Source organism: Sardina pilchardus, chromosome 13, assembly GCF_963854185.1.
Source record: "Sardina pilchardus chromosome 13, fSarPil1.1, whole genome shotgun sequence".
In the NCBI taxonomy this organism is placed as follows: Eukaryota; Metazoa; Chordata; class Actinopteri; order Clupeiformes; family Clupeidae; genus Sardina; species Sardina pilchardus.
Window position 1 is genome coordinate 12,033,306 of NC_085006.1, and position 143,044 is coordinate 12,176,349.

A 143,044-nucleotide genomic window follows, 5' to 3' on the forward strand; every position below is an offset into this window, starting at 1 on the left:
GAAAATGTAGGTTCACTGGCAAATCTAGCCTAGCCTACTGCTACATGTGTGGGCCAATGTTTGTGCTGTTACAGGTTTTATTAGGCATTACCTACATCTACCATGATTGCAATTACAAATATTTATGAACATGACATGTGCTGCATGTGTATTTGTATGTTTGATTTTATTACCAATGTCAACTTGATTCTAACTTAAACAAAATGTCAGTAGAAGTAAATAAATGTTAAGATTTGGAATGCATCTGTTGTCTTGTGATGGTATTGACAAACAGATGACTGGAGAGAGTAGGCCCCACTGTATTTACCTATCCATATCAGCAGGATCCAATACCATAGGCAGGCTAGGGCCCATTAGTTGGCTGCGCAGTGCCATCTAGTGGGCCAGGAAATGTTTTCAAATTGAACTGCTCTTCTTACAGTACAATATCTAATCTTAACAAAAATGATATGTTTTAGATAGTTATGGTTATGGTCATAGAATTTAACAACACAATAGTTCAATTTAAACAGTAAACAACTTTTTAATAAAAAAAAAAGTTGTTAAACCTGCATTAAGCAAATTAGTAATAGCAAATTATCATGATGATTATTACTGTTCTCTTCATAAGAAGGTACTTTGTATTATTATTTTATTATTGTTGAGTTAAATGGTCATAAAAAATAGCATTTGGCTCTGCTGCTCTGATTGCTGCAGCTGCTTGCCAAATCTGGGCAATAATAAAGAAGAGTCTTGGGCCTGACTGTAATGTTTACCAAGAGTCTTGGGCCTGACTGTAATGTTTACCAAGTTGGTTTAAAACCTAGAATACAGAAACACCAATATATGAAGTGTGTGTGTGTGTGTGGGGGGGGGGGGGGGGGGGGGGGGGGGCTCATTGTCAAAACGGCTTGAATGCATGAAGGACAATGATACAAGTATGAATAGATGGGCTTTAAGGCAGAAACGGTTGAGAACCCCCTCCTTGGGATATTTTGGAGACGCTCACAGATGGCGACAGATAGAACCAATCCTGACCATAGCTTGGTATCAGAAGCCAGGAGTTCACATCTTTAGGGCGATTCAAGTTAACAGAGCTGACCGTGAGAAATTAGGCGTTAAAGTTCAGGTTGAGTTATTGATTCTTCAGTTCTGCCTTAGACATGTGGAAAACTGCTTCAGAGAAAGGGAGGCTTGTTGATGGTCATCTTGAAGTTCACCTATTTCAGTTGATCCCACCACCTGGATCTTTGTGATGTATGTATGTATGTATGTATGTATGTATGTATGTATGTATGTACAGTATGTGCCTACATATAATAAGAATAAGTGATAACTTTTGTCTAATTAAAACACTTTCTTGTGTTTTCAAGATTTCTGAAAATGTGTTTTGTACCAAAATATGGTGGTTTTGAACTTTCCCCCCATGTCAAAGTTCTGTTAATGCTACTCAATAATACACATACAACTGTCAAACATGATCATGTTTTTTGAGGTACACAGACATAGGTCAGACATAATTTATGTTGGTAATCTCAAGCTCTCCCCCTGATTGTGAAATACATCTGGCAGCATGGTACAAACATGCGTACAACCTTCAAGCAAAACTAATCAAAAATGTCAGGCCTAGTTGAAGCTCCTATTCTAAAAACTAAAAATAAAAAAAATATCATTATTAGGACTGTTTTTGTTTTAATTATTTTAAAATGTATGAGTGTCACAGTTTGATCAAATTCATAGGTATTTTGCTTACAATAAAAAAGAGAGAGACTGAAATGCCAAAACAAATAATTAAAAGCTAACATTTTCTCTCACACATACACACACTCACACACTGAAAGGAATGCAGACCGCATACATAAAAAAAATACCGCACAATCTCATTTCAAAATCTTTCAAACTTAAAAACTGAATAGCCTATTCCAACTGAGGTAAACAATGTCCTTAGCCCTATAAATGGAAGATTACCGTGTGTATTACTCTTAGGGGGAAAAAAGAAAAGCTTCAATTCAAAACATGGCCACGGTATAAAGTATACCTACAGGTAAAGCATCAATCTATGCCTTAAACGGGCACAGTTGTCCCGACAGTCACCCTACAATAAACAATGATCCAATTTACAAATACGCTCAGTGGATGTACAATTCATGTAACACAAATACATACTGTAGTACACAAATCCATTCAGAGTTGCAGAGACCACATTAAAAAGTTATGCAAGGCTTAGGAATAGTAGCCATTGCTAAAGCCATAATCTTTGAGCAGAGACTGCAATATTTACATTTAGTAACACATGATTTCAAATTATATTGATTGCAAAATTCAGCCCTGCCATTTCATTCATAATGAGAATTGCCAAACATGTCTGTGGTGGTGATAAGTCAGCAGTAGTCTATGACAATGACTGATTTCACCTCTCTCTTCATTAGTCCACAGCTGTTGTCACATGATTGACTTCCATCTGAACCCACCCGTTTTGTTCTCCGCGTCCCTTTGCAATGGTATACCTGATTGCAGCGTATCGTGTCAACCTGTCGCCAAACAATGTAGGAGAGAAAAGCCAGGTTAAAACATCTTTCAAATCAGGCCGATCACAGCTGGCAATAGTCTCACTATCCTGACACATCCTCACAGAACTCACGAGAAACAATGCTACAATGTTCCCAACAAAGACATAGTCAATCATTAGTCAGCTGGTTTTTTTCCCTTTGGTAATGAGGAATAAATCAAATAACACTACACAAATTGAGTATTCTATTTCCAAGTCTGTTAGCTGTATAGCCTATTTCCTTCTAGAAGTTTCAAAACATTTACAAATTAACTGACTGTACAGTACGCTGTTCTGTAATGTATACTGAATGTACCTGAGGCGGGCTGATCTGAGGCATTTTCTTCTGCTTCGTTCGGTTGTGGCTCTGTGGTGGGGGACACAACATCCTCCACTTCCTCGGCGTCTGTTTCTTTTTTTATGAAACAGAAAAAATATATATTTGGAATAAAGCACAGATATCAATTGCATTTGCAGTAAACCAACAATGTAGATATGGTGAAGGAACAAGCCCTCTAACCCTTTGATGCGTTGGGTGCCTCTGCAGTTACGTCATCAGTCTCTTCTTCCTTTGGTGGCAAGGAGGAATCGGACTGCTGGATGGCCTCTTCAGCAGGTGCTTCAGTGGTCTCATCTACCTCCTCTGCAGCAACTGCAGAGTCCTCTATTAAAGTATATTCAAATTGAAATAAGGTTATCATATACAGTGTGTAAAAGCAGCTCGTAGGGTCCCTTAAAAATGGCAAAAGGGCACACTCAACTTTGCCAACCTGTGTAGCTGACCACATAAGCAGCAGCTAAGTGCAATGTACTTGTGACATTTTTCTGCTTATGACTACTGCCTGTAGCTGTCTTTTTTCTCTCATACACCTCCCATAAAACTGTTGTGTGTTTCTGGGATTGGAATAAGTAACTAGGATGTCACAAACTCACCTCAGCATGTCCCTCTAAAGAGTGGACTTACGGTATTATTTTGGGCTTGCGTCTGAAGAACCGGTTTTGACTAGAACCCAGATCGGCATGTACCTGTGTGTGCTGTGGAGTCCTGTCCCTTGTTCTCCTGACTGGTGTTAGTCTCTGAGCTGCTGCTAGGCCTGAGTGGGCTTTCCTCCATGCTGGTGCGGGGGGACAGCATCTCCATCTCCTCCCCCCAGTCAGTGACGGGCTGATGGCCCTCCAGAGGAGAGAAGGGGCTGAGTGGCTTACCCCCCTCTGGAGACGCCTGGGCATCCTGCGGGGGAGGGATGCGGACCGCCGGCGCGCGCCTCTCTTTCGGGCTCGACGTGGCGGGCGGCCGCGGCGGCGTGTCGGGGGCGTCCTCCAAGTCGTCTTCGTCGTCTCCGTCGCTGGCGTCCTCCCACTCGTCCTCGTCCTCCTCGGCGGGGCCGGACTCTGGAGTCACCGCAGGCGCTGGTTTTCCCTCCTCGGCCTTCACCTGGGGATAGAAACCCATGATAGCCACACTCCCAATCAGTAAACGCGTCAAAAACCCAAACCCAAAAACGTACAATACACCCAAAATGTTGAGTCACCTCAGTCGTCTCTTTGGAAGGTTTTTCTTTTTCTTTTCCGGTTTCTTGTTCCTCTTCCTGCCCTTTCTCCTCCTCTTTTTCTGATTTCCAGCGATTATCGTGCATGCTGAGGAAATATCAAGGTGATCAGTACAATATTTAGCTTATGATTTAACCTCTGGACAATCTGGATGATCCTGTAGTAGGTTATATAGTGACCCTGTACCATGAAATTTTCAAGTAAATAAAAAGCCTGACACACACACACACACACACACACACACACACACACACACACACACACACACACACACACACACACACACACACACACACACACACACACACACACACACACACACACACACACACACACACACACACACACACACACACACACACACACACACACACGGGTCATTACATAATGATGAGGTGCACCAACCTATAGTTGTCCTGGCCCCGTCCCTTCTTGGGTACTCTACCCTTGCGGTCCCCATCTCGAGGGCCACTTCCCAAGAAATCCCCAAACTTCGGCGCCCTGGGGGGTCTTTTGTTCTCATCTGAAAGCGCAGTGACAAAGTAAGACACTATACAATACGATACGGTCTTCACGCAAAAGGTAACGCAGAATATTTCATCACTTGTATTGAATGTTATTTGTGGAGAATTGAATGTCCAATATCATTTTCATTTTGTGTTTCGTGTGTGCCATTAATAACTTGCCTCTTCTGCCACCTTGTCTGGGCGTGGGGTCACCAGCTCCTTCAGGGGCCTCCTTAAACCTTTGAGAATGAGGGACAATAACACAGTAAGAGACAAGCATAAGAAAGTAAGTTTTATTCATATTGCGCATTTGTTATGCATAGTGCTACCCAAAGTAATTCATGTGAATATAATTCTCTTCATAAGAAATGAGTTAAAGGAATGGGCGATGTTCAATTCTGCACTCACATAGTGTCTGTCTTCTCAGCGTCCCACTCTCGTCTCCACTGGCCCGTGGCATTACGATGGCGTGCCAGCCGCTCCTCGTCAATCTGCTCCCGTTCCTTTTTCCAGCGCAGATACTCGGCACGCTCTCGGCCCGTCATGGACAGGGTCATGTCCACTGAGCCTTTGCCTCCTGACCGGTGACTCTGATAATGGAAAAGCAAAGAAAGTCAGCTTTCAGTCTACAATTTCCTGCCAAAACATCAACATGTGAGGCTCATGAGGGTTGTTTTTCTAACTTGATAGCACCAGTGCCCCTTATAGATGACAGAATGGAAAATAATGTTTTTTTCATGGCCAAAGAAGATGCTGGAAACTATTTTGAGACGTCTATTGCTGCAAGGCAGGCAATTAGCATAAAGCTCACTTAACTTTTCACTTGGGTGCCAAATAACCACAAGGGGGTGCTAAATATTTGCTAAAACGGAGGATTTCATTCCCTGGCTTAATTATAGGGCTGTAAATGGGCTTGTGAAGTCATCTGAGCATGTATTTCACGGATCAAAGTTGCACACATCTAATCTATGTTAACATCAGAGAACAAGATGAAACACTACAATCATCCATTCTGCATCATCTATAACGTTACGATGTGCAAGCGGTGGGGAGTTTCCTCCACCAGGTCCTTTAATTACATATAACAAGAGGACAACTCAAAGACCATTATCTCACTTATCACCCAGTTGCCACTAAAGGCAGTAGTCCTTGCAACAAGCGGTTCAGTTTAAAAATAAGCCGACTTGTTCAGTTTGTTGTACTGCTTTTTGGCCCTGACCGTGATAAGGGTGGGCATTTAGCTTGTTTGCAGTTGATTCCATTGCGTAGCCTGCTTCCAGACCCAACCGCCGTTTTCCATTCAATGAGCATACATCAGATCTACAGTGCGTCATAAGTGTCCCGTTATTCAGAATTAATAGCCACCATACAGCCAATCAATCAGAAAAGAGTATTTCCTCTCTTTGGGTGACAAGGGAGCTTAATTTACCATCCACTCCTTCTCCATCTCTGCTCCTGTCTTCACACTCTCAAAGTCCAGCCCACCCCAGTTGCGGACGTGCCGGCGGCTGCCCTCTTTGCGATCCATGTCTGGGACCGGGCCAGAACGACGTGGGTCATCTAGAAAGTTTCTGATGGGTTTATCACTATCGGCCTGAAAAAAAAAAAAAAAGAAACTTGACTTTTAAAAGACAAAGCAAAACTATGATATGAAAAAAGGAACAGGGCTTTTAAACCACATATATACCTTTTGACCTCTTTCATATTCAGCGATTTTCTCCATCTCCTCATTCATCATAGCAATGTTCTGTCTCCTTTTCTCCTCCCACTCCTGACAGAGAGCAAGAACCCATCAATAATCAAGAAAATAACTAGAGAAGAGGTGAAGATACATTTGTCAAGTTGGTACTTATGCCCTTTAAAATGCTTTGCCCTTTTACCCTATATCCCTGAATGATATTGCAAAAACAATGATTTAAATGGTTAAGTATTAAGTATCATCTTGTGCTCTCCGAGTAGGAGGGCTGTAAATGAGAAAAGATTAAAGGCCCGTTCACACCAAGAACGATAACGATAACAATAACTATAAATAAATATCGCTCTCGTTAATATGAATGACAACGTTCACACATAAACTATAACGATAACGACATGAAGAACGATATCGTTGCTGATCACTTTCAGAGCAATTTTGAGAACGATAAAAAGCTAACAGCCAATCAGAACCCATAATATTCTAGCCATCACATTCATTAACATGTGGAGAGACTTTTCTTATCGTTGGCCAGTGTGGACGCTTTTATCGTTATGGTTATAGTTATCGTTATCGTTATCGTTCTTAGTGTGAACGGCCCTTTACCTTAGATTTTCTGTCTGTGCCTGTGCCTGGGCCTGGGCCTGGGCCTGGGCCACCTCGCCCTCTCTTCCCACCGCGTGGAGCGCGACCCCCTCGGGCCGGCCTCTCTCCCCCCTCATCGTCTCTCGGTGGTCGGTCAGAGTGGGGGTCGTGTCTCTCTGGCCGGTAGTCTTGTCTGTCCGGCCGGGGGTCCCTCCTCTCTGGCCGAGGACCTCCACCTCTCTGCCCGCCCCTTGACCACACCATCCCAGGCCTGTGAGACGGGCCATCACCACCTGACCGGGGAGCATCACCACCCGACCGGTGAGCATCACCACCTGACCGGTGAGCATCACCACCTGACCGGGGAGCGTCACCACCTGACCGGGGAGCATCGCCCCTCTCTGAGGCGTGCGGTGCTGCTGCTTTCCGGTCATTTACCACACGGTTTTCCTGCAGGGCCACAAGAAAGCATTAGTACACATGCAAAAACTAGAAACAACATCCATGTCACAGCCTGACTTTTGGGAGTCAAAGTAATGTCCATAGTTGCATACTAGTTTGAAGAAGTTAATAGATGATAATTATGGGCTTGACGATCACCATCCACAAAGATGTTTTCTGGTGCCACTGTACATCCATGTTGCACCACTGCACAAAAGCCAAGTAGCCTACTGTGTTTGATCATTAATGCGTATGCTGTAGGAGGGGGAGTCTTACCGCTCCGGGTTTGGAGAGGTCTACTGTCACAGTGAAACCTTCCTTCTCAGGCTTTGGCCAGTCATCTTGCTCATGGCCACGGGTCCTTCGGGGAACTGTGATAGCGACACCTTCATCCTCTGCCTTTTTCTTGTCTTCCTCTATTTCCTATTTAGAAAATACAAAAAGGCCCATATATTTTTCTTAACCTTCCACATTTTGAAAACCAAATTCATCAGCAGTCGTATTTTCATTTTTACAACATAAACCAACAAAAATCTATAGGTTGACAACTAACTACAGATAACAAGTTGAGGAGCTAGGATGGATATCAGGTGTAACGCAACCAAATAACCACTGAGAAATTGTTTAAAGGGTACACCACTTCCAGACGTATGTTGTTTGTAAACGTTTCAATTAAGTGAAACGTTGACTACAAAATCATTAGTTTCAATTTTTTTTTTTCCAAAATGATCAGATTAACTGACAATCCAGTGAAAATGTAAAAATACTTTACAGCACAACATTGTTAAATTATACTGCACACCAGTTTCATCATTGTATACTGTTCTTGTTGTGCTGTTAAGGTTTAATACAAGTCTTTTATTAAAGCGTCAGCCAAATGTAATGTAATTTAGTTCACTAGGTTTTAAAACAATACTCTTGGCCCCAGCCGTGGCGCGACTGGCTGGGGCACCTGCACCGCACGCCGGCGACCCGGGTTCGTTCCCGCCCCGTGGTCCTTTCCGGATCCCACCCCTGCTCTCTCTCCTGCTCATTTCCTGTCATACTCTCTACTGTCCTGTCCAATTATTAAAGGCATAAAAAGCCCCAAAAAATAATCTAAAAAAAAAAAAAAACAATACTCTTGACTGCAGTTTTAATCAAACTCACCTGATACCTCCTGACTAGAGCCTGGTTCTTTTTGCGAAGTGCTTCGATCCGTCTGTCAAGCTCAGCATCCTTTTCCTCCTTGGTCTTAATTTCAACGGCAGCAGACTAGAACCAACAAGTGCCAGTGAATTTCACAAATACAGTTCAAATACAAACATAACATAAAACATAACAATGTATTAACTGTTCTAAGTCACTGGTTTTCAGTATGCGGCTGAAAGATTGTTGTTCAGTAGTATTGTTCAACTAGTTAAAACAAAATAGGGTCATTCCGTGTCAAATCACCCAGTGCCGGAAAGTGACCCTCTCCGAAAAAATCTGAAATAAATCACAGGTGTTTGTAGACTAGACCTATGCACAAATCTGAAATAGTATACCTGGATCACTAATGGTTTAAAATCTACAGCCCTTTGAAGCTTCAAGTCATTTTAAGCATTGTGGTGAACAGTCCATTTTGGTCAACTTGCAACGTTATTGGTTCTTTTGGTATTTCACACACATCAGTGAAACTATGTGAATGGAAGCACATTTTCCTGTTGAATTAAGAAATCTAATCAGATGAGACGTGTCTTGTGTAATTTCCCCTCTGCAAAGCTCTGAAAATGGCTATAAATTCATTATGTGAAAAGACATCATCACTTTTGAAGGCTTCTCATTCGAAAGGTATGTGCCACAAATTTCATCAGGTTTTTTTCCCACTCATATATGGACTATAAGGTCATGTCCATGCATCAACTTTGGTTGTAATCGTTGTCATATTGTCAGAGCATTTTGTTTTAATTGGGCTTGATTTTCAAAAAGCCCATTTTCGTCCTATCATTTCACCATGTGGACAGTTAACAGGATTTTTTTTAATTTTACCATATCACATTTTGTATGTGAGGATCATCTGTCCAAAATGTGGGCTTGTTGCTGAGTTTCTTTATTGGAGATATGATTTTTGGAAAATATTCTCTATAAATCCACTGAACTTGCATTGGATCTGCAGTACTACTTTGCACCACATGGGATGCTCTTTTAATACAATGGAAGTCAATGGAAGAGTAAGAGATTCACTTGTTTGCTGCACATATCCAATCTAAACACACATTTTATGGTTCATAGTTGAATTGCTCCAAGTAATGATTGCAACATGAACAACATACTACTCATAAATAAATCTTATTTAGCTAAATAAACTGATCAAGCTAAATATACACACATAAGACTGACTGTTCATACATGCAGCAAGAGGATTTAGCTTGCCATCTTTGTAACAGTTTTCTACACCACCATAGAAGTTGGAAAATGAAAGTCATGAACATATTGAAGAAAAAAGGGGTTTCAAGAATTCAGTGCATTATCAGATGCAGAAAAAGCGTCAGATGCAGTTTAGAGCAGGTATTTCACTTGATGAAGATGACCATGCAAGTTTCCATCACATAAAAGTTTTAATCAAAAGGTATGAGGGCTCAAAACGCTATTGCCTGGATCCAAGACGCATTCATGAAAAGGAGATAACTCATCAAGTATCTTGTATGTATGATGACCAGTCAGTCTTATATGTGTATAATTTGCTTGATCCGCTTATTTTCTCTAAATAAGATTTATTTATGAGTAGTATGTTGTTCATGTTGCAATAATTACTTGGAGAAATTTAACTATGAACCATAAAATGTGTGTTTAGATTGGATATGTGCAGCAAACAAGTGAATCTCTTACTCTTCCATTGACTTCCATTGTATTAAAAGAGCATCCCATGTGGTGCAAATTGGTACTGCAGATCCAATGCAAGTTCAGTGGATTTATAGAGAATATTTTCCAAAAATCATATCTCCAATAAAGGAACTCAGCAACAAGCCCACATTTTGGACAGATGATCCTCACATACAGAATGTGATATGGTAAAATTTAAAAAAAATCCTGTTAACTGTCCACATGGTGAAATGATAGGACGAAAATGGGCTTTTTGAAAATCAAGCCCAATTAAAACAAAATGCTCTGACAATATGACAACGATTACAACCAAAGTTGATGCATGGACATGACCTTATAGTCCATATATGAGTGGGAAAAAAACCTGATGAAATTTGTGGCACATACCTTTCGAATGAGAAGCCTTCAAAAGTGATGATGTCTTTTCACATAATGAATTTATAGCCATTTTCAGAGCTTTGCAGAGGGGAAATTACACAAGACACGTCTCATCTGATTAGATTTCTTAATTCAACAGGAAAATTTGCTTCCATTCACATAGTTTCACTGATGTGTGTGAAATACCAAAAGAACCAATAACGTTGCAAGTTGACCAAAAAGGATTGTTCACCACAATGCTTAAAATGACTTGAAGCTTCAAAGGGCTGCAGTTTTTAAACCATTAGTGATCCAGACATACTATTTAAGATTTGTGCATAGGTCTAGTCTACAAACACCTGTGATTTATTTCAGATTTTTTTGGAGAGGGTCACTTTCCAAATGTAGCTGAAATTGGGTGATTTGACACGGAATGACCCAATATGTTTGTGTGGACAACAATATAGGGAAATGTGGATGTGGAGAATAATAATATGATGTGATATCTTCACTAATGCAACTGTTCAGGACAACAGACAATAGGATTTCGAAGTAGCAGTGTTGGTGCTGGTTGTAACCTGAGGAACCGATCAAGGCCCTTCCCAAATCACTAGAACTACTCTATCAGACACCTGAGAACCTATGGTACTCTATATCAGACACCTATGGTAGCCTAGTTACCAAGACAGTGACGTGTTAAGGTAGGCCTCAGTTTCCTACCTACAGGTAACCTATTTAGGAACTTACCATGGCTAACAGCCCTTGTTGACGTGCCGATTTTACTTCTGCTGTTGCTCAGGAATCTCTGGGATAGTTCGTGGTCACTAGTTCAGAATAACACAGACAGTATCAAAACTTTACCCAGTCGATCTGCAATGACTATACCAAACCATACGGTAATTTCAGGTTTGCGTAGGCTAAACCCACCACAAGTCAATAAACTAACAAATTGCACAACAGCGTTTACAACGTGCCCCTGTTTAAGCAGCTCAGAGGTGTAAAGAACCAGTGTTTATGTGATCATTCCCTGAAACTATCTCCTAGACTGTCGTCTGTTAGCATGTTGCTCATATACACATTCTCAATTTCTGAAGTGTGTCTATCGAAAACTCAAACACGTATCTGACAGGCTCGCTTCATTACATCCACAAGGACATATCTCGGGGTAAGGAAACACAAAGTGTAAACATTTTGCAAGCTTCTGTGTACCGTTGACAGTCCACAGATGTGCTTATGTATCAGGCTAAATCTACAGCCAGCGTGCGTAGCTAATCCTCCTCTCAAATTGGCTCTCTCCTACAAGCCAATCAGATTACCTTGAAAGCGGGACAATGTTAACAACAAAAACAGGTCCTTCACATTCACTTGACCAACAAACACAACCAAATACTTAAGACACGTTAGCTGTAACATTTCAAGCGTATTGTTCATGGCATCTCAGTACAGTAGCCTTATGGGCACTGGCTATTAAGGTTTAATACTATCGTTACAAGTAAGGCTGAACGTAAAATATCAGACTGAGCAGGCTAGAATATTCGCATCTTGCAACATTTGTTTACCTGTGTCTAGAAGTATCATCCGCTGCGCTACAAACTGTTCGGAGCGTTACAAAGTATCAATTTGTTTTCTACCGAACTTACGCGTACAGCTGCGTTCCACGGGTCTATCAGTAAAGCAACGATAGCTTGTTTCACTTCCGGGTAAACATCTTCTTCTCGTTTGGGGCATGTTAGTGGCACCTCGTCCTTTCAGATGAATACTGCCACCCACTGTGTAAGGGTTGCTCTACACAAGTGACTAATCTGAGTCTGAGTCTACCTCAGCCATCTGTTGGCTTCTAGTTGATGAAGAGCTCTTCTCTGTATAGTGCATATTGATAACATGGCAAATAACTTAGACTTTAGTTTAGGGGTGGCTACACAGCATATGACATTTCTATGAATATAGACCTCTTTTATTGTCCTTGAGTGTTTCTGTTTAGCCTTATTCAACAATCACATTGTTGAATATGTTTTATTGTTGAGTTTTAAAGTGATTTCCATGCGATCGCTGTGTGGCTACAATCTGTCTTTTCAGCTTTCTCATTGATATATTTAGATCAATCATATCTTCACTTTTATTCAGGTGTTGTGTTATCCCATTTTCATGGTTTCAATACTGAAAGGTTTTTGATTGTAGTCCAGAGGAGAAGGCTATACCCCCTGACATCTATTTTTTTATGTTTTACATTCTTAAATATAAACAAAAATGCACTCACAGACAGTTGATACCCAGGCAAAAGGGGGGGGGGGCAGGGGGGTCACAAATAACAACAAAGAAGAAGAAAATAAGAAGACAGGAGAAGAGGGAGAGGAAGGGCATGGTCACCTAACCAAACTCCAGGGGGTTCACAGAGCGCATCCAAAGGGTGATGAGTAAACTATTTACAAGACCTGAATGAAACTTCATCATGAACTGGAAAGAGGAAAGCATGCCCCAGAACTGTAAACCGGGATGGAGGAGCATACCAACTTTCCCACAGCGGAGACGCAGTTTTACAGAGTCGGTCCCTGCTGTCTGGAGGACTAGACACCAGGGGGACCCACACCCTGCCGTTGGACGGACTGTTGGATAGCAGGGAGACACACTCCCTCGGACCTGGAGCCAGGGGACACCCATCATTCCATCACACAGGTGAAATGACACAACCTGAACATATTACACAAACACAGCAGATGTCAGTAATATCATGTGACTCTTCTGAAAACAACTGCAGAATCAGCAGTCGAAACTGTCAAGGCATGACATAAAAAACGTCACATATAAGTAAAACAGTTGGCTAAATGAACTTATTCAAGTTATTAAATATAAAGTCTATTATGTTTCTGAACACCCCAGAATACCCCAGATGCCCTTTAAGTGATATATTTTAGTTAGATAATATTTTGGTAGACTTAATGTGCTTTAACAGATGGCTGTTATTATATTAGACCCTATTATGGTGAAATATACAACTCTCAACCATATTTCCTTAAAGAATTGCATATTCTTTTCCTTTTCTTTGACATGACATCTGCTGGCAAAGACAAGCACCTGGGTATATGGGACAATAGAACCATCATCTGTGGTCTGAAGAATTACCTCAGGTCAGTGTGCTCCAAAACTGTACTCTTTGACTTGTCACAGTATAAAGCTGTGAATGGATTCTTGAAAGACACTTGAGTGTTAGCCATGCATTCACAATTGTGAGTCATACTGTGTGTGTGTGTGTGTGTGTGTGTGTGTGTGTGTGTGTGTGTGTGTGTGTGTGTGTGTGTGGGAGTGTGTGCTGTTTTCTCCACCAGATGTCTCCCCGAGCTGTTAGTACAACTTTCACATTTCAAACCTCACATGATGTGTCCTTTGACTGCAAGGAGCTTAGAAGCCATGGTGTTGGCTGCCTCACAGTCTGAATTCTCTTTTACTGACATCACAGACTAATAACACCTCCACATATGCATATTTGTGTTTGTATCAAATTCAACTAATCGTCACCACAGAATTTGTGTATAAATGATTTTGACAGTCAACTTTAGCAGTCATGCACAGCATTGGAAAACATATAATTGAAAAAAATCCACATTGTGCATCCCCTCCTTTCGAATAGTAAAACAATCAATATGACACATACTCGAAGAGCAAATCAGATGACACATTACTTGAAGAGTATATCAAGAGGGGTATAAGTGACAAATTGGTTAATTGTGTTCAGTGATAAGTTAGTGTTTTACTCAAAGAATTCCTTTCGACAGTAAAAAAGAGCTGATGAAGAGCTTTCATTTGATGAATATATGTCAATTTATATTCCTTGATGAATATATGTCAATTTATATTCCCTTAAGCCCCCCCTGGTTCGCACCCCTCGATATATTGCATGCAGAGAATCAAAATGAACACAAGAAGCTCTCAGTGCCAATCTGTTCCAGCAGCCTTCTGCTTGGACCCCACAGTACACCCCACTGCGCTGCACCCGCATCACATCCTACTGCACTGAACCCACATCACATCCCACAGCACTGAAAACAACAGCAGGGCCAAGTAAGGAGTTTCCTGTCTCCACAGTTGAGAAGTTTGCAGAAACTGTATAGCAGGTCAAGAAACCTAGGAGGAATTGAAGAAACTAAAAATGAACCTTCCATGAATAATCATCTGAGTAGTTGATCATCAGTAGTTCACATTATTGATAAATGTTACGAGGGTCACAGGGTGGGTTATCATCAACACCTAAGAAGACAAAAACAAAAAAAACACACATGAACTGCTAACAGACTATCAGATTTGCCACTTACTCAGACCACACCTACAGCAGTTCACTCAGTTGGTGGATCATTTCTGATAGTTTATTGTATAAATGAGTGACATAAATATGACTGTAACAATCATGCTATCTTTAGTGTGGTGCTGCATTGCATAACAATGAGGAAGAGCAGTTAATGTTTTTCCACGTTGTCGTCGTCAGACTGCATAGTTAGTGCTGACAGGAGGTCTGAAGCACAGAAACATTGCAAATGGAAAGCAGGTCATCAGAGACCTCACACTGCATGTAGCTGTTGTAGCAGTAGCCTAACCTTTATCTGGGGACATTTCCTTGGCTTTGATGGAAAGGAAATATCATATAATGCTACAATGTAGGCCTATCGTTGGATGAAAGACATTCAGATGTCTTATTGTTTATGTGCACTATAGCCTTGCAAGGATCTGACATTGTACAATGTATTACAGTATGAGAAGACTGTTTTATAATCATACTGACCTTTAAAGACCAATTGTGACAAGAAAAGGGCACTATTAAAATACACCTTCATGTTGATTTGCCCTTGTAGATTATCAGTTTCTACTGCTACAAAACATAGCTGCAATGACATAATCTACATGATTCACTCGTCATCCTGTGGTTGTAAACTGTTATTTTGAACCTTTCGGTTCAGTGTTTACAACTGGATAACACTTAAAATTCCAAATATAATCTCTTTTGCCCCTCTTTGATAAATTAAATAATTTATGTATCAAGTGCAGAGGGAGCTAGATTGTTTTTCCGAGCTGGGTTTCATCTTGCTGCTTCAGATTATTTGACATGCGGTTTCTATTCTCAGGGCAGGCTGCGAGCTCAAGCTTGAGCGGAGATTTATGGCTCCCCCCTTCCCATTGGTGGGAGAGCACGCTTTAATTACGAAGCCAGTGCCGAGAGGTTACTGTGACCCAGCGGCGCTTGGCTTTTGCTCCCTCTCCAGGGACAGATACATTATCTTACTGTCATGAAGGATAACAGGATAAAATGGGTTCTCATGGCACACGCTTCAGCACCCTACCCTCGCCATGCTGTCTCGTTCACCTCTTCAGGCTAAAGCCCCTATAGCACGTCTGCCTGCCTACCTTCTCCTGCTCTTCCCGTCCTTCACCTTAGTCACTGACCCTCTTGCCCTGAGAGTGGAGCACACGATGTTTGTTTAAAAATTGTCCTGGGGGAGCTTGGCTTACCTCCAAGAAGGAAGTCTGTCTCCTGGTGACTGTGCGTGTCAGAGATGTGTTGTGATTGCTGCTCACAACCATACAGGGAGTCATGTTTCTTGAAAATGCACCACGTTGTTCTTTGGAGACCAGAATATGGTCAAACATACACAGCCTGTTTGTGGTTATGATATCATGTTGAATATTCACCAACTCCTAGTTGAACTCTCTCTTGATTGAGCACCCTGTGTGTTTTATGTTAAGAGCTAAGGTCTGCAGGGAGAAGAGGTAATTATTATTATTATTGTTATCATTGGTGTTATTAGTAGTAGTAGCAGTATACTGTTGTTTACAGTATGTGTCTGTAACCTGGGTTTATATGGTTATTGCACACATTGCAACTTCAGCAACACTTTATTACGTCATTACAAGGCTACACGTCCAGAGAAAAGATATGAACATTTGGCTAGTGCATGGCCATCACTAAGAAGGCTGTGCTTAACGATTAGTGCCAACCTTCACCAAAGCACCTCTCCACTTTGAAGTTTGTATCACCTTGTCTACTTTGAGTTACACAATATTATTCCCACTCATACCTCATCCCATACACAGCCATCTCCAGAGATGTGTAATGTGTATACACACTAATATGCACACCGAAACTCCATCAAATCTATCGTGACACCCCACATCTATAAACTGTCCTAGTCAATATCCTACAATTCCCCCAAAAAGAGAATAATGTAGGCAATGAGATTGTACCAGATTATATCACAGCTACGGCTACGTACTGTTAGGCGGGGAAGGCGGGGAATAGCCATAAGCTCAGTGTCCTCCAATTGGTCTTCTCAAACAGAAACATGAGACACAGGGAACAGGAAGAGCATATATTCGCATATTACATCGGATGATTCAGTTGGCTTTCTCACAGCACCCACTACAGGTGCCAGCATACAGTCACAGTGGCATATCCTCAGACACCGCAGCATCTGCATCATGGCCTGTTTTATTGTAGGCCTGTCATGTAAACAGCATGTGTTCGTGCCAGAAATCTTGACATGACTTGTGCTCCTGTCCTCCATCCAGACAGCTCAGAGGCTTTATTGCCTTTTGAATTTTCCACAAAGCAAGATGAGCTGGCACTGAATCAGGGCAAATGTTCAGGTCACTGTAACCTAGTGATGGAAGGCACCAGTTCTCATCATCGGAGGGAGCTATTCAACCTAATAAACATTCAACGCGGGCGTCTGTCCCATTATAATCTCACACAGACACAGATTTTATTGCAGTGGGGGTATACAGTGCTTACTTTCCATAAAATTTTAAGATGGTGGTATTTTGATAACCTCTACTGATTCAGCTAATTGATAAAGATCTTTATATAAAAGTCTGACATGTAACGAAAGACCAATTGAACTAGGGAGTCAGTGCATGCCTTTTGAATGTAGTGTAGTTCCTTTTCCAGTTTTATGGGGGCAATTTAAAAGAGCACTGTGACCCGAATCCCTCTTTGATCTGCCATTAGCAATTCATTTTCTCATGCAGTCTTCTAACGTCTCCCTTAGGTTTCAGTGTGCCTGTAAGGCTGATCTGAGATAGGCATTAGTAGTCTCTTACACACAGTTGTGGTTTCTAAATACACAGAACCAGGTCAGTCAGTGTTTACCGTCAAGTCTACGTTAACGTCATGCCTTGGCTCTTACCATGCTAGCCCAATTTATTATTGAACAAAACAAACACAGGTCAAAATAACCTAGCCATATAGAAAACAACAGTCAGTGTTGTGTTACCTTAGCCTACTGTTTCCTCTCCACCCTCTGCATGCATCTCAGTCTTGCCATACCAAATTCTCAAGAACTTATGTTCTTATGGTGATGTCCATGAAAGCTATCGTCAATCAACTGTAGGCTATCCATATTTTGAAACAATCATGTTAAGCTATTTTAAGCATTGTTGTGCACATAATAGGCACATTAAACTTCTTTAATACAGTTTTATGACATGTTTTATCAGTGTAACACTGGTATTTATAGTTGTAGCAGTCCAAACACCACAACCAAATGTCGTCTTTAAACCAACAAAGCAAGTGGTACCTTTTTGTACAAAGGAACAAATTAGTACAATGTTTTTATACACATCTGGGTGAATTTATCATGGTAAATCACTGTAAGGAGAGCTAAATCTTTGGGGAGCAGAAAAGCAGAGCACATACCATATATTTTTAATGATTTTGACAGTATACTTAGACATTTCATAAATTTAGTTCATACAGGCTATGAGTTTTAAATGCGTCTGCTGCTTCAACTGAGCTATCCCTGAGCTCAACCTGTTCCAAATGTGAAACCCTGAAGGTCTAAAGGTTTAGCTGTTCAGCTACTTGTCGAATATGATGTTTTACCCTGTCAGTAACATTAGGTAAAGGATCATGTATTGTCCACCAGTCAGTATAAAATATAAGTGCCGTCAGGAGGAACAGGAACCCAACACAAATGGAACCATATCACAACCTCTACCTTCACCTTTTACTATGATGTAAAAAATATTGTAATCCTGTGAATCAGTGATAGTGAGTTAGTCTGGCTATCACCATACTAAGCTCAATATTTGAAGATTGAACATTTGTCTGGGGAGCTTTATTTCTACTGCACAAGAGGCGTGATCAAAGCATAGTTCAAATGACTGTACGTCTTTGGATAGTCTTTCAACCAATCAGACCAACGATCCGGGGGCGCCCTTTGGATAAACTAGTTTGTGATTGGACCCAGAAGATTTGGACAGGAAGCAGGAGAGGTAGATGTGCAGGTTTCCAGCTTGGGCTGCCGGGCAAAATCCAAATCACTGGCAGATCAGGCAGGGTAGACAGAGTATCCTATCCAGTGACAAACAAACATTCAACTGGCCCTCATTTACTAGGGAACCACTTGATCCATTTACTGTTGAGTAGTTTCAACTGAAGTCACATTAAACTTACCCTATCAAATATACATAAGGCATAAAAAATAAGAGCCTGCTTAATTGGCAAAGAAACATTTAATTTTTAAGGTTGATATTAAGCTGTGAAAGCACTGGTCCAAAAGAAAACTCCAAGGTATTTCATAGCAAACCATTTGCCTGCCAAGATCAGGGTGTTCTTTTTCCATTTAAATACAAGAGAATGTAAAATGACCTTGAGCACTGATGGTGAACTGATACTCCCCTGCATTTTGGACATTTTAAGGAAATGATATCGCCCCACAAAAATGTAACATCTACCATCCTATTCTATTGTGCTCAAACATGCTAACTAGTTGCAGTATATCTACAAAGCATCACAACAATATGTAACTTATTCTTTTTCATCTACTGGAGTGTGCAGATAAAGGGACAATCATAAAATACACTTATGTGTTAATGCTACAATAAGTGCATTTGTTATCTAATATATACATATTTGATAACTAATAAATTAGGGAAACAGACATTATTGATTTCTTTGGTACAGCAAACCTCTGACGAAGAAAACAAGCCTTTTTTACAGTGTTCTGCTGAAATATGTATACCTACAGTCATGGAATGTACTGCCAAAACACAACAATCCAGTATACGCAATACTTTGCAACGTTCCTTACCATTTTAACATCTTTAACAACTGGATATTTTTGCTTTTGGTTTTAATTAACACCATGGGACAAAGGTAACTGCAAAGGTAAGGTCTGCACTAATCAATTCATCTAAAAGATTGTACAGATTTACATTAATAAAATGAATGGTCTTCTAGTTGAATTTTTAAAATAATACTTCAATAACATTTTCTGTCACATAGCCATTGTTACTACTTGTTATTTTGTAACTACACAATGAAATATAGAAATACAGGAAATACAAGTTTATATGGCACATTAGTACTCATTGGTACTGTATTTCCCTAACCCCCATCCTTAAACTCAGTCCTAATTTTAACCTTACACCATTGCAAAGTAGCAATCTGCTGGTTGCCATCCAATCAAATATACTGTAACATGGGCTGTGTAATGGAAAGTGTTGCCAAATATTCTGTAATAATTACAATGACGATAAAAATGTAATGTAAAATATTGACACTTATACCCTGTTCCATGTCCTCTCCCCACCCCATTTGGCCCTGCCCACCCAAAGACACCACATTGGCAAATCCCTAAAGTGGTTCACATTTTCTGATGAACTGCCAGAAGTGCTTCTCATCTCTATCTACCTTCTCTCACTGTAACAAAAAAATAAATCAAACTAGTGCAGATCTGGCCATAAAAATATTACATCTGTCACAGACTACTGATCAAACAATAGTAACTTCAGCCATGTCATTTACTGCTAACACGAGGCATCATACATAGTATATATATATATATTTAAAAAAAAAAAAAAAAAAAACACCTTAGGGCACGCACACCATACTGCCATTAAGGTTGTTAAAAAGTCCAAGGATATCTTCTTAGGTAAGATATTGTGGGTCATCCTCACTCAGTCTTCAGGAAGCATCACTTGTTGTGAAACAAAAGAGGCTTCACCATACCTGCCAAAACTTTTGGAAGCTGTGAGGCAATCACCTCTGACATCATCTCTGGAAACTCCACCTTCATGGCGTCCGCCTGGATGAAGGTGCTCAGGCAGTACAGGTTGACCTTCTTCACAATCTAAATGGGCAGAGCCAGAGGAAGCCAACATTATCTTCAGGCAAACACAAGCCTACAAAGAACTCAACGAAAAGACTGTTTTATACACAAGACTTTTTCAAGCTTTGAAAAAGAGATGTAAACAACTAAAATGATTAACTATTTTTTTTTTAATTTAAAAAAGATTAAACACTATCTGGTCCATCTATGAGCTGATGTGAAATGGTTTTTTGGGTGTTACAAAATGACACTCCTTGAGAAGTATTCACTTGAGATCATGAGCCAAACCAGTTAAGGGTTGCATTGTGTTGTTCAAGCCTGTATTAGTTTCTACCCTGCATAGACCAGTATGGCCTTGCTGGTCAAGGTGATCTCCCAGCCCGTATCCCTGAGATTAGGCCTTCAATATGACTGCCCAGCTAATAAATTACATCAGGAGACAACGACTTCCAGTCACTGCAGCTAAAGTATTAGAAAAAAACATTTTTATGACTGCACTTATTAAAACATTAGTGTCTTACTGAAGCTCTGATAAAACACTACAACACTACAATCATGAATTGGGGCATGTGATATAGAGACTCTAAAATATTAAAGCTATGGTAAAATGTAACAATTTAAAATTCAGATATTGAAATGGGTGTTTTGTTTTACTGATAGATATTGTTACATGTTACTTGCACCTGTGAGTTCCAGGGAAATGAGAGGAAGGAAAAGCGACCAAGGACTTTCCTGCCAGTGGCAGCTCATCGTTCACTTTCAAATCCATTTGCATTCAACTTCAACCCTCAAAATTACACTGTAATCTTTGTTACTTTTAAGTTACTTAACCAGGAAAGGGCAGCTGAAAGACTTTAAATACTAAGTAGTGAGCAAGTAAGAGTACACACATCATTGCTGTTTTTGCTGTGCACCTCGTTATTTGTGCACATACTGTGTCATTGTTGAGTTGCCAGCATGTTACCAAAGAATGAACTCCAAGTGGTGTGCACATGAAACTCAATTCAAGAATTTTCTGGGATTATCACAGTAAATTGGATATGACGGTTTCATGTCCATTGCATTATCATGACCATGGGCAGTCACCAGAGAGCTGCCTGAGCATAGCCATCATCACTGATATAAGAAAATAATATACTAATAATAATAACTATAATAATAATTCACATCTGACTGAAATCGAACCAAATAAAGCAAGTATGTAGTGGTAGAATGTGAGATGAGACTTAAAGATGTATATGGAGCATTTTAAATTTTTTAAATGCATGTTAAAAATTATTTAGCAAAATGTATATTCCATCCACAAACGTAGAGTTGGAGTATAAAAGATGATTAAAAATGAAATGACTGCTCTATACAGGCATGCATACATTATATCACATCCCCTATAACGGTAACTCATCATATTGTGCAATCAGGAAACACATGATGTAGGCCTAATATCTTGGCCTTTCAATACAAGTTTAACAAAAGCACAGTGAGTTCGACAGTAACAAGATTTAAATTGTCATGATAACTGAAATACACAATTTACCTGGTTCTAAATGGGTCATACTAAGGATGAGTAACACTGTCACAAAATCATTGTTAGCCTCTGGCTTCTGAGAAAAGCAAGCCAATTTGACATTGTTGAAAGTATCCTTAAGAGTTGGAGGGGCCATGAGCACAGTAGGTGGGGGACAGACTGGGTTGCTTTGGCCATTAAGGACATGCATGGGTGCACAGTGCACACACAACCATCTCCTACCCAACTCGCTGTAGTTTTCTAACCCTTGTCAAATAAGGGTGGTGCCCTTAGCGCTAATGTTGATTATTGATTATGGCACACCCTCACTAACGTCTGTAGTCACTAAACTTCAGTCCTGGTCTGCCAAATAACAAATAACACTTACTGTCTTGTATATTATTTTTACAAAATGTTATCTCTTTTGGCCTGTATGTAGACCAAAAAGTAGAGGTAATAGAACAAAAGTATATTACTTTTCTGTTTGGTATTCACATTTTATTACATGTTATCAAAGCTCACTACTAATAATGTCACACTAGTCCCTTGTCAAATCATCAGATTATTTTGTAAACACTGACACGAGCACTTCATACCTCATGCATGGCATCCATGACTTTGGTTAGTTGATAGAAGCGCTGAGAGCTGGCGACCAACCCTTTCTCCTTGATGTGGATGGCTTTGGTCAGCTCACGGATGTAGTTCTGTCTCATTTCATCAAACTGGTTTTGGCTTTTTAGACCCTCTAGTGGCACTGCAGAACAAAAATTGATGCTTTAAAGGTGTATTCACACCAAGAACAATAACTATAACCATAATGATAAAAGTATCCACACTGACTAACGATAAGCAAAGTCTCTCCTTGTGTTTATGAATGTGATGGCTAAAATGTGATGGGTTCAGATTGGCTGTTAGCTTATATCATTCTCAAAATATCTCTGAAAGTGATCCTCAAAAATATCGTTCTTCAAGTCGTTAATGTTTTAGTTTATGTGTGAACGTTGTCATTTGTCATCATATTAACAAGAGCGAAATTTGTTTAGTTATCATAACTTAATCATTCTTGGTGTGAACGGCTCTTAACAACCTGTTACTAAATGAAACATCCTATTATTGTGTAGCACATTGTCAGCGATGATGTTATTCTAATACAATTCAATACTCTTTTTGGCAAATTTAGTAACTTGCTGTCTTGCTAGGGTTATCTGTTTATCTTAATGCACGTGCTCATAAAACTCAAGTCGTTGTACATCTGGCTGCGTAAATGAGAAACCGATAATTCTAAGTTGCTTCAGGAGCATATGGGTATGGTTTGATTGACTGTTGAACTCAACAATGTCACCAACCTTAGCCAGCATGATGAGCACTGGACATTTAATTCACCTATGGCAAATACACTTATGACCAATCAGCCATTCATAGCTGTAGGCATGTGGAGAGCAGCCTGTTTGTGATGCAGTGTTGTAGTTCTGGCATGATAACTGTTCTGCAGAGGAACCGTGCTGGATGTGTTGTAATGACCATGTGATTCTTTTTCTCCTCAAGGACGACATATTTCTCGTCCTTGAGGAGAAGAGTGTTATTGTTCAAACAACAGTAGGCTACAAATGATGCAATTCATAACTTGAAACAAAAAGCATATTGGCCAAGCCAGAGGGAAAGAGTTGGTCTTTCAAACAAAAGGTCATTTTACCAGTGTTGAGAAGCATCAGGGCTTTCATGCACAGAAATTCTTCCCTGGTCACCTGAAGATTAGCAAACTCTTGTGGGATGACCTGCATTGCCAGGCACAGGTCATAGATTGGTGACTTTCTCATCCGCTCTCTAAAAGTAAAAAATGAATAAGGCATATTTAATCTTAATCTTTTTTTCATTAAACGGCAACATAAATACTACCATGTTTTGACATAACACAAATACTCACTGGTTGAGAATGAGATCAGGGGCAAAGTATAAGTATTCACTGGAAACATTTTGAAAAGTCCTCCAGCCCAGAGAAAACACCATCAGGTTCATCCAAGAATACTGGATCAGTGTCATCTGGTCACTAATATGCAGACTACGAAATCCTTTTACAAACATATAACAGAAGACCAGAGGATTTCTCTTTCAGGCAGTGTTTTAAATTATGATATTCATAGTAGATTTGCAATACACTTGGTAGGACTATGAAAGAGTCATACGGTTCATAGGGTTCAGAATTTAGATGATTAACCAGTGCATCTGCCTGTATTGGAAACGTGATTTATGCATGAGGAGTTTCCATTAATTTAAGCTTATTTTCCATTGAGTAGAAAAATGTTTATCCTGGGCACTTATGCAATCTATTTTTCATTTGTTGAGTGCTGTGGGCATACTGTATATGTGGAAGAAACGTGTTTATTTTGTTTAATGATTAAAAAATATCTTAATGAATAATTATTTAATCAATCTCCTGTATATATTTCAAACAATGACTTCATGTGTGCAGTATGTGTGGTCGTCCAGTAGCTGTTACCTGGGAGTGACTTTGACCATCTGACAATCCACAAAAGCTGCCTCTCACAAAGCCGATTCAGGCAGTTAAGCAGCTGGTTAGGCATATCAGGCTGGGCGTTGTCATAGCCAGAATAAACCACCTCTGGCTCAATGCTGTCTAATATACTGATGATCTGTGGGGAGAGCTGGAGCTCTCTTAAGCTGGGCATGCAGGGTAAGGTGGTCATGGTCTGGCCGTCCCCTGTGATAGTCAGGGGTGAATGGAACATCAGGGACGAGGGCAGCCCCATAGCCTTCATGGCCCCAAATCGCTTCAGCTTCCGTCCTGTAAAGAGGCATAAATCAGCAATGATTACACTGATACAATCTGGATTACGGAATAAATCATCCTCATTCTAATCATTCTCATACTCTAGTGTATTGTTATGGTTATTACTATACAGCACATATCTTTGGTTTAATTTTGGGGTGTCAAACATGACACATGGTATATGCTGTGTTGTTTTAAATGTATTAAAATAAACTTTTTTAAATGTATTAAAAGAAAAGTTTTTAGGTCATTTGTTGACAGACAATGGCCGGGTTTCCCAAAATTGTTAAGAAGCTCTTAAGTGCTAGGAACTTCTTAGGAGCGTTGTAAGAATGTTCTAAGAACGCTCCTAAGAAGTTCTTAGGACTTAAGAGCTTCTTAACGATTTTGGGAAACCCGGCCAATGTATGTTGATGCATCATTAGTTACGGATGCTTTGTTTGAAAGGCAAGGCTACCATATTCACTTTAATACTTCTTTGAGTAATTTATCATATATCCATAATTTTTTTAGAACGTCGTTAATGTGTTTCTGTATTTTAAAAGTACAGGATCAAAGGGTATAAGAAAAATACAAAGAAATGAATGACTTTGCTGAGCAGTTCAAACACCAGTGTTTGATTTGTCTGGGTGAATAGGTTCTTCCGGAAAAAAAAGTGTAAAAACAACTACGGTGCCAGTAGGTATGACCTAGTAAGATAGGAATTGAGAATAATACAGAGGAGTAGTACCTCCCAACATCATGCCAGCTTGGTAGCACTTCCTGAGACGACATGCGGGGCAATTTTTTCTTCTAATCTTATCCACGATGCAGTCATTTCTCCCAGCACAAAGATAGTTATGATGGCCTGGACATCAGAGAGAGAGAGAGAGAGGACAGAAAGGTTGTTAGGTTACATTGAAACATATGCCATCCCTTTGTCTCTAAGAGAGAAAAGGCATGGGTGAGGCCAGGACATCGCAGTGGGAAGAGATGGGCGCTGTATTTTACCACACCAAAGGGGAGGTGTGCGTGGGGGCAGGGGGTGGTAGGGGAGAGAGAGAAAGAGGAATGAAGAAAGGCGGAGAACTGAAACGAGGCTAAGGACATAGTGACATGGTCATGGTCAGACACAGTGGCTCTTATATATCTTCTTCTGAAAGATAACGAGAACAGCATGTAAGAAAATCAGAACATTGTGTGCTTTTACCAAAATGATAGTAGGCATTGCATTGCGGATGGCTGATCCAATTTACATGATTTTATATCATTTTTAGGTGCATGGTACATGCTAAACTTAGCCAAAACATCTCAAATAAGTAGGGAAAAATAGTCTTCACCATTTCCATGTCTGGAAACAATGTTATTGTATGCTCATGGTGTTTAGGTGAAGTTATTTCACTTTACCTTCAACTGCCCTTTTGAAAAATACTTTGCAGCTTCCGCATGTGACAACCCCATAGTGACAACCGGAGGCCTCATCTCCACAGATGACACACGCTCTTTGAGGAGGCATCCTGTAAAACAAACCAAATCAAATGTATTTTTAAGTCATTAGAATTATCAAAGCAAATATAAGTAACTGGGTGCTTTTTTCCACATTTTTACATACAGATAAGATAAAAAAAATACAAGAAAAATCAAAACAATTGTAAATGCTCATCTATTTCCACATAAGATATCAAAAGAGCTATGATGTCATTGACATGCATGTGCGTGTGTAAGCGACTGATAGTGATAGGGCAGTCCATCCACTGCCTGAGTGTTCATTTATCAGTGTGCTCTATTATAAATCATAATAGAGAGAGATAGAGACTGTGTGTGTGTGTGTGTGTGTGTGTGTGTGTGTGTGTGTGTGTGTGTGTGTGTTTGGTGTTTGCACACACATTTTTTCTCAAAATGTCAGATGAATAGAATGTGCAAAAACAGTAAAGAAAACTGTAATCCCAACTAGTAGTTATCGCTGCCAGCAGCTAACATAGTCAGGCAGCTACCTCGCTAAGCTCTGTGAGCACATACTGTACGTGAAGGTTCACGTACATGCCCCCAGACTGTAGCACTGTAGCTGCCTGGCTGCATTAGCTGCTGGGTGTAGCAATTCGATATACTGTAGGTAAAACCGATTGTTTTCATTTTGTTTCTGACCGACAGCACTCGGTACTTGGCGACTGAAAGCTGATTCACTAACAGAATGAAAATCTTATTGATATACTAAACTGGAATTTCCTATATAATATGTCATGCGTGTGACCTAAATGAGAAGCTTCTAAGATCCTCTAAGTAATTTATGTCTAGGCCTACTCTGGAACACATGCACAGTACTGCAAGTGTTTTCACAATGGTCTTGCTTGTGGGAAAAATTGTTAGACATTCGTAAGACAGATTCTACATACTATTATGACAATATGAGTCCCACAGAGTTCAGAATCTGCCACCCGACAGTGAGCCTATACACGTTCAAATGAGTCCAGTAGTATACTTGTTCAAATGAGTCTACAGTCAGCTAGCTACATGGATTTGTTGCAATACAGAACCAGGTAACCCATAATTGTAAGCTTAAGTAGTTCATAATCCCATATGAATCATACAATTTGGAATTTCTTTAAAGTATTGTAACTTGTAATGTTCTCCAGAATAGTCATAGACAACTAAGAGCTTTTTAATAGGGGGTCAAGCAGGTCTCCATTACGATGTACAGGGAAATTACAAATATAGATACTTTATCATTATTATTAAATATCACTGTTATTGTAATGGGGTGGTCCCATGGGCAACCCCAGTGACTTCCTATTAAAAGCTCTTAGCTATCGATGATACTCTATAACGACGCCTTGTTTTCTCAGCATATGGTTGCCTGTAAAAGGCACTTTAATCGACAGTGTCTGCTAAATGCATTTACGCTTCTACATAGACTGTGCCTTAAACCTGTATAATTTTGGACAGATTTTATTTTATTGGTGTTGGTATTTTCTGGCCTGATTCAGCCGGGCCAGCCGGGCCTCTTGTTATTTTTATTTTGTTATTGACAAAAGCCTAATTAGTAGTAGTAGTAGGGCCTTCGTATCTGTTGCACATATCATTTCTACTTTGGGATGGTTCTTCTGTCAGTCATTACCAATTGCAACCTGTTAATCAGAATCAGTCAGAGATTAGGAATGAAATTATCTGTAGAATTTTGGATAATTAACCAACCCATACAAATGCTTTGTCCAGCACTTGATTTGAATTGAAATAAACACAAAACCCTAGTAATAATTTCCCTGTAAACTAACTCAGTTCACTCTGGTTGGCCCTCCCCTCCCATAGGCCCTCCCACTGGCTTGGATTTCATTATTTCAATGCACACCATAGTGGCAACCACAACACAACAAGGTTAGGGGTAACGCAAACAACACCCAATGTGAACTCTATACAAATGCTGTGTTACAATATGATGTTTCTAACATTTTGCATAATGATGACACAATAACACACATGCCATTTGCATAATAACAAGGTTCTCAAATGAAACTGTAAATCAAACTTACCAGGAAGGTGTGATGAGACATCTATCAAGACTTTTTTATCCCCATAACCTCTGACAAACAGCATCCAGCTGCTGCTTTTCACAACCCCACCCCCTCCTTTTTTTTATTTTATTTTTTTAAGGAAAGCATATTGACATTGTTGCATTTCAAATAATACCACCCCCTCCTACTTGCTTAATAATATTCCAAATACAATGCTGAGGAGCAGAGCCTTTTTATAGGATTTGTGTGAGATCCTAAAAGCAATTAATGCAGTCACATAACTTTAACTTTCATGTTTTACTTTAAAGACCTAGTAAACAGTGGGTGCAATAGTGACCTATAGCCGGTTATAGACTTATATTAGATATGATTACTATCAACTCATACTGTAATTTTGGCACTGCTAAATTTAAGACAATCCATTGGTATCACGTGTAATATCCATCAATTAACTCCTGCCCTCCAAAATGAACTCCCTTGCCCATTCAACCTAAGCATACTATGTCGGAGCAGAATTGAAAACTGAGTTTGGTTTATCATCAGGAAAACGTACCACCAAGCCATACCTATTGCCGCTTGGGCATAGGTATGGCTGAATGGGCTATTTCTATATTGTTAGTCCTACAACCCCAAACTCATATTGTGGTCATTATAAGCTCAGTGATTAGGAAACCTTTTAAGTCCTTACCCAGAATATGTGGAGTAGGTGTTCGAGGACCTCTGAAGAAAACCTGTGTTGATCCCATCAGCTGAGGAATAGGCCGACTGATGGTGCTGCTCTTCGGTCATTCCCATGGGCTGGCACCAAACTTGACTGTCCGCAGTTGAGGATTGAAGCGGCCATCTGGACATTTCGTTCTTGCACATGAACAGATGCTGCTGAGATGCCTGTGTGTTTATCACATCATAATTAACCATACATTTCCCAGAGATGCTCTCAGGAAATGGTTGTCGCGCATTACTCTGGTTCAAATCGACAAATATGGTCGGAGAACTGCTGAGAACTACCTGTTGGCCAGTACTGTGGCTTGGGAACGATGGCACTTCGACCATAAAGTCGAATTGCTGTTTCTTGCCATTGTAACAACTGTTCATGGCAGACACGTTCGATGTCAGACCAAAATCGGGATCCATTATGAGGGACGGTTCTCTCTCATCTTTAATAAACTTAGACGTATCTCCCTGTGATGCAATTGACGCAGATGAGCTTTGCGAACTTTCAGGAGACACCGACTGCTTCATCTGAAATTCCCCGGTGGGAATCCACGGGTCGTGCTCGGATTTAATATAGTCATCCGCACGATCGCTGTACTTTTTGTTAAACACTTTGTCTGACATGCCTTTGAGGGCGACGCTGTCGCTGATTGACTCAGGCTCTGTGCATAAAGTTGCCACATTTGCGAAACTACTCATACCGGTGGGGAAGCAAACCATCGTCTCCTTACAGTCCGTTGCATGGTCGCTTCCAGCGTCCGGATACTTTTCTAAAAAGTCATTAACTCTTTTACCAGTAGATGAATCTAATACAGAGGAGTTAATGCGTTCCATTCTGTCGACAAGATTACGTTTTCTGCTTTGAAAATATCGTTGGAAATCTCCAGAGCGCACTGTGCCAAACACCCGCTTCCTCTTGAGACTGGCGCCGTCTACTCCATCCAAGCCAGAACACCTCGTTTAGACAGATTACTCCCTGCGGCCAACAACTGTACAAAAACGTATCTAGCCTACCTTATATGTGCCTATTCGTCAACTGCGACTCCATGAGTAGGCTAATACCGTATTTCTTAAATTAAATATCAAATTAATTTCAGGACATCCTTACACAGAACACAATAAAGGTTAAGGAGAATAAACGTTCCCACCTATCTAGGCTCACTACTTTTACTATGAAGAGCATGCCACTATGAACAACACCCCCTTTCAGGCCAGCCTCTTTTTTGAAATTATAATTGGCTGACCTTTTCTGTCACTAATGTTTGCACTACCCATATGAGATTGTCTAGAAATAATATTTATTATTATAGCCTATACATGACCATAAAGGCTCATCCACTATCATTGTTTTACAATGACCTACCCTGTTGGTAGGCACAGTGTGTCGTGAATAGCATATAGGCAGTAGAATATTGGTTGACAATTGGTCACATATTACAGAGAAATGCTGTATGAACTTGACCACCCAACCATTATATGCATTATATGCATTTTAAGTTTTGTGAAATTCACCATATATTGTAGCTTCATGTAGCCTAATGTAAGACAAAATGAGGTTGAGAAAAAAAGTTTAGGCTACCCAAAGCAACTCTGCCCAAACTCATTTTTTGAGGCATCCTTTGTATATTATGACGTGTTGTATCTCTATAGGAGATTGGCTTCTCGGTCTGAGCTAAGGAGGTCGAGGTGACCATGAGCGATCTTTTTAGGCTACTCCTTTTAGAGACCATTTTAGTCACCTTGACAACTAGACTTCCATGAAAAGCAATGTGTTGTAAAATGTGCAGGCCTAATTCATAATACAGCCTATATTGCACCTTGATCGTTCCATATGTAGAAAGTAAAAAGAAAAAAATAAATATCACAAATCTGAGGCTAAATGTTGCTTCTGTAATTATGAGCTATTGGAATCAAAACATCACTGTTTTGTTTGATAAGTTTTCAGGGCAGTGATTCTCCCTTCATCACACATACTCTCTCTCTCTCTCTCTGTCTCCGTCTATATCTCTCTTTCACGCACACACACACACACACACACACACACACACACACACACACAAATACACACACACACACACACACACACTGAAAATTGAATCTGTGGGTGGCCACGTTGTGGGCAGGAAAGAGGTGGGTAAGTAAGTTGTTAGTGCGCCTGAGAGGTCAGAACGCTCTGTGAAACATCACCCCAGACTGTGATGAGGAATGGGTGCTATGGCAAAGCTAATGTCAAACTCACAGGCATATTATACCATGCAATTGGATGAGTCAAGGCTACCCTCTCATAAACTCACAGGAAATGTAAATGTGACGTGAAAGTAATGACCACAATACTCATAATAATTGCATTTATCATGATGCATGAGGTGTTTTACAAATGTAACTGGACAATTTATGGAAGAAGCATGATACGGTCATATCATCTCAGCATATGTCTCAGAGATGTTTCTTTTATAGTTTAATAGATTCAGAATGTGACAGGATCATTCATTTGATTTTTGTCAGAATACAAAATCACACATGGTAAAAGGTATAACAAAAAATGAGAAAACATCGCCATCTTGTGGGTACAATCATCAAATTGTTTTCAGCAATTTTGTATTTTGTACAGCAATATTTTGACAAATAGTAACTACAGATACAGAGGAGGAGGAGGAAGCTGACTATGAAATGAATCTGTTTGTCATGGTTTACAGCCTACTCAAACTATTGAACCTGTGACCTAGAGCTGTGAACTGTCATGAAAAGAGCAGCTCCGAAGTGCTTTTCCCAATGTTGCCAATGCACTTAGGCGTTACTATGCTCTTAGGCTTTTGCTTTATAATTCTGTGCTTGATTTACACTTTGGCCATCCATGCACCGAGTAAGTCATGTTTGTTTACTTTTCGTGCATTGCATGCAACTAAACATGATTCATCATCATGAGATCACTTTGGTTAATGCACATTATGAAGTCTTCTTTTGCAAAATATAATTTTCATAACTGTTGTTTTGTGTAATTTCATCTCTCTCTCTCTCTCTCTCTCTCTCTCTCTCTCTCTCTTTTGAGACAATATTTATGATTTAATTTAATAATTAATTATAGATAGACAGATAGATAGATAGATAGATAGATAGATATAGATTGATTGATTGATTGATAGATTGATAGATTGATAGATTGATAGATTATAAAGTGATCTGGCCACCAGTCGTATAACTTCACCACCATTCTGCAAATATGACATAGAATAATCAACCTTGCCCACACTTGTGATTAAATATAGTGTCTGCCGGTGTGCCGGTGTTACTCCAGCTGTGTACACAAAGGCATAACAGCCATTCTGAAGAGCCTGAGTGAGTGCATCCTGTGCACTACAGAAGAAACTACAGGTTGAATGTTGCAAACAGATACTGTAAGTAAATCAGGATCTAGTTATGGTCAGCAAAGCTGGTTGGAATATTGCTAGCTGCATAGAAAATGTCACTGTTTGAATGTCACAGAGTTGATGAAATGATATTGCTCTGATGTTGAAATTGCTAAAGAGTGGTTACATTAATCTAAATACTGTATGGTTAAGAATTGAGAGGCCCTGTAATGAGTAGGGTTGATGTGATGACTTATGCAAGTTAAATGTTAAATTACACCATTATTCATAAATGACTGATAAGTCCAGCCTATGGGCTAAGAGTGCGCCATCCACTGCATTTCATTGTCTTTGTACTTGTTCTCTGCACAATGACAGCAAAGTTTAATCTGAAATGTTCTAATTAGGTAGATATTGAATAGATAGATAAAGAACAAATCATGAAATACAACCCCTTTTCAAAACAGTTGGGATGCTAAAATGTAAATAAAAACAGAATTTGATGATGTATCAGGTAAACCCTATTTTTGATTGAGAAAAGTGCAGCGTGCAAAATATGTTCATCTGTATTTGATGCCAGCAGGATGACTAAAAAAGTTGGGACAGTGTGTTACCACTGTGTTACGTCCTCTCTTTTTAACAACAGTCTCTTAACATTTGGGAACTGCACAGTTGTTGTTTTGAGAATGAAATACTGTCATATTGTTGCCCAATGAATAGGCTTTTAGGGTTGATCTTTTTTGTCCAGACCGGACTTTGACCAGAATGGTTGTCTGTGCACCAAATGTGATCAGTTTGGACTGTCTATGGAGCAATGCTGCTACATGTACAAAATGCAATTTTGCTTTGTCCTCTTAAAAATTCCTGGCCTTCCCTTAAAACATATGTTGTCTGGATAAAAAACAAAGTATGCTCCAACACTTGTATATCATTCATCATCCTTTCCAGGTGTGCAAAGTGCCCATACCATAACTTGGATTCTGGCTTTTGAGCTGCACTTGTAGTGAGTTGGATGGTCCCTCTCCTCTTTAGCCTGGAGGATGTGGAGTCCATGACTTTCAAAAAAGATTTTTGATTGGTCTAACCACAGCAGACCACGCCTATCTGTTGAGCATGCCAGCGACAGGAGTCTAAAGTGCTGTTCCTCTCTGCCTGGGGAACATGCTGTGTAAGGGGTGGCAGCCATGATTGACAGTTTCTTGCAGGGTCCTTTTCTCTGCCAGTGATGCTTTCTTTACACCAGTGTGTCCAGTCACCTCCCCAACACACCCCAGTATAGAAAAGAACGCTCTAATGACAGACTGGTAAAACATCAGCCAGAGTTTATTGCAGATGCCAAATGACCCCAGCCTTCTCAGGAAATAGAGCTGGCTCTGCCCCTTCCTGTAAACCACATCAGTGTGTGTGGACCAGTTCAGTTTAATGGTGCAGTCCTAGACGCCTGTAAGGTCCTGTACTCCCCCTCCTGTTCATCTCTGGTAGCATACACACAATTGCCATGATTCTTGGCATGAGTTAGCCTACAAGCGAAGTCGGAGGTGAAAAGAGTGCATAAGACAGATGAAAGGAGTCCTTCAGTCAGTCTTTCAGCCCAGCAAACCAATTTGATAAATAATGAATTAGGCTACTTTTTAAATATTGGGAGATTGATTAGAAACGTTTTCCTTCTATAATAAGGAGGGGGGGGGGGGTCTTCATATCAATCCACCAAAGGTCGTGTTTTATTTTTGGCCATATGAATGGATGTAGGTTAAGCGTAATTTTAAGTCACTTTCCTTTCCATAAAATATAAACCTATCATCCTCAGATTCTCTTTTCATCTGACGAACGGCATTTAGGCTAATTATCTGATCAACATCAAATAGCCTAACTTTTAGGCTATCGGTGTGAACGTGATCTCTAGGGGGTTGCCTGAAGAAGGTAACGAAATGTAGGGGCGTGACGCTTCAGTCTGGTGGGTGCTGCAGTCTCGTCGACGGGGAGAATGGTAGACGGAGTGAAGGGGAGGGAGGAGGAACCAAAAGAAAAAAGTTAAACTAAAAATGGCTTCCTTGTCTTCAGAACAAAACGATATTTGCACCGAGCAGCCGACAGAGGACTCAGAAAAATCTAAAATAAAGGAAGAGAGAGATCCTGACGAGGTTTCAGAGGAACTGCTTCAAAGTTTTCGCAAGTCGGAGCTTAGCTTTTCTAGTGACCAAGTGGCATGTGTGTGCGAGGCACTTCTGCAGGCGGGTAATGTGGATCGCCTGTGGAGATTCCTCTCCACCATCCCTCCTTCGGCTGACCTGCTACGTGGCAATGAAACTTTACTGAAGGCCCAAGCACTAGTCGCTTTCCACCGGGAAGAATTCAAACAATTGTACGCAATACTAGATAGCCACGATTTCCACCCCAGCAACCATGGGTTCCTGCAGGACCTTTACTTACAGGCACGGTACAAGGAGGCTGAGAGGTCCCGAGGTCGGAGTCTGGGTGCAGTGGACAAGTATCGTCTTAGGAAGAAGTTTCCCCTGCCAAAAACTATTTGGGACGGAGAGGAGACAGTATATTGCTTCAAAGAAAAGTCGCGCAATGCTCTCAAAGATTGTTACAAGATCAACAGGTATCCCACCCCAGACGAAAAGAAGAATTTAGCTAAAGCCACCGGACTTTCCCTGACCCAAGTTAGTAACTGGTTCAAGAATCGACGACAGAGAGACCGAACACCCTCTGGTACCAACAGCAAAAGGTTGGTGAGATGGTTAGGTAACGATAATGTTATAGTCATGTCTTTATCAGGCTTAACCTTTAGGCCTGGCTTCCTGATTTCAGTGTGCATGTGTTGTTAGCCTACGATCGTTCTTTAGAGCAGCATTTTTCCTTTTCCAATTCAAAGTCCTCCCAAAAATAAATGGAAGGCAAATGGCGTTCAAGTGTGCTACGTTAGCGAACTGTGTTACCGTACAGACTTAAACGATAAGTTAGCTTTCGCCCATTGAACGACTATATGGCACATAAGTCGGTGCACTTCGAAAACATTCGAAATTAACCTCAATCAGTTTCTGGAAGCTGTTACTTATGTGACAAAGAAATTGACTGCAACAGCAGCTATGTTGACGCTAGGCAACTTTATTTTTTCGAAGATAACGTTAACTCATGTTAGGTTCAAAGTAACGTTATGCAAAAAAGTTCAGTGTTACATTTTAGCGTTTATACGTGCATTTCACTGAATTGGATAGTCTTAACTCAACGTGCGAAGTTACATTATATAGCGAACTGAACGTTACATTGTGTCTTCCACTCTGCAAATACTTGCACGGCTAAGTTAGCCAAATGACGGATTTGGTTTTGATAGCACTTGACAACCACAACGCCATGAAGGTCTCGGAGTGTAACGTAACGATCGAAAGCATGTTGCTTTGTTGTGAAATGTGATCTTAGGTTCCCTGCGTGGCTCAAGTTTCCTGAAATCCTGCACCGAAAATGTCTCCTGTGAGGCATCACTGTTATACTGTAGGTCTCGCGATTTGTAGTCTATTATTATCCCGAACGTGTGACATTTTGACAGACGAATCTTGACCTGAAGCGAATGGCCCTTTTGACGCATGTCCAGGGCCTACTAAACAAACACAAACATCTATCTACATTTGGCCACGAGGCAAATACTTGCATGTGTTTTCATTTTAGTCTCTGTTGTTAGATGTAGGCTAACAGATTGGATTATTTAGACCAAAGAAACCCATGAATCAATATTCTGTTTGATTCGAATTTTTGCGTGCGGCATCTTTTTGCAACATTTTAGACAGTGATTTCTCAAATAAATGCAGTTTGTGGATTCGCCAGTGTATCGTTGCAATGAATATGAGGATTTAAAGCCTTTCAATTCCAATCTCATTATATCCAGTTATTTGTAAATATGACCAGATACATTACAAAGCATCTTAACATGAACAAGTGCTCACCTCTAAAATTTTGAACCATTTTTAAAACTAAATAATTGATAAGTTATGTGAAAAGAAAGGTGAAAGCGAAAAGCATATTGGAAGTAAACTTCAATGTAGACTAAATAAAATTAAAATAGTAGATAGTACAATAGCTCTGTAAATCAGGGCAGGAATGAGGAACGCAACATACAGACACCACAAAATATGCCATTATTTGGTGGTGCCTTGTAGGCCTATGCTAATTATATTTAGTTTAGAAGATATAGGCCTACTGGTCAATATGCAGAGTGAGGATGGTCATACCATTGTTATCCTTCTGTATAACATATAAGGACATTCACTGACCTATGACATATTCAAGTGTATGAAAAAAAATCAGTCAGTCATTATACTATTCTATCAATTTTACCTATAGATTCAGACCTTTGGATAGCTTTGGACAGTATTCCTCTGTATGTGTCCGTCAGTTAATCACACGCTATTTCTCTGTTGCCCACAGTGAATCTGATGGCAACCACAGTACTGAAGATGAAGCCAGCAAGGGAGATTTGGAGGATATCACAGACAAACATATCAATGAGGACTCAATCACGTGTTCCACTGGCTCTCTCATATCCATCTCTGGTACTACGTGCAGCACTGGCGGCCAGCTCATTCTCAACAGCACAGGGGGGTTCCTCACCTCCCCTCATCCTCTGCTTCTCAATGGCAGCTCACTGCTCTCAGGCACGGGGTCAAGTGTCATTATCAACGGGTTGACCTTAAACGACGGGCATGCGGTGACTCTCAGTCCAGTCACTGCCAACCCGCCTTTGCTACTGAATGGAGCACAGGTCATCCCCAAAGCAATGGGAATCAATGACCTCAGCTTGGAGGTCCCGTCTGTCAGCGAAATGGAAACACAAGCTACTCTCCCCACTGTGGTACTGAACACCCACACCAGCCCAAATGGAACCATCACCCTCCCACTGACAGAGGAGGGGAAGGGATCCAGTGGCACAGCCTCCACTCTGCCTACGCTGGACTTCATCAACTCCATCAGTGTCCCAGAAGGCCTGGTACTAAAGACAGACGACGGGGTGCAAACTATATCACTGACTTCTGTGCCCTCGTCCACCACTTCATCTTCCATTTCCCCCATCACCCCTCTGTCTCCTCTAGCTGTGAATCAGAGTGGCCGAACCTCAGAGACCTTGAGCCCCTTGCCGGCAGGAGTGGTCATCTCTAACCCTATGGTGCCTTTGACCTCCCAGCAGCATGAGTTTGTGGTGTTTGCCACCGCTGGCTCCCAGCTGAGCCCCTCCAATTCCATCTGCCAGGTGGTCTCGTCTTCCTCCTCCTCCACGCCACAGGTGTTCTCTCTCCCCCAGGTGGTGCCTTCTATCCAGGGCATCCCTGTCTCTCAGCTGGTGCAGCACCACTCGGGAGCCCAAGTGTCTCCCTGTCCCCAGCTCGTCCCCGTGTCTTCCCTCACCAGTCAGCTGCCACAGGTTTCTGTCCCTCCTTTACAAGGTCAGATGCTCCACATAGCGCCGCGCCTTGCCCAAGTTCCACAGTGTAGTACGTCCACCACCCTCAGCGATGGCAACATTTTATCTGTTTCCCAGGTGGGAAGTCAGGTCTCCCAGGGCTTGACCCTCCAGCTTAGTGATCAGTCTTCCTCAAACTCTCTCTCTCTCTCTCAGCGGCCTGTGCAACAGGTCATTCCTATTTCCTCCCCGACACAAGTCGTCCCTGTCTCTCAGTCGAAAGAACTAGGCCTAGCCCAGTTAGTCCCCGTGTCTTTGCCTCAACTCGTTCCTGTGTCCTCCATCTCGGCAGCCTCCAATGGATCCCTTTCATTTCCCCAAATGGTACAAGCTAGCCCTTCCCTTTCTATACCATCTGCTGGAGGTGCCTTCCAGATCATCAGTTCCAACCCTAGCGCAGGTGTTGGAGTTGCGCAGGCACCCCTGCGAGTTAACCAGCTTGGATCCCTCCAGAGTGTTGGTCCTACAGCCGGTACCTCACCTGGGGTTCAGATCCTCAATTCGGGGATCATTCAAATCCCCTCTAGCTCACCAGGTAAGATAAGCACAGCCTATAGTGATATTCCAACACTGATGTTGATTTCATTTGAGTTACTTAACAACTGTCCTTTTCTAATTGTTCTCTCTCTAGGTACTGGTAACTTTGTTCTGACAGGAGGCATGGGGGGTAGTCCCATTCTTAGCCTCCAGCAAGGCAAACTCATTCTGACCATTCCAGCTGGCATCCAGTTCACCAGTGTGCCTGTCAAGTCGATGTCAGAGAACCTTGTCCAAAGCATGGTGACTTCTGACCAGACCCCAGTCATCGTTACTGCCGAGAATCCGCCCGCCACCTCTGCAGCAGTGCCGGTTTCGTCTGCCCTGCAGTGTTCCTCGTTGAGCTACACCAATTCTGCACTGTACTGCAGCCCCGAGCCTGGAGCGCCAGCCAACCCGACCCCCATAGCTTCCCCCGACACGCCAGACTGTTCAAGCACTCACACGTCCTCCGGAGTGCTGCCGTCCCAGCACACCTTGAGCCCAGAGAGCATGCTGACGCTCAGCCCGATATGCGGCTCAGGCTCACAGCTTCCACAGACCACGTGGAGCCCCGCCTCGCTCGCCTCGTCTGCCACTCTCAGTCTGTTTGATGTGCGGGGGAAGGGAGACCTAGCCGAGGATCCCACTCTGATGGAACTGCCGTCTAGTGATGGTCTGCTACTTGGGACTCCGCCTGGTGGAGATGTGGACAAAGAATCCCACTTGGATGATACAGAGGAAATGGACGGGGATTCAAAAATTCTCACACAACTCCAGTCTGTTCCTGTAGATGATGATTTGGGTTTATAGATCAGCACTCCTAACAGACTTTTTGGGATACATATTGGAGGAACATGCATTACAATCTACATTCGTAGAGAGGTTCTCGGTATAGTGTGAGACCTGCTTTGACTCTAATTTCATTCTCTCTTACTCCCTCGCCTTAAGTGTGTGTGTGTGTGTGTGTGTGTATGTGTGTGTGTGAGAGAGAGAGAGAGAGAGACAGGGAGAAAGAGAGGGAGAGAGAGAATGAATGCGATTTTAGGGAACATAAAGCTGATATTCATTTTAAGACTCTTTTTAAGAAAAAAAATAATTTTATTAAGGCTTACTTTGCTCACGTCCCAGTTGATATCAATTTCTGTGACCATGTGAGCTTTTTTTTATTATTACTGAACTGTTAGGAAAAAGTGGATGTATTGTAGATGCTGAATACATCCACTAGACAATCAACAACTTCCTGAGCAGTTAAATACAGAACTGGTGCAGCTGTCAAGAACATTATCAGATACTGTCATAAATGAGGGTAAGAAAGTTAAAGGGTAACGTTTTTGTTTAGTTCCATTCTGACTACACTAAAATGCCATCCAGTCGTGATCTGTTACCAAGTAGGGGCACTCGTGATGAAAACAAAGTGAGCTGAAACAGACAAATGGTTAATTGCTTTTGTGAAACTGATTAATGTGATACATTTGAGTGGATTCAGTAACTCAAGACGATTAAAATCTCAGTCTAACTGATAAACTGACGGCGAATTTGCTGATAAGCCACTCAAGCAAAGAGTAAGCACTAAGAGTCAATGCAGATCTTCAGGAAATGTACGGATGAATGGACGGTATTGTCTATAATCAGTTACAACTTCCTGATTGGTTGGTAGATGTATTTTTGAAACCTTTTAAAACACTTTAAACCTTTTTTTTCTATGCAATATCTGGGTTGTCCCAGGGACCTGGATTTCAGTTATGGTGGTGCTATGTGGCATTTTATAGAGGGCTATATCTGAGAGATGATTTTGAGATTGCCGAAGTATGGACAATTTATTAGAGATTAGAGATACAGTGTGGTAGTAGTGATGTGAGTTTGTCTGGTATTCAACATTTGGTCCTAGTATAGACCTCAATGATGGAGATCAAAGCACCTGAGACCTTTATATTGATCGCATTGTAGCACATAGGCTACTGCATGCTGCAGTCTCTTCAAATCAGTTTACAGTATTTCATTCACTACTACACAAGGAGAAAGACATAGTTTTCCACGTTGTTTAAAACATTTAGGAAAAAATGGAACTGTTAAACTATTTCATATACACTACAAAACACATGTGATACAGCATACAACCACATTAAATTTGAAGTTCTCTCCATTTGTGGTCTCTTGAAACGCAATACAGTGCTTTGCTGTTAAGTCATGGGACTATACTGTCTCAAAAGAATAGTATTTGAATTCCTCACATATACAATTGTAGTCATATTTACATTTATTAGTTACTCCCGTGCTCCTTAATGTGCTCCTTAAATATTTTTTATTGTTCTTTTGTTATATCGACACAATATTAACTCAAACTGTCTTGCCAAATCATTTTCTCACTTTGAGTTGAGAGGTGAACATTGTATGTTGTACAGGACTAGAGTAGTAGCCTGTTCTCTCCAGCTCCAAGGAGGAGTCCTCCATTTGGTGTTTTGCACATTTTATTTATGTCATGTTTACACAAATGTGCTACCGTCTGTGGCCTTGTCTATTTTTCTCCTCTGTGTCAAAGACCAGGTGGCTCAACTGAGACACTCCTCTTTATCCCCTGTCTCAGCTGTTCATTGTTATAATTTGTTTATTTTTTCTGTATTTGTTTTGTTAGAATATATGTAGTAGTCATATTTCACTCATGCTCTCTGTGCAGGAAAAGAATGTACTGAATGGAAGTCTACATAGGAGCCATTGTATTTATCCATAACCACGTGGTTCCTGTCAAACTACAGTCTGAGTTTTCATCTTTCAAAAAAATGATAGGCCACCTGTCAGTTATTAGTTATGCTGTAAGTGTATGCTCGTGATAGGATGTAAACCATTTCCTCGCCAAAGTTGTTGTTTCATTGCCTTTTATATTGGAAATGACTCCTTCAAGCATGTTTGTCTATTCATACTCCTTCATTCATTATACTGTATGGAGATTAAGGGAAAGTGTGTGTGCGTGTACAATGAAATGCTGTTACAGAATGTAAAAAGTGTACATCTGTTCTTGAATCATGTCTACAATGTTTGTCTTGTTTTCCAGCTGTTTTATTCATCCCTTCACGTCTTTTTTCTGTCCATTTCATGGTTGTTGCTATTGTCACATCTTACACACATGCACATAAACATACTTCCATCAACCAAAGACACTTATTTGAACGGTTTTAGTAAAGGGATTTTTCCTGTTTTTCTTCTGAAACATAGCTGTTTTGTACATTTAAAAGGCATTTTATTTTTTATATACAGTTATGTCATTGTAATAAACATTTATAACCATCGCTTAAGTGGGGTGATCTTTTACAAAAGCTCAGCATTATGTTGAAATGGTTTGCCTTTTTCCTAGAGTCTTACAGTAAATCACAACACCTTTGTGCAATCTGATTCTCTGCCTAAATTCCAGTCAAATCCCAATAGTCTTCAAAAGCAGAAACCGGTACAAAGTTATGTTCTACTGAACAGCATGTTTGTGGATTTCTGTGTTCATGTAAAAAAGATTCACAGCAAATGTCATGTCAATTAATCTTAAAATATGAATACCGGTATCTGAGAAATGGGAAGAACCAAAACAAAGCAATATTGATATGTTGATTTTAAAGCCATATAAAAATGTCAAATTTGCTATAGACTAACAACGCAACCAATATGTTAGGAATGCATCCTGTAATCCATGATAAAAATGTGACCATTTTAGTATTACATATAAGGTAATGAGTTCAATCCTAGAGGGAAAGTATCAGTAAGTACCTATGCTGAAAGTCAGTGTAGAGGGCAATTTCCAAAAACACATTTTTCAATATTCAACTGTAACTTTCTGAGACAAGTTTGTGAAGTTTGTAGAGCCATATTGTGTGCAGTACATTTAACTTTCAGCTGCCAACAGATCTATTTTAAAAACAGCTAATTAATGACAAAGTAAAGTACATAGGCTCATGTAAAATGTATCTGCCATCATTTGTAAGCAACAAATGTGGTGGATTGCTATGTACACTTACAAAGGCTCCAGTTAAAACAACAGTCTTTTTGCAGTGTTTGACTAAGTTGGCACAAATGTATATGTGTCTTTCATAATGTATTGCTGTAATTGCGCTGTTTCAGTTTTAATTCATCCTAACTACGTTTTATTCTATTACTATTCCATTTTAGCCTACTTATCAAGTCAATTTGAGAAAATGTCTCCATTAATTATAAACTGCTTACATATATCAGAGGGTAGAATCTATAGCAGAGGTCAGTGTGAGATATCTTCACAGTTTCTTTTCAAGTTCAGTTCACACTTGGTCTAAATAATGTGAAACATGTATGAAAACAGGATTACACCACCACATAGAATAACATGTAAAAGACACGCTGTACTTCCGAGAAGGGCAAATTGTTGACATTTAAATATTCAATTAAGTATTTCTCATCTTTTCCAACTTGAACACACATGTAGCTCAGTTGTAGAAAGAAGGGAGTGGGGAACGCCAATTCAGTGTATATACAACAACATGAACTCCTTCACCAAAGGCAGAAAATAATATTCAGAATATTTCCTCCCATTTAGCTGGTAACTTTCCAGTATGTGCTTTTGTGAGCTGTAGTACCATAAAAAGGTTAGCACAATCCTAGTCTCAAGGACATGATGAGACATGACTGGCACTTTGTGAGGAGACATCAGGAGGACAGCTGCTAGTGCAACGAAGTGAAATCAACCAAAAACAAAAAACAACTGTCTGTACACAACCTTCCCACAACTTGACAACAACAGAAACCACTATTCAGCTGGAACCAATGTTGATGATCTGAGTTCTGCCTCCATAAGTCACTGAGAATTGGAGTACACGTGTCCATCCAAATGCAAGTCTTATTCTTTGACAGCTGTCCCTTGTCTGGCCATACACAAACTTTTCATTGTCAGACTCCCATCACAACTTTTTAGCAGTCGCATAGAGAAGTATGTACTTTCAGTTTTGCTGCAGTGTTCCTGAGTCTGGCTGTGTGTGTGTGTGTGTGTATGTGTGTGTGTGTGTGTGTGTGTGTGTTCAAAGGCCCAAATACTCTGCCAAGAAGATTGCCATGATTTTAGTGAGGTTTTCCACAGTGGGCCGGTGCATCCTCTCCTCATCATCCTCCATTTTGTGCCAAAATGGGGGGAATGGCGTGGGTATAACATGAAGCACTGGAACACCTAACGGAGTCACAGAGAATGCATTCATCAGAGAGGACTTGTACTTCAGAGGCCATTGTAAATATTTGCCAGAGAATAAGACTTTGTTTTTACTCTATATACTGTATATATTTTTAATTTCCCTCATTTGACACTGAAATAAAGAGGTTGAGAGGTATGAACATTCTCATACTGACCCCTATGTAAGAAGGGGATGTGGTCATCCTGCACAGGGCCCAGGTACACGTCCTTCCTGAAGTAGCTTTGTTCAGATGGGTGGGAAAACAACAGGCCCTGCCTGTGCAATCTCTTCTCTGAGAGGGGAAAAGACAGTGAGAGCATGTGGTGTTATGGGGTGTTCCATTTATACAGCCTTGATTTGCTAAAAAATTAAATATACAGGAGAGATGATTACCTGCAGCTATGAGGCGGTCAAACCAATGAGCTGTGTTGTCAAAGTGATTGACAATCAGTGGATCAGGCCCACCCAACAGGTCCAGTAAAACAAACAGATCCTATGGTAAAGAAATTACAGAGTTCTTGTCAATACATAATGGACACAATGGGCAGCTGTGATGTATTGAGTGAGAATAAACACAGATCCGTACCACTGCTTGCAGTAGGTTGGTGTGAGAGGTGGCGGTGGGATATGGCGTGCGGGCCATACGCTCAGCCAGGTGGCGAGAGCCGTAGATAGAATCAGTGTCTGTCCACTCCTCAAATGCCTCTTCTCCGTCAAAAAAGACCAGCTGAAGGGTCACAGCAGCCCGCTACACAGAGAGGATTCGGGGGGTTGGTTAAACCTTAGAACATCAGATTCCTTTAATCTGTTTTTACATTGTGAAATATTTGAAATACAGCTGACTTTTTGCTGCCCCTAAAACACTAACTAATATGATGATATTGCTCTCCACAAATTAACTGGATGGACAAAAGGAATATGAAGTAGTGTGTTGAGTCGTATTGAGATGGATCCGTTTGGACGCAAATACTCTTGAAACGCTGCCAGGGAAAACGGAGGGGGGGAAGATCGTTTTGCTACGTGTGGACATGGTCTTAGTTCAAGGAAGACTCGAATTTTCACATAGATCTCCATTTCTCAAGGTCACCGACTACTGTCCATACAAAATAAAAACAAATCTGGGGGCATGATATTAAAGATGCCCCCAGAGAGTGTAGCAATGTAGCTTGTAGCCTGACTGTTCTAGCTGTTGGCTGCAGCAACTCAAGCTAGGTAGCACCATTTGTATTATTTAATTCCAATAGTACTCGATGACCTCGACATCAGAGATCTATGTGAAAAATCGCTTGTTGTCCTTGTGGGAAATTCAGAGACATCATATGGCGCATCACTGGATCCATTGGCTAAAGGAGAACCTTTGTTTTCTACTTCGACAAGGAATGGCCTGGTGTCCCACTTCTATGTTTTCTGATTACTGGACTTCTTGTAGTCACAGGAAGATAGTACGGAACTATCCTATGCAGATTTTCAGAACATTGCCATGACCACAAGCATCCAGTACAATATGCACAAATCCCGGTTTCAGGCTGTCCTAGTTAAACTGATCTAAATACATTGGAGTTTAACAAGGCTGTCCCAGATGTTGGTGATTATGTTGTGGCTTGAAAACTGGTTAAGCACTCAATATTCTTAATATATTCTCCACATGTTCAGTCTAGTGCCAGAACTGAAAACAATTATTGAAGACAATGCAACAACCAAGTGAGTCATTTGTCACAGATATGCTGAATTGTGCAAACTATTCTCAGGATGTGAAACACACAAACAGTGAGTGAGTATCTCACAGCAGTGCTGGGTGGTGCTTATTTCTTTTGGTCTTTTAATTCAAAGTGGTGCACTGTAGATTTTCCAACCAATTGGTGTGAGATGCAATGAACTTCCACCAGACACCAAACAACAACAAACACATCAAACACCAGTCAATACATTCATAAACCATTTTACCTAAACTACATCAACCGTACCTGTTGTTTAAGGGCGTTCAGCTGCACATCTAGAACTGTGACGAGTTCCAGGATCATGGAGCAGGGAACAGCTGAGTCGCTCGCCCCCAGAAACACACGTTTAGGGTGCTTGGGGTCCGGTGCGTAGAACTTGGAGTCATAGTGACAGGCCAGAAGGAGGCGGCGGGGGGCTAAAGGGTCCAGTACAGCCAAGACATTGGTGAAGGTGACCAGGCCTCGTGGAGTGGCTGATTTGAAGAGGTCCTCCTCGACTGTCCAGCCCGTCAGTAGCGATGCGAGCTGAGACTTGATGTGCTTGAGGCAAATCACCAAGGAAACAGGAAAGGTAGAAGATTCAGTTTCACCTTCTCAAAGCCCAAATTCTCACTAGCTGAGGTGTTATAAGATCCAAAAATAACAGTGCCAACAAACCCTGTATGAAAAAGATTTGGCACAAAACTAACATAATTTCTGATTTAAGGCATTTCAAGCTCAAAACCTACTCATTAGATTAGACAAACAGCTATAGCACTCGACTCGACTCACTTTTTGTTTAAAAATAACACAATTATTGTAAGATTTGTTAGATTTTATTGAAAGCATAAGCTACTCAGAAAGTAAATGGCTTTGAGTATTTAGGATGGTTGCCTTCAGTCACTGACACTCTGAATGAGTACAGTATAGACTCACCTGTCTCACAGCTTGGCTGCCTGGTGTTCCTGGAAGCCTCTCTATTAAGAATGGTCTCAGATGTTTCTCCCACAGACGTGATATGTCTACCTGGGCAGCTAGTTTACGCACCTGGGCCAGGGATAACTTGCTAGGCTTATGATTGAACTGGAAAAAAAATATGTGGTTAGGACACCAACAAATATTTATATCTTTCAAGTATATTTTAAAAGGCAATAGAAAAAATGCACTCTGTTTAGAAGTGCTAATTCAATTCCAGCACACTGACATTTATGTCTCTCAGCATTCAGGATGATAAGGGAAGCAACAGGGAGGAGATTGTGCTGGTAGAATCCTTATGAAGTACACTAATCATCTATACAGGGTTTGGGGTGTTTGCCTCCAGGCTGTTTTGACCACATCACACAGACAGCTGTTCAACCTCTCTTCAAGCGGTTAAAAGTTGCTGAGTGGGAGACTGACAAGGGACAATTTAAAGACGTGCAGTGTGCACTAAGGGGACCAAGGGGGAGGACAAGCATCCCTATAGGCCAAAAGTGCTAACTTTCAGGTGTATGGCAACCTCATTCAGACTACATTATGCTAGGTGATCAACAGACACATTTCTGATACTGCCAGTCTCCCTGCACATTTACCAAGTCAAGTAACAAGTAAGCTGGGCAGATATAGAGCAGATCTTCGTTGCATGTCATGGTATTGTAGGAATGATTTCTGAAAAACTGCATTTTGTCACCTCTCAAAGGGCAGTTTGATTATATTTGTTTTTTATCAGTTTTGTTTAGTTGATTATGTTCCCTGATCCTATTAGTTTACTGAACTGGTGAAATAGAGCAGAGTTACCTCAAATGCTGTGACATATAGCCTACCACTTTCAAATAGTCATATGGGAGAACTTAAAGCTGTCATTCATTGAAACCGCAGCAACCATTCCATTAATTAAGGCCCTATCTGCACGTTGTGCTTCACAGCCTGTGTGGATACCACTTTATCTAGTTATGAGTGAGTTTCCAGGTAGGATACTGCAAAACAAAAACCCAAATCATCATTCAAGTAAAAGAAAACCTCACCTTGTCTTTGGTGAGATCTGCTGACAGAATTCTGGAGTTGGTCGCCTCGTTTGACAGGTATATTCCCAAGATCATAGCAAGCACAAACGCACCGCAGAGACAGATTACCAAAAAACGCATACGCGGCATGCGGACTTGGTCACAAACGGAGGTCGTACCGCCGTTGCCTGTCTGTAGTGCCTTGTATCTAGAACTATTTCTCGGCATTTTGTACACAAAACACTGAACAACCTTCCCTACCAAAACACAGCACAAAGGATAGGCTACGCATCGGCTGCTGCAGCCACTTGACTAGCTACGTGTGCTTTGAACACGTCAGTAAATCAGAACGAGCAGCAGGGCGATTTGGGAAACGGAACAGCCCTGTAGTCAGAGGTTGCTTGACAGTCATGTCGATTTTAAAGCCAACACATTGTCATTGAAAGGCTACTCTGCATTTACTAAATAAATACGATTAAATTCGCACGTTACGTTTACTCAGTCTGCTTGTTTCAACACTGTTAAATCCCTGTTTAAACCCCCCACACACTGATGGTCCATGATAATAGGGGTTGCTATTAAGCTACTCAATGTATGACATATTTGCCATTAATGTAGCCATATTAAATGCTAACTGCATACCTGCCAGCTGCACGCTAATCTCAGCTAGCAAGCCTCACTTCCCAAGCGATAGATCGGAACTAACGTTAGGCTATATGTTTAAGCATACGCACAATACGGGCATAATTTCCAACAAACCAAATAGACCAAATTGACCAAATTGACCGATCTTAACGAACCCAGACTCTACAACAGCGACTTAAATTTCTCTGACAACAGCAATGACAGGGTTGAAAATGTAGACTTCTTCTTTTCCTTTTTTCAGCTGTTCAGAGATCTTTTTAGTCCATTGCTGCCTCTCTCTGGTCAATGTGAAGAACTAAACCTTGGGGAACGTAGGCTTAAATTATTTTTTTAAAGAAAAAAAGTTCTGTGCTCTGAGTTTTCAAAGAAAGATATTCTTGCTTTTGAGCAACAAAGGCTACATACATTTTTTTTTTAAATCTGGCAAGGTGAACACTTGATTACCTAGGTCTACTAATATTATTTTAGCCATTTCCATTGTTGTTTTTGGCTGACTGAAGCTAGAATTATAATCTGAATCTTATTGTGTCAAACTGGGGCCTGTCTACCCTCACTTTCCCCAGATTATGATTGAGTGACAGCAGAGTGCATGCACCTGTGTAGCCTATTCTCCTTTCCTTTTCCTCTTGGTGGAAAAGCACCCAAACCATTGAAATGCTTATAGCTCTCTACAAAAAGCGCAATGGATACACACTACACAGTTAATTGGTCATTTAGTTAGATTTATAGTCAACTATAAAAACTGGAAAAAATATGCATTCGAATGCACTGCACCAAATGCACTTCATCAAGTGATATAAAGTATTATCATAAAAGATGATATGATAAAATATCACAAAATTACAGCTTTCTCTCCAAAAAAAGAAGCGAAAAGTGTATAGTGTGTGTGCTGTGTGCTGTGTGTGTGTGTGTGTGTGTGTGTGTGTGTGTGTGTGTGTGTTTGCTACATTTAATCTCTACAAGTTCTGGCATGACCACTACATTAGAAGCCTACAGTATGTATGACATCTTTTGTGCAATTTTATTCAGCTTTGAAAAAAAAATTGCAAATTGCAAATTGCAAATTATAATGTTGCATTATAATTTCTTATTCTCCAGGTTCCAGCTATGCTTTCCACGTGGTTACGATCATCTTCTTACATTTCCGGGTCGGTGCCCTCCCCTGATTCGCACAAACGATCATATTTCTGATTGGTTCTGATTTCAACCGTTTGATAATTCGTCAATATGATTGGTTGGCGGTTGATTGTGGGTGGGTAGAATATTCCAGAAGTCGTGTTTACGGATACACCCACATTTTTTGCTGCGTACGGTGTGTTGTTAGATTACGTTAGCTTTTGGAAGTGCGCACAGTTTATAGGTAACTTACATGCAAGCTCAGCTCGGGCTGCGGCACTTTGGATGTTCCATATAAAAACCTTGGTGGCTTACGATATAGGTCGCAGTTTTACGGTGTAATGTACTAGCAAATGCTGACAAAGTTACGCAGAAACTTAGCATTAGCATTCTATAGGTAACGTTACTTTACCTAGCCAGGACAGTAAGACAAATTACCAGGGGCTCTTATGCCATACCTAATATATTCTTATTAGTCACAAGTTTGAAGTGTTGCGTTAGCAAACGGGAAGGTAACTAGTTGTCTAGCTGCTGTTAATTACCTAACGTTATACTCTCCCATTACATTGGGCTAGCAGTTATACCTAGCTGGTTAGCATCCGACATAAAAATGGAAGACAACGGTATATCAATCATAAGCAATCCAACAGTGGCAATTCGTTTGACTAGCACTCTTTCTGAGTTCGAGTCAAATCGTCGATTCAATCGGGGAATCACAATTGCAGAATTCAAGGTAAATATCCTCATACTGTGATATATTGTTATTAAGGAAGGTAAGCAGGTTGTTGAATTATGATAGAAACGGATTGTATGCTGATGGCATTGTTTACGTTTTGTTTTATTGCCATGTGCTGGTAAAATCATGCTATTTTAAGTTGATAACTTTTTTGGTAACCTAAGATGTTGGTATGGGTAGATGGGCTATTTCAATCTACCTTGACCAATTTCCGTCGTTCGCTTTGACATGAAATGACAATGACGGGTTTCCACTGGACACAGCTGTAAGCCCAGTGTTTTCAAATACGTTATTAGGGAACCATTCGTTTTCAGTAGACTCATTTTGATGTCACTAGGACATAGTTTGTGGCGTGGCACCTATAGAAAGGGGTTATGATAATTATGTGCCAATCCAGAGGGGGATGTAACCTCCGCAGACAAAGTGCTGCACAATGGCGATTGACCACTCCCTCATCATTATTCAGCCCTTCTTTTCTTTTACTGAGGCTTAGTGATGACCTCAATCTGTATTACTTAAGATTTGGGGGTAAAAGTACAAGTATCAATGGTGTTATATGCCAAGTTGAAAATGGCATGCCTACTTGCAAGGGGGAGGATGTTGGTACTCTGGTAGATGTGTGCCTTGAGGAAGTGAACAGTCTGATTTGCCACAAATGCATAGACTGGCTGAAACTGTAACAATTATCTTTTTCTTCAAATCCATGTTTACTCTTCACCCTTCTTGAATAAAGAATGTGAGGATGCTCTTTCAGCATCACTCTGTTTGCTGTATCACTGCTGTGTCATATTGCACAACTGGTCTGGTAGATTTTCCCTTACAAACAGGATGCAAGAAGGAATAAGGTCAATTAAATTCTCTTTTTCTTCATTAATGTACATGGCACAAATAATTTGTAAAAAAAACCATGTGGTTCTATAATAGCTTTGAAGCCGTGTCCATTCATTTTAATTGTGCCATTTTGATGGGCAGTTTTGCATTTCTTTGTGAATTAGTAAGTTTGAATACAATATTTAATTTGTCTGTGTCTGTCTATCAGTGTAAGTTGGAGATGGTGGTAGGCATTCCATCATCTTGTATGGAACTCCAGCTGTTCAGCACCCAAGACAAGTTCCTGCTGAAACTCGAGGACAGTGATGCTCTCTTAGGCTCGTACCCTGTGGATGATGATTGCAGGATACATGTAAGCCTGAACACTCAGTTCTCTCCACCCAGTTTGTTCCATATGTCCTAGATCGAACATATAGTAATAACGTAAAATAGTAAAACTCTGTATGACATATTAGAGGAACGATATGAAATGTTTTTTTGTTTGTCTGTTTTTTTGAGATTGTGAAATAAGTCTTTGAAAATATGTAGGTGATTGACCGCAGTGGAGGTCAGAATGAGTTCAGCGATCTGTCCAAAGTTGAGAAGTTTGAGCTGCCAGATGACGCCTATGAAAAGAGAAATGGTATGGATCCCCCTCTGCAAAACGAACAGATTTTTTCTATTGGGGACTAACAACATCTACTGCTGCTTTTAAAGCACAGTCACAGTCCTAAAGCACCAATGCGTGACTGCATGACTGCGATATCAAGCTCCTTCAGATGATCTGATTAGATTATTAATTTTCTTCCCTCAGACTCAGCACGCTCCTTCTTGAAGAAGAAGAAGCTTGGCCGGTTTAATGAAGAGCAGCAAGCGAAACAAGAAGAACTGAAGGCGGCAACAGAGGAGAAGGAGAAAGCTGCATGTGCCAACATCACCACCGGTAGTAGATGCCAAGTCACAGTTCTCGGGCAGCCTACAAAGCTCGGCACTGTGATGTATGTAGGTAAGCAAACCGGTCTTTACCCCATTGGGATTAGGATTGAACAGGTTTGAGGAACAGAATCACTATATTGTCATCACATGTGTGCATTGTAGATTGATATAATTATTAATCTACAGTGCGCTGTGGCAATTTTAAAATCACTGTTCGTAAAAGCATTGATATTTTGATGAATCATGCTAAACCGAGTGTGTCAAATACTAGACTTTAAGGATCCGATACTGAAATGTTGATAAAGATGAATAAGGCCGTTACTTATCAAAATCTGTCATCCTGCAATGCTCTCCTGTTGTTCCTTCATGCACACAATGCACATTTGAATGAACTTACTCCAAATATAACTTTGAGTACCATGCCATCATGGTGAGTGCTCTGGTCAAAATCTACCTTTTCCACTGACAGTGAGCGAACATTTGAACCGTTTCGGAGCGTTCGGAACGTGGCATCTTGGTTTGGAAGTTGAACCAGAAAAAAGGGGAGAAGGCTAAAAGAAAGAGTTTTCCATCCATATTAACTGTTGCCATGTGTAAACAAAACGAGTCAACTAGCATCACGCTGCAGACGTTTACTAGATCTAGCATTTTAAGCAACTAATTTCACGGCTCCTCGGTATTGGTACTTGATATCGGCAAGGACACAACAGTAAATACACATACTCAGTTTGAAAGAGAAAAAAAAACAGTGAATGTTTAACATTCATTAACATCCAAACCCTAGGTTGTTATAACAGATTTCCCCTGTATTTGTTTTTGTTCTTCAGGAACGGCAGACTTCAAACCAGGCTCGTGGGTAGGAGTCAAGTATGATGAGCCACTTGGAAAGCATGATGGCAGGTATGTGAAATAACTGATATAGGTGACTGAAAAGCCATGAATCTCACATCTTGGTGAGAATGTTTGTGTTTTTTGAATGTTCAGTTTGAGATACACCCTATTTGTCTAAACTACTGAAGTTTAGATTGAGATCAAATCTGTATTTGTAGCTGCCAGTACCCCCCCCCCCCCCCCCCCCCCCCCCCATCCTTGGTTTATAGCACATTCAGTAACTTCCTCGAAGATTGAGGCGTATCGTTTTAAATGTGTAGCTGTTGTCTCAGCATTTATGACAAGTGTGTAAACCAGACCTGGGCAATATACGGCCCGTGGGCCAGACCCAGCCCATGTACTACTTTAGTCAGGGCCACAACATGGTCGAGGAAAAAAAAAGGCTGTGCCCATACTGTTCTTTACTGCAAACCTAAATGTAGCCTACTGCTATTAACTTCAAACCAACTGAGGGCGCCGTCTACAATTTGAAATTGATTGATACTTAAACATATTCTTCACAAACATCAAATGACATGCTCAGTGATAACGCGTGCGAAACAGTACATTAAATCTTAATGAATATGCAAGGAATAGAAAAGCTGTTAAACTAGGCTAATCTGGCATGTATCGCTAGGCTACTCTCATGTACTGTAATTCAACATGCTTCGCAATGCTTCCAAATTCCAATGGGTGGCCCACAGCTTACTTTATCACAATCAGTATGGCCCTCTGGGGAATATAATTGCACACCTCTGGTGCAAACAGTGCTTGAGGAAGATGCACCTCTAATTCTTTCTTTGTTGCGCCAACTTGTGGGAGGGTTCCAGTGTCCAGTCATGACTGTTCCCCACCAGCACTGACCAGTCATAAGACAAATACAAATAACTGAATAAGTTTATTGGCCTTGATCTTTTCTTTTTTAATTACTGACCTTCATCTGTTCTAAATTGCATTATTTTTTTAAACTGTTGCTCTGTAGCACTTTGAGACTGTCGTAATGCAATAGCAAAGGAATACAAATAAAATGTATTATTAAGTTATCAGCAGATTTAATTGTCATAATGTAATAGTCGTAAGGTCTAGACCAATCTCTGACATAAAGCAGATTAACCAGTGGACAAACTCTCCCATCCAGGGGGTCAGGATTTGACTGCTTCGCCGATTAGCAAGGCACTTCCTCGTCGCCATTTTCCAGAAATACATCATGTCCGGTGCCATTTCTCCCGATTTCTCCTCATGCTGATTGGTGACTGTTCCACTCTCAGCTCATGCACAAGCTTAGTGTGGGCACGAGCTCTCCTTCTGTACCTTACGTCAATCAGTAACCTGGCACTTAATTGGCTAAGTAAAACGGCACCGGAAACAAGCCCCTTGAAACGCCATGTTGAAGCCTGAAAAAAACGTTCAATTTTGGCACTTTTCACTAGCCTAGCATTCCTATTGAAATGAATGGGGGCGGGACTTGTTCACTCTCTCCAGTTCTTATAATACCTCCATGCTCCCATCAGATTCCTGTGATGTGATTAACTGTTTGCTAGCTAGCTACCTACATAATCTTCACACCCTTAAGTACTGAATAAGTGTATCTACAGTTACTTACTTAAGATCTTAGAATACCCCAAGGTGTTAAGAGAAGAATAAGTAGTATGCCTTGTAAGCACTGTAAAGTGAAGTTCGATCGGATGCATTTGTGTCAATTAGCGATATGATTTTGCACCAGCAGCAGTAAGAGCTTGCATAAGCCTCTGAGGAGCCCTTTGTTTGTGCACTCTGGACTTAATTCCTGTTATGTGTTTTTCTGTTTCTGTCTATGTGCTCCAGTGTGAATGGGAAACGGTATTTTGAATGTGAGCCGAAGTATGGTGCCTTTGTGAAGCCCACATCAGTGACTGTTGGAGATTTCCCAGAAGAAGACTATTTGGATGAGATGTAGGTCAGGAATGATCACATATCCAAACCATCTGGCAGAGGAGTTGTTTGCATGGAGGGATGGACTTTGTTGACAGGAGTTTTGTATTGCGGCTGAGAAAGCTTGATATGTAACTGTCATTGTAAGTGATTTTGTTTTCCTTTGTTTTGCTGGTCAAGAGCTACCCTTGTTATAACAGAAATAAATCTCAATACTTTGGAATAAGATGAGGTCTGACCCTGTGACAAGTGCACATTTCTTTAGAAACCTAAATCTGGCAACACGGTAATAATAGTAGAGCTGTGGCCTTTTCTGATTATCAAAAATAAGTCCGTCTGAATCTGTTCACAATTAATAATAATTACACCTAATAAAGCCCTTGTGTTAATTTTCAGAATCTATTTTCTGAAAGTGAATTGGTGAGAGGGTATCAGCAGAATGGGTTTCCCCCCCCCCCCCCTATTAACCAATGTTCGATGTCCTGAACGTGTGGGCAGAACTGGTGGAAAAAAATTTGCCACCCTGAAAATGCCCCCATCCACTACAGTGAAATTGGGGTTCTTTGCATGTTCCTCTAGGCCCCTTCCTCTATATCTCTGGGTAAGCTCTAAAGCAACCTTTCTTTTGGAGTCCTCAAAACAACATGAGACTTCATGATGTTCAAGGCAAGCATGAACTATGTGCAACGAAGACGTAACATTAGTTGTGTTTTTGCGTGCTTGTTTAGACTGTGAACAGTAAGTGTTCCACAGAAAAAAAACATGCAAGATTCATAAGGAAGCCTGCCCTGATGTGTCCTTTTAGAGTGGAACAGAACTAGTTGATCTGTTTTTACCTTCTAATTGTGTCACAAGGATTACACTTTCCGTTCACTGATTCAATCTTCTGAAACATGCAAGAACTGTAATCAGATTTGCTCAGAATTTTGATCAGGGATACGAGTTGTCAATATCAACGTGAGCATGATGGCTCGCCTTTGTGAGGCTCATCACATGATTTCTAAGAATTGCACCACTACATTTAGTTCCCAAATATACCATCCCCTCCCCAAACCAGTTAGGGTTTTGTTCTGCTCTGTCTGCAGTCCAGACCTTGGCTTACTGTAGAGTTGGTTCGGCTACATAATTCATTAACTTTTATGAATGTGCGCTAACTATCCAATGATCATATTCATGCTGCTGCTGTAAGGCAGTCAGATTGATGAGCTTCTACATGCTCCCCATTTAGCACTAAGATTGAAACAGGCCTCACTGACAGTGTTGGTGAATGAACGTGGCACAGTGGTAACGTCATTAATAAAAAGGACAAATGTATAGAGTAAATGTTTGTTCTACTTTTAGAATAGTAAGCTCAAACCCATGCTCTGATTTTGGTGATACATGACTAATTTTTTTATTGAAAATGTATTCACATCAACTTGCACTGGGTCTTTTTTGTACATGATTTGCCTATGTAAGTTATTTGTGTTTTGAGCTCATTTGTCTACATAATCATCTGTCTCAACCCTGTTAATATCTTATTTTCTTGTCATTGCAATTAAAACATGGAACATGCAATTGTGCCAAACTGTAAATTAGAATATACTGAACACTTGTGTACATTTAACCATGACTATGATCTGAAGTCTATATAGAAACTAAACAAAACCGCCTTTAAGATAGGTCAAGGTGTTTTCTAAAGCCTGAACCTCCAGTACTCATACAATAGGGGCAAAGAAAACTCCCTTTGAGTTGAACAAAATCTTATCTCTTGAGATTGATAGGGGTGTGGGGGTGTATCTGACTGTGGTTAGATAGAGAGATGGAGAGAAGGAGGTGTGGCAAAATGGAAGGGTGGAAAGAAGGAGAAGGGAGAATAAGGAGCCGACAGCTGAGTTTATACATGGATCAGGATAAGCATATTAGCGTACAAGAAAGACAACTTTCTTGTTGAAAGAAAGAGTGGAAACACATGAGATGGAGACAACTACTACACCCTCCACATTTATGAGCACCCCTGGTAGAATTGAGCAAAAAGGAATAGATTAAAAATTTAAAAAAAAAAACCTGAAATGGCATTATAGCAATTTATCTTGTGTAACACTGAAAACAATGAGGAATATCCTGCCTTGAAGAAAAAAATGCATTCAGAGTAGGGAAGTAACTTTTTTAAAAAACAAAAACACATGTGACACAATTATTGGCATCCCTGTTTGTAATATTTTACCAGTAAAACAGCTTTTAGCCCTCTTTGACATCCTTTACTTATGAGAGAATACAAAGCAAGGGATTTGAGACCATTCCTCTATAATAGAATCTTGATCATCAAGATTCCGAGGTTCTTGTGCATTCTCTTTAGATCACCCCACTCGTTTTCTATAGAGTTCAGGGCTGGGTTTCCCAGATGCGTTAAGAAGCTCTTAAGTGCTGAGAACTTCTTAGGAGCGTTCTTAGAGCGCTCCTAAGAAGTTCTTAGCACTTAGGAGCTTCTCAACGAATCTGGGAAACCCGGCCCAGATCAGGGGACTGGGTTGGGAATGGTAGAAGCCTGAATCAGTAACCCATTTTTTGTTGATCTGAACATTATACTTTATATTTTGGATCACCTGCTTGATGATCCTATCATGACCCACTTTTAGAGTCTCAACAGTTCAGGTGATCCCAGGAAAAGTGACAAGAACTGCTTTTTACAGCCCATTAAAATATTTTAGCAAAAATAAGACTTCCCCAAAAAAAGACTTTGATAACCCCAGGATGCTGCTTTCACAATGTAATGTTAATTTGTGAAATTAAAGGTACAGTATCACAATTTCAGATGTTTCAACACTTTGAAACCATATAAGTAAATCAGGGCTTAATATTGCTTTGCCATTAGATCAACTTCAGATTTGTTAATTCTTGTGGAATAACAGAGGACTGGATATGCAGAACCAGAATATTGCATTAATGCTGTTCACCCACTGCTCTCAGCACAATAAAGGAAGACATTCATTTGATTGAACAAGAGCAAACAGAATTTAACACAAAGTATATACTTTATTCCAGGCCAATTTAAAAAGTATTATATAAAGAGTGTAACAGAACTTAAGGTCCTACCATACATGCACAAAGTCTATTAAAAAAAGAATGAAGAGATCATGTCTATGAATTGTATGTGCATTTAGGATCATCTAAATACAAATCGTTTATCTTGCGTGATTAATACACTAAAATAGTCCATAATTACTATATTCAGGAAGTTACATACTAACTAAGAAGTGAAATCATGTTTCAGTGACAAATACCTTTTCTTACTTAAACTTTCTGCAGGCACAAAATATCACCACTGTACCAATGATTTATAAAAATCACTTTCTGTTACATTGTTCTTTCCAACACTGATGAATGTCCATCAACAACGTATTTTGCTCTAGCTGCAAACAGGAAGCAAATGTCATTTTTATAGCAAAACATTTTTGTCCCTCGACACAATGCTGCTGCTGCACCTCTTTGTGAGTTAATATAAAAATCTGAGTAAATCTTTCTGCAGTATAACTGGGTTGCATGACTGTTCAAATAATCACAAATATGCACCCACATAATTGAGACAAATAATTAATAAATGCAACGGGTAAAATCACTATGTAAACAGACATTTCATAATACTCATATTCTCTGAATATAGGAAGCAATTGTGATACTGTTGCCAGGGATCTGATGCTGTAGTGTTCTCACGCTCCAAATGTAAACTACGTTGTGAATCTCTGGATTAATTAATAACTTGTTGTACACTTCATTCATTCATTCATTCATTCACTACAGCCTTTGCAGAAAGGCATGTTCTGGCTGTAGATGCATTTGTTTTGTACCCAGGCCATAGATTTTTTTCATTAGCTTATGCATTTTGTATTCTGTGAAGAATATTAACAATTATTCATTCACTTTTGTTCGTAAGGATATGACTACACAAAACAAAAACAGTCTTTGGAAGCTTGGACTTTTTTCTCTCTCTTTTTACAGAAATCATAGCTAATTGTTCACAATGAATATACCCAGACCAACTATGATCCTTTGTCACAATGGCCAGTCAAGTTCCAGCTAACTGCTACTCTACACCACTACCCATCATGACATGCTCCCTAACCAACATAAACATATCAGGACCATCTTCTTTAAACTACTCTTGCCGTGAGTTTGTATCAGACAAGCTCAGTTTCTTCAGTTACTCTCCGTTTTCTTTTCAGTTTTCATTTTCTAGACATGTAAGGCATATATAAGCAATTAGCAACAGGCTGATGGCAGAAAAGCGTTTTTTTAAAAAGGCATATTAGCAATAACTATTAGCAAACTCCATATGAGTTTGTGAATGAGAGAAACTTCTCAGTTTGATCTATTCAGTATTGCTTAACTGTATGGGAGTTATGACCCTGTTTATTAAAAAATATATATATTTAGTGTTTTAGTGTTTCAATCAGAAAAGCTCATCGATCTATACGCAATGCCCTTAACTGATAAAAGCAGTACTAAAAAGGTAACCTAGCAAATTAGGTTTAAATAAGACTGATATATAGAGGCTAAGCTTCATTTGACAAGATAACGTCCCTAATTCCCAAAATACATTTTAATAAAATTTAAGGAAGTATATTTGATTATTGAAAATAATGATTAGTAGTAGAAGAGTAGTGTTGAATGGCAAATGTTCAATACGACAAATAAAACAATATAATGCTTTACACAGTAATGCAGCAATCTGGTACTGAACTCCACAGAAATACAAAAAAAAGACTTGGGTTGAACTCCTTGCTGGCACTGCCAAACAGGGGAAACCGGCTGCATCCTCCATTGTCTTGTGATACTAATTCAAACGATTGGGCCAGACATGACCACAACCTTACACCTCACCTGCCTTATGGAGGTTCTGTCTCTCATTGACAAAGATCTTTTGGTTTCTCAAGAAATAACAATGCAAAACATGAGATGGCAGACAGTACAGGATAGTATAGGATATGAAGTATAGCTATCCCATCTCCGTGTGTTTGTATGTATTTTTACCTCTGTGTGCATGTGTGTGTGTGTGTGTGTGTGTGTGTGTGCTTGAGAGAGAGAGTTGTAGGTTGTATATTCAGAGGTGTTTTTAGTGTTATGCGTGATTTACGTTTGTGCTATCGCCCGAGGAGGCAGGTAAAGCCCAACCCCTCTGCGACTCAAGCACGCGTTTGGACATTTCTCCTTTCATTGTCTGTTCATGGGCCAGCCTTGAGGATACAGACAAAACTAAATAATATAGAAAAGAAGAAAAACAAGATAGACCATAACATTAAACTCAATATCTCAAGTTTGGCCATGAGTGATGAATGACAAAAAATAACAAACAAATCCGTAGAGTGAAGTCTCTCTCCTTTTTTGTTCTGTTGTGAAAGCGGTTTTCGACATCCTTCACAGAATTGACTCGGCAGCAGTTCGGAGCATCGAGAGATAGAGAGAGTGTCGGCGGTGCTGGTGACCCCACGGCGACTCTATAACCATGTGAGGAAGCTCTCTTTGTCGATCTTGGTGGCGGCCAGCACAGACTCCATGTCGTTGAGGATGTCGGAGCTGAGCGCTTCCTGAAGGCTGGGCATGAGCTCCTCGCCCTCCACGGCCATGCTCTCGCTCTCCAGGGTGCCCAGATCCACATCTGTGCCGGGCATCGCATCCAGGTAGTCGGGGAAACGGTTGGGCTGTGTCACCATGGACGCAGGTCCCAGGGAATCACCTGACAAAGGCACAACATGGAGGCTTAGTGAACAGCAAACAGCTAAGGTATAAACACACAACTGATGCAATCAACTGGCTCGGTTAATCCACTGTCTTCAGGTCAGTTTTTAATACAGTTAAAGCTTATAATCAGCCATATTAGTGTGTTGTCATAAAACAGCTAAAGGGTTGACTGGAAAAAAACGGCACACATGATAACAACATCAAAACATAATTACAAATGATGTCAATACAAACTACAGTCAAGTTAAGGTTAGAAGTTAAGAGTTAGAAACACATTATCTGAATCATGCTAAAATGTGAGGCTGAGTCATGTCTCTGGTGGTGGGGAAGTGTCTCAGAGGAACTTACTGGTCTCCATCTCATCCACGCTGTTGAGGAAGTCATCTGGAGTGCGGGGGACACTGTAACTACTCATACTCAGACCGCTGTCTGTGCTTTCATCGCGGGAGTGGTAGGTCCCACTGCACACACACACACACACACACACACACACACACACACAGAATAAAGCAAAGCAAAGGTTACATTTTCAACCAAGATCAAAGCTCAGTTGAATAGTGAAGTGTAACAGTTATTGTGCTGAGATAAAGATTTCATATGGCTAACTCATCCAAAGACTACAGATGCTGGAACCAAATGAGCCGACATTCAGAGCAAGGTCAATCTTCAAAAATGTCTCCTGAAAAATTTCCACTGAAAGCAGACGCAGTCACGTTAAAGAGACTCTGACTGAGACTCGATGTCTCCGACCAACGCAACAATAAACTGAGAAGGGCCTACAACAAATATTAGCTGACTAACTGGCTAACTAGCGGTAGCGGAGTGAAATGTGCAGCGCAGGCTGAGCGGAGGAGAGGTAACATGAATGAGGCCATTGTGTGCATGTAGGCCGGCGGGGCGAGAGGTTGTAGGGCACACTGGCCTGTTCACAGACCAGACCCAACGCAGCTGGCTCTCCGTACCGTTTGCCCTTCTCCCTGTTAAAACCAGGACTGTGATGAAACACACTGGGGTTTCTTTATACCTCAGCACAGGGGAAGAGTTCTGAGTGGCAACCACACTCTACAGGGCAGAAGGCCATAGTGTGTTGCTGATCCATGGCTTGTTTGCCTCCTTGTTGGTTCCCAGGTTTAAAAAAAAAAAACACATGAGGCCAATGACTAATTTCACTGTTGATTAAATAAACATGCACTTCACAGAATGTCCACTAGAGGGATGTATGACATGTTCCTGACCCCAAATGATTCATTACCATGTGAGGGTTTGTAAAGTTTTCAGTTTATTGCTGGATTTCTGGTTGGTTATATTGTTTATATGCGTCATATTTTTATACTCGTGAAACTTGAGCACCTTTCATTCACTTTTTAAGTGACTGATTCTGGCTCCAAAGTTGTTTATGAAACCAGTGCTAGTTTATATAAAAATTCAATAAAGCCTTAAAAGAATTGTACAATTACCGGTATACACAGGCCAAACTTCAAGGCGACTATGTTATGTATCTCTTCTAGGCAAGTTTATTTATGTAGCGCATTTCATACACGGGGTAATTTAATGTGCTTTACATAAACAAAAGCAAAGAATAATAGGAAAATAAAAGCATAAAAGGGCAATAGTTTTTTTTTTTCAAGTCAAATACAAAAAATAGAATATTCACTATCCTCCGCTGAGCGTCAGGGCTCTGTTCAACCTATTGGGACTTATTTTCCGATAATTACGGCGGACAACACACATGATCACGAGTCACGACCATAATATAGACTAGTCTGCTATTATGCAGACAACGTCCTAACACCTTCCAGGCTCCTCACCTGTTGAGGAATGGGTCAGAGCTGTTGGTGGTCATGGTCCTGGCTTCCTGAGCCATGCCCGGAGAGGAGATGGGGTTCTGGGTGCCTGGTCCGTCCTGCTCCATGCTGGTGGGAAGCTGGTTTCTCAGAGCCAGTTCCTGTGGGTGCAAATGCCATGTTCAAACAAAACAGTTCCAGGACAAACGTTATACAAACACAAATGTTTAAGTTTCATTATGTTATACATTCGCTGTGTGTGCAGACACAGTCAGGGAGAGGAAATCACTTTCCAGTTCCAGGCAACCAACATGTGAGAAGCAATAGCTTGTCAGACAAGTGAGAAAAATACACAAAGGCCCTTGGGAAGAGCCCCCATTGAGGAGAGGTTTCATGACTCTTACAATGGACTGTTTCTGTGGGGTTAGCTGGCAGTATTAGTTGCAAACCCCCTAGAAATCATGATTTTTGACTGCCACTCAATTTTTTAAAAATAGACAGAATCAATTAAAGCCTGGTCTAGATATTAGTCATAGGAAATAGCCATTTGTTCCAAATATTGGTGTTTAATGCATCTAGTAATAGCAATATGCTTGGGACTTCTTCCCAAACAAAACAGGTACAGAGGACTTAAAACCTGGCCGAGCACTTCTGTCAAAGGTCATGACTGTAAACATCCAGTTGTACCAAAAAAAGGCTTACCAGTCTTGTTTTGCCCAAACAAAAGGAAACCGTTCAAAGAGAGAAAATGGGGCGAGAATCCAGAGACCAAAACAATTAAACGTGGTTTCTGGCATGACGTTTTTGAATGCAAGCACAAAGCCCATCCCTGGCCAAGAAGTAACAAATCTGGTTCCCATTTCAACGAATGATTGTGAAACACTTTCTATAAACATCCTTCATGACACTACAAGCAGGAACATATCTCACCACTGTACAGGACGTCTTTGTAAAGACGCACAACAGTTGTGACTCAGAGGTAGTATGCTTTGTAAGGTCACGCTCATATAAATGATTACTTAAAGGGACAGCTCGCCATAAAATCACCATCACTGCCACTATCTGCACTGTAACGGCCTATTCTTGGAAATTATACTTCATGTACTCTTAGCACTACAGACAACTTGACATGCTAATCTAGCACTCAACACTATCTTCTTCCCTACCCTCCTCCCTAGATCCCTCTTCTCCCTCCCTTGAACTGATTCTATTCTATGCTGCATTAACAACATCCTTGTGGCACCGTACCTTTATTTTACCCTGTTTGTTCTAAGTCGCTTTGGACAAAAGCATCAGTTCAATGACTAAATGCAAATGTACATGTATTACAGAAATAATGAGTGAAGGGACTGGAGATCAACTTGAGGTATTCATGTAAAGAATCTAACAAGGAACAAGAGCGAGTGGCTTTGAATTGGCGGCAACGTTTAGCTTTCTGGAATGTTATTTCAACTAGCTCCAGTATCTGCCATACCATTCCAGTGGATCCTTGTACCTTTGATCTGTTTCACTTCCTGCAGGGGAACACTCTACACATCCCCTAACACCTCTGTCTACTTCATTATATTCCCCACTCTCCAGCCCCCACTGCACAAACACACTGTCTGGTCATATCTCACGCCCACTCCATTACAGAACTGTCTACAGTCGTAGTAAACGGAGTTCTTTTAATGGAACATTTCTGTCAGGAAGCAAACATAGCTGACACACACACCTCTCTCTCTCCATCTCTAATAAAAGCATGAATGGGCGTAGGTTTCCTATGGTTGTTAACTTCAACATGTTCAGAACTAGTTTTGACAAAGCCCTGCAAAGCTCAGGGGTCCTGGCTAGCATTGTAGCCCACACACAATTGTGTCTTTGAGTGCACTTGCACAATCAGGGTTGCTGTTTGCATTACTACAACAGCTATATTTAAGTCACTGAAACAGAAATATTTCAGCCCGAACATACAGAGATATTGCACCTAAAACATCTCCCTCAAAGACAAGCTACCTACCGCTACCCTACCCTAACCCAAACACAGACAATATGAACATGATTTCTAGTATATATCTTTATATATTATTATTCATATATTATTACTTTATTATTAAGTTATTATACATGTAAAGTGTATTGCGATCAAATCACATGTTCCAAAGCTCAGTGCCCAGTGGGGTGTGCTGACCTGGGGTCTCTGCCTCAGCAGCTCCTGGTGCTTGAGCCGCAGTCGCTCCTTCTCCATCTGGAGCTGCTGTAGACGCATCTGGCTGTTGCCCCCCAGCGTGCCGCTCTGGGGGCTGGAGGGGAGTTGACCGCCCTGCTTGACCGGGGTGCTCTGGGACAGGCGCTGCTGGTTCATGGCTGGAAAGAAGGAAGGAAGGAAGGAAACAATGTCCATTAAGATCTGTGAGGAAGAGGCTGCTCTGTCTCATTACTGAGCCCTGTATCAGATGAATGGGGCAAGATGAGTCCATATGAATAGGGCTAACTGAAGTACATTTTCAAGATTAATTCAACCAAGTGAAATGTTATTTGCTATGCGCACATACACACACACACACACACACACGCACATACACACACACGCGCACATACACACACACACACACACACACACACACAAACACACACACACACAGCTGTATAATACAACACAGCTGTACGTAAACAAGTACATAGTCAAAGCCAATGAAGTCCATTCATCATGTCAGGATAGCAGAGGAAGTTGTCATCCTAAACTAAACAGTAGGTTAACTACGACAAACCCTCCTACTGCATCGCATGGAGACATGTGAATCAAATCAACACCAAATAACTGTTTTAAAAATAGTATGCTTTAAAGCATCTTCTGGTCAGGCAGCAGACCACATTTTATATCCATTATAAGCACAAGTTTAAGATAAAAGCGTGCTTTCGCCTATGTGCTTGTGGGGTCGATTAGTTCATTCTTATAGACTCTTATAAAATTAATCCTAGTCACAACCCAGCAAAGCCTCACAGCACACAGTAGAGAACACTGTAAACCACTATGGCTGAAATGGAGCAGGTCTTGCTCACCTGACAAACGGTTACTCAACACTTTCCATTCAGACTACATCTTCTATCGGTCGTAGTTAATCAAAATAAGAAACGAAAGTAACTCAATGCCTCTCACTCCATTAAGTCCACTGCTTGGTTGATCTTGATTGGACATCTAGCCATGTTTGAGTTGAGAAGTGGCCAAAAACAATACAAAATACCTACTCTGCTGAAGTAGTGATGTTTACACTTTGTGTTGAAACAATAATATTTGGGTGCTATTATTAACTGAGGTCTTCAGTATGTCCTCAGCTGTGCGCGTTGTTAGATTCCAAGCGTAAACAGTGTTCACAGTTTAAAGCAGACATTAATAATCGCATTTTAGGTCCTAACATGTACTCACACTGTGGTCAGAAATATAAAAAATTCTATAGAAATGACCTTTGATAACCCCCTTAGTACTATCACTAGGCTTTTATAGGGAACACAACATTTACAGACTGGAGCTAATCAATGTTCCAATGTTATATCTAATAACACATAATCAAACAAGGACATCGTTTAGCAGATGGATGCAAATTCCTTGACATCCAAATTCAGTTTCATCTTGCTGATTTCATTAAAAGACATATGGGCCACGTTTATGCTCTGAGGGCCCGAAAGCTGTAAGACGTCAAACAGGCTTCATGAATATTGGCTCATCAACTGACATCTGTAAGGAAAGTGTTCATAGCTTCCCCCTATAAGAGACTTTTGTGAGTCTATTTCTTGCATGTGCTGGTCCTGAGTGATATTAGCATCTTTATGGCTTTAAGGCTTTCCTACATGTCCCAACACCCTCCATTGTTATGTTTAAGATAGTCTGGAGACACGCCCAAAGGCACCTAAGCCAACTCCCCTCATTCAGAGACATGTATTAACAGTTCTACTAGCCAAACCGGTTCCTCAGGAGATAAACACTAGGTTCAAGACACTTCGCTTTGGTTTTCTTCAAGTCACTTACTCGGCTGCTGTTATGCATATTCATCAGTTTTGTGGCAAAAACTGCACTGGGGTGGAAAGACAAAGAGGGCCAAAGTCACCAAACTTGAGTCCTGACAGGAACACGTGCTTTTGTCATACAGTCAAGCAGAACAATACACTTGCACTCCCATTTTTGAGGTCTTGATTTTCCACATCTCCAAGTGGTTTGTCCAGTATAAACTAATGAGTCACGTACAAAATGATGAAATCACGTCAAAAGGGGCGTGCGTATAAATAGATAACTCAGGCAAAAGGGATGTGGTATCTACATGACACACAAAAAAGTTTTCGTTGGAAACTGCACATTGTTTAATAGGGCTGCACTTAAGCTTTCTGCATAATAATGAAATGAGTAAACAATGGCTGATCAGAGAAGCCTGTGGTGGTATGGGGCCCCAAGCCATGTGCCCAGTCAGTAATCCTGCCCAGGGACTATTACATATACTATTACAATGACTCAATTCAAGTCATAAGGCCTGGGCTGAGGAGCACCATCTCTTGCCTGAAAGAGGATGCAGAACTTCATTAAAACAGCCGATGACAGACAGCCCCGGAAAGACTGCATTTCCTTTGTAGCCCAGTGGTGTTACTGCGGCTCCTGAGAGTTACACAGCCTGGGCTTCTCAATGTTTTCAGGAATGCTAAGCGCACACACACCAATTATTTTTTCATGAGTGGAAATTGTCGTTTTTAAGGCTCATTTTGGAAGAATACACTTTAGCCAAGGGCTCTGATTGTGGCTTAAGATATTCACACTTAAAAAATGAACCAATGGCATGCCTGTTGTGGCCGTGGTGTTTCGCCCTAACTGGTTAGGGAATGCAGTATTTGAGGTGGAATGCAATAACAGAAACATTAATCTATTAGTTTTGCTTGAAAGATATTGATTAAAAGTTGGTACTTGTTGAAGAATTGTTGTTGACATTTGACGTCTGACCTTCTCAAAGGGTGATCAAAGTTTTGTCTTTAGACCTTAAAGAAACTGACATAATGTATAATAATCACAAACTATTTACCCATATTTACCTTAATGGCTTTACACTATTAGTCACTGTTTGAGTAAAGATTTAATGAAAATGGAAAATGTATGAAAAATTCTTTTAACTACGAACGCTAAAGTTTCTGTGTGAAATAAAAATGAAATGGACTGCAGAAATCACTGAGAGTCATAAAACGTTATATAACAATACAAAACTCTGTTGTCTGTCTGAGGGATAGTGTACTGGCCCTCCCTGTTCTTCCCATCATCAATCAGTGGGCCAACACTATCATATTGTGAATACAGCAACACTCAGGGCTAGCCTGGGAACGCTGGGATAAGCCTCAACCCATTTACCAACACTGTGCGTACCTACCCCTCCCCCAACACACAGGCCCCCTCACACCCCTTTCCCACATAATGCCCCTTCCACTCGCACAAACAGACCCTCACCTCCAAAATTACCCCAAGCTTTCACACACAACCCACACCCCCTCCCTCTATTGCTTTACACTGTGGGAGTGTGTGCCTTTTCTAGGCCTTATCTCCCATAGATATGAAACCACTGTATCTGGCTCGCGGCTCAGTGCCGAAGTAGCTCTTGGAACTGCAGTGCTTACAGGCAAATACAGTACTGTGGTTCAACAACAACAACTGAAGTCTTGCAGCTACACCAGGGGCCATTTCTAGACTTTTCTCCGTGACTGAATAATCTTTTTTGGAGAAGAGAGGGCGAGGGGGGGATAGTGTAAGAGAGAGAGAGGAAAAAAGAAAGAGAAAGAAAACAAAACAGTATCCAGGCAGAGTCAGTCTTGCGTATTTGGATAAGCCACAAGGGCAGGTTCACCCCACGGCCATTCTAGACATGAGAAGGCTTGCTGAAAAGAGAGGCCCTGAGCGGGGAAACTACAGGCGAGGTGGGGAGGGAGAGGTCCTCCTCTCCAACGCACACAGAAAAGCACAGGTTGAGCCGCCCTGCAATAATCTTGTTCACGCTCTGCTGTGACACGACGAGCTTGCAACAACAGACTTTATCGTCACAAATCTCAGAGAGGGTGCGCTGGGGCCACAATCCCACAATGCAAGGGTGTTTGCGAGCGTAAATCTGTGTGAAAAGGCGAGACGGACTGACTCGACGCGCTGCCCTGGTCCCAAGGCTGCTGAGGGAGCTCCTCCAACACTTTAGTCAATATTTAACTCCTGACTATTAGAAAGGGTCCTAACCAGGATATTACATTTCCAGAAGGAGATACTGAGTCACTGAAAAGGAAACGTGAGCAGATTATATAAAATAAGGCAGTCTAACACAGATTTCGGAGCAGCCATTGTAGAAATGGGGCAATCTATTTACATATCTGACAATCAACTGTTGCTACCAACATATTCATTGCACCAGATATGAATAAATGAAAACAACGTAAGTGGATTCTGATTCAAATGTTTCACCTAAACAGAAAAGAAAAGTAGACTAATGCATGGTTGCTCCAATACACACACACAAACACACACACACACACACATACACAGACACACACACACACACACACACACACACGCACGCACACGCACACAAACTGTATCGTGGAAATCCTTCCCAAAAGGGTGGATGCTGTTACAGCTGCAAAGGAGGGACCAACTCCATATTAATACCTATGGATTAAGAACGGGATATCATTGAAGTTCCTGTGGGTGTAATGGCAGGTTTCCCAATACTTTTGTCTATAGAGTGTACTCTAGAGTTGCTTTTCTTGAGCCTGGTAAGGATATAAAATCAGGACAGAAAATAATAGCAGACTGAGCCCAACTTTGGTCCGGAAAAAATCAGCAGAATGCTTGAAGGTCTAGCTTGGCAACAAGATCCCATGCTGAAAACAGCCTGACCACATTCAGCAACAATAACCAGTACCAACAATTACACATGGTCTATCTTGGTGTTATTGGAACAGTGACTGCTTTCCTGGCTCTCTGTTGCTTTGATACAGACTGATATCAACCACAGACAACTATCCATGTGTTTTTTTTTTTTGTTTCTTTATGTCAAAAGCGTCTGCTTAAATGGAGTCTGCTGGGAGTGAATGCAGTAATGACTCACTGCTGGCTCACAAGTACACTGGAAAAGCTGAGTGCTTCGCAAAAGCTGACATCACTGTGCACCCACCAACAAGGTGCCAACTTCTGTGTTCAAGTGTTATGATAGCAGAGGCAGAGACAAACAGCAGCACATGACCGATAACTGCCCGGGTCTTCTCACAGGCCACAGTGCCATAACGCAGCAGAGAAGGGTTTGCTAGGAGTTCAAGGCCTCGTGTGTTCATTAGCACACAAATAATACAGCACTGTTGCCGCCATGTTGGTTTTAAGGAGCTAAAATATCTGAAGCTTTTTCACAAATAACTTTGACCCTGGTTGGTAAATCAGGTTTGAGCTGTCTGACCTGTGGTCATTTCCCGATCCAACCCCATCTCTCTCTCTCTCCAGCTTCCTGTTGATCTTCACAGTCCTGTCTAAATAAAGGCAAAAGGCCCCAAAAATATACTTCAACATGCAAGAAGAGGCATGACTATTAGGTCAGATGGCGACACTTCAAATGGTGACAATTCTAAATCTGAATCATATGCAATAGAATGCTATAATTGTCCTGCAAACTATTTCTGTGAGCAAAAAACAGTGCTTTCTCTCCAACAACCCTGACACAAATAAATCACTGACTGCTTCGTGCATATACTCAACAGATACTGCTAAGCCTTCTTGCCAAATGCCGCAAATGACTTCCGACAGTCATCCAATGCTCAAGTTGTTGTGGACATTGTGGCCTCCACACAAGCTCCAGTAATTGTCTTCATACATGGCTGAGGTATTTATAGGCTGCCATTGCACTGGGGAACAAGTTTGAAATATATATTGGTTTAGTCTGGGTGTTTTTTTTTTTTTTGTCATTGCAGCTCCATAGTACATCATTGTCGAATCGATGGCTTTCATTTATTTTAATGATACACCCTCAGGCAAAATAGGGAATGAATGATTCACCTACTGAGCCCGTTTGCCTTATTGTATTTGCTTAAATTTGTAAAGAAAAATTAATCAAAATCATATCCCAATGCGAAAAGACTGTTCAGTATCTAGTAATACTTTCAACCATCAGGATTGCCATGGCACAATAGAATAGCTTGTTAGCACTCTTTTTCCTAACTTCTCCTTGGGCTTAACTGGGTCAACTGAGCATCACATACAAACTCTAGTGTGAAAGGGTATCAGGCCTGAATGTTAGGCACGAGAATACTTGTCTCTTACTGAGTGGTCTTCTTAGCAAACATGTTCTAGAATCTTCTGCTTTGTGAAAAGTTGTCGTGTTAATCACATCTGAGGCTTCTGAGGGGATTATAAGGCTATTCTATTAGTCATGCCTGACACCACTCGGAGAGCTAATTAATTTAGCTTTGGTCAGTCTCCTCCGTGTCTCAACCTTTTGCCAACTTCACCTAACAGAGTCAAATGGGCAACTTTGAAGAATTGGCCTGCTGTTTTTTTTCCTGGCATTTCCATTTTGAAGCCACAGCCCAGTGTCTGTAAATGTCTGTTAATGAGACAATCAGCAGGACTAACACTTTCCAGAGATTTAGTTCCTTTGTTGTGTGACAAAAGTGCTACATAGTAATCTGCTTTGGAATACACATCTAAAGGTCCAGAGAGGGGGGGGGGGGGTGAGGTGTGTTTGCGTGTGTGTGTGTGTGTGTGTGTGTGTGTGTGTGTGTGTGTGTTGGTGTGTGTGGTTGAAGAAGAGGATGATTTAAAGTTACCACAGTTCAAAAGGTCAGCTGAGTTTTATTGCACTGGCTCAGTCTGTGGAGCAGGAGAGTATAGCCACAGCTAGCGGATGTGAGACTAAACAAGACTCATTTTTATTATCTCCATTTCAGCTCATGCAATTACCTCATCATCAAATAAACTAATCAAAAACTATTTTGAACTTTGCTCAAATACTGTAAATACAGATGTTTGTTGTCTTGTCTGCCTAAAAAAAGGGATGAATCAAAGGCAAGAAAGTAACTAAATTCAGTTCACACTTGTTAAAAAGAATTCCGCACCCACTGGCATATCAATCTGTGACACATATAAACTCACAGGTTCTCTTAGAAGACATCAAATGAGACGTAATCACAGTGACTGGATGTGTTTAAAACTCAGAAGTAGACTAAGGGAGTTCAGACATTGCATGTCCTGAAATAAGCCCTTGCTCAGTTGTTTTTAAGAGATCTCACTAAAGCGTGACAGTCACAGTTGACGAATGTTCACCAGACACCACCATCGCAATTGTACCAGGAATATCACACGATGGCATCACCAAGCAAACAGACAAGTAACATTTGGCTTCAAACAAAACAGAACCTCAGAGTATGTTGCAGAACTTTGCCTGGAGACTGACTGAACTGTGTGTGTGTGAGTGTGTGTGTGTGTGTGTGTGTGTGTGTGTGTGTATGCTGGGATATTTAATGTTTGTTTCCTCCACTACAAAAGGAAATGCTCTCTATGAAGGGGGCTCCAGCGCAACCCACTCCTTGTTCTCCCCTCTCCACCTCTTACCATCTTAAAGAGTAGGGGGGGAAGCCACGTATCCCATTGGTATTTCCCTTTCATGCCCCTCCCTGTCTTTCCCTTCTCCTGCTCACTTTCTCTGTCTTTCTCTTCATCTTTCTCTCTCGCTCGCTGTCGCCACGCCTCTCCCTGCCCCCTCTTCTCAGCGCACACTGAAGCTCTTTGACAGAAAAGGTCTGGAACAGATTAAGAGCTGAACCACAGAATAAAGAGGCCTGGCAATGGTTCAGCTCTGTCTGGAAGTCCACTACAGGAGGAGGAGGGGGGAGGAGATGGGGGGGGGGGGGCTGCTGAGCTCTGCTCTGAATCTCATGCAGGGGGAGACGGGAGGGGGGGAGGGGGGGATGGAGGGAGGGGTGTGCGGTGGGGCCGTCCTGCCTGCTTAAAGGGGCTCTGTCACTTTTCAGCTCTCGGCTGAGGTGCAAACAGCTAATGCAACCTTTTCCGAGCGACATACTGTTGAGCCACATATCAGCAACACACATAGAGGAACCTTCACCTGAGTGTGTATTTGAGTGTGTGTGTGTGTATGTGTGTGTGTGTGTGTGTGTGTGTGCGTGCCTGCGTGCGTGCGTGTGTGTGTGTGTGTGTGTGTGCGTGCCTGCGTGCGTGTGTGTGTGCGCATGTGTGTGTGTGTGCGCATGTGTGTGTGTGTGTGTGTGTGTGTGAACAGGTTTCTGAATGCGGAGGAAAAGGCCCTGTCAACATAAAAAGAGTGTTTCCCTAAAGACCTGTCTGGGGCAGGATATGAGTGAATCCCCCCCCCCCCCCCCTCCCCAACACACACACACACACACACACACACACACACACAGAGTACCCCAACCCTAACCCTGCCCATTCTCACATTCATTATGTGCACGATTTGGTGCCCCACTAGACCTGTGCGTTAACTTGTAAATCTTCAAAGACCTTCACTATTGTGATCGGGCTCTCACAGTGTAGCTGGTTGGAGCTGCACTCTCCCACCACCAGAAAACAACACATCATAATACTTTTGCAACGCTAATTCCAGAATTATCCAGTGAATGTATTTAAGAGGCTAGGTCTAAGAAATACATATTTTCAACAACATATTTTCAACAAGAAAAATATGGTGATATCGGTTGTTTGGTTATTTTTATGTACTATAAACTCTTGAACTGAAATCTGTCAATGTTGTGCATTCATATGTTGTACTTGTGCATATTGTTTGACTCTAAACTGGATATTCTATGAGTGATTTAGAAATCAGCACACTTACACATACTTTGGAACGCTTTTATGCATTCTTTGTCAGTATGGTTCTTATTACCCCAATGGAGCACAAATTAGCGGTTTTTATACAATTGGGAACTGGGAGCGACTGGGAGAGAGGCGCTTCCCCTGGGAACTGCTCTCTGATGTGATGGGAGCACCTCGAGCGTGAGTAAATCAGAGTGACATAAGCAGTTACCTTCATTTCTGTCAGCTTTACTACCACACAGAGGGATTAACTCAGGCCAACAAAGAGAGGCGAGAAGAGAGGGGAAGAGAGAAGAGAAGAGAAGAGAGCAGATAAGAGAAGAAAGAAGAATGGAAGTAAAAACTGAGAGATTCAAACTAGCAAAATAAAAAAAAATAGCACCAGGACCTGCACCAAAATGGCTTTTGGAAAAGAAAGCAGAGAGCCAGAAAACTGCGCAGGTAGAGAAGTAAAATACCATATCGCGTGTCCAGCCTGGGGTCCAGCCACGAGGTGGTCTTATTCTTGTGGTTGATGTAGTAGATTTCCCCCTCTGGAGTGATTGCCTGTTCCCAGCCCTCAGGAAGAGGACCTGAGAGAAAGCAGCACATTTAAGGCAAGGGGTTTTGTTTTGTCCATGGATGCTATACTGACTATAAGCAAATAAGACATCTCAGGTGATTGAAGTTGTTGTTAATATATTGTTGTTAATATAAGTTAAATATTTTGCACATTTAATTGTATGCTGTGTTCACACAAATTGATGAATCTCAAAGCATTATTATTAACAGTGATAATATAACTTAATCATATTTTTAAGTTCAGCATGGCTGTAACAGTGTTTCATGTAGTAAGCAGCAATTCAACTAACTAAATTAACTGTTGGGCAGCTATTAACACATCCCTGTATTCCTACAAGATGTGAAGAAGACAATTAAATATATAATGACATGTTCATTCACATTTGGTGTCAGTTTTATGACAGATTCAGACATGTTGCAAATTTTGTTTTTTAAAAACAGGGTAGAGACTTGGTGTGATAGCTGTTGTACTACTAAAACTAGAAGTTGTCCTTCTTTGTCATTATTATAGTTCATTAACAGAGATGATTCAAAAAGATTTTTCTGCTATAGATGATGCGATCTGCCTGATCTATCTGCGCATGAATGCAACCACAGGATTTGCTTTGAAATTCTGGGGATGCGCAAAATATATTAATGTCACTTGGTAAAGAGCCGTGTAACTCTGTAAGTTTGATTTGCTGTCATCATTGCCCCAAAATGATCTTGCCATCCACAATGGGAGTTACACCCCAATCCAGTAGCTTTCAATTCAGGGGAATGTCACCCATCTCAGACTACAGTGAGCGCATCACATGTAGCATAGCGGATCCATACCAAAAATTTGCCATTTGAAGGAATTTGCAACCTGAACTTGATAACAGATCTTCCCATTCCTGAGAGTTCTCTGTATCCGTGCAACATAACTGACAGGGGAGTGAGTTACAGCTCTAGCCTTTGCTCCAGCTGGCCGCCATGTTGCTTTTGCTGCACAACCCACTGGGGAAAAAAAAGTTACGGGGCGGGACACTCGTGTGAGAGCGCTTTCGTTATTTGAAGTTCTCTACTCTACTCTATCAGCCAGCCTATCTGCAGACCATCACTGGACATGGACCTCTTTTTTTCCCAAAGGGCAATAAACAGCTTGTTTCACCTATTTCTTTTATTGTCAGATGAAGTTATTTGACTGTAATGCAGTGCTCGCCCTATCCAATCACTTCAAGGATTGTACACAAGAGCACAGGGTGGCTTCACCACATAAACACAAACGCGTTTTTCCAAAGGCTGCAAACATTCTAGTCTCTAAACAGTTCAATAAATAAACAAGACACTGCATTGAGTCAATTCATTTATCTTGCAAACTTAGATGTTTTACATATTGCACATGGAGCCTAAAATACAGATCTCAAGGCTTTGTGGTATAAAATAAACTGTTAAGTGCCTCTGTTATGGGAACTGCACATAATCCGTCCATATTGAAGGACTAACTGAGAATTGAAAAGTTCGGGGGACAAGATGATCCAATTTCTTCAATAACCACTGTAACTGCTGACGCCAATCTTTAAAACTCCTACTTGTAAAATCCAGGCAAAATCAACATTAAAAGAAATCTTCGGTTGATATTTCCCAAAAAAACCCATGTATAATCCAACTGCCAGCGAGGCATATCAAGAAGGAAAAAAAAGTAATCCACAAGGAAAGTATTATTCCATGAAAATTGGTGTCTTCAGCTTGACATCCAGGAAGAACGTGTAAACATTTAGGTCTCATTGCCTGCCCCCGGCCCTACAATCCCAACCTAGCCCCCTTCATCACTGGCCGCCTGTCAAGTCCATCTCGCCAACCAAACCCTTAAGTGCCCATGTTACAAAATGGGGTCAAGGACATACAACAGGCATCAAAATAAGTATGCATTCAAATATAAACATAACATACTCATAGCCCATGCTACTTATGATATACTGCAGGTGACACATATTATGTCAGTTTCTACTCTGTACAAAAAGGTACGTTTTGGATATACAAAGAGTTATAGCTAATGTACTGGCAACAGCATCAGCACAAGGGGTTTGGCGTTGGGCCCAGGTAATGAGGAGACATCAGCCATCATGATGTGGTTGGATGAGCTGCAGCTGACTGGAAAAGATGAGACTTTGTCTTCTTACCTAACATTAAGAAAAATTAGGGCTTAAAAACGCATAAGCAACACGGCCATGAATATCATAGCACAGCATGCATCTAAAATGCACACCATGCTTGATAGGTAGGGCCATTCATATAGCCCAAATGAGGTACTTATGGTGTATTACGACACAGAATACAGCTAAAATATGTGCAGGAAAGCAACGTAAAAAATCAGTAGATTATTATCGTAATCTTACATAAAGTAATTAGCTTTTATGTGTCAATGTCTAAATGCAACTGCTGCTAGTTGAAGGCCCATAAGAGATGTCAGTGTTTCCTTGGGAGTTTTCATTCGGCTAAACACAGTAGCTAACACTTATTAGAGGCACAGTGGAAGTCTACCTTTTGTGCATTAGCCTAGCTCGCATTCACACTTCAATACAAAATGTGACATATACCCAGGCCATGGCTTCTGCCAACTTTGTTTCAAGCCACTGGCCTACACACCGGATGATCTGTACAAATTATTTCTCCCGGGTAACATGATTGTTTGTGCCATATTCACCCACAATGTTAAGCAAGGGAGCGCTATTTCCAACGTTTCCACTCTTCTTGGCCTTCATTCCTTTCAAACGTCAGAACAGCGTCAAGGCTACATGGTTTAGCAATCAAGTTAACTGCTACCTGTTTTCCTTTATCCAGATCATTATGATGGATCAGTTTTTAACATCTTCAGTTAATATGGCTCTCTAATCAGTGATTAAAAGAGACTGACCGATTTTTGGAGAGGCAACTATTACCGAAAGGTGAGTCTTACACGACAAGAACATGTTATTTCCTCATAAACTGGAAAATAACACATCACATCTCTAAGTTGCACATGTTGATAAATATCCATTTTTATATCAACTCTTTCTATATTTTCATTATTCCTTTTTCCATAAAAGTTTTGAATACAATCGAGTGAGGAGTTTTATGTGTTTACTAATGTAGTTTGTGTGGTGTTTTTGATAGTGATGTACATATTGTGGTGATAGCCATACAGCTAAAGGAAAAATGGTCTAACATGCCTCATTTTTCGGACTCAAACGAACACAAACAAATGACAAAGGAGATGCACCAGCCAAACAGATCAAATGACAATCCAATACTGCAACCAGTAAGGATATCACTGACACACCAAACAGCGCTAATACCCAGCATTAGACTCAACTGACAAATCACAGTATATTGGTCTGGGGACCCCAGGGGAGTGTAACCAGCAGTGAAACTACACTTAAACTGGTACATTAAACTTTCTGAAGTACAGCAAACACATCTTTCTTGTAAACAATGGTCTTAAATGCAGTTACTGCTATTTGCTCAATTTCCAAGTTCCAAAGAAGACATCTATGTCGTTTAATACCGACGCCATCAGCGCAGCCATTGGCTGTGTTCAACAGTGCTTCTAACCATACGCCTCTTACTGTCATTGTATAAAGCCCGCCCCATACAGCATAAGCGATTGGGATTGGTTTCTGGGTTTAAGGTAATTGAGATATGGGCTTGAATAGGATGGTAGCCAGATGGATCTGCAGAGCAAATTAAAATGTGCTCACAGATTCGTCTGGATTCACCCAGGCTAATAGAAGTACAGCATATCCAGATAATACCGAATGAGTCATTTTACACAGTGTAACACTGGTTTAGCTATCACACCAAGTTATCTATCCCTGCCCAAAGTAATTGTACAAATTGACTGCACATTCACCTAGTATTAAGAAGAACATACTGCAGTGGCCATTAATTTTGCAACACCACAGCCATATGATTTGGTGAGTATATTGCACTAATATACTCAAAGTTACAAAGGCTGCAACAAGCCAACAGAGAGATCATAGAAAGAGAGAGGATGTGAGTATTTCAGGAAAAGGACTGTGTCCTTACCGGTGGCTGGTGGCATGACGCTCTGTGGTGGCTGTTGCTGTTGCGGTGGGGGTAAAGGCATGGGGCTGGCAGGGGCCTGATTCATCTGCAAAAGGGCCTTACGGGGGTCTTGCCAGGTGGTGGTCTGATCCAAATGGCTACAAATAAACAAAGAAAGGTGGAGAGAAGTCAGACAAATGGCACGCTAAAAGATGAGGAGAGGACTTTCCGTGAAGAGTCACATTCATTGCTGATATTGGATTAAAGTGAAACCTTGTAAATTCACAATTAACTTAACATCACTATATTTTTACTATGGGAGCCACAACACTAACTTCAAACACAGGGGGCTGTTTATTTTGCCCAGACAGGGTCAGCAAATGGGAGGTTTACTACTGACACCTCACAGGAGGTAAGTCCAAATGCCGGATCTGCTTGTACTTAATATCAAATCTTTCCAGGTTTAAATACAAAATTTTATTGAGTCTGGCTGTTTGGGACTTGAGACAGATCAATGCAACAGTGTTTGGTGCTGATACATGTGATTGTTTTTGACAGACCATGGTTTCAAATTCTTCTTCAGAGTCCTATCCAAATATGCTACTAGAGACAAACTAGAGTAGCTAGAAATCTTTTGAGACATTTCTAGCTTTATTTTTGCACCATTTTTGCATCATTTACCTTCCTCCTTTTACCTATTACTTTTAGTAGAACAGACATCACTTCATCATTGTCGTTTTTTAAGCATGTAAAGTGGTTTATTGCTTCTTTGAATGCCTTTGTTTTTGTAACAAAGAAAATTGTAAACAAGTAAAAATAAATAATGATATAATAATGATATCTTAGCAGACGCTTCCGTCAAAAGTGACTTAAAAACATTAAGCTACATTAACATTAGAATAACAGTTTAAAGACATAAAGTCATATGGCCTAGATTGTAATAATAATAAACAATATACCCATATTAAAAGACTAAATTAAGTTTAACGGAATAAAAACAATAATCTTTAAAAATGAATTAGTTAGATATAAGGTGAACATAAGTCACATAAAAACCTATAAAATCAATAAATAAATCGCCAGAATGAAGAGTAGTAGGTAAATCATTCCACCAATGATGGATCACAGAAGAAAAGAATCTTGACTGTGACCTCGTATTGATGGAAGGTCGACATAGCAGACAGTCAACATATTAGTATATTATATGATCAGTATACTAATATCATCTTTATCTGACAATAGCCATCGGAAATGAAATGCTACACGCTGCCAAATTCATAAACAAATAAGTCCCGAGTAAAGAAAAAGCTCTCCTTAAACTGCCATTTTAAATGCACTTTATAAAAATAAACACTCTATTAGTGTGTGTCTGTCCCAGATCTTTTCTCAGTGGGAACAGTCCTGGACACATTTGTGTGCATTCTGACGGCATGTCTAATTACTACTTTGTGGCTGTGTGTGGCTGTGTGTGGCTTGGGATGGGGGGGGGGGGCATACAGGAAAGCCCCCCTCCCCCTGTGGCCAGCCCCCCTATTCAGGGGGGTCAGGGTGGGGGCTCAACATAGGGGGTCCCTTTTCCTGGAAGCACTATGGACGCTGTGAAGTGTCAGGGTCTTTAACAATCTGGCGCCACATTTACAAAGCTTTCACCTGCTTGACAAAGGCCTAGACTGAGCAACAACCCACAAACCCTACTGCTGCTTTATTTAGAGCTCAGAGCCTTCGCTGCAGACGTGTCTGGCCTCTGGCCACTGTTTTGCATTTCGGGCCTGGATTTAAAAAAAAAATAAAACCTTTTCACATTACTATAAAGTAAACTCCCAAGAGAGGGAACAGATAATAATAGCACATAAACCCTAGCAGTATGTCAGCACGCGGTCAAAGCAAAAAATGGCAACGAGATTTGAGTTTCCCTGAGAGACTCAGTTGAAGTGTTTATTCATGATTTGCAAGAAGTGACATTTGTGAGTCACTTCCCAACCAGGCTGGGCCTATTTCTCTCCCAGTGGTGAGTAAGACTGAGGGAGACACAAACTGAAAGAGAGAGAATTGGAGCCTGAGACCTGAGTCAGCATATCTGCCTCCCCTCCCCCATTTCAGCCACCCATTTTCAAACCCCCCTCTTGTTTGTGCTTTTACTGATCAAAGGACCAAATCCAGCCCTTCTCCTCCTTTCCATAAAGCCTCCGCACCTCCCACAGCCAAGCAGCCGCCCCACCCCCAACCATATCACTCTCACACACACACCACACACACACACACAGTCACATACGCACTGGCCCAGGAAAAACAGCTCCATCCCAGGCTGACTCTCTCACCAGAGAGGCCCCCTTCAACAGGGTCAGGAGGAGGAGGAGGGAAGTAGAGGGAGGAAGGGTTAATGAACAAAAAAACGAGAGAAGAAAAGAAAGAAAAAGGCATGGGGAGGGGAGGGTAGGGGGGGGGCAACAGCAACTACGGAAGCAGTCGCTCAGAACTCCATTGGTTGACTGTATTGCAGTGGTCTTGTTACTATCCAAGAGCCCTGCCCCCTCCTCCTGCTGCTGGAAACTATGACACTGTCAGAGAAAAGAAGGGAAGAGAGGGGCACTGAAGGAAGTGCGGGGAGGACAGGCCACACTTTCCTATTTGATTGCATATTATTGTTTTGCTAGAAGTCTTTTTGGGGGGTGGATGGGGGGGGGGGTGAGCGTTGACTACTGACAAGTCTGTGTGCTTTTAGCTCAGCCGTTAAGTAACCACAGAGATCAGAGATTCACCAAAGACTTTAATCAGGGAAGTCGGTGGGGTGGAGAGAGGCTTCAGGTAACCCCTCCCATCATACAGGTTTGTGTCTTCAGGTAGTTTACCCTGACAAGCACTTACCCTGAAGAGAATACACTTCGAGAGCAGAATAGATTACTGTACCACATACATCCTGGCTGTGTCAGCATGCTGCGATGGCAAAAATGGCTGAGAGATTTGAGTTTCTGTGAGAACTTAAGTTGAAGTGTTCATGGTGTCTAATTGCAGAATTCCATCCACTATCTGAAGAGATCCACATTTGGCACAAACTCAACTATCAAACCAAAAACCACTACCAGACTGGTTTGGCTACAACAAGATGATTAAATCCATCACAGGAGGAGGAGACTCTAAAACCAAATCTAAACAGTGCTTCTGTGAAAGCCAGAAAGGAGAAAGTAGTCTATAGAACATCTCTCTGCAACATAAAACACCCTTTTTTCAGCTTTGGTCACATCAAACTTAAGTTGTCTTTTCACGGTGCTACTGATAAAATTGGGTCCTGAATGTATGGTTTCAACTCCTAGTCTATCTGACAGCTCGGTAACAAGCTAGTCTGACAGCTCTGCCATGAGCTAGTCTTATGGTACCAACTATCATGGCAACAACATTGAGTGGTTGCTGTTGAAGTAGACACACTTATCTATACTGTCTATAAAACCAGCAGATCAGATAGCTTTTCATCCAAACTGCCATAATATTATCACAATACCTTTGCAATATTTTTCAAGTGCCCTTACCAAACCATAAGGCTCAACTGTCAACTGAAAATCTCATCAAAACATTCATCCACTGGTTGCTGCATTTGAACACTCGGATATACCCGACACATTTCTTTTTAGCTATATGAGCTTTATAACTCTCAATTATGCTCTCAACTTTCAATTATGCTCTCAACTCTCAGCTTTATGCTCTCAATACTAAACGTTTAAGCACATCAAAATTACAGAAGCCTAGGAGCTCTGTTCTTATTTTGTTTGAGAAATAAAATACTATGGCCCTGAAGCTTGCACATCATGAGAAATTCCTTGGAGATACGAAAACAAAAATATTCTCCTTTCTTCACTAACAGTCATGTTCTACCTATTTTCCTTCACCAGCAAACCGACAACATATTATTATTGTTTCAGACGACAAAGACTTCCCTTTCTGAACGTGTTTTATGTAGGCCTACATACTCCTGATGAATATGATGTGAAAGGGAGATTGGTGCACTTGAGGGTAGGCAATTCATTGTTCTCAAGTCAAAATCACTCTTCTGTCTTAAATGTGACTTGATCCAACAGCTAACAGTGCATTTTGAACTCAACATTACTCAAGACCGAAAAAGCTTTTAAAGGCTGATCAAGGATGCCCTACTATATTATGCATGTACACAACGGACACAGACATTCATTGGCAAAGTTGATCAGGGTCACCTTTAAACCTTTTAACATAATACATGCAATCATATGAGATTCCACTACAAAATAAACATTTTCTTAGTGAACAGTTGTTTTTTAGAGGTCACTGATTAACCACTTTAACCACCTTTATTTGCCACTTCTCCTCTCATGGGTGAAATCTCCATGCCGCGCGGCAAAAAAAAACATCAACTTGAAACAGGCCAAGTATGACCCATATGACCGTGGCCAGGAGTGCGTAACGAACACCGTGGAGAACAGTTCGATACGTTTTTAGTCATGTAACATTCAGCGATTCAACATTCATAACAGTTAGTCTTTCTGAGGCAATTCAGTTGCAACTCCCACAGAAGTTGAAGACACATTTCTCCAAAGTGACTTATTTATTACTAGGAACTCAAATGACTTCGGTTGCAACCCAGGGAGGAAAAAACACCAAACAGCATGCATGTGTTTGTGTTTGTGTCTCTCTGTTAGTACACAAATGTGTTTACTGGGCCTCCAGTGTTGGTGGATCACCTGGGTGTAACATGAGCTATCACCAAACTCACAAGATGGCTGGCTCCTGCTCCCTTAGCAAAGGCCCTGTTTATAAATAGGAGGCTCTTTAAAGCCCTTCTGCTGGGGTTACTCTCAGTCCAGACTAAGCGTCTGCAGCACTCCAATCTAAAGCAGACAGAGGATGTCCCCATGACCACACCGAATGGAAAAATACACTCAACAACCGAGGATTTATGCACTTCTGACCCTGTCGCGACCCCAAAAACAACAAACTTTTGAACAAGTCACCATGAAATGATGAAAACACAGCGAAAGCAAGGCAGGAAACATCGCTGCATCCAGTGTTGTCCAGAATTATACGCTCGCTCATATCGTAAGAGGACATCTTGGCCTACATCTAACCCTCTGTGAAATCTCTCTGTAGCATCATGGAGAAACTCAAACAACAGTGTTAACAAAGTAAATCCTGCAGTAATACCATCCTGCAATGTAGGGCAATCAACCAAATACTGGTTGTGCTTGGTTGATTGCTCTACACAAATAAAACTCTTTCTCTTCTTACTTCCATACACATAGTCTAAGGAAACATTAAAGCACTGAGATTAAGGCTAATACCTATAATCTGTAAACTGATTTACAGTTTTTTTGCTATAGAAAAAGTATCAATACTTTGTCTTTGTTTTTTGTTTGTTTTTAAATGTACCTTTTAAGTTTCAAATGGAGATGAAAACTTAGGCTACTTAATAATACTGAACATTTTTTCATGCATTAGCATTTTCACAAGTAGACGTCAACTAGTCTCAAAATCACGCCATCTCTTCTCCGCAAAACGTTGGCATAACAGGCAGATGTTCCCCAGATGTTCACTTTTAAAACATCTGGTTTTGAAAGCTCTCTTTTATCTATATTTAAGTGCAATCACCAATGTCCAAAATCAGCTGCTCACAGGTTTGACTTTTCTATGAAGCTGTGTCAAAACATCCATGGAACAACAAACAGACGAATAACCTTATTTATCCTACATAAAACATGTCCAGGGCAACTGTTTTCAGATGATCATTCAACTGGGGGATGTGCACGTATAAAATCTATAAAGACAGAGGAACTCAACCCAACCACCAACACTACGTTCCGAAATGCAGCGTCAAATGTAGAGACAGAGAAATACAAAAAGAAACCCAAATCACATTTTAAGAGATGCATCTTCAGTGTATCTCATAAATCTTCCTCCTCCCAGCCCTCTAATTACAGGCCATACATCCCAACCTCAGCCTCCAAAAGGACTTCTCCAACCAGTTCGCTCGAGATCGCTCGACTGCAGTCCGGGGCAGTGTTACTCTTTCTCTTTCACTAACTCACCCACTCTTTCACGCTCATCCCACTGGCAGATGAGGTTACCAGATCTGCCTGGACTATGTACACTCGCTCCTACAGTGGGCCTTTGTTCCCCCCTGAAACCCGATCCCAGGGAGCCCACAACAGACACAGAGCGCAGCACCACACACACACCGAGGGGAAGCCAGACAAGGCCAGCCAGGGGGAGGCCTTCACTGTTTATTGAGACCAGACAGCAACCTGGCCATGTGTATTCCAACCACACTCAGGACAACTTAAGCCCATTCTCTGACCAAGATTACCCCATGCGCATTGCCTCTTTTCAAAAAGGTCACGAAATGCGGAGGGGTTCGTATTAGAAGCTCGGTTATTTCGGTCAGTTTTTTGGATGTTTTACGTATGATGAAATAAACACATGAAACTACACTCTGGGATAAACACACACCGTGGACTGAAAAAGTGCATCCAGCAATACAAGTATAATCTCAGCATTCTTTATGCAAAGTTACAAAGACATATGCAATAGTTACAACAAAGTAACAAGGAGTAAAACGTAATAACCCTAGAACAATAACACTACTGCGGTTTGATTATCACAATAAGAATGCCAGACCCCAGTCAAGAAGTCAGATATCCAGTGAACCAATTGCAAGCTAATTTAGCAGCTGGCTTGCTCAACCTCACTTGATAAGATGCAGAGAAGACTGCTGTCACTTCAGAGTTGCCACTGGTATGGAAACTGAGAGCATATTGCTTTTATTAAATGACCTCAGATTTACAGCGTGAATATTCATAAGACGTAATATAATGTCTGTGTTTCCGCAGAAGACTTACTCTGCTACATTCCAGGAGGAGGGGTATGCTGCTGGTAAATGATGAGGCCATATTTCTTCCTAGTCTTGACTCTTGACAGTATTTTAATTTCAAGGGTCATCATAGGTGAAATCACTGCTCATGGTTTCCACAATGACTCACTGAAAGCATGTAATATGTGCTGTGCCATAGTCTACTCATGTCCAACTTGGATTAGTCTGCGCTACTTACTTCCTGTGCTAGTGTTGAGTCTACACCACCCTTGAAAGGAAGTGTAGGTCTGTCCACTTTAACACAAACAATCCTGTTAAGGTAGGACTGTTCATAATGGAGATGCTATAACTTCCTGTTGCTGTTTGTGTTCATGAGTGACAGGCTCCAAATTGGTTAAGCTAAATGACATGTAATCGTGTAGCTAAATGACGCAAATGCTCATGACTTTGTAACTTTGCAACAATAGTCATGATTTACGACTTTCTCTAAACCACTAGATGTTCTAGTACATCCACTGTAGGAAAATACAACTGAAATGTGCAAGCATAATACACATGAAACTCCAGAAAAAGGAAAACATTTTGGTGCACTGGCTCTACGCTGACCAAATAACAACTTTTAGTTTTTCCACCATAAGATTAATCACATATTTAGTTGTTATGCCAGGATCCAGTCACAGAAATATGAAGGTTAATGTCTCAGTGCACTTCGGTAATACTGCTGCAATTACCATCAGTTGACAAATGGAAATAGCCAAAAATATAGATAAATAAATAAACAAACCAACTCACTTCAGAAAGTATCTCTGTCCCGAAGGGGTCTTTGCCATCTCCCAGCCAGGGGGCAGGGGCATGTCGTCTGGGATCTCATAGGAAGACTGGCGGAGATGCTGTGGGGACGTCCCTGCTGGGGGCATGCCCATCGTGCCAGGAGTCACTGTGCCCAACTGGAGGGAGGCTGGGGAGGAGTGTGCCCGGACGTGCTGTGGGGTGAGAGTACCTGCTGTCCCGGCATCCGTACTCGCCTGCACGCACACACCAAGAAGGGAAAGAGTGAAGAGGAAGTCATTAAAGTTAAGGGTTAACCAAGAGACCAAAGGCTTAACCACAGATGCAAGACACAGCAGTGGACAGATAGCCTATTTGCTTTTCAGATGCTATCTTCACTTTGGGATGATCATCTTTATTGTTGTTGACATGCAATGAATAGCTAGGCCTCTCTGTGCAAAAATGTTCATGCCTTCTCATGCATTAGGCTTCCATGGGCCTATTATGGACATTTAGAGAATGTAGCACTATGGTCTGTTTACTAGTCTAATCTAGTCTATTATATGCAGCCTATGATCACTATAAGTCATAATGATGCAATTTCAGACAAGTTTGCTTGTAAACCAGTAACAACAACAACAACAACAACAACAGCAGCAATAATGATGATGATGATAATAATAATAATAATAATCTTTAAAAACATCTTTACGACCAAAGTTTTCAGATTGATTAGCCAATGTTACTCTTATGGATATTAGGCCAGCGGGGTGGTCTTACTTGTCTGGAGTGAGACTTGGGCTCTGGAGGCTTGAAGAAGGAGTCCGGCAGTTTCCTCATCCTCATGGGAACACAGGGGGGTACAATCGTATTTTTCGGGTTCATTACGGCGTTGAAAAGAGCCTCCAAATCAGTCTCGGAATCACCCCGAACATGGACGATTTGGTGGCCGACAGGGGGATTGTGCTGGCTCGGATCCATAGTTCCAAAGACTGTAAAAAAGTTTTGTAACGGAAAATGTTGCTAGGCTAACCTGTATAAAAAATATACAATAATATACTTTGTCCTTAAACGAAAAATATCAATCCACGATGTTGGATAGCACAGCAGCCGATTGTCAAAAGAAACCTTTTTAAAAATGCAATCCAACAGTTTAACTGCTCATTCGACAGGTCTACCCTTTTACCGTCCGTGTTAACCTAGTTAAATAAATCCTGCGAAGTACAGGCTACTTTATTCGGCTATTACGAAAGGACGCAGCCAACTCATAAATGTAGTTACGCGCATAACTACATACTCTAGTAACTTCACTAAAACGCAAAAATTACAATAACCAAATATTAACTGAGTTATCAAAAACGATGCTTAGGTATCCGTTTCCAAAACTTAAAGACTCCGTAGCCGCGAATGCGAAATCACAGCAGTCCCAGTTCGGGATTTTTTTTACGCCCCAAGTTGGTACTAAACTTTGGGCAGGACATTAAACTTTCTGAGTCATGTGATCTGAGTCACAGCGAGTGAGGCGTGGTCTCGTTCTGCTCGCAGCCATTTCCCCATTTTACAAGAGCTGTGTGAAGCTGTGTGACTCAGGATGCATGAAAGCACACACAGTTCAAGTGATGCATATATTTTACACAAACTAATTATTGTCTGTATAGACATTGTGATTGTTTGAGTCACCGCTCTATATATATATATATATTCCCTTTTTTCTGTGTCAGCATGCCCGCAGCTTCACACAGCTTCAATTAGCCTGCAATAGTTAGGCTGCAATATAGGCTTACAGGCTCTATATTAATAATATTTTATAGTATTTATAGTCAAAGTAGGCTATATTTTTGTTTTACTCTTACTGTGTTTTGGGTGGATTAATCCCAAACTACTTTTGAGAACATTGGCATAATCCATATTCATATTTATGTGATTTCAGAATGGTAAAGCTTTATATCCAAAGTTTAGGCTATCTCTCGTCTGTCATTAAGCAAAAACCAACAGAACTGCTCTTTAACAGATTCCCTCATCATGAATGAAGTAATAAATTGTTTTTCTTTCTTGGCTGCGTCATACTAAAGTAGTTCCATGCAGCTCCCAGTATTGTTATGCTAATGCACCCCTTCCATTGAGATATCGTTTGATCAAGACACAGCCCCATGTGGACACAGAGCCTGTGCAGCTTTCCCATACTTTGAGTGACTGAAAGACTATTAATCGCCCTCTGGAACGGCAGAGGCATATAAAGAATGGATCTCAGAGGTCAGATCTTGCTCATATTGACCTAAATAGAAATAAAACGCTGAAAATTAAACAGTATGCATAATGATGCTACAGTGTAGATGTTACCAAATGCCTATAGTCTGTTGAGGATTTTTGTGATACAAGATGAAAAGATTTGTTGTATTTAAAGATGGGGTATACAATGATGGATGACATCACTTTTGTTTATGTTTCTTTGCAGATGCTTTTGTCCAAAGCAACTTATATTTGAACCAAAGACCATCCAAAACACACCAGAGAGGAGCTTCCTCCTTTCAGTGCCACCCAAGAAACTCCACACAGTGTTTTGTTATTGTTTGGGGGACAAGCTGCCCCCTCTTTGTTTCCAGTTCACCGAGCCAAGGCTGTGTAAGAAGACCGTTTTTCTTTTTTTATTTTACAGTGTTCGGAGAGAATGGAGAGCTTGCAGATTGTGAGGAGATATTCGCTCAATGTTAGACAGTCAGTATTAGGGCCTACGTGTTAGAAATCACTTCGCATTGTTTATCCTGCCTTTAATGAAAATAGGAATAAAGTAAACTATTACATCATTCACATCATGTTCAGTAATAACAGCGCACCCTTTTTCACTTTGTTGCCAGTGGAACTTGTCCATCATCACACCTTTAGTCTGTGGTCTGGTGTGCATGTTCAACCGTTTTTATTTTATTTGAAGGAGCACTTTGATTACAATAAATTAAAGTAATGATACATGGGGCAATTTTTTTTTGTAATGTTGTTGGGCAACCACATAACCCGTTTTTATTTGAAGGCCATGAAAATGGTAGCCTACTGCTGATGATAAAGTACTAGATTTAAAAAAGCTTAAAATGTTTACTATGCTGTAAGTCGCATTAGTTAAAAAGCGTCAGCCAAATATAATGTAATGTAATGTAATGTTTGTCAAGATCAATGAGAACACTCAAGAACATTGTCTAGCAATATTATACAAAAAGTTGCCTCTTGTATCATGTGTTACACTTTTTGTAGAGTTCAACCAAATTATCTTCATGCTCCTCTGTTCATCCAGAGCATGTTCTTGCACATTGTTGACAATAAGAGAAGTGTCTCTGATCAATTACAGCCAAAGACTGCTTCAGGAGCATGGAAAGGTGGGATTGATTTAATAGGCTATAATTCCTATTAAATCAATCTTTCGCCAGAATCAAGGACTCGAGGCCTATATAACTTTTTTTTGTTAGAGGAAGAGGTACCTGACCTGACAAGACCTGATATGTGAGTGGAAGGTGGGTTGGTAAGGAAGCAAAAAGCTGTGAGTGGTACTGTCAGACAGTTTCCTGCACACTAACCCACTGGCCTGCAAATTAGGACTAAATCCTGTGAAAAGGACAACTTTCTTAGAGACTATTAAGACAATTGAATGTGAGACAATCTACTGTTTCTCATTTTTACCCCTTAGATGAATATTCACCATATCCTTCAGTGCTCAAAAACAGTAGCTTGAACTTTGACTTTCCAACTCTAAAGTGCAACTGCAGTAAGTTTCAAAACAGACAGACACACAGAGGTGAGTGTGACGTGGTTATCTTTGATATTTCACCATACATTATTTAGCCTGTTGCAAAAAAACAACAAAAAAAACCCAATCTCAATGTAGTATCACATTTGACCAATGGCATGATCTTTAGTGCCGCCTTGTGGTGAGAACATTGTCATGGGTGTCAAATAAATGTGCCAGGTTTCTGTAAATAAACTGTCTGACAAAAGTTTGTCCAGATAATGATCTCACTTCCTGTTTAGCCAGTGCCACCTAGAGGACAAATGACTCAACAAGGTTCCACTTGAGAACTTTCCCACAAAAGTTCCCCACAAAAGTTGATATAAATTATTGAACATTTTACTGTTTGTGTCATCCTTGTAGCACATTATTTTTGAATACTTGAGGTGTGTTGTGGTATTTGAAAGGATAGGTCATAAGTAATTAGATTCTATTTCACACTAATTCACACAAACAAAAGCCGCAGATGGTTCATTCTTGCACAATGGCAGTTATCCATCCATCCAGATTACTGCTTGGCTATGTGTCTAAATCATCAGCTAAACATGGACATAGCCATCAAAAGTTTAAGGAAAAATACAGAAATGAGATATAAGATGTTGGGATCACTGATCCTTAAACCGGTTTTGCAGGTCAGATCATAAAGATTTCATCACTTCAAAGCAGGTAAACCAATACCAAATTCTTCAGTGGTACTTAAGCTTCCTCCACCAATTTTAACAAGTCAAGACAAGCTGACCAGAGGCAAAGATAAGACACTGAGGGAAAAGGACCCCACTAGTAACCTTTGCAAGAAACCCTCAATCGCCTATGTTGCAAATAATCTCATCCTGATTTAAGCACACAATATGAGAAGCTCAAGAATGAAATTGGGTTTTCAGAACTCCAAACAAATTGCTGAAGCAAAAGTTACTAGAAAAAAGAAAGAAAGCTATTTGCTTCGCAGCAACGCCCCTTAGCTGTTCTTACCTGGGCTCATTGCTTGAAGTGTTACTCACGAGAAAGAATTCTGTATCAGGATTCAACATTCTACTTCTAAACTTAAGACAGACCAGTACTCCAGGTCCAAAGATCTAGCAAACAAGAACAGGTTTGGGGGTTGACAACCTATACAAACCTGCCTTACTGGAAGAGAAGCTGGGGCTGTAGGAAGTGAGTAGTATACTATGAAGCCTTACAAGGTGAGAATGTGGCAGTAAGTCATCATCACTTTGACTTCTTGACCTTGCTCATCCAGTGGAGTGAGTCTATCAATGAAAGATTTATTTCCACTCCCGGCAGTCTTACTGAATACACTTGCAGGAACACACACACACAAAAAAAAAACATTCACACACCTCGGTAGCTGTACTGTTCAGATGTTTTTAATTATGATATATTAAATAACAGTATAAAAAATATAACTTCATTGTACTCATTGAAAATTGCAACAAAAATTGCCACTGAACGTCTTCACAATACATGAAACAAATTTCAAAATGAATGTGTTGTTATTTCTAAAAAATAAATAATTTAAATATATGTAAAATAATCTGTTGAATTATCATGCAAAACACACACAAACATACATACAGTATAAAGTGCTTGAGGCCTGCACCGTTATAAGGACTGCCGAATCCCAGTATCAGTGGCCTTTGTTCGCTGGGTATCAATGGGCATTGGATGCTGTACTGAGCCTTCTCTGACCAGAGCTCGTTCTCTCTCCATGCTTTACAGATACGTTTTGCTAAAAAAAATGGGGAGAACATTGTCTTAGCATGGACAGATCAACCAAAGAATTATAGGGAAATGAAAATGTGCAGTCATACTCACATGCGTGGCTTCGGTGTGAAAAAGTCTTTTAACTGACGGGTTGACTCCGACCACATCTGTAAGCAAGAAAGCAACAACACTTAACAGACCTTTAGGAATGCTATACTTCAGTTATAATATATAAACAGCAAGAGCATGTTAATGTACACCATATTGATTGCATCTCACTATGTACTCCCAGTGCTTTTCAAAGTGATTGCTGAGATGTAGTGTCTCCATTGTAATCAGTGCTATGGTGGTTTCTGAAGTAAATAAAGGTGGCTGTTTGCTATGACATACATGATGATCCCTAAGAAGCTGCCAGGTTGGTATGCATGGAGATGCATGGAGTGTCTATGATGTATAAAGTTGAATAAATGAATCGCTGTGGTGTTTATGGATGGTTGCTATGGCATACAAAGTAGTTGCTAGCATTTGTTAAGTCTGCAATAGTAGACAGAACAGTTGCTATGATCCCATTACGTGATTGCTTTTTAATCTGTGTCAGATCTGTGCAACTGGTAGCATTTCATGTGGTGTAAGGACGGTAGAGTTACACTGAAGCCGTTGGTTGAGCCTGTCCAGAGACTGCTGGACTCTCTGCTCCTCCAAGGACAAGCCGCTGAGACTCAGGATAGGAGCATACTGAGGTGGCCCCATCCTCTGGCTTGGCCCTAAAGACATGTGACATGGTCAGATTGCCAATAGACCACTACCAGGACAGTTAAATGTACATGGGAAAGGAACCATCAGAAGAAGTTAACTCAGATTATTTAATAACAAGTGGTGACATTTATAACCACATTTTACAGTATCAGTAACACTTTCACTAAGGTTTCATTTACAGTTTAAATGACACCACCACCGTGAAAAAAAAATCCCTGTGGCATACCTTGATCTTGAACTTTACTTGGCAAAGGTATCGTCATCAGATTTCCCTGTGAAACACATCATCAAAACAACAAGGTAGGCTACAATGTAATTGCTAAATTCAGATAGATAGAAAACTGCTATATTGTAATTCTACTACATCTATTTGCATCATTGTGACATTGCAGTTGATATTGACAGAGCACCATGTGACAGTGGAGCAAAAGACAATGTGAAGGTGGCTAGAATTAGAAAGAGCCGTTAACGTTACATCAACTAAGGAATGTTGGGAAAGGAGACCAAAGATTCAAGATTCAACACTTTACTGCCATCATGACTCTAAAGGTGATGGTGATCATAGCAGATATTTGTGTTCATGTTTGAAACCACTCAGCTGCAGAGTGATGCCAAAGTGAACAATCTGATCGCTACAGCAACTGTGCCAAAGTAATCATGACAGAGTGGGGATAGATATCTATTGCAGTAGGCCTCGGGATCAGCAGCTTTATCCTGACGACGAACTATACTGGAAATTGAATAGGTCCGCACTGTAATCATTTATTAATAACCTATTTAACCATTTACTACACCAAGATCAGGGAAAGGTTGTCTTTACCAAATAGTTATATGTTGCATGTAAGACAACAGCCATGATATCTTTAGCTAAGATGATAGCTTAATTAATTACATTTGTCACAAGGTGACATGTTGCAGTTGTCTCAATGGAAGGCATGTCAAGGATTCAAAAAATTCAATTTGTCACATACATAGAGTTGCTGTTGTAAAACATGTTGTAAAATGGTACTTAGTCGCTCAACTTTCCTGTGCATTATAGGTGTCTAATTATAGGGATAAAGGAAGAAAGATTTAGAAGGAATTCAATAAATACCTGGTTGGGTAAGCAGAGCTTTTTATTCCCTGAGCCAGGGATCTGGAGTGTGTGTTGTACCAACATCTGCTTTTTGCTTCCATTACCCTCTGGCACAGCTCTTCTGACTGGGCGCCTGCCTGGTGCAGAATGGTGAGAGACTGGATAATGCACACTCAATGTTTGCACCATAATTCCCCCCAGTCTACTCTATCCCCAACCTGAAGCACACCACTCCATGGTGCTGTCCTATGTTCCGTGCTATGTTCTGGACTATATTCTGTGCGCAGAACCCCATGTATGCATGTATGTGTCATTGTGGTACTGCAGGAAATATTGACTTGGTGTATTTACTTTGCTGTGGTGTTGAGTATTGTACGCCTAATGCGAAATATTTCCTTTTATTATTTCCTTGTTTTTCCCCATAGAGACCACAAATATACACATAAAGTACATACAGACTTAAACAAAGACTCAATATACTTGATCTGACTAGACAAGACCTGTGCTACCACCGACACACCCACTGGAATTAAGACAGCCACCACCTATCCTATGGGCAGAATCGTTACCTCATTACCGAGCATCAGAGAGAGATACACGTCACAGCAAAACACTACCCACCTCTAACTGCTGTGTCTGCACTTAGGGGAAAGGCGTGCCATCCCTTTGAGAACATTTCTCCAATTTGCTCAGTATCCTACTTTACTGGCTTCCCCTGATAATGTTTATAGCTGTGAATTGCTTTTTCCATTACCATTGATTTAAGAGCTAAACAGAGCAGAGCAAAGTCAGTCCTTGCTTTACTTCAAACGTTGACCTTACCATTGAAGGGGGAAGGATGACAGCAGCCCATTCCTGCAAGTGATCGGACATCTCCACTCATACAATCATCGTTGAGCTGGGCCAGGCTGGCACAATCTTGAAACACAGTTGTCCCCAAAATATTATAAGCAATTACCGGAAAAACTAACTAGTACATACAATCTGTGTAATATATCTGTGTAAATCAAAATAAATATGTTAATGAGAAGATGTATAAACATGCAGTACGGTTCCAAACTAAACTCTGTTCATTTCTACTGAGAAAGCATCAAAACAAATTGAACTGATGAATAATGAATTTTATTCATTCATTTAGTTGACTTCAAGGGCCACATGGTACAAGTGGCCGTGAAGTTACCTTAGAAAATAACGTCGTCTTTCTTACCGTCTTTGGTGGACAAGGCACTTCTCACCCCACTCCAAAGCTGTGATATTTCATCATCTGTAGGTGTGCGGTTCAGACAAATGCCATTTTCTCCACAAGCTGCCCCACACCTCCTGGCATTGGCATGGTGGCCGTGTTGGCTGAAGGAAACTCTGCCCTTTGCCAAAGTCTCAGACGAGGAGCAACCATACGGAGGAGGGCATGGAGCAAACGTAACACCTTCATCAGGCGGAGGCCCAGCATGGCCATCTGGGTTTGGCCTGTAGAGAGTCTTGTCCACAGGAAGGACAGACCTGCTATGCTTGTGGTCATCAGCGTACGCAGCCTTTGAGGAGCTGGCTGGCGTCCTTCTGTCAGACACCTCAGGCCTAGGAGGCGGGCAAGGCACCATCATCTTCCTTTGTTGCTTGATCATAAGGCTGGCCTCAGTGGCGGACTGGGGTCTCAAGGTAGTGTCCTTCCTGACACGGGAGGAGGCGTGTCCAGTTCCGCCCCGTGCCGAACGTGCTCTCCTGGGAACTTTGGGGACACCCAAACACACATAAGCTCTCTCTGTCTTCAGCCCCTCTTGAGGGGAGTGCTCCTGTGGTTTGCTGTCCTGTACGGCAACATCTGTCCATGCCTGTCTGGCAAACGTACACTGAGGGCCAGACGAGACAGTGGGAATGGTGTTCACTGCCTCAGTGTGAATACCAGTTGATTGGTTCAACCCCTGCTGGTAGCCCACTTGTAGTCTACTTTTAGTTGCTGTTGACTCGATAGTGTAATTGACAGTTGTATCATGGTTTTCAGCATTGACTTCATCAAACCAACGCAGTTTCTTCTTTGCCGTTTTGCCGTTTTCTGGCTCTTTCGTTTTCCCTCTCATCAACTCCAGACTGTCTCTGAGAGACAAGGCCATGTGCTTTGTGATGATCAAATGGCCAGAGTTGTACAGATATTTGGTTTCTTCGGCCGCATATTTTGATCGTTTTTTAAGGATGCTTTTCATAATTCTGACGTCAGTGGCCACAGACAAAGGATAGACAGTCACAGTTCGGGAGGGTCTTGCGTTTGTTTCTTCTCTGTGCACGGTATCTGCTTGTGACTGTGGCTTATTTGACTGATGTGAGTTTACAACTTCATTTGTTTGGCTGTCTGGTCCTGACACTCTGTGAGAGATTGCATCTGTGACAGAAATAGCATTTTTGTGGAAGGCATCTCTTTGTTTACAGATGTTCGAAGACGTCTCTTCAACCTGTGTGGCGAACCGATTCTCGGACGGGTCTTCCTCAGTTTTCAGCTGCTCTGAGAGTGTTCTGCACTCCTGTTCCCAACATGTAAGCTCTGGGCATTGAGAGCCTGGACAGGCTGACGTTTTGCCGTGATGATTGCTAACAACAGCTTCTTTGTGTAGCTCAGCAGTTGTGATAGCTCTATTACAATTATGATGTGCAGCCGAAGCTGAATTATTCTCCATTCTCATCTGAGCACACAGACTATGGCGGCCAAATACATCCTGTTCCTGGGTGTCCTGGGATGGGTCTTTAAGGTTGTGGTGCGCTATGGCTGATGTGAGGCGATGGAGATTCTCAAACTCTTCAGCAAACTCATCTCTCAAGAGAGGATGCCCCTCATAATAGTCAACTTTTGTTGAAGGTGGAAGATCAAACTCAGGATTGCGTATTTTTGCTTGGTAAGGGACAGTAACCGATGATGGGCATAGTCCGTTGGAGTACGACTCTGGTAACTGTGGGCTGTCTTTTTCTGAGGTTATTGGTGAAGATTGAAAACATCCTCTATACTTCGAGGGCTGCCTGTGTTTAAGTTCCTCTATCTCCAGACTGTCCTGACTGCATAGGCTCTCAGTTGGACTTGGCAGATCGGCATGTTCTTCCTAAAACAAATAAACCACATGTCAAGTCTTTCAAATATATGTAGTTTGAGCATAGTTTGTAAAGTGTATTCAGGCACAATGTTGAAGACAACACACATCTAGCTGGAATGCTATGGGCTGCTTCTACAGACAGTTTTTTAACAATCAAAAGCAATTCAACATCTGAAAGAATCACAGTTTGCTTTCCTGAATTTTCCTAAGCAGACAGACAGTAAAGAAATATTATATACAGTAACACTCTACACACATCACACACACTCTGCACTTACCTTTTAGATTATATCACTATATCTTTCAGGGGCTTACAGATATCGGGGGTTAAGATGGATTATTTTTTGCATAATGCTGGTCTGCTATGATTATCAAGTTAACTACAACTGTATATTAGCAGAGTAGATGAATACAAGATTCCTAAAAATAACTCAAAGAGCATACCCAAGGATGAGTGGCCTGGGCCTCATGTAAGTCATTCAGAAAGAATTGCTGACTGGTTATGTGGTTTCTCTGTCTCTCTTCCTGCTTAGTGTTGGCTTCTATAGCCAACGGCTCCCTCTGATGTCCAGCAGAATTGGAATATGTGTGAGGCCTTGGGGGAGGAGTAAAACTTCTGTGAAGAAAAAAAGAAAATTCCATACTTTGCAAAAGCAAACTTTCTAAAATGTAACAATGATAAAAACAGGAAAGGCATGTGTTGGGAAAACACTGCTGTAAAATGACAACCATGATGCAACTATTAACAAAACCTGTGCATTTCTGCAAAAATGTGTGAAAATGTGTGCTATTAGTACAATACCTTACCTGCCCATGGAGGTGTTGCTACGTAAGGCAGAAGGTTTTGCATAAGTTCCACGGGCATTTATAAGACTGAGTGCTTCATCCATATTTATTGCCTTTCTCACAAATGCTGAAAATGTGATTGATTCTGTCAGTTTGTTGGTCCAGAGACGTTCATAAAGATCAAGGTAGGGGAAAACACCAACAGTGTGGCCTATGGGAACACAGGTTGATAGGACTGACCTGGCCTCCTCCTCTGAGAAGGGCGTATGTGTGCCCTCTGGAAGCGCTCGGTAGCTTCCTGCATCCTCTGCTTGCGCAGCTGCAGGATGTTCTCCCTGATCCTCTGCTCCTGGACATCCCACTGTCTCCTGCGGTCCTCCAGAGCTCTGATGGAAACAAGGACAGACAGCTGTACAAACCCTGTCTGGTGGTCTGAACACCAATGTGAGTACTGATACTGTCACTCAAATTAACTGATTTATGGCCTTTCAAGCAGGGAATGATTTGTTGTTTATGGATTTAGAATATTGCATATGTTATCAGAAGCTATTTTGTGTAGTCTAAATGATAACACACATACTGAAAAAAAAAATGCAACAAATAGTTAACTTACTTTCTGCGTCGGCTGGTCTCGGAAGAGAATTTATGTACACGGGCTCTGCAGGCCCTCTGCTCTTGCAGCAATATTTGGCGCTCATTCTCAAGAGCCCCATCATAATCCATCCCACCGTTTTTGATGTGCCGAGTCAAGGATGGTCAACAGATTGTGACTCATTTGCAGACACAGGTATATTGTGATCCTGATGCATGGCTGGCTACTACATCTGGCCTATGATCATACAACAGATACTAAAATGAATGCAATCCTATTTGTATTAAATCTAAAAACTCTCACAGACACAGTTTTATCACAGACGACACTGACCTATGCCATATTCACTATTAATTCACCCACAGGTAGACAAGCACAGTAAAGGGGCGGAGGCCATGATCACCCACTGTAACAACGCCTCTTCAAACAAGACGATGACAGGTCAATGTATGAACGCTATGAAACTGCACAGAGATGATAGCATCACAAGCAACAGCAGCAACAAGCCTGATCAAGGACGTGAAACGGATCAGATAAATGTGCCTTGCATAGGAAGGAATGAATGTCGAAGGCCCTTTTTCGTTAGAAGCGTCAACTGCGAACATGAGCTAGCAGCAACTTTAGCCAAGTTGACTATTGTTACCTGGGTCTCAGCTGAAGCATCCTCACCCTGACAGTGTTGAACATTGTTCTATTCAAATCCTAAAGATCACCAGAGTAAAGGTGATCCAATGAATCATGCACAACAAACCGAACAAAATGGAAATTTACGATTGAGCTAATGAAGTTAGCTGCACATAGGAGGCAACACTTAGCTTTAACGTCATGCTGTCAACCGGGAACGCTCTTCCCTAACCACAGATTAAATGTAACGTTAGTCTTCTGATTAATCGCAAAACTTACTTGCAGTACGTATATGTAGCCTAATTTAGGTACACACAGCACCAAGATAGCCTACCAAAGAATGTCCACGACAGTCTGCAAGGAATGGAACGTCCAGTCGTGGGGAAAACAAATCCCGGTTACCATAGTTACCATCCGGGGGAGGTCAGGTAAATAGGCCACTTACAGCCATGCACTGCGTAATGCGTGAAGTCACATTGGATGAGTGAGTTAGCCTACCTTTACCTTTAATAAGACATAATTTCACGCGTTTTTATATGGTTTCTTAATCAGAAAACCAAAATGAAAACAGTCGATATAGCTGATCATCCAGTAGATCTTGTGAATCTGATTTGATGAGTGAAAAGCATGCCACACAGATGAATCTGGACACAAACACATGCACTTACAACAAGATGTCAAATCATTAAAAATGTCTTTAATATATATATATTTTCTCATAAAACAGTGAAAACATAATTTACAGTTTTAAAATATACACTCATTGTTTCAACATCCCAAGGGGAAATGGAGTCATCAGCACAACACACTGGAATTTCATACAGCAAAATAAACTGGAATTACAACCCAAAATTTTGTACAAAAAAAATATATATAAAAAAAAGAAATCAAAACACTTTTAAAAAAAATCATAATACAATTAAGTACCCTCAAACTTTCTTCTTCTGTGACTGATGGGTAATAAATTATGAAAACAGCAAAAACAAAAGCTTGATCTGTGTTTTTCTTATGAACACCAATGCAAAAACGAGAAAGGTGTGTTTTATCTTAAAAAAATAAAAATAAAAACTCCTTTTGGGCCATAAAACAAATAAATTCTGCCTTTGAAGGCAGCCACCAGATGACTGCCTGGACAGAGCAACTAAATTTGCAGCGAGAAAGTGGAGAATTTAGTTGATAAACTGCATGTTTAACACTGTACCTAACAGCCCAGTCCAACATGACCAGAAACGTTAACAAAATAGCATCTAGAGTAAAGTGGAGGTTCAGAGTCTGTAAAGACTCCCAACAAAGTAAAAAAAAAAACCTTGTCATCACAGGCAGCAAGATGACTACACAAACGTGCCCATGTACAAATAATCAATAAATAGTTATAAATATCAGGCAGGGTCCTTAGGGGAAAAGGGGTGAAAGCTTTGAGTTGGTTTACGTTACGAATGATGCTAGGGCTCAACAACAGTTTGTGTACCTGTAGGAATGGGTCTAGTTAAAATAATCTTCCACCAACCAAGCATAATGCTGCCATCCATTGTTCCATGGGAGTATGACAACAGGCACTAAACCACTTCTAAGAATAGCTATTGGTTTTCAACCAGTCTCATCACCTAGAATACCTCATAAAAGATCACAGACAATTAAGCCCCTATCCACATACACACACACAAAACTGAGTACATTACAGTTGTTCTCTATTGTAAATAAGGGTTATTTTTGTGTTTTTTTCTCTCTTTGAATTCTACTATGAAATTTGTCTATAGGTAGCAGCAGCTGTCAAGTTGGGATTTGGAGAAAAACAGTGTGAAAACAGCCATGATTCCACATACACACACAGGCTTAAATCACAGCACAGCACACACAAGGGCAAGCCCTGCCAAAACAGAGTGTAGGCATTATTTTTGTTGCAAGGATCCTTGACGAAATCACAGTATAAAAAGAGTGGTCCAGTTGCTGCCAAAGTATTTCTATACAACTGATACAAAGTGTGCATGATTGCGTCATCTCTGAGAGAGCAGTGCCTGGCTATGGTTGAGTTTGTGTCAGAATATCTACCCTTCTCAGTGGGGCACAATGAAAAACTAGTAATGCAAAGTGAAGTCACTTAACACAAACTTTTCGTAGCTCCATCCATTCCCAGCAACATTCAGAGGTCAGACAGAAACGATTCGCTCGAACCACCAGGGGTGGTTCATTCAGCTAGCATGCTGCATGCTGTTGGAGAATGGATGGGGACGATCAAGTGTTTCATGTATAGTGCAGGTTCCAGTCACTACCAAGTCCAGTTCGCTTGGGAAATGAGATTCTCACAACACGTCCCCCACTGAAAGGCTGAACAGTAAGTGATTTAATTACGTCAAGAACGTAAAAGACAATAATTTTAATTGTAGCAAAACAACTTAAGAGTAAAAAAAAAGCACGACTGTTGAGATGTGTTTGGTTAGTGTTACATAACAGATCCTAACCCCCTGATATTAAATTGTACATACAAACCCTACTTCACTCAAGAGTAGGAAGGTTCCAGAAAAAAGTGGACTTGTGCAACATGGTATCACAGAAAGCCTCAGTTACCTGCATCTATAAAAACCTACAGTACGCACTATGCCAGGGGTGTGTGCACAGACTTAAGGGCAGGGGCCCGACATATTTCAAAAGGCCACTGTGTGGGGGGAGTAGCTATATAACCCATCAAACATTGGCACAACAGCCTAGTAAAAACAGCTTTGGCAAGATGGCCCATGATGGCTAATAATTAGTAAAAGTATTGTTCAGGCCCTCTTACTCCTCTCTGAACCTCAAAATAATTTTGCATTCTGTAGAACTACCCACAATACACTAGTCCAAGTTCTAGCTAGGTCACATACGTACAAGTGAAGTTTGATGTAAAGTAGCATAGACATTTCCTTTGATTTGATTAATATCGCATAAATCGGTATGTGTAACTTCATTGATCCAACCTGTAATAACTTGTATTATGATTTCAAAGGATATCTAACAATTGCACTAGTAATCGTTGTATATAACTTTTCTCTTGCCATGATTGTGTTTTGCATATAATTTTACAGGTGTAGAGAGGTGCACGGGCACCTCTGGTAACTTTTTTTTTTTCTTCCTTTTTTTACAATTGTCTTAAATAATATCCATGATGATGGGCTAAATAGGGTTGTACTCCTTTTTCCTAAATGATGCCCAAGTGAAATTCATGCAGTGCCTGCCCACATAGAATTCCATAGGTTTTGCATAGCTTTTGAAGTGTTTTTTTTTTTTGGCCACATAAAAAAGGGGCACTGGTTCTGTGACAATAAGAGAAGGGATTTGGGCGTTCGCAGACATCCCCGTCCCCCAAGTGCACGCCACTGCAGAACACTCGCATGGTTGTGGCATATATGTACTGTCTGTGAAGACTCAGAGCATTACAGCACACTTGAATTCTACAGTACCATAGCTTTTGTGCGAGACAGAGACCTCGGTCTCTCCTATGACTCATCATATTGACTCTTTGCATTTTATTTCGTTCCTTGTTCCTTTTTTTTTTTGGCTGAATGGTTTCAGATACAGTATTAGGCCACTCTCAGTGAGAGTTACACAGTTCGAACAGTACGTAAGCAAAGTAAAGACAACAAAAAGAGACTCCTCGAGTCCTCCGAAGGCAACTAAAAGAATTAAGGGAAACAAGTGCAGACTGACTCCAGTTTGGGTGGAGCAGGGCGACACTGCTCCAAGAGGAATGTGTTCACTGTGATTCGGGACGTAGCCAGCCAGAACAGTGGGGTCCGGAACCAGTAACCAGTATCAGGGCTTTACCTTCAGCAACCGTGCTGGGGGTTTAGCTCAAGCAGTGCTAGGTGGGTCTAAAGCTGCGTAGTGAAGGGAAGGCTATAGATTTCCATAGGATCTGTTTAGATGGAATGCAATGTCAGAGAGAGGAATATATACATTTTGCTGTATTCACCTGTCTCTGTTTTTTTTTGTTTGTTTGTTTGTTTGTTTTCTGCCCCACACACATACTCTCTCCCCCTTAAGTTCTTTCACTTCCTATCTGAGTCAGGGTCTGTGAACATCTGACTGAACTTGCGGAGCTGTTCCGAGGTGCTGTGAGACTCTAGTTGAAGACGCTGGTTGTTCTGCCGCAGGTTATCCATCTCTGCCAGCAGTGCCACCTTATCCTGTTTCTCCTATGGTACACACAAGACAGAGATTCAGATACAGCAGAGAGAAAGCTGGATACATACACACAGCTAAATCATACACACAATACAGACATCCTTGAAAATACTGGCGAGAAAGCAGAGCTGTATTCATAATGTGACCCACCTTCTCAAGGTCAGTGTTCAGTTGCTTCAGCATTACCTCCAGCTGGTATAACCGTCCGGACAGGTCACCTTGCACCTCATCACTGAAGCAAACACATAAGACAACATACACAGTTTGTAACGTCGAAAAGCACAACCAAGTTAGGCAAGCTCAGTGGATGAACGAGGGCAGTGCACAGTAACTATACAATCCACCTATCAAATATCAATCTTTTGTTTTTAAATGACTTTTTAAAAGGAGCTTTGTGGAATTCTTTAGGATTCTGTAGGAAAACATGCACATAGCATAACTCTTGATTTTGCTGGCAATATATATAAAATGTAAAGATGCCCTGACTATGACATCTCAGATTATTGCGGAATCTTTTGAACAACTAACTCGTTCATTACCGCTTTGTGTATTTTAGATGTGTTTATGCATTTTAGGGACAGGAGGTCCAAGAAAAGATGGCAGCACAATACTAGACAATGCACCATACAGCCATATCATTCAGAAATTCAGATCAATCAATCCTCTGACATCTAGTAACTGTGCAAGAACACTACCGTTCAAAAGTTTGGGGTCACTGAGACATGTCCTTGTTTTCATCATTAATGTTGTAGAAATAAATTATTTTTAATGCAATATCTACATTGCCCATTATCAGCAACCATTCATCCAATGTTCCAAAGGCACATTCTGTTTACTAATCTGATACCATTTTAAAAGGCTATTGTTTGCTATTGCTGCCCTGATTAAAAAACAATGCAACTGATCTGAGCTGGTATTCTGTCTATAATGGAGTGGAATGTACATTTCTAAGTGACCCCAAACATTTGAACGGTAGTGTACATCAGATTTAGATTTAGCAGAAGTCCAGCCACTATAATATGGGAGGTCTGTAGAACATTCAAATATCAACAGATACCCCAAACCCGAGAAATCAGCATTATACATGTGGAGGACTAACAAACAAACTATTAGATGATTATCGAAGGTCTGGGGTATGTAAAAAGAAGCTTGTTTCTACATCTACACCTACACACACATAACTACTCCCACACACAAACAAATACATACATACGCACACACACACACACACACACACAACTACAAACACAACTACTGTACACACACATACACCTACACATGATGCATCATGCACACTCACCTGGGGCTTGTCAGGTCACATCAGGGATTCCACGAAAACATTCAAGTAAAAGAACTTGCACTTAATTCATGCAGTCATGCAAAAATCTCAATACTGTACTTCAGCTTACTCCTACTATGCTTCCTCTACTAGTACACAAGTAGAAACATCCAGTATCACACCTGCATACCAATCGGATTTCATTCCAAAAAGACAAACGTAGACAGTGTACACTGCCACACAACTGGTTTTACACAACACAAATGACTGTGGAAGTATTGAGAAAAGCTCAGTGCAAGTTCAACAGCAGTGGCAAGGACAACAGCGATAGCTTTGCATTGCATTGCACTGGAGTTGGGATTGCATTTATTGGGTACGCAATAGGGGTATGGAAGATTTCCGCAAAGGGTTTACCATCATGTCGGCAATCATGACAAATATGCATGCCATCATCAAAGATTCTAGAGCGCTGCTCTCTAAAATCTTTTGTCACTTCAAAAATCAACATACACAGAGCTAACTACACGAGGGAAGATGTGTACCTGCTGAAGGTGGGGGTTGTGCGTGGCGTCTGTGGCGTGTGGAAGTGCACAGGGCTGGCCGCTGGTTGGGTGTCTTGCAGTCCAGTGTTTGGCTCCGTCAGAGAGAACAGAGACACGGCCCTTTGCACTGGAACACAATCACACACACAGATGAAAAACAAGTACGAAAACAACTAGAGGTATTCTAGTCCAGAGATGTCCTGAATATGTAGAAGACAAGGCAGCTTCCATGATGTGTGCATCAAATGGAGTATTGGGTGTGCAAACACACACAAATATACTCTCTCTCTCACTCACACAATCACACAAACACACACACACACACGGCATAACAAGTTACATGGTGTAAGTTTACAGTCCACTCCCAACATCCCAACCACCAGCTTTTTAACTGCAGCAACTTCAATATAGTACATTGGATCTGAATGTGCTACATACGCACCCAAATCCTCTAAGTAAGTCCACTCATACACACACACACACACTTACCCTCGTATGCTTTAGCAGCACTGACAAGGCTTGACCACTCCAGGCCACAGGCAGTGTCAGGCAACGGCATCAGCCCTGGGTCCAGCCGCCGCAGTGGGGGCACCTTATCCATCATCTCTGAGAGGGACACCTCAGATGCTGACAGTGGCACTAAAACACACACACACACACACACACACACACACACATTTCGACAAGAGATGTGGTAGGACTTCAACTTAACAATCTCTACTTTTTGTTATTTATAGACAACATTTATTGTGAATAATAGCAACTGATATGGCAGATGAGTTCATGCACGGGTACCTTTTTTCCCGCCCACGACTGCCATGTGTTGCGAGTGGTTGTGCCGTCGGCTGGGCAGCGTGCAGCTGAAGAGGAGGTCGCTGGTGGCGGGGTGGCAGTCGAACAGCGGCGTGGTGGGGTAGCTGGAGTCTCTGCGGCTGCTCGACAGGCTCTCGTCGGAGAAGGTGCGCTGCAGGTTACGCCGCTGACTCTGCACAACGCCAACACAGGCAGCATATTAAAATCACATACAGCAGTGTCACTCAATCAATCAATCAATCAATCAATCAATCAACCATGTCTTTCTTTCTATGCATTGCAGAATGATGGCTATTTTAAAAGGTGTTATGTGGCGACCCAGCGCTCTTGTAATACCACATTGCACCACTTGAGGCCGCTGTATTAAATACAGCTCACATCATTGGAAGAGTGCCGTGTGGCTGTGTTCAAGACAACTCGAAGCCTACAGATTTCCACATCGCTTAAAGGGATATTCCGCCATTTTTGGAAATACGCTCATTTTCCACCTCCCCTCGAGCAAAACAATCGATATTTACCTTGTTCCCGTTCATCCAGCCATTCTGTGAGTCTGGCGATACAACTTTTAGCTTCAGCCTAGCATAGATCACTGAATCGGATTAGACCATTAGCTTCTCGCCTGCTAGCTTCATGTTTAAAAGTGACTAAGATTTCTGATAATTTTCCCATTTAAAACGTGTCTCCTCTCAAGTTGGAAAGTGCAATAAGACCAACTGAAAATGAAACCTGGCGTTTTTCTAGGCTGATTTGACATGGAACTACACTCTCATCTGGCGTAATAATCAAGGCAACTTGCAAACGTACCATAGGCGCAGTGATATCGTATGCAGCATCTGAAAATAGTCCCCATAGACATCAAGCAGTAGTAGTGCCAGTAGCTGCAAGTTGCCTTGATTATTACGCCAGATGAGAATGTAGTTCCATGTCAAATCAGCCTAGAAAAACGGCAGGGTTCATTTTCAGTTGGTCTTATTGCACTTTCTAACTTGAGAGGACACACGTTTTAAATGGGAAAATTACCAGAAATATTAGTCACTTTTAAACATGAAGCTAGCAGGCGAGAAGCTAATGGTCTAATCCGATTTAATGATCTATGCTAGGCTGAAGCTAAAAGTTGTATCGCCAGACTCACAGAATGGCTGGATGAACGGGAACAAGGTAAATATCGATTGTTTTGCTTGAGGGAAGGTGGAAAATGAGCGTATTTCCACAAATGGCGGAATATCCCTTTAAAAACTCTGGGGGCCTCTCTAATTCGTCTTTTTATCTATCCTCCCTTCCTTCCTCGGGACTCGTCCTCACTGATCTACATAAAGAATGATGGGGCGGAAACAATGGGATAGCCTATCCAGTGCTCGAGGACTGAGCATCAAGGATCGAGGAGGGATGTTGAGAGGCCCTGGGAGTGTGAGTAGTACCTTTTCTCTGGGAGGGGTGGAGTCAGCAGGGTTGTCCATGATGATGAGTTTCTTCAGGTCGTCTTCTATAGTGCTCTTATGGGTTCGCCTGGGCGACCGGAGGTCCCTAAGAGACGCTCTCAGACGTGGCTGCCCAAACACGTTTTTACTGTTCATGTCCACCTGCCTGCTTTTGCTAACACACACAAAAAGAAATTCCCCTTAAGTGTTTATGCCAAACCACAAATAGGCATAGTTTTGGATACTGTGTTACACATTAAGAACCCATCCCCTAAAATAGATCATACGAGCCCAACATTGATACACTGATGACCATAGCACATAGCTTCTGGGCCTACCTGTTGCTGCTGCTGTCGGAGCCGCTGGTTCCAGTGGTGCTGGCCGCTGTGCTGGTGCCTTCCTGCTGCCATGCGCCCTGTTTGCTCTTCCCGTATAAGGCCTTGGGTGAGGACTGGGCTGTGCCCAGAGTGCCGGTGGCAGTGGAGGGTCTGAAGGGCTGCGACTTCTCTGCTGCGGGGGTCTTATACCGCTGTGGGGTGTAGGCCCTGGCAAACACAGATGCACACATATGTGACGTTCCACGGCAAAACCAGTCGCTTGTCGCAACAGGCGTTTCTGAGAAAAATGACTATTTATGTTACTTGTGCTAAAATCGTGGAATTTTTTTTTGTGTGTTTTTGAAACAGTGGGAGGTCTACACTGTACGGCCGTGAATACATTTCGCTGAAAAACGTACCTATTCTAGTCTAAAAACGTGAGTTTCTTGAGGTGAGAAATTCAATTCCAACAGGAAGTTAGAGGCGTCTCGTTTTCGCCGCTCTATTCCAATGTTTACGGTAAATGCACGCATTGACGACCACCAAGCTATCCGCGTGCTGTGCCGTTGTAAATACAAGTAAGTAGGCTACCGTAAATCTAAAGTAGAGGCGACCTTACAAAGCGTTCGTGAGTGTTGAGCCGACAGCTAACTTCAGAGGCAGATTTCTCCGTTTCTCTCTTGCCATGACAGGAAGAACTCAACTCCTTTGAATGCTTATATTTCAGTAATGTGACGTTCAATTCATTAGATATAGGTATCGTTTTGAAGGTTGATTATGCCCCTTCGTGAAAACTTAATAACTATGATTTTTAAAATTTGAACAATGCGACTGATTTCGCCGTGGAAGGTCACATATGCAACCAAGACCTATCAAATGATATGACCTCAAAATCACTAGACACACATCACACAGACCAGAGACCACCAATTGAACGATGGTCAGTTCATTTTTGAAAAATTGGAAAGGTGTAGCATAGGCCAAGAAAAATCCAATCAATTGTGGAGCGGCTCAATGGAATAAGTTTCACTTTCTGTGACATGACCTGTGACATGGTTTTGTGCTCTTTAAATGCCTCTCTAATGTTCGGTGTACAAACACAGACACATACTCCAATAGTTATGGACCCGTTCATTTGCTCACACCCACCTGGGTTTGAAGGCGTCACTGCTGCTGACCCCCCCGGACGCTGTGACTGTGCGTGTGCGGTAGCTCTTGGTCGGGATGCCGGGAGACGAGTCCCTCCGGTTCATGTCCCCCAAACTGACGGCCCCCGACAGCTCCTGCAGCCCGCTGTAGGTGGCCGAGCCGGTCAGGGGCTTGGAGAAGGCGCCGGCGTGCCCGCGGCTCACCCTGCCCCCCTGGGCGCTGGGCGTGTGCAGCATGCTGGCGTCGATGCCGCTGTCGCTGGAGCTGCCCTTGGCGCCGAGCTGCTCGGGGTCGGGGTCCGACGGGTCGCCGAGGCCGCCCATGCCCCCGGCGCTGCCGCCGGAACCGTCAAACCATCGCTCGTCGCTGTGGCTGCTGGACGCGTTGCTGGACAGGGTGTTGCTGCTGGAGTGGCTGGAGTACTGCACCTCCCCCTGGACCGAGCAGAGCAGAGCAGGACGAACAGACGGAACAAAGTTTTATGGATAAATATTTGGGTGAATGCAAGAGGAAGGCTTTATGGAGAAAGCCACTTCCTTCAACTTTGCTTAGTCATAATACATGATAACTAACAGGCCCAGTAAACACAGATTTAAGAGCTATAACTTTTTATATTAAGGAACTGGGGAAAAGGCCATTCCATAATATTCACTAAAAGGCATGCTTTACTGGTTGAGTCGAGCTAAATCCTCAAGGATTTACAGACGCACACAACATGTAAGAACATGTGTTGACCAACTGCATTGAGTATTTAAAGCCTTAAAGATGCACCCCACCCATTGATTAACCCCTAAAACGTATATTAGTTTCCCAAAGGTAAATCTTCATATATTTTTTCATGAAACAAATTCCTTTGCGGCCTTGAAATGGCTTGTATGCATAATTACCCCCCACTGCCACATCTCTGATGTGGGGAACTAATTGACTCCTGGCAACATTCCGCTCCTCCTGGTTAAGGCACAGAGTTACCATATGAGTCTGACTTAAACCTACACCATGCCAGCTGTAAAACTGGCGTCATTCAGCTAAGGTCGCCTAAAAAGGCGATGCATGAAATGGTAGTGTATCTGCTCTCTATCACTTCCTATTACTGTTAGAAACTCAGTGGTGAGATGAACCAACATGAATGTAATTTGATAATGTTATCAAATGGCTAGCATTATTATACAAATGTAAGATAGTCAACTCTGACATGACAGTTTGCTTATCTGATAAAGCTAAATGTGCAAAAATAGATGGATTTTCCAGAATCATTTGTAAAAGTCCACCCTGCAAGTCAGTCAGGATTGTAGCTGGTGCACTGCCCACCTACACCAGAAATACTCAGCTATGGCGTATACTGTTCATTACACTCGTGATGTGTCTTGTAACACATTAAAAACAGCTAATCGACATGTGAAGAGAGCTTGAGTGGGTCTTTTGAGATAATTGTGTCTAATTCTGGTCTGGTTACTGCATTACAAACATCTGTTTATTGAGCTTATGCGGCGTGCAGTTCTCTTACTTTTGAATGCCGGTTGGGTGATTGATTCTCTGGCGTATCTTGGCGCCGAGGCTTCCTCTGGTTCACAACGCCAACGGAAACACCACGAGTGTAGGCAGGCAGATGCCACATTGGCTCTGAGAGGGGGAACAAACACGCACGCACACAGTTACAAAAATAATACATCAAGAGGACTGGGATTTAAAACGATACAGTTCTAAAAAAAATCCAAAACATTTTTGATACAAAAAGCTTAAGACTTCTGTATAGGAATATTGCACTTAACACCCTACTCAATTTACCTTATTTGCCCACAATACATCTTGCACGCTACATGCATACTACAGCAAAAGCGCCAACGTCATACTTGGGTGTGTTTATTTTGTTTATACACATCTTAGCAACAGATCAGGCCCAAATCCAGCTGCCCCATATTGAAATTACACCCGGTATGTAAGACAAGATGAATGAATCTATTAACCGCCCCCCCCACCCCTCCCCTTTCACAATTTTGTGGGTGTTGCCCTTTGAGCACACCAAGGCCAAAAGTAAAGACTTGAAATACTCTTTGGGTTTCAATGAGGAAACACTCAATTTAAAACCTCTTCCATTGTGCTAAGAGTATGCGGTAATCGATCAATGATGTTGTCTTTGCACCTAAGCTGGAATCTACATGGTTCAAGCAACACTTGGTATGCACACTCATGAATCATACAATGACAGTAGTTTTAGTAGATGAATAACGACAGTAGAGTTGAATAAGTTCACTCATAAGACTAGACTAGTCTCCTATTGGATTTGCCCTCACAAAACATCAGGAACAGCTTCAGCTTCCTTATTCTGGAATGGGAGTGCACTGCTACTTTTCTTCTGAATGTATAAAAATAGGCATTTCGGGCTGCAGTCCTGAAATTATCTGCAGAGCTTAAGCGGGCATATTCATAACCGCAGATTAAAGTTCTGTGTTCACTCCACTTGCACACACTTGTTGACATAGTTTGTAACTAGTCATTAGGATGCAAACATATATTAAAATGGATTTAGGGTGAAAAACTGTGCTGGTTTCGGGCCACATGTTTGTGTGTGTGTGTGTGTGTGCGTGCGTGCGTGTGTGCGCATGTGCGCGTGTGTGTGTGTGTGTGTGTGTGTGTGCATACCATTCTTGGCTCTCTCCATGGTGCTTTCCTGGCTGGTGAAGCCTGAGGAGTCTCCACTGGAGAGGTCTAGATTCAGGGGTGGTTCATACATGAGACTGCGCTGGGTGCCAAACCTGCAATGATACACAGACACACACCACATGCTGGATTTGAACCTTAGAGACAAAAACAGACTGCTGGATCGACCACCCTATTGAGTCAAATAACCTTGTTAAAACCAAATGCATTTCCTTAAATTTCCCATAAGAAACTGTCTTTATTTCATGTGGCTTCCGGCAATCACACGCTTTGCAAAATTCCAAACAGTTCAACACCAAGGGCAGTGTTGTGCACATTCACACTTTTCAATAACTAGCTCAAAGTTCAGTTCATACACGTGCAAAGTGAAATGTTCACGTTCATATTTCACCATTTTTAATTTTGAACTAAACCGCTCACAAAAAGTAAGGAAACTTGACTTTGGCCCATTATATCTCCCCTTTAGTAATACCAACCAGTAAAGTGTTTCATATCATTTTTATCGTTGATTTGTCACCTTTACAATGAGGTATAGCTTGTAAGCATAGGGCAATCATGGAATGAGCAACACAAGCAAACGTGTAAGTAGTGGCAACAAAAAATGTGCCAAAATGGCCTGTTATGCTATTGGAATTCACCTTTGTTACTTCAAGCATTGACGATTGCACTCTCCCACAGAAACGAGGAAAACAAAACATGTTAGGCATACATTTGTTCATTTTATACTCAGTGTCAGGGTCCTCAGTAGCGTGTAGAGGATCCATATGCAGCCACAACAGCTTGGCACCTTCTTCTCATGCAGGTCACCAACCTGGCTACATTCTGCTGTGGAGTGATATCTCCCTAACTCGAAAGACAGACCTTGTTATCATTGAAGGCAATCATCATGCAGTTAGATACCGGGATGAGATTCTGGAGCCAGTGGCAATTCCATATCTCCAGAATATGGGACCAATTGCCATCCTCCAGGATGACAACGCTCGCCCCCATAGAGCTGGGATCATCAGAGAGTACCTCCAGAATTTGGGAGTGGAGAGGATCTAATGGCCTGCCGTGAACACTTGTGGGATCAGCTTGGGCATGAAGTACGTGCCAGAGTCACCAACAAAACCAGGTTGGCTGACTTACAACAGATCCTTATCGAGGAATGGAATGCCATCCCACAGCAGAATGTAGCCAGGTTGGTGACCAGCATGAGAAGAAGGTGCCAAGCTGTTGTGGCTGCATATGGATCCTCTACACGCTACTGAGGACCCTGACACGGAGTATAAAATGAACAAATGTATGCCTAACATGTTTTGTTTTCCTCATTTCTGTGGGAGAGTGCAATCGTCAATGCTTGAAGTAACAAAGGTGAATTCCAACAGCATAACAGGCTATTTTGGCACATTTTTCGTTGGCACTACTTACACGTTTGCTTGTGTTGCTCATTCCATGATTGCCCTATGCTTACCAGCTATACATCATTGTAAAGGTGACAAATCAACGATAAAAATGATATGAAACACTTTACTGGTTGGTATTACTAAAGGGGAGATATAATGGGCCAAAGTCAAGTTTCCTTACTTTTTGTGAGCAGTTTAGTTCAAGTTCAAGTTCAGTTCATTTGAATGAAAATCGGTTTCTGACGGTAGCGGACATTCAGACGTGAAGCATATGTGGAATGTAGGCTTACAGCCACCTGTTATTCTCATCTAATTTAGAATGTCCTTAAATTGGGCTTTGTTTCGCTGGGCAGATACCGACGCCTAATAAATGCGGGTGATTATTAATAATTAATACTAGGCTAATAAATGTGTCAGCTGTGCATGCCTGACAGAGGAAGAGTGTAGTTTTTACACCGGGAGTATGGAGGAGGCTATAGCCTTGCTGCATTAGGCTACCTGCAGCGATGGAACTGTTCAGTGACATACTGTAGGGCTCTTTGAACACACGTTATACATCCCTCGATCATCACTGACAAGTGCAGAATTTTTCCACGATTGCATTCACATAGCAGCGGTTCTATATGTGTACAATGCATCATGCGCAACGTGATGATGGGTAATGTACGGTAATGTAGTGCAAAGCTGTAGTTTAGGAGTGGTGCCCGTGGGCAGTTGAGTGTGACAACGACATGTTTCTAAAATGCCAGCAGAGTGTGAGAGTGTCACTCGACTTCTGAGGACAAAACAAATTCTGTAATGTTTAATTGGACCTCAACAGTGACGTTCGTCGTTCATTTCACATAATCTGAGCGAATTCACGTTCAAATTCATTATTTACAAATGTGTTGCGTACAGTTCAACGTTCATAGAAAAATGAACGTGTTCAATGAACGCGTTCTTTTGAACTCGTTCATGCACAACACTGACCAAGGGACACTATATCGCTCTCTGTTCTGCCCTGATGAAGGCCAAGTCGGCCAAAACATGTTGGCACAATTGTAGATTTAGAATTGGATCTATTTAACCAAAGAGCACCTTTGGATACAAAGTGAGTTCACCCTCTTGACGAGCGCTGAAGCTCTCCTGCTCAATGTCCTGAAACTAAGGAACACCACAATATAGAACACGCAACCCCAATGATCAATTTATCTGTTTGTTGATATTTACCGACCAAACACCACTCAAAAGATCCACATGCTTTAAATGAATGTAATACAACGTGCGTAATTAAAGCATTTTAAGTAAAAGGAACAATGGCTCCAGAAATCTGACCCCAAAACCCCAGCTAAATCTTAATTTCTAGTCTTAGTTTTGACTTGAAACTGCAGTTGTTTATTGCTTTAGGGTTTCGCTGTTAGCCATGTAAAACAGGTTGAGCAAGATCTGCGCATATGCAAACTACACACTCCTGTGTACACAACAGCACGCCTGGGGCTTCATTGTAACTGTGCGACTGTCATTATCTGTACCCAACATACATACAGCAGCATCAAATTATAGTCACTTGCACTTGCACAACACACAACACAGTGTTTCCCACAGATCAGAAGGCAATGTGTGGTGGTCGCCCCCTGATTGCATCGCCTTTTTATCGCTCTCCTTTCATATAATGTAAATTCTTTTTTTTTACCAAGATGTGAAGCTTGTCTTTATTTGAAACACACACACATTATGTAATTTTTTACATTATATAGGCCTATACTGACATTTCTGATATTCATATGCAGATTATAGCCTACTATTCATATTACAACTCCACTTCTTAAATTCAGCTGTCTGGTTGAAGCCTCAAAATATTGTAAACATAGCAGGCTAAGCTTATCATACTCTACTGGTTGGACTGTTCAGTTTCCCCACATGTGTTTAAGTTTGAAGGTAAGCTAATACTTTTTCTCCTTGGGACAGGCCCTTTTAAGTCTTGGAGTTGAAAAACATTGTTGGTCAGTCAACTTGAATGCAAGAGTTTTAATCAAATGTCTGCAGCATAGCCTACTAATGATGCTAACCGAATATAACAGTAATTTAGCTAGTCGTCTTCTGTGCGTCAATGCGTCCACGATTGTGAATGTTTTATTTGGATTAAATGTGCATGTGGAGGGCGGCTGTCCATTGAGCGCGCATGAGAGCGGGCCAAGGAGAATGAGTTTACTTCTACTGTTTGGTAATTAAGTTGCACGCATAGACTACAAAAGTTGCGGGAGAACTTTATGCTTCTACCCGAGCAGCGACAGTTGCATCAGTGCGACCACCGACCACGCTTCCAGGGATGATCTCGTTGGTTTTCATGGAGACAGACAGCCGCGGTGTGCACGGAGGGTAGGGGCTGTGCGTGTGTGTGTGTGTGTGTGTGTGTGTGTGTGTGTGTGTGTGTGTGTGTGTGTGTGTGTGTGTGAGACAGACGCGCGAGTGACAGAGAGCGCAGGGAAAGAAAATGAAGCTTTACGAATGCTGCGTGTTTTTCAATAGCGTTTCAAAATAAGAATAAATAAATAAATAAATAAAAGAATAACGAAACGCAATATGTGGCGGCCGGTGCTGAATCTGTGGCGCACCGCCACAAATTTGTCTATGTGTGGGAAACACTGCAACACTATACCTTTAGACACTACTGAGACAACGGATTCTAAAAACAATCAACAGCATAATTTTGTACATCTACCCCCCCCCCCCCCCCCCCCCAACAGACTGAAGCTAGTAACTTATTAGACAACAAGGTATTACAGGTATGTTGTTTGCATGCTCAGCTAGTTTCAGAGCCCTCCTTCCTAACATAAGTGGACTGGAGAGATAAATGCCCAGATGCTACCCTACCTAGTAATGTATCCAAGCCAGTTAATGTTTTATTAATAAGGCATTAATATGATGCCAATGACACCTCACTGGGATAAGCATCCAGGTACTTTGCACATATGACTACACCCTTGCTTTAACTCCACTGTTTCCCTGTATTGTCTTTTATCTGATGGCAAAATATGATGGAAAAAAAATACGCTTTTTATACCAACACTCTTTAGAAATCTCTTGCTAACTCACACTAAAAGTTAGAAGCGTTACTTTTACCGAGTTCTCAGCTGACTACGGTCGAGTGAATTAAGAAACGGGAACGAGACTGAACTCTAGCTGCTCCTCTAGCAGCGCACATGCACCCCGGAGCCGTCGCTCTGCTTGTCCAAACCTGTCTGTGTTTGGCGCTGGTGAAAAAAAAGGGCGCTGACCTGTCTGGGGATTTGTAGTGCACAAAGGGCCTGCTGAGTGCTGGCCCTGGGCCAGGGCTGGAGAAGCTGGCGGAGGGGTTTCGGAAGGGCAGGCTCCTGTCACTGCCTACTGGTGGAGACATGCCGTAATGGTTCTCCGGGTAGCTCACAGGCCTGAGACCAAAGCAAAGCAACAACACCTCTTCAGTGCAAGGACAAGGGCAGGCATCTGCTTCTTTAAATTAGACTTGCCTCTTAAATGCTTTTTCATTGTTCTTAATTATTACCTACTTAAAACTGTTATTACTTTACTTACTTAATGTAGGCTTTTCAACTTTATCTTAAAATATATTATTTTGGACACATAATGCTATGATTGTACACTGTAAGTCGCTTTGGACAAAAGTGTCTGCCAAATACCAGCAACACAAACATAAATAAGGCGACTACTACTACTACTACTACTACTACTACTACTACATGCAGCCAATCCTACCATGAGGCAGTACACAATAACACAAGACAAAGCAGGGGTGTTAACACAGAAGCAATTGTCCATGAAGCGATAATCTGTAGAGCAAATGCAGCAATGTTGCCTGATCCATCTCTCTGGGCCCTGCCCCTGAGGGGTCCGTCCTACCTCTTGCTGGAGGGGTGCTGAGGCTCTCGGTAGGGGATGGGCATCATGGCCTTGTGAAGGCGTCCAGGTAGGGCCATGGGCGCCACGACGGGGGTCCAGCTGTGAGAGCGGGAGTCCAGCACGGGGAGCGGACTGGTGCCAGGTGGCCGGTCCCAGCGCCACACGGGCTGGCGAAGGGTGGCGTGGAAGCCAGCGGCCAGGGGCTCCACCACCTCGCCCCTCTGCTCTAACGTCTTCATCTCGTACTCCTCTGTGCACCCCCTGCACATGTGACACACACACACGTATAAATACACTTGTGATACTGATAAAGCGTTTGCTAATTTTACCTAACGTTAGAATCAGCAAAGGTTAAAAGGACAATGAAAAGGCTTGAGCCTTTTCTTGAGCTTTCTAGACTCATATTCTTGGGCCGATCCATTAAAGCTCTCCTGACTCAAAATCATTCTTTCCTACGCTGTCCGCTGTGATTGTCTGACCTGCGCGCCTCGCCTTCTTCGTTGGGCGGGATGATGAGCACTTTGACGGTGACAGACGTGCGCAGGAGGTCGATCATCTGCTCGTGCGTGAGCGTGACGGCCGCCACCTTGCAGATCTCCACCAGCCGGCTGCCCTGCCGGAGGCCCGCCTGCCAGGCGAAGCCGTACTCCTCCACCTCGGACACCGTGCCGTCCACGCGCACGTGGAAGCCCAGCTGGCCCAGGCCGTTCCGCCGCAGCGTCATGTCCGTCGTCTCGCAGCCCACCGTCAGAGCCTGGAGAGAGAGAGAGAGAGAAAGAAACAAAGAAAGAAAGAAGAGGGAGGGAGAGAGTGAGTGGGATGGAAAGAGGGAGAGGAGGAGTAAGTGTTATTTCAACAATCCAATCCATTTCTATAATGTATAAACACAAGAACAGCAAAGCAATTCACATAACCAATGGAGCCATTGTCACTGCTTTGCATGGCAAAAAGCCAAATGGTGGTATGAATTTCATCCTTCTTGCTCTAACAATAAACAAGTGTTGTCTATAAAAACTGTTGTCACTTTTGGGCTCATATTCTATGTTGAATTTATAGAACTCAATCTATAGAATTGTCTACCAGTAAAAGTATCATCCTCATCATCATCAACAAAGAAAAAGCAAAATGTAAAAGCACTGTATTGCCCTCAGTCTCACATTTGACGAGAAGATAATGTGTACCAAATGAACCGAGAAAGGGATTTCATGCTCTTTGGCCATTGTTTGCAAGTTGCACTGACTTATTAAAAACGTCCAGGGGTCCAACATCAAGTCTTTCTATCGACAGAGGGCAGCTAAGATAGGTGTATGTTCCCTTAGTGGCTTAACTTTCCCTCCTAGATACCCAGACAGAAGAGGGCAAGCCAGACACAACTAAGCCAACCTCAGCGCAAACTAGAGGCCTGCACGGGCCTAAAATGTCAGGCCCGGCCCGGCCCGGACCTCTGGCAATCAGGCCCTAACCCGACCCGGCCCGACATATTAAGCAATTACTGAGCCCGAGCCCGAATCCGAGCCCGACTAAAAGGGTCCGCTATAAGACATGACGGTTTCCCGACACTTCGGTCACGTAGCCTAATGGTTTCTCAGAAAGCCAACTTGAACAATTAAACAAATAATACTTTTAACACACGATTAACGCTTGCAAAGACAAGCGTTCATGAATTTAATTAGACCTCAATGTCGAAATAATGGGACGTCGCAAAAGCAGTATAAGGACAGCCAGGATAGGCATGACATCGGTAAATCTGTATGCGCGGCGGGAGTAGATAAATGAGCAGCACACATGAGCTCCTTGTCCATAGCCAACTTAGTAAGCACCGTGTAAATAAATAAAGGAATTGAATCACTTTGAATTTAATATTTATTAGGCTAAATAACAATCAAATAAATGTAGGCTATTGCTCACCTAATAAAGGCAACAAGCGCAAGTCTTGTAGCCTACAAGCGCAAGTATAGACCGCTTCCAACAGCCTAACAACGTGACAGAAAACACTCACATTCTTTGAGTTGCAGGTCCAAATAATCCCAAAAAAACACAGGCAAATCTAGGCCTATTTACAGTTCATCCATGATTGTTAATTTCGCTGCTTTGTGCAGGAAGACAATCGCGTCCACGGTGGATGGCTTTAGGTTTCACTTCCAGCGCCCGGCCCGCGGTGCTAAAGTTCCGTTCATTGGGGCTGCTGCTTGCGGGGACTACCGCGCAAGTGTAGCAAGCATTGGGAGAATTAGGCTAGCCTACCTCATGCCGTTTCCACCAAATAAAAAGCGTGAATGTTTTTTGGACATGAATTCTGACATCATAATTGAAAAAATCATGAATATTGTACATAAAACCATTACTAGTGTCAAGCCCGAGCCTTACCCGAGCCCGTGCTATTTATTGAATTTAAGGCCCGTACCCGGCCCGAATTTGCATAATGTGTCGGGGCCCGTCGGGTCCCGACGGGCTTGCAGACCTCTAGCGCAAACGACCAGCAGGAGGCCTCACCTTGAGTCTCTGGACGACCTCTCGGATGTCCTGTGCACAGCCCTCAGGCACTCGCAGTGAGACGTGGTCCCCGCGGCCAAAGTAGATCTTGAGGGACAGCCTCTCGGGCGTCCAGCCGATGACGTCGGCGCAGAAGCAGTTGAACACCACCTCCTTGGTGCCGAGGTCGGCCAGCAGCACAAACTCCTTGGAGATGCCCAGCGCGCACGGCAGGTCCGCCGTGCCGCCGCCGGCAAAGTCCTGCGCCAGCGCGCGCCAGCTGACCGCCCCCGCGGAGTCCTGCTCGGCGGCGTCGCGCGCCCGCACCCGCTCGCGGCGCTTGGACGCCAGCGAGATGAGGTTGTTGAGCTTGCCCGAGGTGTCCAGCGGCGTGCTGCCCACGCAGTTCTGGGCCAGGTCCCGCAGGTACTCCTGCCGCGTCCGCGTCGCCATAGTGTGGAACTTCTCCGACTTGTGCGCCGCGCTCTCGGCGTTGATCACCTTGGCCAGCAGGAAGCTGCGGAAGGCCTCGGGGTCGCGGAAGGTCACGTTGCTGGGGGGGATGGGCGGCCCGAACGGAGGCACATCTTTCATGCGGGTTACAGCCACGCTGCACGGAAACAGATGAGACACTTCAAACTGCTGCTGTGCTCTACGGTATATAACCAGCCATTTTGTGATGTAGTTTTAAAACTACAGCTCTTGCCATAATATGCCAATATTTTTGCTACAAAGATTCAAATGCTTGCTGTATTACATTGAATTCACTGATTAGGAAAATGACCATCCCTGAGGTTATCTAACACAGATGTAATAAGTAACAGAAAGTAAGAGCTAGGAGCTAGTAGCGGGTGTGAAGAGCCTATAGCTAATATATACCTGTAGCTGGTACTATCAGAGCATGGGTTGTGCACGCGCACGATGATGAAGACGTGCTGGAAGTGCGAGCGGATGTTCTGCGGAGTGAAGGGCAGTGCGCCGGGCTCTTGAAAGATGATGGTCACGATGTCATTTCCTATGTGTCTCTTCCTCAGGAGCTGTGTGACATTAATAGGCATGAATAACAGAGCACCCAGACAATTCTACGGTCTAATTAGATAACATGGATATAAATCGGCTGGATAGAGAGAGAGAGAGAGAGAGGAAGACAATGGGCTAAACGTAGGACAGCTAAGGGCTTCATCAGATTTGCATTTGCTGTATTAAATGTTAAACAGGAAAAGAGTTAAGTGACCCACAGTGAGGGTTTAGAGAATATTGTTTTTGAGAAGGCCTACAAAATTTGCAACATCTGCCCCCTTTTTTGAAGGTTCTATTTTGCTGCAGTTTATAGAAAATGACTTGTTCACTGCATGGCTCTTCACTCATTGTCAGCAAATGCATCGCAAGTACTGTAAGTAAGTGAGTAAGAATGCCTCACAATGGTAATGAATGGAGGGAAAAGCCTCTAAATGCTACGTGGCAGGGTGGTGATTCTTGTGGTGTGGTCTTACCTGCTGGGGGTTGTTGGGCATGTACGGAAGCATAGTAGACACGTGGAACATGATCTCATAGCCTTGGTAGGTGGTGTACACCGAGTGAGTACCGGTGGAGTCGGCTACATTCAAAACACACACACACACACACACACACACACACACACACACACACACACACACACACACACACACACACACACACACACACACACACACACACACACACACACACACACACACACACACACACACACACACACACACACACACACACACACACATTAAGTTATGAAAAGGCAGGGTACCCTCTTCCTTTCTGAAGCAGGGGTTAATATTTGTCTAGGCATGTTGACCTATTGTATGCTTTCTTCTCACACTGCTGTGAATGGAGAGCCATTACTAAAATCCTCTTCTTTGTATCTCTTTGAAGATGAATTTTAGAGGTGATTTCATCAGTTTAATAACAGGTGTGTATGGCTTCTATTATTATAATTATCTTAACTCCACGTGCATCTCTGAGCAGGTGTGTGTGTGCTACTCACTCTTGGTGTCGAGCTGGGCGGCATACTTGGTGAAGCCCCTGAGCAGCACCTGGTCCCCCAGCAGCTGCAGGAAGGTGCTGAAGGCAGGACTGGCCTCCTCGTTATTGTACATCTCCTCCTCTGTGCTCTGCCCCGCCCGGCACAGCAGGATGCCCACCTTATGCTTCTGACTCAACTGCACACACACGGACACACACACCGGTGCACAGACAGACAAACACACACACACACACACACACACACACACACAGGTGCACCGACAGACAGACAGACACACGCACACACACACAGGTGCACAGACACACACACACACACAATCAGTGAAGACGTGTATATTTGATACAGATGGATTTTTTTTACACCCTCATTCCATTCCCATAGGCAAATGGAATCAAAGAGTACAGACGCTCATACATAAAACAAACACTTCAGGGCTTTGTCACCAAACAACAAACATGATTACTGCCAAAAACCATTAAGCCCCGACGCTAATCAGCTTAATGCTACACACTCATACTTCAAAGTCCAATTTCTCAAGCCAGCCCAGACATACCATTGGTCACTAAAAGCAAACCCATTAACACAAACGAGCACACACACACACAGTCACCCATAGGCAAATATCTTAACACGATCACTCACCCCCTGCTCGTCCAGTTTGAGGAGCTGTTCGGTCACTTTGGGCGTGTTGAGGGCCAGTCGCAGGCACGCGAGGTTGAGCTCGGGCACGACGTGCTCCAGCACTTCCTTGAGAGGAAGGCCGCGGACGGTGCCATGCCTGGCCGTGGAGGGCACGGCATCCTCCAGCACGGCCCCGCGCAACGTCACCAGCTGCACCAGAGGACACACACACACATCACACTCCGTTAGCATCACTGCCAACTAAAAATAATGCTGCAGGAGATTACCATTGGAAAGGTGACCCATCAACCCCTGGGCCCACGCTATGGCAACCAGAACGGAGCGCAAACAGCGCATTTGCCATTTCACATAAATAAACGCAGCACTAAGATGGCTGCAAAATTGTCATGAGTCAACCCTCAGCTAACCCGAGCCTATAAAATGTAGGGCACTGTATATAGTCGAGAGACATGAGTAAGAGGGTGTGTGTGTGTGTGTGTGTTTGCGTTTCTATTTGCGCAGGAGCAAGTGCGGCTTTTAATGGCGGTGGATTTGAGAGTGAGAGTGTGGTGAGCCAGGCTAATGACAGGTGAATGGAGGCCGCTGATGTGGGGGGAGGCTGGTCATGTGACCGTGGGCTGCATTGTGTGGCCTGGGCGTGTGAGAATGGGAGAAGTCCTGAGGCAAGTGGGACAAGTGAGTGAATGTGAATGAGGCCGAGTGTGTGCGTGTGTGCGAGTGTGTGTGCGTGTGTGCGAGTGTGTGTGTGTGTGTGTGTGCGTGTCTGTGTGTGCGCTGCATTGTTCCTGCAGAACAAATATGACGAGGCAAGGCAGCCATGAAATCCCAACAAAACCAACAGAATAAAGCAGCAAAAACAGCTCCACGGCCATTCATTCTTTGTCTCACTGTCTCTCTCACACATATTTTACATAGTGTTTCCTGCAACCATAACTGCAACTATTAAAATTACGATCTTACTATCTGTGTATTCTATTCTTGAAGCAATGTGCATGGCTTGAAACTCAATTAACTTCTTACTATGCGAGTCAGATCTTACTGAGGCTCCATTCCACAGATTCCTTAGCTGTGTGTGTGTGTGTGTGTGTGTGTGTGTGTGTTTGTGAGAGAGAGGGAGTGTGTGTGTGTGTGTGAGTGAGAGAGAGAGAGAGAGAGAGAGAGAGAGAGAGAGAGAGAGTGAGAGAATGAGAGAGAGAACGAGAGAGCGAGAGAGCGAGATCTAGAGGGACAGTGTGGGAGGGAGGACACTCACAGCTATGTGCTGTTGAGGAGGATTGAGACCGGCTAACAAAGGGCTTACAGATGCCACTCTTTCAGGCAGGCCTGTGCTTTGTTTGACTTGGCCTGACCCTGTCTGGCCGCAGCAGGTGGAAATTTCCACTGGCACACTGCGAGGGTGTGTCTGTGTGTGTGTGTGTGTGTGTGTGTGTGTATTTGGGAAAAGGGAAATGCAAGACGTCCAAGAATATGGCAGCATGGCTTGTAACATCCGAAAGAAAAAAAAAACACAAACACACACCACACACATACAAACACACACACCTCACAAGTGCGGACAATGAGGCGGTACTGGTACTGGTCCTTCAGATCTCTGGTGTCATCCAGCTTTTCCCTGCGGATACTCAGAGCCACCGGACCCAGCTTGTCGTCCGTCCCAAAGTAGTTGCAGTGCTCTGGAAGCGGAGAGAGAGAGAGAGGCAAAGCCGCTACAGTGACCAACACAGGAACTGACCCACATTCGGAGACTTTGAGTCAATGCTATATTGTTAGGAATTCTTGTGTGGCTACTAGCATATAAAAGGCCCTGTGTGCGGGGTATAGTTAAGAGCCTTTGAGAACTCACCTTTCCCCAGGAAGTGGTCATGGTAATAGCGTGCTCCAAGGTCCACATGCTCGATGCAGGGAAGTCGGAGTCTGTCGAGGCGTAATGCTTGCTGGTCTGGCGCCACTTCCAATACGGACACACTGGCATTGCTGCAGCGCAGCCAGTGCCTGCCCACTGCCCCGCCACCCTCGCCGGCCTCCCGCTGCTCTGCCAACGAGCCGAGGAAGCTGAGGTTGCGCTCGATGTGCCCGCCAGTCTCGTTGAGGAAGTGCGGGCAGCTGAGCAGCAGCTGAGGGCTGCCAGGGTCGGCGGGGCCGGCGGGGGAGGCCGAGTCTCTGGCCGACATCTCGTCGGCGCCGCTGAACCTCGGCGAACCCTCGAAGCCGCCCAGGTCCAGCGTGCGGGTGGACGCCGAGAGGGACACGGAGGCGGCCGAGGCGCCCGTGGCGGTGTTCCGCCGCTGGGTCTGGAAGCCGCGCTGCGCGCCGGCCTCGAGCAGGTCGAACAGGATGCTCTGGGCGTCGTAGTGGCCGAAGCTCCTCGTGCAGACCCACGAGGTGCCGCCGTGCTCGCCGGACAGGCCGCCGTCGTTGTCGGTGGCGTCGCGGCCCGCGATGATCTCCCCGCGGCTCGAGCTGCGGAGCTTGCGGAAGAGCGACGAGGTGCCGAGCGAGGACTCCGTGCCGCCGCTCTTCCTCCGTCCGCGGCTCTCCGTCCTCTCCTCCCGGGCGGCGGAGGCGGCGGTCGCGCCGGAGTCGGGAGTGTCCTCCGGCTGGCGCTGGCCGGGCCGCTCCTGCTGGAAGTGGCTGAGCATGTGGAGGAAGCTCTGCTCGGGGATGCCCTGCACGTCGATGGAGGAGGTGCTGCCGTACTCGCGGAGCAGCCCGGCGCGGCTCTCCGCCTCCGCCTCGTCCTGCTCGCTGAGGGTCACCTCGCTGCTGGAGCGCTGGCGCAGGGGCGCGAACGCCGACGTCGACGCCATGCCCCCGCGGAAGCCCGCCGACGGCGAGTCGCCGAACTCCGCGTCCCGCCCCCGGCGCCACGGCATGCGGGCCAGGGCGGCGGCGCGCGAGGGCCGCTCCTCGGCGGCCGGGTAGGCGCACTGGCCGTTCTCCAGGGACTCGTGGGACTGCTCGCGCCGGGGCGGCCACTCCGAGATCCGCGCCCGCACGCCCATCTTCGGAACGGACACGCGGCCGGGGTGGCCAGAGGCGGCAGCGGCGGCGGCGGCGGCAGCGGCGGCGTGGTCGACTGGGGGTGTGTGGCCGTTGAGCAGCTGCAGGGGCTGTTGCATTGGGGGGGTGTCACACACCCCTGAGTCTGTGTACATGCTTAGGGGGCCCAGCGAGCGCTCGGAGCCGCGGCACAGGCTAGGAGGGAGCGGGCCGAGGGCATGGCGGGCTGAGGGGGCAGTGGGGAGGAGGGCTGAGGATCCACGCCGCCGCCCCCGCTCGCGCTCCCCACATGGAGGTGTTCAAGGGTGGGGAGGCCAGGCTGCTCCACCTCTGAGTCTGTTCCAGTCACAGCAGTTTGGCTCAGCTGCCAGCTGATAGCTCGACCTGTAGATCAAACACAACCACAACAACTGCCATTTAGCGCTTTATCAGGGCGCCCAACGGGCTTTACAGTGAAAGGGGGAACCTCACAAACCACAACAGCCCTTCCTATTACGCCTGAAGGTCAACAAAACACAGCAGTCCACCAGAGAAGGGAAAGCAACTTAAAAGCTCACACACAGACATCACATAAACCACACAGCAACAAAAGGCCCTTTCTTCATGACAAGTGAGTCTTGAGTTTTAACTACCGAGCCAGTGTTCTCCATTCACTTCCCACATTGGAGACAAAGGCGTTTGGTAGATGATGATGAAGTGTTGTGTGGGAGGCAGCGAGGCCTTGCTCACGAGAAAGGAAGCAGATAGATGGGGGCATCAGTAGAGGGAGGGAGGGATCTGACAGGGGCGCTGGCTCACAAGTAATCTTAAGTCTGCTTGACAAACTGGGTCATTATACAATGCATTATGGGTATAAGAATATGAACCAGAATATGAGTCAGCTGACCACATCCCAGTCCGAGGTCATCTGACTACTCTTGTGCTATATATTATTACTGCAACAATCAGATTAGCACAGATGCCATAATAAAAAATAATATCCTTCCAATTACCAAAAATTCCACAGTTAAAAAGAAACACGGAGGAGCCAGAAGTAAAACGGTATCAACTGGTGCAATTTATAGCGTGGCCTTGACAGCACGGAAGGTTTTGGGTGCAGGGGAGAAAGGCACAGCTGTGCTGCTACACCATTCAAGGACTGGCGAGCATGGGTGGGAGACAGATACAGAAATGGTGTCAAACTGATGACAGGTCAAGGGGTCTGACATGTCAAGTCACAATGAACAGACCCACCGACATCCATACATTAACACATAAGGAAAACCAACATCTCAAACACTTGTTGTATAAGAGCAGGCCTACCACTTCTTAGGGATTGGGAAAAAACTACAGTAAAAAAAAAATATATATATTAAACTAGATGTTCTAATAAACATTTGAAGTCTTAGCCACTTGAAGTATTAAAGTAGGCTTAAGCAACCTTGAGTTTCTAAAAAAGGCACTACATAGAACTAATTAATATTACTATCATTATTTTTAGCATTATGCTCGATAAAGCCTGGGAATGCCCACTGCTGTATTTACTGAATGTTTGCCGGCTCAGGAGGTTGTAGGCTGGCAGGACACCCCTCCCAAGCTAGAGGGCCTGTAGTCTAACCAGAGCCAATCTTCCAAAGTGAAAACAAACGCTTAAGAAGAAATAAACAAGATGCAGGCTAGGGCTTGCCGGGAGAAAAACTGTAGACTATAGAACTTGCACATAATAATTCAACACAAGTATGTCAAGTCAACACTCAATAGCCACCATTCATGAGGTCAGACAACACAACAGGCCTGACAACACAACAGGCCTAAGTTGGAGAAGGCCATACACCGATAATGGCGATACGAGTCACCAGGTCATTGAAAAGCAGGTGGGGCGGCCCACTGGGGCAAGGTTTTAGTCTCACAAGTCCATTGTGTCTGCAGAAGGCAAATTAAACACTCACACCACCACACACATAGCCAAAGCAGTTACAATAACAAACATATAACATATATTGTGTGATACAGCTTCAAAAGATAGATAGGATGACACCCTTCAAGACAATTGGAGACTGTTATACATGTTCCTTTCCTTTAAATGCTTAGGATGGTCCAGTGTCCCTAGCCGCATCACTTAGCTGTTACCCAATTTCAGTGTCAAGAGCGAGCACTGATCATGCACAAAGCTGTCAGTGCATCAGGATCTGTACATTGCTTCTTAGCCAAGGGGACAACTATGGGGTACACGCTTAAAAGAATACAACCATCCAGACACAAACATCATCCTTGACTACACCAATAAAGCCAGACACTTTGTCACACAGAAAATTCCATGCACAACAGCCCCTGGACAACATCAATAGAATCATACAGACAGACATGACCAGAGGGGTTCCCATTTATACCTTCTAAACCAAAGCAGACACTTTTTTTTTTTTTTTAAGTATATTTTTTGGGGCTTTTATGCCTTTTTTTTTTAATGATAGGATAGTGAAGAGAGACAGGAGGTGAATGGGAGAGAGCGTTGGGGTGGGATCCGGAAAGGACCACAGGGCGGGAATCGAACCCGGGTCGCCGGCGTGCGGTGCAGGTGCCCCAGCCAGTCGCGCCACTGCCGGGGCCCCAAAGCAGATACTTTGACATAAAAATGTATTGGACTTGAACTTAATGCTCTACAAAATGTCAACTTTAAAACGTGTTTTTTTTTTTTTTTGCTTGAGCCCAAGTTATCATTAGCTGAATGATGTTTCCTGTGCCACTGGAAATACCAGAGACACACGTGTTTGCTTACACTGTTGAAAGGGTCTATAATTAATGAATGTAAAAGTGTTGGGCCACCACCCCATTACCATTTTAGCAGATTCAACTGACTGACTGCCATTGCCAAGTGACTAAAAGTAGGCCGTTCCTAATTAAATTCAAACAGCGCTATCTTGTTGCCTAACATGCCTAGCTAGTATTAATTGCTTCTAGTTATGGACCCCAAGACCCTATTCGTCACTTGTCAACGCACCCTTCAGTGTCATTTACAGGGTAGTCCTACAGACTTTCATTGAAGCCTGCAACCTGAAAATTATGATAACGGTGCACCCAGTACTTTAAAAATTGATGGAAAGGGTAAGCCCATTATTGATGCTTTAATCCCATTATACATTTACATATAATATATATATTAAATACATACTGTATATACTTAAACAGCAGCTTGATTTACTCTTCTGTGTCCATGGTAGGCTGGTAAAACAGGGGTCAATCTCAAAATATCCATTGACTGCCACAGGAGCATGACAGCTGATCTAGTGTGTAGTGTAGGCACAGTTTGGAAATCTCTTCAGTTTCCCTCCACTCCCAATGTTTACTTGAAATGACATGCACACAGATAGCGTGCTCTCACTCTCTCTCCCTGTGCGTTTGTGTGTGTGCATGTGGTAAAGTTAATGGGTGGTGGTTCTACAGCTCTGCTTCCCTATCTATAAAATCCACTGCAAGCCATTGTCAGGTGGTGTAACCAGTTATACCACTTGAGATCCACTGAAATGCCCTTTAGACAGATCAGATTTTCTGCCTTAATATAGCACTACTATTGGCTGAAATACAACATTCAGGGGCTGATTTAGTCATTCGGTAGTGTCTGCCTGGGCTAAATGCGTAATTGTACCCTAATTAGCCTGCATTACACAATTTCAAAGCATCCCAAACATCAAAGACAGTCACTTCAGCTCAGTAACGGTTATGCATAGGAAGTGCAAGACGGTACAGGAAGACAGCAGTTTTCAGGGGCTCATAGGAAGAGCCCATTTCCCACATGCTTAGTTGTCATTAAAGCTGTTGAACTCAAGTGGTTTACTTGCAGCCAAGCAGTTAGTGGTCACAACAAACATTCATAATATTATCCAAGACAACACACTTACAAATGTAAAAATTAAATCTAATTGAAATTAGCCAAAAAGGTAGCCTAGTGTTAGGATTACTGCTTTGTCAACCAGGCGAGTAGTCCTCAACCAGTGTGCTGAGGTGCCATTAGGCAAAGTTAGGTGTGCCGTGAGATTTTGAGGAGCCAAATGTGATTTTAAACAGGCTGATGAGATAGGCTAGAGGGGTATTTTTTAAATGCATCAATGCAGCTTCTTTAGACGAGTTTAGGTAGTCATTAAGTGGCATAAGAATGGGCACCCCTGTTATAGCCTACAATAATGTATGTGATTCTTCATAATCAATAACCATAAGCTGGTGTGCCTTGGTGCTTTGGTTTGACCAAGATTTCTTCCAACATGCTCAGTGGATGTCACCATCAGCATAAGCGACACTGGAAACTAAACTAAACATTTTGTGGCAACATTGAAGTACAAAGTCTTAGTTCATAAAGTAGCCAAAGTAAAAGTCACTTCCAAGCATGTGTACGCAAGCCAAGATGTTAGTAATACAAGCAGACGGTTCTTTTATATGTATCTGTATCTAAATCTCAACTCACACTATCACATTAACTCAAGCAAAAGATAACAGCAGTTATTAAACCAGTAGATGTTCAATGTGCATAAATAACATATAAATCTGTATCACCTCGGTGATCCATCCAAACAAAGCTAACTAGCCAAGCTTCTGAAAGGACTGTAACACACAGGTTAAAATTGGATTTAGGGATGTTGAGGAGCCCTGCATTCCACTGTGCCAGAGCTGTCAGAACAATATCATTCAATTTCTTTGTCAGCAACAGCAGTGCTGGCCATCATGCTGAGGGGGGGTGTTGTCCTAACAGGCTCAATAAACCCAGAGAGGTGTGACCAAGGATGTCAGGATAAAGGCTATGTATCTGCCACTGAGAAAAGCCTACTTAGGGGAGACCACAGAACTAGGTTTTCCTTCAAAACAATTAAGCTTACTTGACTAACATAATGGCAGAAATATGCACCCAACACGCAAAGGTGACCTGACACACAGTAGCTTTTGTTTGATTTTGGTTATTAATAGAGGCCACATTTTTGATGGCTCTTCACAGACTGAGTTTGCAGTAAGAGCAAGTTTAGCAATAAGAGCAATAATACAAACATGGAGAACACTCAAAATATTTTAAAAATCTGGATTGCCCCCATAAGAAATGTGCAGAGTGTGTACATGACTGGACATTTCATTTTCATTTTCTCCAGTAACGCCCCACTAATTCATGAAAACAGCAACAAATTCAATCCTGCAACTACCTCTTTCTGGTAAATACAGCAAGAATATTGTCCTTTTTCTTTGAACAGAGTAAATCCCCCATGTCAGGATGTACCAAGGCAATACGCAGCACTTTATAATTCAGAAAATATAGTAAAAAGCCAGAGACCACAAATATAAACATTGCCAAATGGGCTACATCTTCCAGATGTAAGCGCACAATGCAAAGACGCCCTACACCGGCCCAGCAAACATTCACGAGTTGTTTCTCTTTCAGTGAGAGAGGAAACAAAACTCGGGATCACGTTAATGCCATCCTGGGGGTTTTGCTTGTTTTTTGTTTCGTTTAAAATGTTTTAACTTTTACTATTGATTTAGCTTAAAAAGAAGGAAAAAAGACATACACCGTACGTTGCCTCCTGTCTATTCCCGACAGACATCATGGTAGAAGAAACTAGGATCTGAATCACTCACACACCTCTCGCCCCCATGAGTAACGTCTGTTCCAACTCTCGTTTACCGTTAGATAAAACCCCAGTCTACTGGCTAGGGTTCATCATGCACATCATAGTTTGGTTTGTTTCGGTGTTAAATCACGTTAACATGCAAACAATGTACGGTTGAATGTTGACTGAAACCAACAGGTCACTAGCGTTGAACTCCCCATCTTCCTAGCTACTATAATGCAGGCTAGTTCCCGTTGCTAACTAGGTAGCTACGATATTGATACAGAAACTTTGGAATTTACAGACTTCTCCAATATAAAGTACAAATAGAGATGGAGATACCATTGCACATTTTCAAAATATGTTACCTGAATAACGATTCTCCGTATCAAAGCTGCATAATATTGAGCAGCACTGCTAGTTAGCTGTGTTTTTACCGCTTGAGTTTCGTTAGACAAATGAGGAATTTTATGGAACTTGTAGTTTCGAAATTGAAACAATGGCTTTCCCATCATGGCAACTTTGCGGAAGTAAAAACTACAAATTCCCAACACACTCTTACAGACAACGCGTGCGCAAATGGATGAAACAGATCAGGAAGGACTACAACAGGATTCTGTTCATTCCTAGAATTCAATTCATTACACCCAAATACACATAAAATCCAAGGCTATGTCCGAAAAATGTTTTACAAATAGAGTCCAACCTTACGCATACCAGATGTTTCCAAAAAGCGCAGCAGTGAAGAAATAATACAGGTTTTCCTGACACGACCAGCGCTGCGTTAACATCCCTGAACAAACGCTGGGATAGCTGGGTTAGCCAAGTTATCTTGCCGCTAGCTAGCTGGCTAGTTATTTGCTAGCCACCTCGCTTGTTAACTCGACACTTTGACGCGCTTTCTGTGATCCAAGATTTGTAGTAAATGCGTAGCCTTGGAGGTGAAAGCTTACCTTGTAAGATATATATCCCCTGTTGCAAGTTAAACTTAATTTGAAACGGCGATGGCGGGCTTAAATTCCGATATTTCACCAGCGCCAGTGGCACAGTTAACCACAGTAGCTCGCCAGGGTTTTCCAGCTTGGGTGGCTTGACTGCTGGCAATAGAAATCCGACTGGTCTGGTCGGCACCTCGCACGCACGCGCGCGCGCTCTCGTGCATACACACGCTCACACACAAGAGTTACACACACGGCCAACCTAGTGCAAAGTGCTATGCATGGTCATGCGGTTAGAATGGGCAACTGCTATCGATGAACTAAAACCACAGAAAAGTTTAGAAAGTTTAGAAATTTCAAAACGAATAGATTGCAACGACAATAAAAGTATGCCTGGCTAATCAAGCAGGCCAACATTGTTTCATTTTATAAATCTGTGTCAGCCTCTCGTAATTAATGAAAAATAACAACAAAAAACTGCAGTGATAAAATTATGGCAGAGATGAACTCAGAAGGGAAACCCCAGGCGTCTGATGAGGTCATATTGTGGCGAAAAGTGTGCAGTAGGCCTAGTGTGGATAAGAACTGGACGTGCAGGACGACGGTCAGTTGTGAGAGTGAGACAGCATGTAAACTGCTCAATGTGTAGGCTAGGCCTATGTGTTTGAGATGATTTTCTTGATATTAGCAGTAGGATATTATTACATTTAGCCTGTTACTTTCATTATTCTAAAGGTGCCTGCATTTGGTGTTGCTTTGCTACCTGTTAACCTATCCCCCTTGTGGCTTGTGTCATCCGTCCTTCTGCTGGCCATGTGTGTCTGTCCAGTTGTCCTACAATTATGGAACACCTGTTAAAGTTGGATAAAAAGAGAAATTTATCAAACTTCTTTTGGGGATTTGTCTGGGATAAATCTTACTTTGAAGAGAAGCAAATGTATTCTCAGAATGCAATTTGTCAGGTATGGTAGGCCCTACCCCTGCAACACTTTGTAAAGTCTTCCTTTGCCAATGAAACAGCTTGAAGTATTTTCCCATAACATCTCATTAAGTTGGAGAATACATAGAAAGAGGGCAGTCGGTTAAATAACCTCACCTCCTCAACCCTCACCTTGATCACCAGCACACCACAGGGCTGTGTGTGCTGACTGAGTCCTCTCCTTTACTCCCTCTTCATCTACAACTGCACACCTGTATGGATGAATATGAACCATGACATAATGTATTGCATATAACTGATTTTAATTACAGATATCTAGGCTATATTTAACATTTATTTGGCCTGTTATGAAATCATGTATTGAACAATTTAAGCACAGCTCAGCTTGAGATGGGAGAAATACGGATTTCAATGAAGCCCATGATTATGACTTCCTGCTTTCAATTATGTAAAATTATGATTTTTACATCATTGAAAGCAGGAAGTCCAACATTGAAATCCTTATTTCTACCATCTCAAGGCAAGCTAAGGGAATGATGCACAACCATTCAAAAACATGACTGGTTTTAAAGACACAAAGCTTAATGCTAATCGGTGAAGTGTCCCTGCATTTAACTTGCTCACCACATTGGTTTAGAGTTCTGATCAGAGGACTGAAATGATGGCAGAAGCTTTATTTTCTGTTCAGTAAACCATTTTTGTGTTGATCTGGCATATGTTCTGGATCAGTGACCTGCTGGGTGGACTAATCACCTATAGTGACTGGGCAGAGGCCGCCATTTTTATTGAAAATGTCCAGATACTTTATGGTGCTCAGATGCCAATGCACCCCAAGGTTCCCAGTGCCTTTGGTGGACAAAGAGCCGAATACTGGAGGGTGCTGTAATTCAAAAAGGATTTGTTTTTCACTTCACTGACCAATTATAGGGGCGAGGGTCTATAGTCGCCTGACTCTTGTGTTGTGGTTTGATGTTTATTCATTTTGTGCATTATAGCATAGGCCTGATTATTGCTAACCGAAGACCAATTGGAATGTGTAGAATTTCACATATGTAATTGTAATAGGCTCTTTGATGTTAAATTAATCCAGGGATTAATCCTTTGGTGTAAATACAAACTTTTTTTTAAGGCAATTAGGCTTCAGCATGTTTCAATGCTAAATCCATTCTAACTATTAGGCTAGTAGAACTAATGACAAATGACAGACTATTTAATCTCTGGACAGATTTAATTTTTTGGGACTGCCCTCTGCCTCATGGTTGTCTGGGTATAGTTCCAAAAAGTGAATTAGCTATTAAATTCTCAAGAAATGGTGGATCATTCACAAGGAGATGTTCTATTAGTGCTCTGAGGTTCCTCTGCCATTCTACCTGATAAAAACATGTGTATGTTGCAGGCTTTTGTTAGTGAATTTGTTTTTGCACAAAACCCTTGGTTTATGGATTGTGTCGGCACATTAGCTGTATTATGTGAACTGATAAGACATGAGAGTTCCAGTTTGTTGAAAACCAAGTTAATTATTTCCAGGAAATGAATGGGCTTTGTGCTTTAAAAGGATCAGGCCTGTAATCTCTCCGTACCTGTGTATAAAAATGATGAAGTTGCAGTCATGTCAATTTCATGACTCTTCCAGCAGGTGTCAACAAAGCGCAAAAAACCTGTAACAATTACACCTTTTTCAGCCCATAGAGGTGGGTCAGGGTTAGCTGACCCATCACCAACCTTTCTTTGAGCAATTCAAATCAGACTTGTCATCCCTGATTATTCACTGGTTGGATCAATAGCAGACCCAGGTCGCTCTTGGGAGAGATGCAAAGATAAATTAATTGAATAATAATGTGTCTGTCATAACAGATGTTCTGTTGGTAACTCATTGCAATAGAAATGACACTCAATTTGGCGAGGGCCTCACATTTGTCTTGGTGTTTCAACATAATAGTGCACTGTGTTACTGCATCCTATCTTTAATCTTTGATGAGTGCCAGAAAATCTAACAGTTTAATAATCATATTCATTATGTTGTTAGCGGATTATTGACCTGTGATGATTTACTGATAAATAACAGATTTTGTAGTGGAGTTTGCCCGGGCAGGTCAGATGCACGTGCAATTTAAGAGTCTACACTTTATGATGTTTTCATTCCATCCAAATATGCAAAAAATATGAAACCATTACTTAATACCATTAGGCTACATTAAAATGTATACACATTAAATACATCCTATACGCACACAATAATTAATTGCATGTTCAGGAGAAAGCTTTGGATCTTCTGTTTGACTTGCAGCCCAAGGCCTCTGTAGACCTATAGGCTTTCAGCCTAGATTATAGTCTACAATGATTAGTAGGCCTATATCTGTATATTACATCAAATGTCATATCAAATGTTTGGTATGGAAGTAAAAATTAGTTGTCACAAAATCCATGGTGCATTTCAGAGTTCAGTGAGTGACGTACGATCAAGTGGGGGGGACTAATCGGCATTACCCAGAAGGCTTATGTTCCACCCCTTGTCCAGCCGGTGCATTTGGTTAAAAAGTCAATCGTTAACATCGCACCTGACAGCCGGCTTATGGAATGGACGATCCTGAGACTCGGGACTGGACCACCTGCAAACTCAAATCGATAACAAGGGCAAGATTGATTTTGATTGTCAAATAATTATATTTTGCTCGTGGGATTGGGCTGATATATTTTTTCCTTTATCGACGCCTTATTTGCCACTGAAACGAGTCGATGTACGGATGTTGTTGTGATATGGGCTATGCTAGCCCACAACAACCATTCTGAACAGCGCATGAAAAGCCTCGAGGACTGAATTTTCTTTCTTTCTTTTTTTTTTTATTATCTAAGGACTGGACCGCCATCTCAACCTAACCCAATAGGCTATTTATGGCAGGGTCATGCATCGTGGTCTTAGGGTTGTTACAGGGCTGTTGTCATAATAATAATTATAATAATAATAATTATTATTATTATTAATAATATTATTATTACAGACTGGCTGGTGTTATTCTTAGACTATCCCAGGCTACATACAAGCTTCTCATCATGAAGTAGCCTAGCTGGCATCGCTATTCGCTCATTTTGGTGACGGGAATGGAAGAGATGCTACCGCCTGAATCCACACGGATTTCATTACAGTTAATTCGTGGCAAACAGGCTATGAGAAGCGGAAGATTCTATCACATTAGAAGAAACAACATTTTAATCGTTGTGCTTGACTGAATCGTGTAGCCTAGGTCTGATAGGATTTCTGGCATTCGACATCATCGTCCAGCTGAAACAACAGTGCGCCGTGACAGTAGGAGCTCATTGTTTGCATCGCTAATGTAAGATCATCTCTGTGAACTGAACTTGAATATTGCAGACTTTCCGTATGGCATGCGAAAGATGTAGGCTATGAATATATAGTGGAACTGCACAACATAATTGTTATTACGCGCTGGTTCACAGGATTATAACACTACTGACGTAGGATGCTACGCTACCTTCATGGACAGTATGCGGTGCTGTCTTGTTTTGACATTATTAAGTGTGTTTGAAAGTGATTGTTATGATTTAGTAAAGTAATAGCTATCCGACTATATCTCTGTTAAACGAGGCAAATTAACAGATGTTAAGGTATTTTTGCCATTCTGCTTAGGCCACTTGATCTTAGAATGGACGAGTGCTTTTCTTAAAGACTATAAGGACATTACACAGGCTTACATGGGCTACAGGATTTAGACGAGAAAGCAACAGTAGGCTACTCATTATTAGGGTGTTGTTTGACCATTATAAACTGGTTGAAGGATTGGCATTTTGTAGGCAAGAATTTATTTATTTTTGTAGACATGGGGATGAATACTGTGCATGACAACAATCTAATAATGTTAGCTGTAAGCATGTTAGATAGGAGCCTTTGGTCTCACTGATCATGACAATCCATGTCACATGAGTCTGTTTATTTAATGATGATTAGTCTTGTGACATATGTTATAACCTTTGAGGAAGAGACAGGTGCTTGACAGCATTCTTGAAGAGAGAGAGAGCAGTGCTGTGATACAGTATCTTAAAAGTAAGATGACAGCTTTCCTATCTGTTTCCAATCCGTTTCAGGGTAACACAGTTTTTCTCAGGAGACTATGTGCAGGTGTCATAAGTCATTAAAGCCAATAATATAATATCCCTCATTTCAACTCAGGAGAAAATGTCACCCTCTGGTCCAGATCAGGCTATGAGTACATGAAGAGTTTGCATCAGTCACAAGGCCAGTGGTCCTATGGACAGGAGGGCCACTGTTAGTAAATGCCCTACATGGTCTTACTGTTGGATGTATATTCAGGATGTCAGTTGGCCGAGAGGGAGCGGTTTTAATGCTGCCGACATCATAAATGGGGACACACAGACTGTGTGCAATTAAAAACATCAAGCAGCCATCCAGTGCGGAAAATTGTCTGACAGTCCTCTGTCCTTTGACTCCCCTGTGAGCTTTGCATCCAGTGTGCTCTGCATGGATGGTTTGTGTGAGTTGACAGAGGAATCACCCCAGCTGTTGAGACCCCACCGCTGACAACCGGTAGCCATGGAGCCCCATACTAGACTGAGTAGCAGTGGCGACGCAGCCACACTGCCCTGTGCAAGTTGTGGGGGGTGCTACCACCCACCGACCTCCTCCTCCTCCACCTCATCAGGGCCCCCAAACATGACCGAGCCACCCGGCTTTGGCGACACAGAGAACGGGAACAGCTGGACCTCCTCGGTGATGTCATCCTGCGGCTCGCCGGACTCGCACGTCCACCCGCCTCCCGGAGGGGGGACCCCGTACTGGACGGCGGTCTTTGACTACGAGGCCACGGCAGACGAGGAGCTCACGCTACGCCGCGGGGATCTGCTGGAGGTGCTCTCCAAGGACGCGAAGGTGTCCGGAGACGAGGGCTGGTGGACGGGTAAGATTCAGGACAAAGTCGGCATCTTCCCCAGCAACTACGTCACGCGGCGGAGTACCAGCTACCCCAAGCTGCCACCCGAACACATGCTGGTGTGCGGGGAGTGCCCACTGGAGATTGACTTTTCAGAGCTGAGCTTGGAGGAGGTGATTGGCGCCGGCGGCTTCGGCAAGGTGTACAAAGGCATGTGGCGCGGGGAGGAGGTGGCGGTGAAAGCGGCCCGGCAGGACCCGGACGAGGACATCAGCGTCACGGCGGAGAGCGTGAGGCAGGAGGCCCGTCTCTTCTGGATGCTGAGGCACCCCAACATCATCTCGCTGCGCGGGGTGTGCCTGCGGGAGCCCAACCTCTGCCTGGTGATGGAGTACGCCCGCGGCGGAGCCCTGAACCGAGCGCTGGCCGGCAAGAAGGTGCCGCCCAGGGTGCTGGTGAACTGGGCCGTGCAAATCGCCACGGGGATGGACTACCTTCACAATCGCACCATTGTTCCTGTCATCCACCGAGACCTCAAGTCCAGCAACAGTAAGTACACATAAATGCCCTCACACCTGCCACAAAAATGGTGGCTGTTTGTTGAGGTCAGCAATATTATCTGTGAACAGTAGATCCGTGACACAGTAGAGACTCTTATTTCTATAATGAATGCATCCCAGTTCTGAGCATGAAAGCAAACAGCATGAAAGAGCCTTCTGAAATATGGAAATGTTTTGCATATGCGTTTATGATGAAGTAACAGTCAACATTTTCAGACAGATCTGCAGTTTTTTGTGCTTTTTATTTTCCTTACTAAGCCATTCTGTTCCTCCTACCATATTCTACTGTCTCTCCTTTGGACTGCCGAGCTATTTTGGTCTTTTGTGCCACTTACAGTTTAGAGATGCAGTTGCTTTTGTGTATCAGAGGGAACACATCCCCTGATTGTGCTGCATCATGGTTTTCGGCTGAATATAGATCTTTGCGTGCATTTACCAAGTAATTCTACACTGTGACCTTGTCTCCATTAATGAATCTCTTCTTTGTGGGACTGCAGAGTCAGGACTCAGGTCACAGGCAGCATAGATGTCTGAAAAAGTTACACGGTTACTTATAATTCAGGCTCTAAACTCTTCAACATCCTTCTTCAACTGCAGCCACTTCTGACATCACTGCAGCATTCAGCAGCTTGGACTGCTGTAAATTAATGTAAGGTTGTTTTCTAAAACAAGGGAGAGGCATTTGACCTGTACTGATTCAGTATACTCCATGGGACACTGCCTTAGATTAATTAAATAGCCTACTCAAAAGCTCAAACCTGGACTAAGCCCATTTCAGGACCTTGAGTTGAAATTCAGGTCTCGAGGTCATAGATTAGTATGTTGCAGCTAGCTTCACCACACAAGCGAACAAACACAACTCTTTAATGTTTAACGTTTTCAAAGAAGAGACCTGTGATCATGTGGTCTTTTGGATGTTATCTGAAGTTACCACTCTGGATTGTTTATTTATCTCTTGTTGGTTCGAGTTTTGATAGTGAGTGCAGAAATGCCCAAAGGCACATAAGAGCCCCTAAGATTTTAATAGAAATGACTTAAGGGGAATTTTATGCATGTGTTTGTGTGTGCATGTGTGTGTGCATGTGTGTGCGTGTGCGTGTGCGTGTGCGTGTGCGTGTGCGTGTGCGTGTGCGTGTGCGTGTGTGTGTGTGTGTATTTTTGCATGGCAAAGCACACATTCTGTTTTTTTCATGCCGACCCTGTGTTGTGTCTATCACATGTGTGTAAGCCTACTTTATGTATGCTTTTATCTACGTATGCGTGTGTGTGTTTGTGTAACTTTTCCCATTCCTTAAATCGCTGTGGAAATGTTCAAAGCGTGGTTGCCTCCGAATACCAGTTTGTTGCGGACAAAGCCCTGACATCCAATGTAAATAAACTCTGAGCATTGAATTGAAAACAGGAGCGCAACAGCATGGCTATTCTCTAAAGACATGATCGCTCTTAGGCAGATTATCTCAACAGAAGCTAGATACTCACAAACTGTAAAGCAACTATCGACCTTTTTCTTTATGCAAGTGATATCACACTGTAAGGGAAATGATGCAGACATGGGACTCACTGTTCCATCTTGCAAGCATAGAGTGGGAACACTGGTTGTCAAGACCCTATCCACAATGATGCTTGAAATGTTATTCAATTAATCAGAAGCAATTAGGGGTCTCTCAGACATCTTCAGACATTACAGATGAATTAGATGCTAGTAGAGGAAATTCCAAGAAAGGTAGCTCTTCATGAAATGTACCATCAGTAAGCAGAATTTAGGAGAAGTGGCTTGCAAGTCCTATCAGTGCCTTGCTACCAGAGGTTTAGACAGTGTCATCTAAAGAGCAGTACATTTGGTTGGTTTTTCAAATTCAAGAGTTAGAACAGTAATGGGACTCTTCTCCGATTGGTTAAAGGCTGATTTTATTCCAGGTCAGTGGCCTTTAGAAGCATGGATGAAAATGAATCCCAGTGGAGCATTGCTAGATGGACGTTACGGAATGCAGTGAATTTGTGTCTTGTGATGCAAGACTTGCATGCAGTCGCCATCTATAAGCTATATGGCAGAAAAGGCAGACTCTGCTTGGAACACATCTAAGAGAAAGGGAAAGAGGAATGGGACAGAGCATAAAAGGTGAGGGTCAATATGATCCCACAAGTGGGTGGAGCTCCCGGAGCCACTGGGAAAGTGGCTTAACCAGATCCTAGGTCGTCTGGTCTGAGCTCTCTTTCCGCGGACGAGCAGTCTGACCGATAGCTCAGATGTATAAATTACTCTTAAGTCTGTGATTAGCCTGTCAAATTTGCTTACGTAACCTTGTTGTTTACCTGACTGACACACATTTGTGTGCCCAGTGTGGCCAATGTTAAAAACACACTGTGAAACAGACACGTGACATCCCCCTTCCTCCGTGAGGAGTAGTACACCCCATAGAATCAACAACGTGTTGGCACGACATATGAGGAGTATTAACCTGCTTCCCAGCCTGCCTGCAGAATATAAAATAATTGGTACCTTTGTTCTACTTGGAACACATCATTCTGAGTTGTAGTAGATGGGAGGACCTGCTGCTTTTTGTTAAGGTAGCTGTGGTGTATGGGCCAAATTCATTTGGATGGAATTCAACTCCACTAAGCTTCTTTTCTTTTCTGCTCTGGCCCTGGTCAACCCAACATGCTTCCACTCTCATGCTTCATGGTGGTGATGCCAGTGATGCACTTGTCTAGTACACAAATTTAATGACAGGAAAAGTGAACTGTGGTCTTTACAGTGGAGTTTAAATGCACTATAGGATTCTGTTTGGACCCTCATGTTTTGTTGGTATATTATTGGTGCCAGACAGTTTTTTTTATCACATGCTGAAATGAATTTTCATGGTAGGACTACATGAAAGGGAGCATACATTGGCCCATCCCACTATCAGCTCTCTACCGTGTCTGTGGTTGCGTGCCCACAACACAGTGGAAATGTTGAAAACGGCTTCACTCACATCTACAGTATATGCCACTGAAATACATCAGTCTGAAGGCTAACTAGCTGTTATCATTACCAGCTGTTTTTTTTACAGGCCACTGGTTGTGGTCTGCTAGCTAGCTAGCTTGCTAGTTTTAGACAAAATCTTATACTGCCACTTCAACCAATTACCAATCGGCTATCAGATTACTGACACGGATGTCTGCTGGAGTCGTCCTCTGTGGAGGTCAGTCTGTACACATATAGTGGTAGGGTGGCCAAAGATGGCCATCAGTCAGCACTCACTGGAGGAGTGATCCAGCAATCAGCTGTGTTTCAGGTGAGAGACATGCTCTTTTGCACATCAAACAAAGGCTGTGCTGTGTGGCCTCCACATCTGACTTTGCATACTGCTGATAAGGGTAAAGGGCTGCACCCGCCTCTCCTTGCTGGAAGCTACCCGGATACACGCTCTTGTTGACACACCAAACATTTCCATAGCTGAGCCAACACACGGAAATACCCAGGGAAAGTGAATGTTCACACACACACACACACACACACACACACACACACACACACACACACACACAGAGAGAGAGAGAGAGAGACCAGAGCTATGTGTCTGTCTAAATACTCAACTGAGATGCACTTCTTAGACATTGCCCAGCTGAGACTCAGGAGTGTTGTCTAAATAAGGTGACATGAAACAAAAAACACCTGTCTACACCTGCTGTTAATCATCATCAGCTAAATGTCATCAGACGTACAGATGCATATGGTCACATAATCACAATTTGGTGTCTTGTTGTTTGCTTATTTATCAAATTTATTCAAATGTAATTTTATGAAAGATATGAATGAGATGAATAAGGTCAGATTCTCAAACCAAATGCTTTTCAACCTGTAAGTGTCATATTTTACTCTGCGGGGCCTTGACAGGTGTGCTTGTGTGACCATGTGACCTGCTGTCTACATCCAGGCGTAGCGTAGACCTCTGAAGTTCGCCTACAAAAAGCTACCAATTTTGCCCAGATATGGTATCTTGAGAGATTTTTTTCTATGGGAAAATAACATGGATTTTGAATTATCGCACCTGTTAAACTCGTGGGGGGCGAAGAATTCGGAAAAGCAGACATTTTGCTCTACATACATTTGTCCTTTGCCTTCTAGTGGATACTGTGATCAGATGTACGATAAGACGGCACACTTTGAATTTTGCTACACCAGAGCTAACTTACAATGCAACTTGCCATAGGTATGGCAAAGATGGCACCTTTTTTGTAGGCAAACTTCAGCAGTCTAGTAGCTGATATAGGATTGGAAGGATAAGCTTAGGGGTATTCTGAATATATTGCCATGACGTCACACACTGGCTATCACTGCCTGGCATCCTTCCTCTCTGTGTGGCACTAGCATGTTCACCCATCTACCACTGGGTGGAGTGATGTTTCCCATCTTAGAAAACATCACCCTTAATTACTGGGGATGATCAAAGATGTTATGTGTGACAGGAAGAAACATAGTATACAACATAGTGTTGGTTGTTTAGTGTATTACTGAAATGTAGTTTATTTTGAGATTTAGCTTTACATCCAGCAAAAGGATGTTAAGTGTAGAAGATATAGAGATGGACATTTGCATGAATTTCTCTTAAGTTAGACTACTCTGGAACATCCTGTTCTTTTCATTTTTCACAGTTTACTGGTCTTGTTATCTGTAAACTGTTAAAACAGCTTAGTCATATTTTTTCTCAGTCAAAACCAATGGCATCAAAATATGGTCGTTTTTGTTGTTACTCATTCTAGCTCAAGTTCTCCCCCATCTCAAGTCCCCCCTCAAGTTCTCCCTGATCTTTATCAATATGAGACCAGTAACCAATTTGCACGTTAAACTTCACAGGTGTGGCTAAGACAGAAAGTATTGTTGATATCTATTCATCAATTATTGCTGGTATCCATTTTTACTATTTAGCATTTCTCTCCTCTTTTAACCATCCTATTTGTCTTCTGCTCTTTTGTCACTCTTGTATCATCAGTTTTGATTCTGGAGCCAGTGGAGAGGGACAACCAATGGGGGAGGACCCTGAAGATCACCGACTTTGGGTTGGCACGGGAGTGGCACCGCACCACCAAAATGAGCGCAGCGGGTACCTACGCTTGGATGGCACCAGAGGTCATCAAGCTGTCTCTCTTCTCCAAAAGCAGTGATGTCTGGAGGTAGGTCGGCAGTGCATCAGGATTGGTGAGATTTCAGTAGTACTCTGTTTTCTCCTCTTGAAAAATGAGCTTCAGAGGAAGAGATCGGCTTTAGAGGTGTACTTCCAGTAAAGACACTGAAAGGATTAAGTGTTGGTTTTGGTTAAGCAATAAGCAGTACCTGTGGTGCATGATCCCTTAAGGCCCTTTCTGACATTGTGTGACTCTTTTACTCTCCCTGTGTCCTCAGTTTTGGGGTTCTGTTGTGGGAGTTATTGACGGGGGAGGTTCCATACCGTGAGATTGACGCGCTGGCCGTGGCCTACGGTGTCGCCATGAATAAGCTGACGCTTCCAATCCCATCCACCTGCCCAGAAGCCTTTGCACACCTGCTGGAGGGTAAGAGGTCATCGAGTATTTCAGTGGTTCTGAACTGAGAGCCTGTTTAAGCCATATCAGCTTGCAGTAGGTTAGCAGCATGGAACAGAGCCATAGAAAGAGAGAGTTACAACACTCTTTGATGTCGCCACCATGTGATCTATGCTGCAGGAGGGTGGGATGCATGGAGGATGCTGGCGGATGTAATTTAGTCATTCATTGGCTACTGATCAAGTGATTATCAGTTTTCAGGTACAAAACGGTCTCCATAATCCGGAAACTGGCATTACCACCCAAATTTGTCCTGCCCTGAAAATTTGAGGGCAATAAATTTGAGTCTTGAGTCACTCCATTAAGATCTCTTTTTGCTCAGATAAGATGTGTTCGGGCCTGTCAAATGACTTGGGTGAGCTTTATGGGATGATGGACAAATGCGCAACAATGTAGCAGTCATTATGTCACCTGAGCGCACTTGAGTTGATTTTGCAAACAACAAAATCGCTGCTGCTAGAGAAGCAAGGTGATCAGATTCTGCTATTGCATCTGTTATACAAGACATTGACAGCGCAATAGCCTGTACAAGATGAACAGAAAACAGTGATCAAGGCATTTGACATCCTCAAATTTTGTGGGAGGGGTAAATCCAGGCTGCGCTCAGGCTAGGTTGAAAGACAATCAAATCCAAATGGCGTGCCACCAGTCTCAAACTCTGATTAGCCTGCAGCACCTCTCTGTTGAAATTCCTCACTGTGGCCATTGGTCATGTCTTCTCTTACATTCTCACACATTCTCATTTCATCTCCTCTGTCCTATTTTTCTCTGTCTGGCGCCCAGAGTGTTGGAGCCATAACCCTCACAGTCGCCCATCCTTTGGGAGCATCCTGACGCGGCTGCTGGCCATCGAGCAGTCAGCCATGTTCCAGATGCCTCTGGAGTCTTTCCACTCTCTGCAGGAGGACTGGCGGCTGGAGATCCAGCAGATGTTTGATGAGCTGCGGGCAAAAGAGAAAGTAAGGGAGATGGAGATGGAGAGGGCGAGAGGGAGATATTTGAAGGGAACTTTGGGACTTTTATCTGAGAGTATTGTGTACTCACGGCACTGTCATTCACTTACTCATCTTGCCTCCATTATCAGCAAGCGCTTTTTGTTTCTTGGAGTGCTTCAGCTAAAAAGCAGTGAAGTGATGAAGCCTGGAGACCTATAAAAGTAGTTTTAAATACACCAAGCTTTCCAGACATTATAACCCTAACCTAAACCTTAAAGGAACACTTTAACACCGTTTTTTTCATATTAAACTACATTATTCCCCGCACCGTAACGTAGTTTAATATGAAAAAACGGTGAAGTGTTCCTTTAACTCCACATTTGCAATATGATCATAATGATATAATCAGGCAATACATGATGAAGCTAATTTCCTTTTATGTGCTTCTATGACTGTAAAACTGGCAGCAGAATAAGCCACAGAACTAAATATAAAATGTGTGGTGAGGAGCTGAAATGTTACCAAGAAAAAGAAAAACTATCTAGAAGAATTCAGGGAAGTGCCTATGTTCCATATGGAACATGGATATAATGCATTACATGCGATAGTCAATAAATATGACTTTGTGACTAACTATTTATGGATAGTACATATCCTAATATAGATGCAGGTTATGTCCTTTATGTTTTGCATGGTCCAGGTATGGATTGTGAGCATGCTTGATATAGCAGACCACCCAAGTTATGTAA

The 143,044-nt window shown here is 42.3% G+C and overlaps 9 protein-coding genes across 14 annotated transcripts in view; 3 read left to right on the forward strand and 6 right to left on the reverse strand.

Moving 5' to 3' along the window:
* Positions 1-1,448: 1,448 nt before the first annotated feature.
* ccdc9 (coiled-coil domain containing 9) lies at positions 1,449-12,228 on the reverse strand. 3 transcript variants are annotated; one of them, XM_062552631.1, is made up of 15 exons: positions 12,145-12,228; positions 11,252-11,328; positions 8,453-8,557; positions 7,580-7,726; positions 6,884-7,312; positions 6,272-6,355; positions 6,014-6,178; positions 4,993-5,174; positions 4,765-4,823; positions 4,484-4,601; positions 4,060-4,165; positions 3,554-3,962; positions 3,048-3,191; positions 2,844-2,939; positions 1,449-2,510 (listed from the first exon to the last, which is right to left on the reverse strand). In XM_062552631.1, the coding sequence occupies exons 2-15, from the start codon at positions 11,252-11,254 to the stop codon at positions 2,506-2,508; spliced, it is 2,052 nt and encodes a 683-aa protein (XP_062408615.1). In that variant the 5' UTR covers positions 11,255-11,328; positions 12,145-12,228; the 3' UTR covers positions 1,449-2,505. The 3 variants fall into 3 exon arrangements, with proteins under 3 accessions (XP_062408615.1, XP_062408616.1, XP_062408614.1); XM_062552632.1 differs by having other exon boundaries at positions 3,734-3,962; positions 12,064-12,213; XM_062552630.1 differs by having other exon boundaries at positions 12,064-12,213.
* Positions 12,229-18,990: 6,762 nt separating this feature from the next.
* On the reverse strand, positions 18,991-30,224 carry pgr (progesterone receptor). The gene is made up of 9 exons (XM_062552707.1): positions 29,387-30,224; positions 29,067-29,266; positions 26,277-26,386; positions 25,621-25,737; positions 24,600-24,905; positions 24,027-24,171; positions 23,796-23,926; positions 22,699-22,856; positions 18,991-20,619 (listed from the first exon to the last, which is right to left on the reverse strand). Exons 1-9 carry the CDS (start codon positions 29,924-29,926, stop codon positions 20,464-20,466), a joined length of 1,863 nt encoding a protein of 620 aa, XP_062408691.1. The 5' UTR covers positions 29,927-30,224; the 3' UTR covers positions 18,991-20,463.
* A 4,210-nt stretch (positions 30,225-34,434) lies between these two features.
* Positions 34,435-41,703, forward strand: six5 (SIX homeobox 5). Its single transcript, XM_062552178.1, has 3 exons — positions 34,435-35,170; positions 36,865-38,429; positions 38,526-41,703. Exons 1-3 carry the CDS (start codon positions 34,482-34,484, stop codon positions 39,221-39,223), a joined length of 2,952 nt encoding a protein of 983 aa, XP_062408162.1. The 5' UTR covers positions 34,435-34,481; the 3' UTR covers positions 39,224-41,703.
* On the reverse strand, positions 41,090-48,131 carry qpctla (glutaminyl-peptide cyclotransferase-like a). Its single transcript, XM_062552179.1, has 7 exons — positions 47,288-48,131; positions 46,221-46,367; positions 45,552-45,845; positions 44,174-44,335; positions 43,981-44,080; positions 43,763-43,879; positions 41,090-43,586 (listed from the first exon to the last, which is right to left on the reverse strand). Exons 1-7 carry the CDS (start codon positions 47,492-47,494, stop codon positions 43,441-43,443), a joined length of 1,173 nt encoding a protein of 390 aa, XP_062408163.1. The 5' UTR covers positions 47,495-48,131; the 3' UTR covers positions 41,090-43,440.
* Positions 48,132-49,195: 1,064 nt separating this feature from the next.
* tbcb (tubulin folding cofactor B) lies at positions 49,196-55,847 on the forward strand. The gene is made up of 6 exons (XM_062553062.1): positions 49,196-49,760; positions 50,803-50,946; positions 51,123-51,216; positions 51,388-51,579; positions 52,337-52,409; positions 54,204-55,847. The coding sequence occupies exons 1-6, from the start codon at positions 49,638-49,640 to the stop codon at positions 54,313-54,315; spliced, it is 738 nt and encodes a 245-aa protein (XP_062409046.1). The 5' UTR covers positions 49,196-49,637; the 3' UTR covers positions 54,316-55,847.
* A 303-nt stretch (positions 55,848-56,150) lies between these two features.
* Positions 56,151-86,219, reverse strand: yap1 (Yes1 associated transcriptional regulator). 2 transcript variants are annotated; one of them, XM_062553060.1, is made up of 8 exons: positions 85,561-86,219; positions 84,805-85,037; positions 77,205-77,341; positions 73,073-73,186; positions 63,963-64,138; positions 61,817-61,953; positions 60,357-60,469; positions 56,151-60,003 (listed from the first exon to the last, which is right to left on the reverse strand). In XM_062553060.1, the coding sequence occupies exons 1-8, from the start codon at positions 85,759-85,761 to the stop codon at positions 59,765-59,767; spliced, it is 1,350 nt and encodes a 449-aa protein (XP_062409044.1). In that variant the 5' UTR covers positions 85,762-86,219; the 3' UTR covers positions 56,151-59,764. The 2 variants fall into 2 exon arrangements, with proteins under 2 accessions (XP_062409044.1, XP_062409045.1); XM_062553061.1 differs by lacking the exon at positions 73,073-73,186.
* Positions 86,220-89,894: 3,675 nt separating this feature from the next.
* On the reverse strand, positions 89,895-97,541 carry cep126 (centrosomal protein 126). 2 transcript variants are annotated; one of them, XM_062552556.1, is made up of 12 exons: positions 97,440-97,541; positions 96,558-96,773; positions 96,185-96,330; positions 95,966-96,071; positions 95,603-95,774; positions 93,292-95,167; positions 92,907-93,002; positions 92,103-92,221; positions 91,236-91,281; positions 90,901-91,017; positions 90,365-90,420; positions 89,895-90,278 (listed from the first exon to the last, which is right to left on the reverse strand). In XM_062552556.1, the coding sequence occupies exons 2-12, from the start codon at positions 96,665-96,667 to the stop codon at positions 90,201-90,203; spliced, it is 2,922 nt and encodes a 973-aa protein (XP_062408540.1). In that variant the 5' UTR covers positions 96,668-96,773; positions 97,440-97,541; the 3' UTR covers positions 89,895-90,200. The 2 variants fall into 2 exon arrangements, with proteins under 2 accessions (XP_062408540.1, XP_062408539.1); XM_062552555.1 differs by lacking the exon at positions 97,440-97,541 and adding an exon at positions 97,180-97,251.
* Positions 97,542-97,837: 296 nt separating this feature from the next.
* Positions 97,838-129,534, reverse strand: sipa1l3 (signal-induced proliferation-associated 1 like 3). Its single transcript, XM_062552159.1, has 21 exons — positions 129,407-129,534; positions 121,733-123,273; positions 121,432-121,562; positions 119,890-120,078; positions 119,248-119,422; positions 118,721-118,824; positions 118,107-118,264; positions 117,249-117,837; positions 115,235-115,509; positions 114,756-115,016; positions 114,137-114,289; positions 109,477-109,589; positions 108,341-108,456; positions 106,837-107,270; positions 105,709-105,915; positions 105,371-105,545; positions 103,935-104,124; positions 103,629-103,778; positions 103,140-103,266; positions 101,469-101,550; positions 97,838-101,329 (listed from the first exon to the last, which is right to left on the reverse strand). The coding sequence occupies exons 2-21, from the start codon at positions 123,042-123,044 to the stop codon at positions 101,183-101,185; spliced, it is 5,088 nt and encodes a 1,695-aa protein (XP_062408143.1). The 5' UTR covers positions 123,045-123,273; positions 129,407-129,534; the 3' UTR covers positions 97,838-101,182.
* A 3,358-nt stretch (positions 129,535-132,892) lies between these two features.
* Positions 132,893-143,044, forward strand: part of map3k10 (mitogen-activated protein kinase kinase kinase 10) — a 19,796-nt gene continuing 9,644 nt past the window's right edge. For both annotated transcript variants that reach the window (XR_009941139.1, XM_062552484.1), the window contains exons 1-4: positions 132,893-135,784; positions 140,772-140,952; positions 141,182-141,330; positions 142,144-142,319. Coding sequence is in view for 1 of the 2 variants with exons in the window: in XM_062552484.1 (XP_062408468.1) it covers positions 134,899-135,784; positions 140,772-140,952; positions 141,182-141,330; positions 142,144-142,319 (1,392 nt within the window). In the remaining variant the exon portion in view is untranslated. The remainder of the gene's footprint in view (positions 135,785-140,771; positions 140,953-141,181; positions 141,331-142,143; positions 142,320-143,044) is intronic.

What these genes read in the sequence shown, in the direction of transcription:
- ccdc9 (XM_062552631.1), bottom strand. An exon ending in GCTGAGAAGACAGACACTAT is followed by an intron (nt 4,824 to 4,992) that starts GTGAGTGCAGAA and finishes TCATTCTCAAAG; the next exon opens with GTTTAAGGAGGCCCCTGAAG. An exon ending in CTTCCAAAGAGACGACTGAG is followed by an intron (nt 3,963 to 4,059) that starts GTGACTCAACAT and finishes TTCTATCCCCAG; the next exon opens with GTGAAGGCCGAGGAGGGAAA.
- qpctla (XM_062552179.1), bottom strand. Translation starts at nt 47,494, where the DNA reads ATGCCGAGAAATAGTTCTAGATACAAGGCACTACAGACAGGCAACGGC. An exon ending in GCAGCCAAGCTGTGAGACAG is followed by an intron (nt 45,846 to 46,220) that starts GTGAGTCTATAC and finishes ATTTGCCTCAAG; the next exon opens with CACATCAAGTCTCAGCTCGC. An exon ending in TGAACGCCCTTAAACAACAG is followed by an intron (nt 44,336 to 45,551) that starts GTACGGTTGATG and finishes CTCTCTGTGTAG; the next exon opens with CGGGCTGCTGTGACCCTTCA.
- tbcb (XM_062553062.1), top strand. Translation starts at nt 49,638, where the DNA reads ATGGAAGACAACGGTATATCAATCATAAGCAATCCAACAGTGGCAATT. An exon ending in TCACAATTGCAGAATTCAAG is followed by an intron (nt 49,761 to 50,802) that starts GTAAATATCCTC and finishes TCTGTCTATCAG; the next exon opens with TGTAAGTTGGAGATGGTGGT. An exon ending in CGGCACTGTGATGTATGTAG is followed by an intron (nt 51,580 to 52,336) that starts GTAAGCAAACCG and finishes TTTGTTCTTCAG; the next exon opens with GAACGGCAGACTTCAAACCA.
- six5 (XM_062552178.1), top strand. Translation starts at nt 34,482, where the DNA reads ATGGCTTCCTTGTCTTCAGAACAAAACGATATTTGCACCGAGCAGCCG. An exon ending in TCTGGTACCAACAGCAAAAG is followed by an intron (nt 35,171 to 36,864) that starts GTTGGTGAGATG and finishes TGTTGCCCACAG; the next exon opens with TGAATCTGATGGCAACCACA. An exon ending in AATCCCCTCTAGCTCACCAG is followed by an intron (nt 38,430 to 38,525) that starts GTAAGATAAGCA and finishes TTCTCTCTCTAG; the next exon opens with GTACTGGTAACTTTGTTCTG.
- yap1 (XM_062553060.1), bottom strand. Translation starts at nt 85,761, where the DNA reads ATGGATCCGAGCCAGCACAATCCCCCTGTCGGCCACCAAATCGTCCAT. An exon ending in CGTCATGCCACCAGCCACCG is followed by an intron (nt 73,187 to 77,204) that starts GTAAGGACACAG and finishes GCTTTCTCTCAG; the next exon opens with GTCCTCTTCCTGAGGGCTGG. An exon ending in CAGGCTGGACACGCGATATG is followed by an intron (nt 64,139 to 73,072) that starts GTATTTTACTTC and finishes CCTTCTTTCCAG; the next exon opens with CCATGAACCAGCAGCGCCTG.
- cep126 (XM_062552556.1), bottom strand. Translation starts at nt 96,667, where the DNA reads ATGGATTATGATGGGGCTCTTGAGAATGAGCGCCAAATATTGCTGCAA. An exon ending in GAGACCAGCCGACGCAGAAA is followed by an intron (nt 96,331 to 96,557) that starts GTAAGTTAACTA and finishes TGTTTCCATCAG; the next exon opens with AGCTCTGGAGGACCGCAGGA. An exon ending in AAGTAAAGTTCAAGATCAAG is followed by an intron (nt 91,018 to 91,235) that starts GTATGCCACAGG and finishes ACATGTCTTTAG; the next exon opens with GGCCAAGCCAGAGGATGGGG.
- sipa1l3 (XM_062552159.1), bottom strand. Translation starts at nt 123,044, where the DNA reads ATGTACACAGACTCAGGGGTGTGTGACACCCCCCCAATGCAACAGCCC. An exon ending in CAGCACCCCTCCAGCAAGAG is followed by an intron (nt 114,290 to 114,755) that starts GTAGGACGGACC and finishes CTTTGGTCTCAG; the next exon opens with GCCTGTGAGCTACCCGGAGA. An exon ending in CACTACAAATCCCCAGACAG is followed by an intron (nt 109,590 to 114,136) that starts GTCAGCGCCCTT and finishes GTATCATTGCAG; the next exon opens with GTTTGGCACCCAGCGCAGTC.
- pgr (XM_062552707.1), bottom strand. Translation starts at nt 29,926, where the DNA reads ATGGAACGCATTAACTCCTCTGTATTAGATTCATCTACTGGTAAAAGA. An exon ending in TTTCAAAAGGGCAGTTGAAG is followed by an intron (nt 25,738 to 26,276) that starts GTAAAGTGAAAT and finishes TCTGATGTCCAG; the next exon opens with GCCATCATAACTATCTTTGT. An exon ending in CCTGATGCTTCTCAACACTG is followed by an intron (nt 22,857 to 23,795) that starts GTAAAATGACCT and finishes TTTGTTCTGCAG; the next exon opens with TGCCACTAGAGGGTCTAAAA.